A 121,896-nucleotide genomic window follows, 5' to 3' on the forward strand; every position below is an offset into this window, starting at 1 on the left:
TATTAGAGAGAAATACACCAATGTTTCTCTCATACTCAGACAAATAATTGTTCCTTTCATCATATTAAATCATTAAACACACACCCCAGCTCAAAACATCATTCTGAGAAACCTTCTTTTAGCCTGCTGAAGAATTTTTAAGAGCACAGAACCTACGCCAACCACAAGGAAGAAGATGCTGCAGAGCACATTCATGTTGATAACAACTGATGACACTTTGCATAGGATTTCACTGAAAAGCATCTGTTATATAATCAGCCCAGCAGGACAAACAGCACACCGCAGCAAAATGAGTTAAAGCCAAGTTACTCAAATAAATCTAAGCCGCAGTGGTGACGGAAGATCAAACCTCTGGATTCAGGAAGACAGACTTTTATTTGGGTTTCCATTATGGCGACCCTTAAAGGGAGCAGCCAAAAGACAACGGTGAAGATGAAAATGTATCAGAAAAACATGAGCTAATTAAGAAGGAGACTTTTATTGACATGTCTATTCCAAACTACAGATCCTGATTCATTGTGACTGCAGGAAAGACCTGGAAAAAATTTCAGGCGTTCGTCTTTAACAGTTTTTCTAATATTTGTGTTGAAACAATACAAAAATGCCTGGATGTCTGCCAGTACATCATTTTAAAAATATAGTCAGTATCTTGACTATCTCATAGTGGTAACCAGGCTGTATTTTTATGTCTGTGCTCTGTACTTATCTTGATTTCCTTGTGTCTTCAGTTTTCTTGCCACTTCACTGCTTAACTCACTCCTACTGCATCCAATAACATTTGACTGAAGCTTCAGATTTGAGTTTCCTTAGATGAATACAGGGGCAACAAACACCAAGCACAAACAGACATCCCAGTTTGGCATAAAAACACGTTCTCATATTTTCATGGGAAAACGAGTGTACCAGTATCACATATCAGTCTATGCTAACCTAGCTTTGTCTCTGGAGTGTGTGAATAACTCTGACAGTACAGAAGGAGATCATGGAAACAGAAATGATGAAGCTGAAGATTATGGTCCTAATCTCAGATATCTGGATATTGGTCTGGTTAAGTGAAATGTACTGAAGAGTACTAAAATCCAACACAATCTCCTGAGTTCATTAAATTTCTTGATTCTGTGTCTGAGTGCAGAGAATATGTGAGATCCTTGGGGTCAGGGATAGCTTTGTGAAAGTCAAATTCGTCTTGAGGACCCAAATGCCGGAATCATAGACAGATGTAAATGAAAAGGGAGCTTTTAATGCTGTTTAGTCTTAAGGACACACATTCTAGGGAAAAAAAGAAAACCAGGAAATCCACAAAGCCAAAACTTACTTGGAAAATAAAGCACAGGGTATCCAAGATTAGAATACAGGAAGGAAGGATACAACACATAGACAATGTTTACACAAGTAGTGACGAGAGGAAATGAAAGAGGTGGGAAATAAAATACAGCTGGGGATACTCAGGGAATAAACAAGGGCAGAGACAGGAAGTAAAACTACACGACATGGAGGAAAAACAGAGGCTGCTTTCCAAAACTCCCTCCTACCTCCCTTTCCTAAACTCTTTCCTTTCCTTTCCTTAACCTTGATGATGTTTTCATTGAGGTCAAGGAAAGATGGGTATGAGAATTGATCAGGGCTTTGGACAAGAGAAGAGTGATGTGCTGAGAATTTGCCTTTTATGGTGAGAATATTTAAATAAGACAAAAATGTAAATAAGAAAGATTATGGCACAGTTTCCCTTCTCTTGGTCCACAACCCCACCCAACTAAGCCATTATAAAGATAAACTGAGGGTTTCCTATTAATTTTTTCTTTTGCCCATCATCTACCAGAAAGGAAACTGATTAACTGAAAATAAATAGTACACACTTCAATTATTCTTAATTCAATTACAGTAAATTTAATAAATTCCGAAATTTTGAGTGCTCTGCAGTAACTAATAATGCAATGTGCAACGGAATCAGTTTAATAAAGTAAAATATTAAAGAAACTATTAAACTTAAGGGAAAAATATATGAGGTTTTCATGCTTTCATCATTAAAACATTCGTGACTTTGCTGACAAGCCTGGAAACACATTTTTTTCAGTCATAAATCCGAAGAAGCAGATTCCAAAATGACTCAAAGGAAGGAAGGTATGTAACTATGGCCCCGTTTTATTGACAATGACAGATGCCCAGACAATGGTTGGCGATCTTATGCAGGTCACACATATATTTACACACGCTAGTCACCAGCTAAGTCAATTAATTTAATTAATTTTATATTTCTGTGATATGCATCAGTGACAGAAACATTCAGTCTTGTACTGAAAACTGTTTATTTGTTTCTCTATTAGAAAGCACAGTCCATCTTGAGGATTTTAAAATTAACTAAGCTACTGAAGGGCTTTCACGGTCTGTTGAAGTCCACCTTCTTTTGGTTGGCTGCTCTTCACAAGCCAGCATTTGAACAGCACCTGATTGGGGCAGCCAGAGCTGTGTGCTTGACATGATTGTATCAAGTTATCCACTCTCACTGACATTACATTATGCACAACCAAGAGTAGGAAAAACTTCTAGAATTAAGAGCAGTCTGAACTTCCAGTTTTTATGTAACACTCCCATGTATAATAATGGGTTTCCTATAAATAAATACCACAAAGCACATAGCATCAGAGTTAAAACCACCGAAATACCTTCTCTTAGCCATGGGATATGTCCCATCTGGAAAATACTCAAAGAGAACTAAAACCTCATTACTTAAAGCTGAATCAGACTGGCAGCACTTCTATTAAGTAAACATCTGGATTATCTGGATATGAGAAACACTGTTACATACAGAAAGTAAGTGAAGCATATTACGTTCAGAATAGATAGACACTTGTATTTTATAGAATAGAATAGAATAGAATAGAATAGAATAGCCTTTTGTTGTGATTGTACATGTCCAACAACATTGTGGGTGCTTCACACCAACTGTGCTGGGATAAACTAGAACTAGCACACACATACACTTACACTGATAAGCATTCACACATCCCCCCTCCCCTTCCAATGCCTTCGATGCTTGTTGCCTCCTGGGAACACGAGGCGGGTCTGGGCCCGTGCTGGAGAGTTGGCGCAGTGGCAGGATGGCTGCTGTGTTGCCTGGGATTACTCCTTATCCTCTACCCAACCCGGTTGCTGGTCATGTGCTCTATAATGTTGTACTGTGGACGTTTATGTGCTTTTCTGTGCAGAGGAGTTTTTTGTTTCCTGTTCTCATGCTGTCCTCCTGTAGCCCAGCATGAGTAGAGGTCTCTTTTTTCCCTCTTGTACTTTTCCCATTGTAGTGTACATTTCAGTGTTTTTTCTGTAATGCAACCGTTCTCTGACTTGTATCCCCATGTGATGTCTGTGTTGTGTGTGTAAGGTCGGGGGGCGGGTTCATTCCACTGCAGGGCAACCTGCATGTGGCGAATAAACTTTGAACTTGAACTTGAACTTGAGATAGCAAAAAGGAGAAATTTATACAGTCAAGAAGGATATATAAAAAACAAGAGAAAGGTACACAACAGAGTACAAAAGAGATGCAAAGTGCTCAGACGTGGTGCAAAGAAAAGACTTGGTCTGAAGAGTTTGTGTGTGAGTGACCTGAGTGATCAGGGTTAGTCATACCATGGTTTAGTGTGGGGTGTGGGAGGATAGTGTTTACTGACAGTCCGAATGGCCCGGGTGAAGAAGCTGTTTGTGATTATGGTGGTGTGGGACCAGATTGACCTGAGGCACCGACCAGAGGGCAGCATGTAAAACAGGAGGTGAGCAACGTGGAAGGGGTCACCTGTATGGCAATGTTTTTCTTGAGACAGGAGGATCTGGCAGTGGCCTTAAGGGGTAGCAGGGGGCAGCTAATTATTTTTTGGGCAGCGTTAATTACCCTCTGTGCAGCGTTCCTGTTCTCAGTCGTGGCTCCTGTGTACCAAACACCCAGGCAGTAGGAGAGCATGCTCTCCGCTGAGAAGCGGAAGAAGGCCAGCAGCAGCTTCCACTCCAGGTTATTCTTCTTTAGGACATAAAGGAAGTGCAGCCACTGCTGGGCCTTCCACTGGACATTGGTGTTGTGAGTCCAGGTGAGGTCGGTGGAGATGTGGGTGCCCAGAAACCTGAAGATTCCACCCATTCTCCATTTACAATCAGAGGGAAGTGCATCTGTCCGTGCCTCCCGAAATCCATTATGAGTTCTTTTGTTTTATGGACGTTCAGCCTCCGCTTATTTTCTGAACACCAGCGGGGTAACTTCTCTACCTCTCCCCTATACGGTGCATCTCATCCATCCATGAGCCCAACCACCGTGGTTTCATCGGCATACTTGGCAATGATGTTGGTTGGGTGGGTTGGTGTGCAGTCATAGGTGTAAAAGGGGTAAAGTAGTGGGCTGGGTGTTCATTTGTGTCAGCTGTTTCCCCATGTGTTTCCACTTCCTCTGATCACCTCCTATTTAATCTGTGTGTGTTTCATTCGGTGGTTGTCATTTCAGCTCAGGTCTTGCTCATGCACCATGTTCGTGTTGCTTTCTCATAGTTCTTGCATGCACCTGCTCTGAATCATGTTCATGTCTTATGTCACAGTCATCATAGTTTAGTTTCTGCTAGTTTAGGTGCTGGTTTAGTTTTTGCCCCTCTCGCTTTTGCTCTGTTTGTGTACTCTTGTTATCAGCTATAATAAATGGCTCGCTTTGAGTTCAAGTCACATTTCACACTCCATTTTTGGGTCTGCATTTGGGTCGAGTATTCACTCTCCACACAGTTGGCTCCCACTGCCTGTTACACCCTGTGGGCAACCAGTGCTGAGTGACAGTGGGGGGAAGAGGTGGGGGCTGAGTTGGACTGATTAAGGCTGGTTGGTGAGGAGCTTAATAGTTACTCTTTTCGGATTAGCCATTAAAAATTATGTAAAATTATCAAAGCACACATCACAGCTGAAAACATCACAGTTCTACAGATCAGATTGAGGAAATGTTAGATTCCAGGGCCAAGCCTGGAATCTGTCTGTGCGAGGCTGAATGCTTTTACTGTTGGATTGGATCTCTGTTTAAAGAATTCCTTTGCTCTTTTCTTGAAACCTTTCCCAAAGATAATGAAGAGATCTGGCTTAAGGACAAGGACACTGTTGAAGAAGGCTAAATATAGAGAAATGTGTTGGTAGATGACCAGTATGAGATGATGCCTTAGAAAGTCAACTATTTCGAGCACACTTAGTAACTCACTTAAACGGAATATTATCCAGCAGATCAGCAATGCCAGGAGAACTGCCAGGAAGAGAGTGGTGGCCTTCTCCTTTGGTCTGTCCTTAACATACCGTAATTAAGGTATGTTTCCAAAGATGAAAGACTGATCTGGTCATATTTACCATGAGGTAAAAAGGTTCTGGGACGTATGGCTATTGACGGTGGCTTACCACTACTAGCAAGCCATAAAAGACCTTCAAGTTTGTCAGCTGTCCATCTAGTGTCTTCCACTTATCCTTAACAGGGTCGTGGGGCCTGGAGTCTGCCCTAGCTACCATAGGACGATAGGTTCATTTAAATTGGTTTGTGGAGTAGGCTACTTGGGTTCAGTTGTGGCCCTGCTGCAGTGTAGCCTCCACAATTCTAAACAGGAGCACAACTAGTCATGTTATAGTTATGCAACTGTGAATTTTGGATTTCTTAATGAATCTTTGAAAAATATAGCCTGGTAATCTGCTAATATTATTTTAAGCATCAACAAAACTATAAAAAAGGTAATTTATGTTCATAAAGATAAAGCAGTAATTCAGACAACTTGCATAATGGATTGCTTTGCCTGGGAGCATACTGGACTTCTGAACTTCAGCGTTGTTGAACTTAAAGGTCTTTTATGGTTTGCTAGTAGTGGTAAGCCACCGTCAACAGCCATACGTCCCAGTGTTTTGCACAGGACAGTGTTTGTGTAAAATTTGGCATTCTTGTCAGATCATCATCACTATTTCTGGGAAATAACAGTGTTTGAGTGTGAACTGATAAAGAGTGTCATACAGAGTACTGCCTGCATGGTAAAGTAGTGTTGAGAGTCCCAGTTTTGTTATTGACTTTTACTGTATAAATCTGGCTTTCCTTTGAGTTGATGGATGCGTGTCTAGCTTATCTTTTCCTAATTGATTGTATTCTGGCCATTCATTAAAAAGACAAAAGTATTTCTCATCCAATTACTTGATTAATCGATGAAATAATCAATATATTACTCCATCCATCCATCTTCATCCGCTTTGTCCGGGGCCGGGTCGCGGGGGCAGCAGCCTAAGCAATATATTACTCAATTACTAAAATAATCAATAGTTGTTTTATAAAATATCTGACACTGATGTGATCAAGAAATACACCTAACTGAAATGCATGGTTTTTCTCAGGATTCAGATAATATTAAAAGCCTTTATTGCTCATGTTGTGTCAAAATTCAACACAACTGAGCTTTAAGTCTCCTAATTCCCTGTCTGAGTACAACGTTTGCCTCCAAGTCCATTGGGCCCTCCTTACCATCACTCCTGCCTGCACATCAGCCTTCATATAACACTATTAGTAAACTCTTCAGTTTTTTGTGTATATGTCCTATTAGGCTTGAACACCTATTTTTCTTTTCTTTTTTGAATTGGCACCATTTTTCTTACACAACACAGCAACAATGCAACTATGTTGTGATTTGTTACAGTTTTGGAAATAAAAAACACCTGGAATTATAGAAAGCAAAAATCTCAAACTTGTTAAAAACAACGTCACTAATTTATCTAATAAGTAGTAGAAAGAGAATAAATTAACAGAAAATAAATAGTATACACTTCATGTATTCTTAATTCAATTATTCTGGAGATAATTGCTGCAAGACAAATGAGTTATACTTGACACAATTAGTACAATTAGTAAAAGAATGAAGACAAAATGTTGATTCTTCAGCAACAACTAATGATACAAGCAGCAGAATCACCACAAACCTGTTGCATTTAGTAGTTTAATGAAGTAGGAATCACATGCATCATTAAGTGACTATACTCTATGGCAAAAGATGTATATAGTTTTATCATTTTTTATCATAATAAATAAATAAATATCAAGACTTTTGATAAGACCTGTGACACATCTCATAAGAGTAACAATCAGAAAAAGCAGATTCCCAAAGTACTGGAAAAACGAAGCAGTTCCACCAGTTTTAAAAGCAGGAGAGCATGTTTTGGTATGTATCCTTGGCTCTAAAGACATTTCCCTTCTCTGCTAAACAATAGAGTGAGTGTTCTCCAAAGACAAAACCTTAGCCTGCTGTTTTCTTCTTGTTTTCCTTCTTTTTCCTGTAGTTGTAGTAAAAACGTAGCAGTGCTCAGTTTGAATTTACTGTTCTTACTGTATTTATTAGAAAAACTTATTGCTGTTTGTTTTTCTCTAGAGCTCTACGAGCTTTCCATTCTCTATTACTTAGGCTGACAAATATAAAAAAGGGACAAAGGGATGGCAACTTTTTTGTGTGTTACTTGTTACTGTTTAGCATTTAAATATATTAAATTACTGATATTTACAACACAGATTTGCTGCTGCTTAAGAGAATTTAAATTAAATGCTTAAAGATCTCTTTATCATATGTGTATGCCTGTTAGTGTAAAGGTTCTTTTTGTATTTGGATGTAGCGTGTCAAAAACACCAAACATGTTGAGACAAATCCAGATAACAGTCTTCAGCCTGGATGGTGACAGATTACATTGGGCGTAATCTGTGATCGTCTCAACTGTTCTTGGATTTGTCAAAATCGTCTCTGCTGGTAAGTTAACTGAAGACGTTTTGCTTTTCAGAATGTTTCTACAATTTATCATTTAATACTATGATGTAGAAAACGCTGTCAATGAAGAACAATGATTTACACTTTTTACATTTTTAATCAACCTATCAACTATTTTGACTACTGAGAACAGAGGTAAAAACACAATAAAGTACAAAGTAAGACAAATTAAGCATATGACCTGTAACGTTGTCTGTCTCTGTCTTTGGCTTTCTTAACTTAAAGGAGAAAGTAATCTGATATTAAAGTGATGCCAGACAAGGAATATGTTAGCTGAATCTCTCTATCAGCACCTCCTTCACTCTTCAGTGAGCCCCTGCTCTATTTTTTCCTCATGTGCGTCTCTTCGCTATATTTATTTCTCGAGGTATTTTCCCATGCTCACTTTATAAATATACTTCACCCACTTGGAGATCTAAATAAAGTTTTCTCTCACTGACCTAACACAGGTGGGTTTTTTTATAAGAAGCTGTCAGACTCTAACACATGATCAAAAGGAGCTATAACTTTCTTTTTGTAGCTGCTTGTAGCGAGACCCCAGAAGCAGCTACAAAAAGAAAGTTATAGCTTGCCTTCAAGACTTTGAAAAGGACTAAATCATATCACCGCCTTTATCCAGGGGATGCCATACCCTGCATTTACGGACTTCCTAAAATCCACAAGGAAGCTGTCCCACTCAGACCCATAGTCAGTAGCATAAACTCCACTTACAACATTGCAAAACACCTTGCTACCATCCTTGCTCCTCTCGTGGGGAACACCCCACACCACATCAAGAACTGCACCGACTTCACCGACAAGGTCCAGAAACTTACCCTGGATCCAGATGAAACCATGGTGTCCTTTGATGTAGTCTCTCTCTTCACTTGCATACCCACCACAGAGGCAGTGGAGACTGTCAGAAAACGACTACAAGACGACAGCTCCTTGGAAGACAGGACCAACTTCACACCCGATCAGATCTGCACACTGTTAGACCTCTGCCTCACCACAACATATTTCAAATACAACGAAGGCTTCTACAGACAAAAACATGGCTGTGCTATGGGCTCCCCTGTGTCACCTATTGTAGCCAACCTTTACATGGAGGAAGTGGAAAGGAAGGCTCTTGGCTCTTTCAAAGGAAGAGTACCCAGCCACTGGTACAGATATGTAGACGACACCTGGGTCAAAATCAAGACACAAGAAGTGGAATCCTTCACTGCGCACATTAACGCTGTGGATAAAAACATCAAGTTCACCAGGGAAGACACAAAGGACAACTGTTTGCCTTTCCTGGACTGCACTGTGCACATTGAAGAGAATGGCAACCTCAACATCGAAGTTTACCGGAAGCCCACACACACGGACCAGTACCTCCTCTTTGACTCCCATCACCCTTTGGAACACAAACTTGGAGTAATTAGGACCCTACACCACCGGGCAGAACATGTTCCCTCTAAGCCTGAAGGAAAAAAGAAGGAACACACACATGTAAAGGAAGCACTCAAAACATGCGGCTATCCTAATTGGGCGTTTATAAAGTCAGCAAAGAGGCACAGAAAAGAAGATCAGACACCAGCGAGGGAAGATAAGAAGGACAGACGCAACAACATTGTCATCCCCTATGTAGCCGGTGTATCAGAGAAACTCAGGAGAGTTTTCTCCAAGCATGACATCCCGGTGCATGTCAGACCCAGCAACACGCTCAGACAAAAACTGGTTCACCCGAAAGACAAAACTCCAAAACACAGTCTTATCAATGTGGTGTATGCTGTACAGTGTGTCGAGGAATGCCCAGACCTCTACATTGGAGAGACCAAACAGCCACTTCACAAGCGCATGGCACAACATAGAAGATCCACCTCCACAGGACAAGACTCAGCAGTCCATCTGCATCTTAAGGATAAAGGACACTCTTTCGAGGATGCCAATGTTCACATTTTGGACAGAGAGGACAGATGGTTTGAAAGAGGAGTGAAAGAAGCCATCTATGTCCACTGTGAGCGACCATCTTTGAATAGAGGTGGTGGTTTACGACACCAACTGTCTGCCATCTATAATCCAGCTTTGAGTTCCCTTCCCAGACGCCTTAACGCCCACTCACATCCTGGGCCATCTGACCTCAGGAAATCGCATGATAAGGTGGGGTCAGGTTTCACAATGAGCTCACCCGAAACCCTGGCTGATTGGGACCCACACCCATGTTCACACCTTGGCTCATGTGATTAGAGGATCATCAGGGGGTCCTTTTGTCCCTCTGTGGGGGAAAACTCCCACTGGGTTTAAATCTGGGACTCCCCACCATTTGACCTTAGAACTGAAGAAGCTTCTCGGATGAGAGGTGAAACGTCTTCAAGTAACTTAAAGAAGTCCAGACGCTTTTCTTTGCAAGCTCCTTTGACTACGATGACCTGGATGACTGAGAACCTTCACGGACACTCTAACACATGGTTTGGACACATGTTTAAAAAGAAATACAGGCCTGGTTACACAGCTTGTCACATATAGGAAGCACAAATGACTTAAAAAAGTACTGGTTACACCAGTTTTGTAACAGAGCAGTTACTACCACCATATTAACAAACAATGGGTGATTGTTAGTTTGACTCATTTATTCAAAGGAAAGAGCCATTTGTCAATTAAAAAATAATAAAAATAATCACCTGCAGAAAAATAAATTGAGGATTAACCCTTTCAAGCTCACCATAGAACCAAGTCTGCCAGAACTTATCTTTACATTTTTACATGCTGTAGTGTACATTTTTTGAGCATTTCAAATTGCTATACATCAATACAACCACTATACCCTAAATTTTAAGTCCATAGTAACTACATAATGTCACGGTGGGGTGCACCAGTGTGTTTGTTAGAGCGGACCCGAAAGCAGACACTGAAGGAAGGAGCTGGTTGCAAACAGAAGGCGAGCCTTTATTTCGGCTGAAAACATGAAACTATGAAACACCAAGAAAAACGATGAAAAACTATGACTGACTATGATAACAAAAGACTATGACTATGACTCAGACTGTGACTGGAACTGTGACTAGATGACATGAAGGAAATTGTGTGAATGTGTGTGTGAATGGGTGGATGACTGGATATGTAAAGCGCTTTGGGGTCCTTAGGGACTAGTAAAGCGCTTTACAAATACAGGCCATTTACCATTTGGCAGATGTCCTGACAATGAACAGTAAGAGACAAATGACTTAAATACACACATGAGGTGATCAGGGGAAGTGAGATAAAGAGCTGACCAGGATGAACATAATGATGCACAGGAAATGTAAACTAAAACACAAACACATAGAAACTGGACTTTCAAAATAAACAGGAAAACATGACAAGACACAGCCATGACAGCATTAACCAGGCAGACCACAAACATGACAGATAAGACACAGTAATCAACAAGGGGAACTTTAACACATGGGAAGATGACCCAAAGGAGACCTACTTAACAATGAACAATAACTACAACTAAGGAACCTAGGATCTAATGGCAAAAGGACTAACTATAAACAATGAATATCAAAATACAAGAAAACACAAAGCGCTGGGTCATATGGGGACAGTCAGATGCACGGACTGTTTTAGTCACTCTTAAAAGAACAGCTGAGTCTTGAAGATATAAAAAAAAAAATAAAACCCCAAAAGTTTAAAACATTGCTATGGCTGTTTGTGATCTGCAAAAGGATGACAGTGCATGAGCATATAAAAATGGAGACCTGAAATATAAATGTTCATCTCTGTGTCAGCTTGTGTTGTTTAAGTGTGCTATGTAGCTAAAATGGGCAGCCTGTCATGATGACTACGGCTCCTATGTCCAGATTCTGAATACTGTGCCTGCCTCTTCCCACCTGTGAGCAATTGAAGACGCAATCACTGGATTTGCATTTAAGACCAGCCAGTATTTTCAGCATATATCGTGTTACTCCTTGTATTAGCTTTGCAGCTCCAGTTTTCCTTTGCTCAGGACCAGCATACTTGTCGCTCTTCTGGTTTGACTAAATGTGGTCTACTTCGCCATCGCATAACTGCTGCAAACTCACCGCTCTGCTTTTTCAGCTTGGTGATTCCTTTTATTGCTCTGGAAATAACTAAAGCTCGGACATCTTGCCTGCCTCCCCTCCTGGATCACTGGCCACGAGTGAAAAGGTCAAACATCTTGTTTCACTCATCTCACACCCCACCAAGGCACTTGCTAGGTTGCTTCCCCCAGAGGTCTTTGTTTTCCTGCTTTTCAAGTAAGCATTGTGTCAAGATTAAATTACTGCTGGTATTACAGAAATAACCCTCCTCTCCCTTTGATTACAGTGACTCCACTCCTGAGACGCTTGCTCCTACCATGCTTTCATGGTTAAGACTCTTGAGTTAAATAAACCTTTTGGGTCCACTCCATATATTTATGTAGTTAATCAGTCTGCTGAAGTAACTATGATGAACAATAATACTTGACCTAATGCAGCATCAGACATGACTGAGACATTATTTACACACCTGCACTGCATAAAACGATTTTCAAGGAAGTAAAAAAAAAAAACCTTGTTTATGCATATTTTTTCTTATTTTTCTGTCTAAGAAAAAATATTCTTAACAAGCAAGTTTTGCACATTTTAGGAAAATATGTCTGACTTTTTCTTAATAAGATATTTCAGCTCATCTTGAGCTTTATTAACCGGTTACAGGGTATGGCAATGGTTTGTTTGAAATTCCACAATAAGAATAACATCATTTTTCTTATTTCAAGCGTAAGGCCACATAAACAACTTTTCAGTTTGAGAAAAGAGCCCTGTGCAGCATGTCTTCCCCTCTCTCCCTCAGCTTTCCTGTCAATTCTTCACTGTCACAATCAATAAAGGCCTAAAATATAGGGGAAAAAAATGAATGACACTAAAGTTTGTCCTATAGAAAGCTTTTGTTTTGTTTGTGTGAAAATCTCAGGCATACAGCAGTTAGATTCATTTGCTAGTTTTTCGGATTCCCAACGACCCTGAAAAGAATAAGCAGAAGAGACTGGGAGGATGGATGGATGGATGGAGTAGAGCTGTTTTTGTAGTGTATATGAGCTATGTAGTTGTTCTTTGCCTCTCAGGAAGGGCTTTGCGTTCTTTCATATCCCTATGTAAGTTGATGGTGTTGCCACAGAGGAAAATTTCCTTCCAACATGCATCACTGTTTGCAGTTTTCCCATATACAAAAAAGGCTATGAAGTACCTCTACACCATACTTTCTCACGCACTGCAGCCTGCATGTTGCTGCTCAGTGCCACTGGGTCAGGTGATCACTAGACGAGTTAAAATGACAAATATACAGTATATTGAGTCTGCTCTTTAGATCCTGCAAAAATCCAACTGTGAGAGATCGTCCTGAGTCTTTGACTTTGTGACTTTTGTATCTTTGTTTCACTTTTAGTCTTTTGTTCTGATTACTTTTATACTATAGGTTCCATTTACATTTTGAGTATTTGTTTTTACTTCCTTGTGCCTTTCATTTTAATCCTCCTCCCCTAGTGTTTCATTGTATATTAAGTCTCCTTAACCTGTGTAGTTGCTTCCTGTTTTACTTTGATGGTCATGTGTCTCTGGTGCTTTGTATAAAATTTTACCTCCCAAATCACTTTCAGCTGTGTTCCCCATACACTACCCCTCCCCTCATTATCTTGTGTATATTTTGTCTGAGTCTCCTCTTTGTTCTTTGTTGCATCACTCGCAGTCCTCTTTCCTTGCTTGGTGTACTGAGAGATCTGGAATTTAGTTTTACTGGCTTTGTTCTGTAAACTGTAGTGGACTTTTTTATTTCACTGAATTCTTTAGTATTAAATGCTGATTTGAGTTTAGTTCCTGTTTGATTCTCGCATTTTGCTCCTCAAAACGTTAATGCTCGTGACCATTTCTAAACTTTAGATTAAACTTAAATCCTTTCTTTTCATAAAGCTTAGAGTTGGGCCTAAATCATGTGAACCTTAACCATCCCTTATTTATGCTGCTCTAGGCTTATACAGTTAAGGGCGTTGCTACAGTTCACTGCGCATTTCTTCACCTATATCTTTTTATTCATCATGGGTTTTAATGCTAATACCACAGAAAAAAGATAACAGTTGTCATGGTTCCAGTAACACAGTGCTTTGAGTTTGTTGGTTCATGATTTGTTTGGGGGTTATGTTCTAGTTTTGTATATTATATTAATATTATTTCCCATTACTTCAGAATTTTTGTTATAGTTCTTTCTAGCTTTGTTCCTTGATTTATGTTCCCCTTTGGGATCATTGTGTCCCCCACGCCTTCTGATTTTTCTGTGTTCCAACTCTGTGGCTGTCAGCCCCATGTCACTTTCCCATCTTCGAATAGCCTTCCGTCTGTTTGCTATATCAACTTCCAAAGATCTCAGCGTTCAGTTTATCAATATAGTACACCCCCTTTGGGACACTTACAGAGAATTTGTCTGTTTTAAACATCAAGGCAAAATGTCAGAATCTCATGATAATTCACAGAAATATCGCTTAGTGTATTTACAAGCATCCTGTGGGATCTGGAATGTGGTTTTATTTTGTCATAGTCTTGGGTTTTGGACCACTGGGCCCTATTTCAGGAAGCCGGTTTAGAAAACTCAGAGTGAAAAACGATACTCAGGGTTGAGTAACCCCGAACTGTCCAACTCGGAATATTTGGTTTCAGAAAGGCTGATAACAAGTAGTTCAGTCAACGCGGAGTTGCTTTAACCCCAAGTTAAGCGCGCGCACGAGGATACATAAAGCCCTGATTAGTGGAGCACAGATTAAGCGAGTCACCATGGAGACGGAGGGAAAGAAGGCGCGGTCAATGTATTTTACAGCGCTTGAGGCCGAAATTCTTATGGCAGCATATGCCGATAACATGCAAATTCCGCGGAAAAAAAGTAACACAGCCTCAGCTGCGAAAGAAAGGGAGCATGCATGGCAAAACAAAGCCGACAGAGTCAATGCGTGAGTGTTAATTTAAACATTGATCTAGGGATTTCCACCCATTTAACACGTTATTTTATTATATTTTATTTTATTTTTTATTTTATACATTTGATTTTGTGATGTGATTTGAGCGCAGGTGCAACCCAACAGGCCCCAAACGTTCCTGGCAGCAAGTAAAAATGAAATATAAAAATATAGTCCAAACAGGTAAGGTGTAATTGTATTATGAGCCATAGTGCTTGGTCTGTTTGTCCGATGTAAATCAATTGCAGTTAGAGGCTACATTAATTTCCCCTCTGTAAGCACTTATTGAAATTATCTGAGCACATTACAAGTACATATTTGCTTACTCTGTATGCTCAAATGTGACCCGTTATAGCCAACAGAAAAAAAAGCGGAGGCCCGAAAAACAGGTGGGGGTCCTCCACCACCACCACCACTCACAGAGGCTGAGCAGTTGGCTTCCACATTTGTGATAATGTTGGCAGCATCACATATGATCTTCACAGTGCAGAAAACACAAATTAGCATCCATTACTATAATGAAATAATTTGTTAGTTTGAAATGCTACAGGGAACTATGTACCTGTACATTAATGCTGTGGAAAGACTTCCTGTTCACATAGTCTCCTTCATTTACTGAAGGAGCAATGATTGGAATGTGAGTGCCATCTATACAGCCAATCACGCCTGGGAACCGTGAGAATAAATGTAAAATTTAAGTAGTAGTTCAAATATCACCACATCATGAATTAAGTTTCGTTCATCCTGATACCTGCAATTTTGTGGAATCCCTCTTTGATAAATCTTGTGGGTCTATGACCGGGGAACACCACAAACGAGTACACGAGACGTTTCAGTGCAACTGTAACATTCCTGACTGCCCGACAGACGGTAGCCTTGGAAACGTGCTCAGCGTCACCAATATTATACAGAAAGCTCCCGTTTGCAAAAAACCGAAGTGCAATACAAATAATAAGTACAGAACTGAGAGGATGTCCGCGATGTGTCACATGAGCAATATTAGGCCTGAGGATGTTATTCAAATAAATTATAGATTGTGCTGAAAAACGGTAACGTTCACACAGGAAATCATCAGGAAATGATAAAATGTCCGAACGCGCTCTAATCACTCTCTCCCGGCGGAGAGCTCTGCGGAGAATTTGGGCTTCAACATCTACTGGCTCTTCAAGGAAGGAGCACGCCATGTCAGACACTTCCTACAGTCAGGTTTCCGACAAAGAGGCGGAGAACGTCAGGGTTAGTTGAAGTAAACCTGCTAGGGGGCAGGTTAGCTTCACGGAGTGTGTCGTTATAGTAACTCACTCAGAATTAATCTAAACTTGCTTTGTGAAACCGAAAACCCAGAGTTTTCGTTAACTCAGGGTATACTTACTCAGAGTTTGCACTAAACCGGCTTCCTGAAATAGGGCCCTGGTCTTATCTTTTTATTGTATAAATCTGGTTTCATGCTTATTCATTTATTCTGTTCCTCATATGGTCTGGTATGGTTCCTGTATGGTTCCTGTATGGTTTCTGTATGGTATTCTCTGTTAGTAGTCTGTGTTTATTTCTTCCCTTAGTGTTCCACTTGTGTGGTTATAACTTATTGTTTCCTGATTTATTTTGGTAGCTATTTGTCTTTTGTGTTTTGCTCTTAGTTTTCTCAGTTTACTTGAACTCAAATGAACCCAAATGGGTTCATATCCTCTCTCATCGATTCTGTTTTTATTGATTCAGATATTATTTTACAGTGTGTGTGACACTGAGGTGGTCTAGAAATAAACATAACTGAGTTGACTGATGTAAACAAAACAGAAAATATTTGATGTAAATATTTATATATATTATCTCTTTGTCCTTTCCTTCATATGATGGCACCATTTATCTCACACAAAGTGATTGTTATTTATAAAAGTTTAATAAATAAAAAAAGTCCTGAAATTAATCCTTCAATCTTTAATATAAACATATTTAATGTGGCAGTAAATGAGCCATTACTTAAAAGTCCTCACTTGACCCAGCTGTCTATATCTCAAATTCTTGAAAGAGTAGCTATAAAGCAACTAAGTCATCATCTGCAGGGGAAGTGTTTATTTATAAAGTTTCAGACCTTAGTGATGATTATATGGATTGTTACTCTGTGTCATACCCATACCTATCATGAAAAATCATTCACTTATAACATGAAACATTTAAGTCTAAATAAGAGATTGGAAATAAGATTAACAATAACATGAATGATTATTAAATTAACAACTGTTATTAGAAGAACAACAGAGTAGTAGGCAAATTGTTTTGTGGATGCATATGAGATGCTCAATATTAGCATGAGACCACTAATGATACTGAAGAAGCCTCTGAGATGAGGTAAAACATCTCCACAAAATATAAAGTCCACTCAGTGATAACTTTCACAGCAAAAGCACATGCGAACACTCAGAGATATAGCATATATTGATATAACAAGATGGTAGGGGATAGAGTTTGAACTGAGGGTTTAAATTGTTCATTACAAGCCCTCAGTTTTATTAATTTTATTCATTTAACCACAGCCTTTAATATGGGATTTTTTTTGGCATATGTTGTTATCTGTAAAGCACTTTGACTGCAAAATTTTTCAACTGTGTAATATAAATAAAGGTTGTTTGAATGATTGATATTCTGTCAATAATAATCAGTTTTGTAGCACTGTTATTGTTTGATCAAATCTAAAACCATTTGTTAGAAATCAATTATCAGTCAATATGAGTCATAGATTCCTTCTACATGAGGTTCTCTAGAAACTTACAGTAGTAGAGTGCCCAGCGCAGTAAAAGGGAACAATTATGGTGTCTTTCCAACTACATATTTGTATTCTTGCTATTGAAATCTCAAGACCTAAAACCTTTTGCAGCTTCCCTACACCAGCATACATAATATCCTTGAGAATTCACTCTTTTTCAGTCTTTTCACTCGCCATGGGTTTTAATGCCAAACTGTATGTCATTAACTTTTGCCTACTTTTCCCCATAAGTCTGTTTTGTCCTCGTGTCTCTATGGGCTCCTTTTTTGCTCACTGCCCAACTGCTTGTGCTGGGTATACTCTACCCATATACTATATATCATATTACATTGTTCAAGAATGTAATACTGTAATGCGTTACACTATGAAATTCAGTAATTACATTCCTGTTATAATTATGCCTTTACTCATGTTATAGAGGTTCTTCAGTTATCTGCGTGCCAAACATGATTTTTTTTTTCTGCCTGCGCACTTGTGCTACAGATGATTTCAGTTTGTGTGTGTGAAGAGGAAAATGGTGGATTCAGTTTGAGGAGTGGAGATACGTGCATCAGTTTTATTTTTATTGCACAAAAGCACAAGAACTCGACGGTAAAGTAGACGCTGCACCGAGACAGAAACAGTCGCATTGTTGTGGAAACCTGTGGAAAACTGTTACCCCGGTTTCAATCATCCATTAAGGTTGTGTCGGAGAGGTGGATGTTGTACAAGATAAGGACAATAGCGACAATACCTCCCACCCACTCAATGACCTGCTGGCCTGTCACAGGAGCACGTACACTGAGAGATTGAGATTACCCAAATGCATCACTGAACAACACAGGAAATCACTCCTGCCTGTACAACTCATCCATCTAATGCACAGTACACAATGCAATAGTTACACCCTTTGTGATGGCTGCATGCAACCACACAATTGAGATACTTAGGTAATATTCATTTGGTCTTTTGTCTTATGTTTACGTTATGCTCTAAAGCTTCTGTGATCATAAGTTAACTAATCTGATATTTTGAGTTTACCTGTAATGCATGACAGCACTAAGCTATAGCCCAAATGGTGGCATAGACTTTGCTTTGCATTGTTTGTTATTTTATATAGGTATATGTTATATTGATTATATTTCTGCTCTTTCTGAGTTACCTGACCTCTGCTCCAGTCCTTCCTGGTTTGGCTGAAAGAGGAGGCTGAGGGTGGAGCTGGTTTAAATGCAGAAGCCAATAAAGTGGACTGGACCATCTATTGTGATCATGCAGGGGGGATGGGGTTCTTCATGAATGATGGTTAGCTGTTATCTCTTTAGTTTTCACCTTTGGTGTATATAATGGTTTATTCATTTGCTATATAACTGGAGCTGTTTCTCATTTGGGCAGGTCAGTTTGTTGGGTTATGTTTTTGTTAAGTGACTTTTGAGTAGTGTTCTGTTAAGGTAACCTCTTTTATGGGCCCACTTGGTTCTTAAAAACTTTGTTTGTTATTTTGAATTTTTGTAATCATCTTGTCCTTTTTGGGGGTATAATAAAACCCATTTTTTTGAAGATTACATTTGTCCCTGTGTGTTCCTGGCTGCTTGGGTCATGACACCCTTTTTCACATCCTACAGTGAAAATAACAAAGTTTGGAGTAAAATGTCAGTCATATATATTTCATCTCTGTCATATTTTTTATATTTATGATTGAGCTCTTTGTATATATTAGAGCTAATTCATATATTTTGTAAACTTTGTAATATATTGCATTATTTAATCTAGTTTAGTCTGTTACTGTTCTTATTGTCTATTGTCTCACTGTAAACACATAATTTCCTTAGTGAAGTATTCTGATTCTGATTACACAGCTGACAGAACTTTAAGCATCTGCAGAGACAGCATGCACCCAGAGGGGTTTTATAGCTGAATGTATGCAGACGCAATCCCAGCAGGCAAAGCCTGATCTTCATCAGGCAACAAAAGCAGTTTTTAGTGGTCAGATTTGAAGACTCCATTTCTACTTCTGCATGTTTCTAAAATAGAATCACCGTGGCGATTGCTTTAGTCTCTTCGGGTTGGTTTTCATCTTTGCCTTGTGTTGTCAACTCAAAAAACAAAGAGACTGTATTTGTGTTCTTATTAGGATAGTAATTTGTTTTGGTGCATATAGGTTTATATTGTTATTTAGTAATTTTGTGAAAATGTTTATCAAATGAAGGTTTTTCTTGAGTATTACATTCACCAAAAAAGTCTCTTGAGTCACTGATGTTCACAGCACAAACACTGCATATCATCATTTTCACAGCTCCTTGTATTCTAATGCAACTTTTTTGAATTTTGTTTTAATTATATGTGTTTGCTTTAGCATACATTTTCTAAAACAGTTTATCAAAACATAAATAGTTTAATTAATAATCTCCAGTTTAGATGCTGGTTTCCAAAACTTGTAAAGCTGGCAGGTTAACTGAAGAATTTTCCCTTTATGTTTTTAGAATTATTCAGCAATTCAGTCACAAATAATGTGGAAAAACAGAAACAAAAGGAGCAGAACAAAGTTAAAGTACAGAAAAGTAAAAAGAAAGAAAACCAAGCCAAATTAAACATGTGCATACTTTGCTGGCAAAAGATTCTGTCTCTAGAAAAAGACAACATAAAACCATCAGGTACACTTTTCTAGTACCTCTTACTAATGTCTTTGTTTGCTTAACTTAAAAGAAAAAACTGATATCAAAATAATTTTAGACAAAATATGCATCCTCTCTGCGTCATCGCTTCCTCTGTGTAGTTAATTCCTCTATTTTTCTAAAGAAATGTCTTCAGAAATATGTAAATATTTGTCATTCCCTTGTGGGCTCTTCCAAAGAAAACTGTCTGTCATCAAACCAAAATGTTGGATTCTTGCTTAATGTATTTACAAGCAACCTCAGCACATAGGATGTTGTTGTTACTTTTTGGACGTAGGACCGACAACAGCTGAACCCGAGTATCACGATCCTGTTAATCATGTTTAAATTCTGAACTCAAACTCGTGCAGTCCCAGCTATCAGACTCAGTGTATCCACATGGACCTGAGCAGCCATCTGTCAAGATACTGTCTCTGGCCACCTGTCCAGCCCCCAGAGAGATCCTGCAACCTTTGTTACCAGCTCACTCCTCAATCACCTGAAAGGTGCCAATCCAGATGTGGATGTTCTGCCCTGCCTTGTTATCACCAGCCACTCGAGAGGCCAGAACCTGTCTCCAAAAATGTTTTTATTTGGATCTGTATCCTTCTACTATATATAGGACTGACAGCTGTTGTCAGTCCTACGTTCCAAAAACTAAAACAACATCCTATTTGCCAAGGATGCTTGTAAACACATTAAGCAAGAATCCAACATTTTGGCAAGTTTTTCTTTGGAAGAGACCACAAGGGCGTGAGAGAGAGAGAGAGAGAGAGAGAGAGAGGGGGGGGGGGGGGGGGGGGAGAGAGAGAGAGAGAGAGAGAGGCAATATAATTTAGCTGATTTATGATAAAGAATGAAAAAATAATGTGGTAAGTGTTTATATTTTCTGTAATGCTTACATCATCTTCCTTTGCCTTATTTGATGAAAAACAATAGGAAATGTGAGATGTGTCATACTTGAGGGGATTTGCTGTATGAGTGCATTTAATTTAGATCCCTCCGGGGTCAAGAATTGTGAATGATGAAGAAAAATAGATACATTGATAAAATGATAAATAGTAACTACAATACTACTACAAACCGGATTCCAAAAAAGTTGGGACACTAAACAAATTGTGAATAAAAACTGAATGCAACAATGTGGAGATGGCAAATGTCAATATTTTATTCAGAATAGAACATAAATCATGGAACAAAAGTTGAAACTGAGAAAATTTATAATTTTAAGGGAAAAATATGGTGATTCAAAATGTCATGGTGTCAACAAATCCCAGAAAAGTTGGGACAAGGCCATTTTCACCACTGTGTGGCATCTCCCCTTCTTCTTACAACACTCAACAGACATCTGGGGACAGAGGAGACCTCAAGTTTAGAAATAGGAATGCTCTCCCATTCTTGTCTAATACAGGCCTTTAACTGTTCAATCGTCTTGGGCCTTCTTTGTCGCACCTTCCTCTTTATGATGCACCAAATGTTCTCTATAGGTGAAAGATCTGGACTGCAGACTGGCCATTTCAGTACCCAGATCCTTCTCCTACGCAGCCATGATGTTGTGATTGATGCAGAATGTGGTCTGGCATTATCTTGTTGAAAAATGCAGGGTCTTCCCTGAAAGAGATGACGTCTGGATTTGAGCATATGTTGTTCTAGAACCTGAATATATTTTTCTGCATTGATGGTGCCTTTCCAGACATGCAAGCTGCCCATGCCACACGCACTCATGCAACCCCATACCATCAGAGATGCAGGCTTCTGAACTGAGCGTTGATAACAACTTGGGTTGTTCTTGTCCTCTTTGGTCCGGATGACATGGCGTCCCACATTTCCAAAAAGAACTTTGAATCGTGACTCGTCTGACCACAGAACAGTCTTCCATTTTGCCACACTCCATTTTAAATGATCCCTGGCCCAGTGAAAACGCCTGATCTTGTGGATCTTGCTTAGAAATGGCTTCTTCTTTGTAGAGTTTCAGCTGGCAACGGCGGATGGCACGGTGGATTGTGTTCACTGACAATGGTTTCTGGAAGTATTCCTGAGCCCATTCTGTGATTTCCTTTACAGTAGCATTCCTGTTTGTGGTGCAGTGTCATTTAAGGGCCCGGAGATCATGGGCATCCAGTATGGGTTTACGCCCTTGAGCCTTACGCACAGAGATTGTTCCAGATTCTCTGAATCTTCGGATGATGTTATGCACAGTTGATGATGATAACTGCAAAGTCTGTGCAATCTTTCGCTGGGTAACACCTTTATTGCTCCACTATCTTTCTGCGCAACATTGTGGGAATTGGTGATCCTCTACCCATCTTGGCTTCTGAGAGACACTGCCACTCTGAGAAGCTCTTTTTATACCCAATCATGTTGCCAATTAACCTAATTAGTGTTAATTGTTCTTCCAGCTCTTCGTTATGCTCAAATGTACTTTTCCCAGCCTCTTATTGCTACTTGTCCCAACTTTTTTGGGATTTGTTGACACCGTGTAATTTTGAATCAACATATTTTTCCTTTGAAATGATCTCAGATTAAACTTTTGATCTGTCATCTACGTTCTATTCTGAATAAAATATTGACATTTGCCATCTCCACATCATTGCATTCAGTTTTTATTCACAATTTGTTTAGTATCCCAACTTTTTTGGAATCCGGTTTGTATTTTTATTAGTACAACTAACTACTGTTGATAACAATAATAATAATACTGTCACGGCTAACCAGGGTGAGTCGTGTGGGGGAATAAATGAGGACACAAGAGCAGGCACTCGCTGAGACGCGAAAGAGATTTATTGCAAAAGGAAACACAAGGTGAAAATGGTGAAACGGAACTAAAGATAATCTATAATGGGGAAAACTAAACAGCAAACCTGAACATGAAAGAAGGACAGCAGGGAGAACACACGGTTTATACACAGGCCGACCAGTGAGTACATGAGTTGACACAACTTAAATACACACTGAAGAAAACAGGGAGATTACATACAGGTGGGGAACACAGCTGGACCTGATGAGCCTGACGAGACGGGAGGAAGCACTGAATACAATGAAATAAGACATGGACCTTCAAAGTAAAACAGGAAACAAGAAACAATTCACAAAGACACAGACTTGACACTGAACTAAACTTCCACTAAACATGAGGGCACAAGACACAAAACCTAAGAACAAAACTCTAAACCAGAATAAACTGAAACATAGAATTATAATAATAATCAACAAAGCATAACAAGAGAATCAGAATACAAACCATAATACAGAAAAATATTCGAAACTGAAAATGCTGGGTCAAAATGACCCTGAACCGTGACAAATAAACATCCATCCATTCTCTTCCTCTTACCCTTTTCAGGGTCGCAGGGGCTGGAGCCTATCCCAGTTGTCTTAAGGCGAGAAGCAGGGTACACCCTGGACAGGTCGCCAGTCTGTCGCAGGGCTAACACATAGAGACAGACAACCATTCGCACTCAAATTCAAGCCCACCAACAGCATGTCTCTGGACTGTTAGTGGGCTTATATATATATATAGAGAGAGAGAGATACACCAGGTCATTCACCTTGTACAGCAGCAGTACTCCGAACTGAATATTTGGAGGATGTCAATGAATAGCTTTAACATAATAATCCTGAACTGAAATTTGAAAAAATGGATAAACATAAGAAAAGACTTGCATATATTCTGACTTCAAGATATGAATCATGTTTAATGTAAACTATGTAATCTGTGATAACTGATAACATTAAGTTTAACATGAGCATCCACCACTGTAAGAATATAAATACATGACAGAAAATAAGAAAAACACATAATGTGGTACCTGCAAGAAAAACTGCATTAACATGTGTAACTTTTGCCCTATTCAAAACCAGTTCACTACCATCTCTCTGCTCTTATACTTGGCCTTGTTCAAGTCCTTCATATGATTTTGTGTTGTTATATTATATTTTTGTTCTTATTTAATATGAGCATCCGCCAGTGTAAAAGTTATTCATATTGTATTGGAACAAAAATCACTATAAAACAGAAATATATATCACATTTAAGTAACAAATATGTTATGCCTGTATATCACTTTTTGAAGAAGCAATGTTTCATAGACAATTAAACCCCATATATTCACATTACATAAATGCTAAAAAAAAGAGAAAAAAGAAAAAAAGTTCTTATGCCTGGATAAATAATTGTCATTGTATAAAATCACCAATCACAGCAGCATACCTCAAAACTCAAAAGGTCACAATCCTGCTTATCTTAAGCCATTGTCAGATTTAACACTTGTGGGTGTGCTCATGAGGAGCGTGTGCTTGATCTTCTTGTTTTCTTATATTTCTGCGGCATTAAGAATTCCTTTGCTCTTTTCTGGAAGTTTCTCCCAATGGCAACATAGAGAATGGGGTTAAGGACACTGTTGAAAAAAGCTAAGTACACAGTAATTTGTTTGTAGATGTCAAGTATGGTGTGACACCTCACAATACCAACACGTTCAAGCACATCTAGTATCCTGCTCAACTGGAATGGACCCCAACAAATTTGGAATGCCAGAAGAACTACCAGGATGAGAGTGGTGGCTTTCTGCTCCTTCCCATGCCCCTTTGGCCTGTTTCTCAGTGCTTGAATAATCTTGATAGCGCAGAGGGAAATAATGGAAACAGGGATTACGAAGCTGAAGGTTATGGTTATTGTCTCATATACTAGATGTTGGTCTTCAGTGAAGAGAATGCCACATGCAGTAATATTTGATGTACTGGGGATTAACTTCCTGTAGATTAATACGGGGAGTGCAAAGATAACGCCAAGAATCCACACAACTACACATGCCAGCTTGGCATAAAATGTCCTACACATGCTGTGATGGGACAGCGGGTGCACCAGCCCCACATAGCGATCTATGCTAACCAGAACAAGGAAGTAAATGCTGCAGAGTGCATTCATTTTTATTATGGCAGGTATCACTTTGCACAGGCTCTCACTGAAAGCCCAATTAAAGCCCTTTCCTACATAGTCAGCCCAGAAGGGCAAACAGCACACCAGAACAAAGTCAGCTCCAGCCAAGTTGCTCAAGTAGATCTCAGCTACTGTGCAGGCTTTCTTGTGGAAGCAGAAAACCATCAGCACAAACGCATTAAAGATGATTCCAAGCACACTGATGGCCAGGATGTAGTATGAACCCAGAGTGAAGATCAAACTATTTGGCTCAAGATTAGTACAATTTGTATTGTTTTGGTTTCCAGACATCGTTACAGGGATGAAGTTGACAGGGATACTGCAGAAAAATAGAGAACAGAGTACAGATAAAACATTATTGTAGGCTAACTTTCACAATTATTTTTCTTTTCCTTTTTTCTTTCAAAAGAGGAAAAAAAATATCCACACTTAAAGTATTCCATGCATGGAAGTTAATAAAGACAAAGTGAGTGGTCAAAGCTGTCATCGTTATATTTAGGGGTAGATTTAATCTACACCGGTATAAAACCGTCTTTTGGCATTAAAAGCTACTGTGGGGGTTTACTAAAAAAGGAACAGTGTCGACTTTAAGACTAAAATCCGCAGGGGCAAGTGACATGATGATGGTACAGTTGCAAAAATGTACCCATGTGAGTGAAAGGTTGTTGGGGTGATCTCCCATAACAGTGCCTTAATTTATATACAAAGATGTTGTCAGTTAATTTCAGTAATTACCTACCAAGAGCAGAGACTCAAAAACGAGCACGCCCGATGAGTTAAAGTAGAGGTGTCAATGAAGTCCTGAAAGAAATATTACAGTGTAAGTGCAGGTTTTAAACCGGTTTCTCTATGAAAACAGTCTAGCAGTTAAGGTAAATGAGAGCAAGAAGAAGAAATATGGTTTTGTCTAAGGATGAACTCTTCTTAGAAACTTGTGAGACAGTGTGAGATTCTGAGGACTGAGACTCAGGTGCAGCACAGATTTATCCAGCGGTGAGTTTATTCCAAACTACTCCATCATCTGAACATGAGCATATTATTGTAGTGTATTGTAGTCCATATTATTCCACTGCTTATTCTACGAGCTGTGAGGTTGCAGAAACCTATTATAGCCTAAATTACCCATATTATTCAGACAGTAACCCGACGCGCTAACATAATGACATCACAGCTACAGTTATAAATATGATATGCTTGTCTCTCATAGCCAGAAAAAAACAAACAAAAAACAACAACATAAAAATCCCTGTGTGGTGCTGAGAAAAAAACGCAGAGCCGGTTTTTAATGAAATTCTAGTATTACTACTTAAGAGCAGGAAGTACCCACCTCTAAAAACGCAAGGTTGGGATTCCGTGGAGACTTACAGAACAGAGCAAAAGTTTTGTCCCCGCGCTCACAGCTTAGAGGGATCCATCCGTCACAGTTACGGACGCTGATAATATTTCCTCATCTTATTCCAAATAAATGAACACTTCAGCTCCATAATCAACAGTAAGAGGTGTTTTTTTCCCCCAAAGTTACATTTAGTGTCCAGGAAATCTAGCAAATCAGGTTTGCATGCTTCTTTTAAATATTCTCCTCCGAAAGTTTTTTTTTTTTTAACCCGTAAAGAAAACACTCCTACAAATACTTCACCAATAAGGTAAGCCACCAAAATACCTGCTGTGCCCACACCTTCCATCGTAAAACTGGCACTGCACCTCATTACATCCCGACCGCAGCGCTTCGGCTTTAAAAGAGTTTCTCGTCTTTCCTCAGACCGGTCCGAACACCGAAATGTCTTAGTGTCTTATTTAATGCCAGATTCTGATTCAATATGTAATACTGGCTTCAATAGATACCAAGCATTTAAAAACAAACCTCAGATGAGTGCGTTTATGCACATTATTGTCACGGTCTGGGGTTGTGAGAGAAAGGAGGACCCAGGGGCGGAGTTCTGTGTGTACAGTGCGTTTATTTACAGTGTGGTAAATACTGTTGCCAAACTAATCCCCGCGCTCCCCAAGACTCCCGTGTGTCTTCCAGTGGCGTCCGTGTTCGTGCTCCCCGCTGTCGTGACTCTGCACACCCTGTGCATGCTGTGCATGTCCTTCCTCTCCACGCTCCTCCTGCAGGGAAAACAATGGAAGCAGCCGTTAGACACTGACTCCTGCGGGCAAACACGATCTGTACTTCCTGGACTAACATATCCTGCGCCGGAGAAAGCTCCATCGCTCTGTTAAGTAGCTCCCCCGACGAGCTTGATCAGAAGCAGGTGTGTGAGAACCTAGGCGTGACCAGCAGCTGGCAGGGCCACACCCATAAGTTAATTGAAGGGTGTTTTTAAAGTTTTGTGCGTTGTATCATTAACAAGTAATGGCAAAAAGCTGAAAACCCTGTTAGTGTTGACTTGTTAATCCCCTTTGCAAATATTACTATAGAGCAGAAAGGCAGAAACATGAAGGATTAAAAAACAACCAAAATTAAGTTTGGCTTGCAGGCAAAAGAATCTGTTCTCCAGGTGGAAAAAAAGGCCAAACGAATTCCTCCTAAATAGCTGTCTCTGTTTTTCTTACTTAAAAGAGAAAGTAAACTGAATTTAAACTAATATATAATGACTCACTCTTTAGCCAGCTCTTCTGCTTTTCAGTCAATGCAGTCTTTGTTTTTTCCACTTCAAGTAGCACTTTGTCTCTTTGCATGGTTCATTTTTATGGTGTTGGTTCAGGTATTGTTTTATGGACCTTTATAGACTCGGGCCTTCTGTGAACATAACATCTGAAAAGGCGTTTGAACTGCTTGATTAAGCTCAGAATGCAAATACTATTGTTATCAGTTGGTGGAATAATTGAGAGAATCTCTCACTAAACATTGGGTTGGCATTATTTTCCATTTCAATTATTGCATAATTTTGTGTTTTCGGGTGAGCTATAGGCCACACCTATGTGGGAGTGGAGATTCCCCTCTAGTCAAGCAGTCAGCTATTTGGAGATTACTGCACGGAGTGGTTGATTGGTGATGATTTGAGCCCATCTATATAAAGGGGGAGAGAAAACGGGAATGAATGGGTTTTTGTAGGACACAGTTGCAGCAGGGGAAGCTGGCTGGAAAGGGAGACTCCAATGACAGAAGGAAAATAGTATTAGATTAATAGAGATTAATAGATTAATAGAGTATTAGAGCTCAACCCGAAATCACTTCCTTTATTCTGTATCATAGCGATATGAAGACATTTACACTAAACAAACAGAAAATACTCCACTTTGACACATGCAATTTTCTCTCAAATGAAACCATTATTTTATGTTCATGTTTAATCCCCAAAAAAGTAACATTTACATGGACAGAACTTTTAAGAAAATTAATATTTATATCATGTTATTTCAATAGTCCCCGTGTGGTTCAGTGTATTCTGTTAAGTTTACTGGGATGTGCCAATATGTCCATGAGATAAATCCGATACTGACAGAGATCTGCCTGCTGTTTACATTGTAACAGCTGCCTGTTGACAGTTCAAAGCCTGCCACTGAGTGGACAGGTACGCCTGGAGTTTGTTAATCCTTTGTAGTTTAATCAATCACAGCTTACCAAATAAAGGCTTATCAGAGGTGCTGAGAACCATAGCCATCCATCTATTCTTTTAACCATTCATCTAGTTCTGGGACATATGAGGACTGGAGTCTATCCCAGCTGTCATACAGGGAATCCACACTGGACTGGGCCAACACAGATTTACATTAAGACCCACATTCCCCACAACTGCCAAGCTGAAATCACCAACTAATCCAAAGTATAAAATATCTAATAACTCACATAGTGTAACTTAAAAGGGGATGTGCGTTTAATTTAAAACATTATTTTTGATTTAGAACTTAAAGTTCCCTGGTGTGTAGACATTTATTTACCACAGCGGACTACAGAAGATGCCAGTAAATGAGGATTATTGAGTTTTTGTATTTACACTGATCTAGCAAGGTGATATATCGCAAGTTCACTGTATAAATGTTTCACAATACATACACAGAAGCTGCCACTAAAAGCGAAGTTTGAGTACGAGGCATACAATTCGCTGTTTTTCATATACTGTTACATACATGCAAAGATTAATACAGTGTGCAGGTAGTTCTTCAGTATTGGTAGGTTAAATGTCTTTTTGGAGTCACAGGAGTAGGAAAGGAACTCTTCACAATGTAATACACAACAGTAAGTAATACTGCGCAGCACAGCAGGTTTGGTGGTTTACAGTTCATCACTAAAGTATTCCAATCGGTAGCAGTAAAACCGCATAATGTTGCAGCACAGAGACATATGAATACACAACCACTCACATGTACAGTGTGGAACATCTAACCATTAAAATCTTGTGTTAATGCTTTTAACGCTGTTAACCTTCTTTCATCTCCTTTGTATAGTCGTTCCATTATATTAGCTTGTGTCCATTACTTATGTAATAGAGAATAAATGTGGTAATGCTATTCAATTATGTAGCAGTGTTATTATTGCATTAGATCTGAAAGCATATCTAATAAAATATAACTGAATAAAAAAAATAAAGCAGTAGAATGGCAGATTCAGATTCGCGTCTCAGATCCTGTTATACCGAAGTTATACCGGATCCTTGGCTTTGAAAGCAACCCCACCCTTGTTGCTTGAACTTTTGATGTAAAACAAGAGATGTGGATTATATTTGTGTGCGTGTGTGTGTGCGTCTGTGTGTGTGCGTCTTCTAACTTTGCCTGATTAACAGTCCTAGTTAATCCTTATTTATCTTGGCTTTTAGTGAAGCCTCTTAGTTCATTCTTGCTGTTGCAGCTTCTTCTCTCTAAGCCAACTTTATTCTGAGCATGACTTAAATAGTAGGTGGTTGGGACTGCTGTGCTCACAGCCAGAGCTGTATACCTGAGATGATAATATCAAGGATATCACTCTCACTGACATTATGCAGAACCAAGACTCTAAATGCTCAAGAGACTGTGCGTTACTTTCAAATATGCTTCTTTAATATGGATATCCACCAAATTCCTGGTATTGTATGTGCATAGAATTAGGGAAAAAAATAGCAGCACCCCTCAAGGCACTCAAACCTTACTACTACTTTCTGGAGATACAGTGTAATAAACAATGTTAAATAAACCCTATATATTCAGATTCCCTAAAAAAATTTTTTTCTCATGCTTGGGTGAATAATCACCCAGTTAATTTAAAATAACCAAAGCACACATCAAAACTCAAAAGATCAGAGAGCAGCTTGAGACTTTGTCAGCCTCAGAGTCGTTATGCGAGTTGACATGAGGCTGAATGTTTCTGTAGTCTTATTGTTCCACTGCTTGGAGAGTTCCTTAGCTCTTCTTCTGAAGTTATTTCCAGCAATGACGTAGAGAATGGGGTTAAGGACACTGTTGAAGAAGGCAATGTACGTAGAGATCTGTTGGACGATGGTCAGTGTGATGTGGCATTTCAGAATGCCAGTGTCTTGGAGCACATCTAGTATCTTGGTCACGTGGAATGGCACCCAGCATATCAGGAATGCCAGGAGAACTGCCAGGATGAGAGTGGTAGCCTTCTGCTCCATTTTCTTAGAGTTTAAACCCTCCATTAGCCTGTTATTCAGTGACTGAAAAATTCTGACAGTGCAGAACAAAATAATGATAATAGGGATGATGAAGCTGAAAATTATGGTTATCACCTCAGATGCCAGATATTGATTTTGTGGTAAGTCAAGTGAACAGTGAGTAAGATTTAACTGAGAGTTGAATTCTAACTTCCTGTAGATGAACACGGGGAGAGCAAAGACCAAGCCAAGACCCCACACAAACAGACATCCCAGTTTGGCGTAAAACGGTCGGCGTATCCTCTCATGGGAAAGCGGGTGCACCAGTGCCACATAACGATCTATGCTAACCAGAACAAGGAAGTAAATACTGCAGAACGCATTCATGTAGATAACAGCTGATGTCACTTTGCACAGGCTTTCACTGAAAGGCCAGTCAAATCCCTTTCTTGTATATTCAGCCCAGAAGGGCAACCAGCACACCAGAGCAAGGTCAGCTCCAGCCAGGTTGCTCAGGTAGATCTCAGCCACAGTGCAGGCCTTCTTGTGGAGGCAGAAAACCATCAGCACATACATATTAAAGATGATTCCAAGCACACTGATGACCAGGATGTAGGGTGGAACCAGAGTGAAAATCAAGCTGTTTTTGTCAACAAAACAATGGTTTTCACTTGTGTTGCTTTGGTTTCCAGACATCTTGACAGAGTAAGAGTTGGAATGGATGCTGCAGAAAAACAGAGGACAGCAAATAAAATATAAAATATTATTCTAAAAACAGTTTGATGTGAGAACATTATGTTATTTTGATGGCACACAGTACAGAGATACACATAATTATGAGTAACACTGATGGATAATGCAAAATACTGCTGCTACATTTTCATTTATTTTGCAAAGAATTTGACTCAAAAACACAAAAACTGTGGCTGAGAGAGACCATTAATTCACACTTACAGTCACATTTAAAATCACAGCCTATTTAAAGTCACCAATTAACCAAAAGTGTATCTGCAAAATTAAGAGATTAATAATTGTTTTGAATAACAAGCGTTCTTGTGTGTTAGTTGAATTTTGATGAGGCGCTTTTGCTTAATCTATCATCAAACCATGGGTGCCACAACCATTGCAACAAGATATTTTTGAATTTTTCCTTCTTCCCAGAGAAACATCTGTAATAATGTTTTTCTATTAAGAAAAATAACCAGCTATTATATTATGTTATTATAGCTATTATAGCTATAATTTTGGCTATTATTCGAACTGATAATACCAGTCTACCTCTATTAAGTACTTATTTGTGTCTTTTTCTTTGCTTATAAACATGTAATGACAAAAAAGAGAATACCTTTCTATTTTACATGCAGAGCCCTTTCCATTATCAGTCATTTAAAGTTCCAACAGTACAATACAAGCGCATCTACGTTTCTAATAACTGATTACTGTTTATCAGGACTGACCTGAGTCACTGATATTTATAGCAACCTCATTTTCTGCATATCCTCGCCATCAGTTGCAGCCACATTCTTCCTAAATTAATTCTAAATGCATAAAGATTAAAACAAAAACATGACAAAATACAAACCCTCCTTTTTACATGTGTTTGGAGTTTGTTTCAGCGTAAATCTTCTTAGTGCATTTGGCTTAAGATAATGACTATAACACTAAACATGCAGAGACAATTCCAGTTAATGATCTCCAGTCTATATCGTGACATGTTTACACTGTCAGACATCATGTTTCTAAATCTGTGCTGTTGATAAATATTTTAACCACAGAGAAAAACACAGACAAGTATAAGTCAAGCCAAATAAGGGTCATGCATACCTTTTAGGGAAAAGAGTCTGTTCTCTAGATGGAAAAAAGAACACATCAATCTAGCCAGCTACACCCTCCCAGTAACTCCAGTTGCAGTTGTTTTCTGACTCTGCCCCACTTGCTCACTTGAAGGAGAAAATAAACTGACATTAAAGTGATGTCAGATGTCTTTGATGATATGAGATGACTCGATGTTTTGCCACCCCCTCCTCCATTCATTCAGCCAATCATCTACTTTTCCTCGTTCAGTAGCATTATGTGTATCATTGCACTAAATTTACTTAACTGTGTGTGTGTGTGTGTGTGTGTGTGTGTGTGTGTGTGTGTGGGTATTTTTTAAATTCAGTTTGTAAGTCTGTAGAGATCATAGCATTAGGTCAGGTGCTCCTGACAACTTACTAAATGTTGTCTCGTGCATTTACAAGCATCATGTGGGACCAGAATAATGGTAATGTTTGTTAACTCTCTCTCTCTGTGTCTGTCTCTCTCAAATGCATGCTCTCTCTCTCTCTCTTTCTATAAGTGGAGGAGTTTAATAAGAGCGCGGAGACTCAGAACAGGTCCTGACAACGACCAGAATAACATAGCTCGATAGATACGATAGTCACTGCTGACAGTAACAGAAGACGAAGGAGCACATGCTGAGTGAGAAGCACCAGGTATTGTTTTTGTTTTTTTTCTATTTTTTTAAAGGATGGATCTTAAGGATCTTTTAATTGTATTTCACAGTTGTTTTAAGGCTGTTTCACAGCGGCTTCTCGCAAAGCAACATTTTCTTAGCACTATAGACTCAGTGCATGCTGCACAAGCCCAAAACCAAACAGCAGAAAAGTGGAGATAGAGTCAATATTTGAGTATTTAGCAGCCAAACTTCTAACTTCTAAAATATCCTAAAACTCAATTACAGGATACCCTAGCATAATTTGGATTGTGAATTTACCAGCATAGGCTTTGCCAAATTAATTCTGACTAATATAAAATGTGAAGATCTGACAAATGTCCCAAAAATTTGTGACAGTTTGCATTGCAGCTCAACTGTTTCTATGACCATATGCTTAAAGAATGCTTTAGCCAGACAACCAGGAAAACTAGGATTTATTCACAGATGTCACATTGACATCACAAGAGAAAAACACACAAGTACAGAGACAAAACAAAAAACTGACTGAAGTCCATTTAGATGCTTCTGGGTTCTGGTTTTGTGCATGCTGATTAACTAACATGTTTTTCACAGTAAGGTTGGAGTCAGGAGGAGGCCGTTATGTTGTCCGCTGGAACACGTGGCCCTTGTGGTAGTAGGTAAAAAAAATGAGCACACGTCTTCTGTTTTTCCACAGACTGAAATACCTGAGATGAACAATGTTCTGCTTTGCCAGATCTTTTCCTGCTCTGACATGTCTACATGCCTACTGAATGGCTGAAAACTTGCAATGCTAAATAACTGTCACTGCATTGTGCAACTGTCTTCAAAGCAGAGAGACTAAACCAAATCAAAACAGAAATAGCTAAGAAAAAGTAGTGTACTGGTTTTTGGTGACTTATAGTTCTATTATATTTATTTTCAGTCATATACAGAATGTAAAAAGCAACAAAAATAGGAACAGGTATGTACATATTCTGATAATTATTGTGATAACCTGATAGGCATTACATAATGAGACAAACCATTATATCTAAATGAATACAGTTGCCTAAATAACCAAATAACACCAATAAATAGTTTGACTGAGTAAACATAATTAACTGATTTTAAATACTTATGTCTGCCCCAGGGCAGCTGTGCCTACAACTGTAGCTTGCCTCCACCAGTGTGTGAATGGGTGGATGACTGGGTTAACATCAGAAGCAAGTAGCATCATGTACCGGTGAAATGAAAATTGTGAGGTAGGCTGTTTGGGAGTCTGCTAAAGTCGGTTACTTATAATGTGTTGACAACATATGGAAACACATAAACTATGTGAGCATTGTCCACAGTTTCTTTAACAACATGAGTGAGGAAAAAAAGGTTTCCTCCTAACAGTAAACTTCAGTTTTTTCCAAGAATCTTCCAGGAAGGCGTAGCAGGCAAAGGAAATGGCATGAATAAAGCAGTACAGGGAGTGCAGAATTATTAGGCAAGTTGTATTTTTGAGGAATAATTTTATTATTGAACAACAACCATGTTCTCAATGAACCCAAAAAAATCATTAATATCAAAGCTGAATGTTTTTGGAAGTACTTGTTAGTTTGTTTTTAGTTTTAGCTATTTTAGGGGGATATCTGTGTGTGCAGGTGACTATTACTGTGCATAATTATTAGGCAACTTAACAAAAAACAAATATATACCCATTTCAATTATTTCTTTTTACCAGTGAAACCAATATAACATCTCCACATTCACAAATATACATTTCTGACATTCAAAAACAAAACAAAAACAAATCAGCGACCAATATAGCCACCTTTCTTTGCAAGGACACTCAAAAGCCTGCCATCCATGGATTCTGTCAGTGTTTTGATCTGTTCACCATCAACATTGCGTGCAGCAGCAACCACAGCCTCCCAGACACTGTTCAGAGAGGTGTACTGTTTTCCCTCCTTGTAAATCTCACATTTGATGATGGACCACAGGTTCTCAATGGGGTTCAGATCAGGTGAACAAGGAGGCCATGTCATTAGTTTTTCTTCTTTTATACCCTTTCTTGCCAGCCACGCTGTGGAGTACTTGGACGCGTGTGATGGAGCATTGTCCTGCATGAAAATCATGTTTTTCTTGAAGGATGCAGACTTCTTCCTGTACCACTGCTTGAAGAAGGTGTCTTCCAGAAACTGGCAGTAGGACTGGGAGTTGAGTTTGACTCAATCCTCAACCCGAAAAGGCCCCACAAGCTCATCTTTGATGATACCAGCCCAAACCAGTACTCCACCTCCACCTTGCTGGCGTCTGAGTCGGACTGGAGCTCTCTGCCCTTTACCAATCCAGCCACGGGCCCATCCATCTGGCCCATCAAGACTCACTCTCATTTCATCAGTCCATAAAACCTTAGAAAAACCAGTCTTGAGATATTTCTTGGCCCAGTCTTGACGTTTCAGCTTGTGTGTCTTGTTCAGTGGTGGTCGTCTTTCAGCCTTTCTTACCTTGGCCATGTCTCTGAGTATTGCACACCTTGTGCTTTTGGGCACTCCAGTGATGTTGCAGCTCTGAAATATGGCCAAACTGGTGGCAAGTGGCATCTTGGCAGCTGCACACTTGACTTTTCTCAGTTCATGGGCAGTTATTTTGCGCCTTGGTTTTTCCACACGCTTCTTGCGACCCTGTTGACTATTTTGAATGAAACGCTTGATTGTTCGATGATCACGCTTCAGAAGCTTTGCAATTTTGAGACTGCTGCATCCCTCTGCAAGATATCTCACTGTTTTTGAGTTTTCTGAGCCTGTCAAGTCCTTCTTTTGACCCATTTTGCCAAAGGAAAGGACGTTGCCTAATAATTATGCACACCTGATATAGGGTGTTGATGTCATTAGACCACACCCCTTCTCATTACAGAGATGCACATCACCTAATATGCTTAATTGGTAGTAGGCTTTCGAGCCTATACAGCTTGGAGTAAGACAACATGCATGAAGAGGATGATGTGGACAAAATACTCATTTGCCTAATAATTCTGCACTCCCTGTACATTGGTCTAAATAAAAAGGGTCTGACATTGCTTGGATTGTTATTTGATTTAAATAAAATGGACATGACCATATGTTGATAACCCAAAAGACAAAAGCCATAAGATATAAATATTTGGTTTACAATGAATAAATAAATACTGACTAATATGTCAAAAATATTTAAATTTAAAGATGTAAAAGACAAACAAAGTTAAACTGAGAAGTCTGTTGCTATAAATCCATATAACATGTCAAAGAAACAGATGCTGTTTGTCCACAATGCAAGACAAAAATGTCATTATGCAGACTGTAAATGCATTTCAGTCTATTTCTCCTGCAGTGTCTGTCCATTACTTATATTATTTCCTCAAGCACAGCAATAAACATCATCTGATAGTGCCGATTAGCCATATAACACCATTATTATTGTGTTAAGTCTAATGACATAATAGTTTTAGAAACATATCCTTTTTTTTGGTCATTTTATACATAAGCAGCAAAAGAAAAGTAGATGCCATCAGTATGAGACACATTTTATTCTTTGGCATTAACAATGACCACAGGTTTAATTTGCTCTGTTCTGTTGATGTAAGTGGACACAGCAGAGCGTTGATATGTGGTCATGTCTGATCCTCTGCGTTGATATCTAGTCTTTCTGTAGATGGCGCTAACCTTCTTTCTAAAGTACTGCCCTGAGAAGACATACAACAAAGGGTTTAAGACACTGTTGAGAAAGGCTAGATATGCTGAGAGCTGCCTTCCTATGTCCAGAGAGTCAGACCACAGCTTCTCATCCAGCACATTGACATCACAGAGAATGTCAAGAAAGGTAATTACCTGGAAGGGACCCCAGCATAGTAAAAATACCAGTGTAACAGCATACACTAGCACAGTGGCCTTTTTATCACTGGTGTGATGAAAACCAACACTTTCCCTCCTCTCAGATAAAACCTTGATTATATTTCCACTGCTGAAAACAATGACCAAAACAGGAAGAACAAAGCCCACCACATTTATCACAATCTGATGGGCCAGCTTCCAATAGCTGTCATGGGTGTAATCCAGAACGCAGGATGTGGTCTCATAGTCCTCAAAGAACTTCACCTTTCTGTGAGCTATTGTCGGTGTGCTCAGTAAGACCCCTAATATCCACAGGATGAAGCAGATCACCTTGGCGTAGAGCGTCCGTCTCAGCCAGCTGGCCTTCATGGGCTTCACAAATGCTATATAGCGATCGATGCTAATCATGACCAGAGTGAAGATGCTGGTGTAGAAATTGATGATGATTAGGGCGTTGACGATTTTGCACAAGGCCTCTCCATATGGCCAGTTGAACTCATTGAGGATATTCATTGCCCAGAAAGGAAGGCTACACAGTAGAATAAAGTCAGCCAGTGCCATGTTGCTCAGATAGATCTCTGCTACAGTCAGTCGATCTTTGTGGGCAAAAAACACCACCAGCACAAAGCTGTTAAAGAGTAGACCTGCCAGGGATATGATGAAGATGTACGGGGGGACGATGGTGTGGATAAGCTCCCATTCTGCAGTGACTGGAGACAAGCTGCTATTTTCAGCCAACACTGTCGGCACAGTTGTGAGTTCCATTGGCTCCACTGAGTAGGAAAAAATAAATATTCATAAACCTTCAGTACAATGTTATCATTATAGATTAAAGCTAACCATTTAAAATCCATCATTAAAGAAATGTGCTATGTAGGAATTCAAATTTGAAGCTAAACAAGGAACTGAACATAAAACAGCTTATATAAACAATCAATGGGTGGCTAATTTTATGACTTTCTTTTATCCAGTTAAGAAAGTTCAGCTCTGGGGAGGAAGCAAACAGCCCCAGAAAAGCAAGATGATTATTTTTCTGTGTTAAAAAAACACTCAAGAGCCTGGAAAAAAATCACAGGTAGATCTTCTGTGTTGTGTATTGCATCTTTTCTTCTAATTTAATCAGTGGATGACTACTTTGAAAAGACTGATTGCCACATTTTATTTTGTTTTTCTTTTAAGCATCAAATACTGAAAAGGAATAAAAAAAGTTCTTACCGTATGTTTCACCAAAATGTTACTCCGATGGTCAAAGTTGTAATAACAGATAACACGTCTGAGACAGGGCTTAACTGTGCTCACGGGCTCCTGATAAAGTACACAACGAGGCTGCTATGGGCGTTTTGTATATAGTTGCATTCTTCCACACCACTAGTTGAATATATCAAGTTGTTTATCAAAGAGTCAAAATTTGGACGGTGCTCATTTATGAGCAGCAGCTGAAACTGCAGTGGAGTACGGTGGCGTAATGGAGCATGTCTTGGAGAGAAAATGCAGACTTTGGACATTCCAGTTCATAGTGTGTGAAAATACTACTATTATTATCACAGATAGTTAGAAACTAATGACATATACCAAAGAAAGCATGATTTTATTTAAACTTTAACAATTATTTATGTCATGATACTGTTGGATTTGGACCAAAATGCTGAACACAAAAGACAGGAATAAATAAGAAAAAACTGCTTTAATCCTGCACTCACACTATAATACAAAACAAAGGAGGCCCACACCTAGAGAAACAGTGCAGGACCAGTCTTCATGTTATTTATCAATAATTTTCATCACAGTTTTTACCAAAGAACTTTTTTCTTCTGATGAAAACAAGACAATAACTAAATAAAAATAATGCCGAACCAACTTTAGTTATGCTATAAACAGGAAACAGGAATGCAGATTTGACACAGAGAACACAGGAGGGCAGCAAAAACAAACTCAGGGAATTAGCTTTGGTTGTAAATGACAAAAAGGAGACGGACTGAGAATAAAATCATGAAGAGAAATAAGCTAGCATATAAAGCTCAAAATGGCCAGAATTAAGAACAAACTAAGCAGAAAGATACAAATGTGAAAATCTAAACTATAACTAAAAAAACAAAAAACAAAAACAGGCTGAAGGTAATAAACACTAACAGACTAACCCAAAAAAGCACAAAAAACTCAGTAGATACACAACGTTTACCTAACATCTTTCGTCATGGTCTATGGAAAAATGTACTTGTGGAAAAGGGTCGAGCCACTCCTTGTAATTTTCCATCTTCTAGGAAAATTGGAAGTGCACTGATTCACTGTGCAAGCATTAATCAAATAACAGTATTTAAATAAAAAGCTTTGTTGTACAATTGTAATGAACTTGAATGTCTTTTATTTGGTATGACCACTTATAATCTTTAACATAGCCTGAAATCTTTCAGACAAGCTTACTTGTAATTTCTTTAACTAGTCTGCAGGAATAGTTCTCTAGTCTTGTTGAAAGACACTCAACGCTCTTCTTGGGATGTTAATTTTTCTGTTGTTTGTCAGCATGATCCCACACTGCTTCAGTTCAGTTATTGTGCAATCAGCTGTACCTCACTGGGTACCCTAGTCTACTCTATTCCCTGCACTATGTGGTTCCTGTCATATTTCAAAGCAAAATGACCAGGTGTACATCAGAAGTTAGTGAGGGTTATCTGTCTATATGGCTTCCCAAGGCTGCTATTGGATAAAGAAAACTATTCAACAAGAAATAGGAGAGACAGGAAAGAGAGGGGGCAAGACATGCAGCCAAGGGCCGGCCATACGGCATATGGTCGTCTGCTCACCCACTAAGCTAAACAGGTGCCAATCCACATATTTATTGATAAATATTGAGGTGTCATATCTCTTCATAAATGATACAGGGGAGGTCAGAGATTTTTTTTTTTTTAATTCCAAGAAAGTCTTGCTCCTTGGAAGCAAAATATAAAGAAATGACGGAGTAGCTCAAAGCTTACGAACAGTCCTGTAAAGATATGACTGATTCAGGAAATTACAGCATTACTCCCTGTTTATACTGTCTGGACTTCTCTGTTTGCTATGATGTTGAGATATCATTAATAAAACCTTTAGTTTTTTTCATCTTTTTTCATTTGTGATTGCATTAACTGTGTAAACAGTGAAATCTTTAGACCGGTAATGATTTCCAAATGCTATAAAAACAGATTTATCAGTTTTATCCTCAGCTTGTACATCATCCAGTTCTGATATGTTCTAAATTTAAAGTTATGGTAATGACAACAATAACAAATATTAAACCAACTTCAAATCACACTGGAGTTAATGTAAACTATAATCAGTTTTTTTCTTTTGTAACTTGGAAGACTTAGATGAAGGGTTATCTAATAATCAGTATGTCTGAGATTGTGTAATCCCTTTTATGGTAAAAATGACAGCAGCATACCAAAATGAAGAGGAAGATCAGCTCTTTGCCAAACATTCCTTGCTTAGTCAGTTTTATATATCTGTCCTACATTTGTGACTTTGATTACTTGTAAATTCCAAATTTAACACATGGGACCGTTCAAAAAAGCAAAGCCCAGTGTTTTTATAGACAAAATGGATAAACACCAGTTTGCTTCCAGAATTAGGCTTTTTTTTTTTTTTTTTTTTTTTTTAAATCTAGCCACCCTGCCTCTCTTTAAACAATACAGAATTATGGCAAACATTAGTCAACTGTTTCCCTCAGTTTCAACATTTTAGAAATTAGTGATATTTGGTTTCCCACTATTTAGAAATAGTGGGAAAGATTTCGTCTGTCTCTGCACAACAATTATTAAACTTCTCATCATCTCTAACATCCTCTGTTAAAGTTGTTTTTACTTGTTTGTTCAGTTTAGAATGTTAAAACATATATAAAATATTGTAGTTTGGAGTTGTCACAGGGAGGGTGTATACTTTGGAAATAATATAGATGCAACCATTACCATGTCACAGCCTTTCCTGTAATTCATGCTTCTCACTGGGGTAACTTTTGGTTTGTTTAGTTCCTGAGAGAAAAAGTTCAGCCAGTTGCCCCCATATCACATTCTCTTACAAGGTGTCAGCACTCTTTATAACCTCAAAAGTTATCTTCTGCTTTAATCAAGGGTTTGACCAATAAAAACGTAAAGATGACTGATTCAGTGCAGTTCAAGAACAACTTTATTAAAGTTTTACTAAGCTGGTTACAGTTCAAAAAAGGTTCCTAAATTACAGGTTGCACATCGGTCCTCCCAAGAATAAGAACCAAACTAAGCTTGTAGTAAGGGTACATGCCAGAAGGACTTGTTTTAGCTTGCTGCTAAGAGAAATTCATACTGTCTAGAAACAAGTGGTTGTGGACAAACATGCCAAGAATGTGAAAAGATCCGTTTTCGACATGCTTGAATTTGTTTTACAGATGTTGTCATAGAGATTTATTTTTTGCTTTTAGCATGCAAAGGATTACCGTAACACAAGTAACTTGTAACCTTTTGAGTTTACTGTCATTTGTGTGGGTGTAAGACACACAAGAGAAGCTTTAATTGATTGGAAAATGAAACACTAATTTAAAAACAAAAATTAAAAAGTAAAGCTAAGCTTCAAAGGCCAGGGCAGGCCCTCTTATTAGACCCTAATCCAACAACATAAAATATATTAATACATGAAATTCAATTCAGACACAAATATTTTTAAAAAGAGTTTACTCTTTATATGTAAATTCATTTAGATTTTTGTGCTCTCTGTTTGTTTACTTGAGATGAGATTGGCATTACCATGACCAGATGCCTCACACTGGTCTTTCCTCCTGCATTGAAGGGGTTTAAACACTTCCCTTGCCCGCTCCCTAAAGTTCTTCCCAACAATCACATACAAGAAAGGATTCAATGCACTGTTGCTGTAGCCAAGGTACGTAGCTAGCTGGTTGCCAATGTCCAGCACGTATGCCCACGTGCATCCAGAGATGACCTCATAGTGATCCAAGGTGTCAAAGAAGATCAGAATCTGGTAAGGCAGCCAGCAGAGAATGAACACAGCCAAAACAATAAGCACAAGGTACGCTGCCTTCCTCTCCGCACTCCCGCTGTTGCTTCTTCTCATCTTCTGTCTCTTTAGAATGACTTTAATAATGTGGTAACTACAGAACAATGCAATTGGGACAGGAATGAGAAAGCAGACTATGTTCACAGTTATGTTGTACCGCAATCGCCACCCTTCATGGGGGTAGTCTAGGTAGCATGCATCAATGCCCAGATGGGGGAAGAACTGCACAGAGCGGAAAAGAACAGCAGGAAAACTGAGGAAGATACCAACAATCCAAATGGTTACACAAATTCCATGTGCCCAGAAAGCCTGCCTCTGCCTTCCTTGGGACAATGGTTTAGTGAGAGCCATATATCTGTCCATACTCACAACAGTAAGGAACAACACACTACAATAATAATTCATCCCAATGACAATATTGACAAGCTGGCACATGAACTCCCCAAATCTCCAGTGGAACTTGTTGATTATAGTTGATACCCAGAACGGCAGACAGGAAACCATGAGGAGATCAGCTGCTGCCAGATTGCTCAGGTAAATGTCAGCAACAGAACTTCTCCGCTTCTGAAGACAGAGGACGCAAAGCACGAAGGAGTTGCCGATTACTCCCAGAAGACAGATGATCGACATATAGGCAGGCTGCATGGTGTAAACCCACTCCCATGCATCCGTGTGGTTGCAGACAAACTCAGCTGTTGTGTTGTTCTCCATAAGTAACTCAGCTGGAGGGTCTGAGCCAACTGGTAAAGCTGTTGGATGGTGACAGTGATTCAAAAAGTAGAAAAGAAAAAAAAAAAAGCATGTTCACAACAAATATATACTCTAGTCTAACCTTTTAGTGTATCAGCGGCGGTTTGATGCATGTGTCATTACCTTTGTCCCATGATTTCAGTTCTTAGGGAGAGGGGATAATTGATTTAATGGAGTGTGGCTAATGGATGCTTTATCAGCCAAAACGCACACTACACACATGCCATCTTTAAAGTAGACCGTCTTAGCAACCAATTCAGTAATGAGCATTTCTAGTGTTGCAAAAGAAAGGCCACAAAAATATGTTGCATGTTAAAAGTACAGTCAGTCATTTTTGTGGGATTATTTAGTAAAATAAAAAGAATATTGTATAAATATACAATGATTAGTGTGTAATTACATCTACCGCCAAACTGAAACATTCTCTTGTACTAAGTATTCATCAATTAAGAATAAAAGCCAAAGCCACTTGCATCTTAATGAAATGTCATCCACTTCACCTTGAGCCTTATCTCCTGAACTGAAGTTAGAGCTACAACACTTAAAAAACACACATAGTAATACTTATTTATTCCCAATATTTTCACAGTTAATTATTGTCAGCAGATTAGATGTCTCCATATAGGTGACAACGTGCTGACCAGCGCAGTCACTGGTTATAAGCTAACATTACGCCAGTTAATGTTAGGCTTGAGCGTCCTAAAAATCATACTTTACTTCTGCTAAATAGCTTGACTATATTTTACATCATATGAGAGTTTATTAACTAAGTATCAAAGTCCAACAATGTTATATCCAGTTTAATGAAAGTTTCACTTATGCCATCTAAAAGCAGTTAGCCATGGCTAACAGAGGCTAACAGCAGCCAACAGTAATGTCCTAAACAACCCACCTCAATATTCGCTCATCAGAGAGAGAGGTTAATTTCTCTGAGTCAGTGACTCATATCAGTCTCAAAGTTTTACATTTCTTGAAGCTACATATTGATAGCTAAGTTAAGAGTAGACTGACAGCCTAACAAAACAGCGAAAGACTGGGGCAGAAGCGGGAGTCATGTTGCTATCTTACTACACTTACCACAAATGAACAGCAGCTAGTCTCTGTGATCACTCTGTGGTAAAAATGCAAAATACCACAAAATATTTAATTGAGTCATGCAGTATTATTCCTGATTCATTGCTACGTGCTGATATTATTCAAATATGGTAAAATATAGTGGGTACAACAATGCTTTTTACATAAACAGTGTTAGAAACACTTCAAGCAGCCATGGTTGCTCAGGTGCACAGTCTAAATTTAATGTTTCTCTTGCCTGACTAAAACATGTTTGTCCTACAATGACCACCACTTCTAGGATTATGTATGTTACTTCGAAGGGTTAAGGAAATTGAATTCATTTGACTACAATCTGCAATCTACTGGCATCTACTGATGAGATTTTACACACTGTCACTTAAAAGCCAAAATGAGCTTTGTGATTTGAAAGTTGAGCCAAATATGATTGCATTCTTTTTATCGGAAAGCAGGGGGCAACACCCTTTGCTGCATTGTAATTCCAGTTAGTACCATTGCTGTGTGACCTCAAATGTTTTCCCCTCAGTTTTCTGTCAAAGTGAATTAAAAAAAAGGGAATCCTTAGTAGAGTCAGCAGAGTTGCTCACTGATACTGTCACGGCTGCCGAGGCGAGCCGTGTGGCGTTGAAGGAAAAAGGACCCAAAATGCAGGCAGTGACCGATGATACGAGTGACGTTTATTTACAAGTGGCGGAGTGGCAAAACAGGCAATGAGGGATGACAAATAACTGAAGAAACCTAAACTGGGAAAACTAAATAGCAAACCTGAGATCATACGAAACGGGGTGAGGGGCAGAGAGCTGCAGACTAAGGAACAGAACACCATGGAACGCAGACGAACCAACAACGAGCACAGACCGACACCCACTATATATACACACACAAGGTAATCAGGTAATCACACACAGGAGGGAAGAACAGCTGATCCTAATACACAAAGACGACTGGAGGATAAAAGCTGAACACAATGACAACACACACAGACCTTCAAAATAAAACAGGAAATCCAGAACACGAACAGGGCACAAGGGGAGGACACAAAATACCAAAATCAGAATAACTAGAACATAGAAAAATAATCATAAAATACAAAATGCTGGGTCAACGACCTAGCACCATGACAGACACAAGTCTTTAACCAGTGTTTATGACGCATGGTTTCAAATCACCAAGAAAACGGTGTCGAAAGTGTTCACTTTCAGGTGTCATAACAGAACTTCACTAACAGGGTGAAGTCATACTGACTGTGTCCATGTTTATTAAACAGTCTGTGAACTCTTATGGAAACATGAATGAGGCATCTGCACTAAAACCTCTTCAGTGACTGTCATCCCCCACTGTGGTGTTTACAGAATAGTCAAAATTTTAATTAATATTCCCATTTAGTAGCACAACATAAACCAGAATAACATGAACTTTGAACATGAATGTGGGAGTGACATACATTCCAGATTTGAAGGACAAGACTAAAAATCACAAAATTAAAACCATTTTAAAAAGCAGACAAAAACACATAAAACGAGGTTGAACTGTGTGTTTTCTGGCAGACATTCTACAATTTGCGGTAACTTTTTCTGCATGCCTTTTGTTCCACAACAATTTTCAGCACTAGCAATTGTGGTGAAGCCTGATATCCTGCTTGGCAAGATTTGCCTTCATTTTGGGGACACCTATGGGTGTACCCTTGCCCACAACCCATTTTGAGTAAACACTTGGCAATTAAAAGGTGGTTTGGGGGACAGATATACAATAAAAAAAAAGAAAAAGTTATGTCTATACAGCCAACAAAAAGAAGCATGTTTGTGCGTCACAACTGGAAACTTGTTGAAAGAGTCACATGTTTAAGTCTGGAAACTCTGAGTCAGAAACACCAGAAATACTTAGCAAGACGCTGTTTCAATATGAACCTTTGGATGTTCAACTTAACATTCAAATGCATCATAAAGATTCATAAAGCGAAAGACCGCATGTTGATTTTATTCATCATTATGCTCTGAGTGAAACAAATAGTGGCATCATTTGCATCTTCAGCAATAAACTATATAACAAAAAAGTTGTATTTACATAAATTATTTTACAGTACACATATTTACATCGCAGAACCAGTACAGCCAAGATACTGATGACTACTACAGTTTGTAATATATGAATCCAACAATATCACATACTGGTGAGTTGTTGCAATATATAAAATATGTCTTCATTTTTTTCCAGTTCAAGCTAAACAACAGTGTTTTGCATTTGGTAGTAATCTGTAATACAACCACCTTTTCTAAACGTAACAGTGAGACGTTGTGCATCAGCTAACATACTAAAGAAAGAGTTCGTTAAAAGGTTTCTTAACAATGTATGATTAAGTCTGATTATTACAAAGCTACATCCACTGCGATTTCACGAACTTCATTTGATTTTAGATTTCATTTGAACCATTTAGTTTAAGCCAATATCATTAAATGACTGCCCACTATCCTTCTGTGCTTTTGTGTGCAAAAAGCAATTTTCATACAGCATTTTATACAGAAGTTTTCAATGTGGAGGACAGGTTTGAACGTGTGGAGTCAGATAAGGTTTTCCTCTGGTGGCCCCACTGCTGGAAGAGTTCTCTGACTTTTTTCCGGAAGTTCTTTCCTACAATAACATATAGGATCGGGTTAAGAATGCTGTTCAAGAAGGCTAAGTAGGTGAAGATCTGGATGCTGATGTCCACAGCATTTTCAAAGTGACAGCCTTCCAGTATCCCACCTCGTAAAAGCACATCTACTATGGTGATTACATGGAATGGCACCCAGCAAATTAGGAAGGCTACAAGGACTGCCAGGACCAAAATGGTGGCCTTTCGTTCTGTGTTTTCAGCATTGAACCTCTCAATTGCTTGCAATTTCAAAGCCTGAATAATATTAAAAGTGCAAAAGGAGATAATTGAAATGGGAATAACAAAGCTAAAAATGATCAATATCCCATCACAGATAACTTGTACGTTGTGGTTTGGATAGTTTAGATAGCACACAGTACCATATTCAGGGAAATATCTCACTTCCCTGAAGATGAACACGGGTATACTCAGAAGCAAGCCAAAACCCCATGTCAGCAGACACCCTAGTTTAGCATATTTTGGACTACGCATTCTTCCATGTGACATCGCATGTACCAGCGCCACATAGCGATCGATGCTAACCAGAACAAGAAAGTATATGCTGCAGTAGGCATTCATCTTAATTCCCACATTGATAACTTTGCACATGAAATGACCAAAAGGCCATTTAAAATCATTGAGCATGTTAACGGCCCAGAAGGGCAAACAGGACACCAGGACTAGGTCAGCAGCAGCCAGGTTGCTCAAATAGATTTCAGCTATGGTGCACGCCTTCTTGTGGAAGCAGAAGACAGTCAGAACGAACATGTTAAGCAGAATTCCCAGCACGGTGATGAGCAGAATATACACTGGTTGGTGTGCAGTGAGCCACTCCCATAGTTCGTGATCTGGACAATGAGTCTCATTGGTGTTGTTATTGTTTCCATATGATATAGTGGTGCTGTAGTCTGGGAAGCTGTAAAGACAAAATCAGACATGAAGTAAATAGGCAGTTAAACATCAACAGTACATTAGGTTCTTACCTTACATGTTTATGTAAAATACCAATGCGATAAATATGGAGCTTTAGCCAGCACTTAGCTGGCTATCGTCTCTGCAAACCCAACAGTTGCCCTGCTACATACAATATTTACCATACAGATATGAAACCGATGTCATTCTTCTTATCTTATTCTAAGAAAAGAAGTAAATAAGCATATTAATGAACAGATGTCCTAACTGTACATCCATTGTGTGCTGTTTGTCATTCTTTCTCTGTCGACCAGGTTCAGTTTTCCAACTAGTTGATTGCTGAAGAAATCTCCACCCACTGACTTAGCCTCTTGTTTCAACAAGAACAGAGCTGAACATGAAAACCTGTAATAAACGTGATGAATACATTTCTGGTTGTGGAGCAAGCTACTTTGCAGCTATGACCTTTGTATTGAACCAAAGGATAAGCTTAAAACATAAAGACATTGTTGAACAATAAGGGTGTTTGCACATCTGCAGCACTCAAAAATTATATAAGCTTGTCTGAGACTGAACCACCTTGTTCCACTAATGAGCATCAGGCATAGCATAATGTTGTTTATGCTTCTGCTTAATTCCCCTATCATGTTACCTAATTGGCAATCTGTTCTTTCAAATCATACTGTATGTACCCTATGCTTACATCCACGTGTGTGAATGTTTAAGAGCAATTAAGATCACTGAAAGTTGCTCCAAAGTTTGTTTCTGTTGGCGTAAGGAGCACTTGGCAGCAATGTGGCAGACGGCACAATGGAGGGCAGAAGCTTCTGTTGGTTAAAATAACCAAATGTTTGACATGGATTAAACTCGTCTTTAGAAGAACATGCTTAGGCAAAACCTGAGCTCTCATATCATGTAGTACAACTGATGTTTTAATGTACAACAAAAAAGAATAAATGAATAACAAAATAAAGAGAAAAAGATGCTTCTTCTGGTCATCGTCGATATGTAACTCTATACTTCTATACTCTACATTACACCCAAAAAGACATGTTTTTTTTTTTTTAAATCTCACTAGCTGTAACAACAAAGGCAAGAAGTTCATTTTAACAGCAGCTGTCAGCTATCAGTAGTTGTATTACCTGCTTTACACACATCAGAGTATATTTAACCTGCTTGAGCACATGGTTACTGACAAAATGATTCTAAAAAATAAAACAATTGGAAAATTATTCTCCATTCTTAGGGGATTTTTTTTGGTTATATCTCACATGAAAGATTTAAAAATATATAGAGTATATTTGATTCATACATACCTTGTAGGTCTAAGAGTCATTTTCCTATGTTCAGATGTCCTGCTGCACTGTTAACAGTTAACTCCCCCACTCTAGTCTGCCTGTCTGTGCCTCACGCTCCTAAAGGAAACTGTAATTAAAGTGATGTCACCAAAAAAAAAAAGAAGGCATGGCAAAAAACCTCACTTCTCTCATTTCACATTCAGTCTGAATGCTCCCTGTCTGTCGGTCTGGGTTGCACCTTATTCAAAGATGCACTAGTAACATGCAACAAGCCATACTAATATCCAAAGTAGACTCTAGACTCTAGGCTCATCTTGTTAATCATGTTTCTTTTGTTTATTACATTATTCACATTATTGTCAGAGTGGGTATTATACCAGAGCGGACACAGGGTTGAAGGCCTGTTTTTGGTGAAAAACAGGAGAAGGTGGTGGAGAAACAGAAAAAGAAAAGGGACCGAAAGAAAGAGAGAAAAAAGGGGCTGCAGGGGACAAACAAAAAGGGCGCAAAAGGCTTTAAATATGTTATCTCCTCATGCTGGTACTGCAGCTTCTGCATGTACTGTAACTTCTGCATGTGTTTCCATTTCACGCTTTCGAGAGGCAAACCGTGAAATGGACATGGCAGACGGGTGTGTCTGTTACGCAGTTTTCCGTGATATGGATTTGAATAAAACCAGGCACTTTTTGTCCCATGTACGCCTCTTAGTAAGTTCTTACAAAACTAAACAGTTGTGGCTTGACATAGTTCATGTTTACATGTTAAATATTTTCTGACCTGATGTATATACTCACTAGATAGCTAATTCTGGTTCTTAACGCAGCCAGTGACATCTCGGCAATTTAATGGTCAAGTCAATCTGCTGAAGTTCAAAGTAAGCATCAGAATGAGGAAAAAGGGGTCTTTCAAGTAACTTTAAATGTGGCATGGTTGTTGGTGCCAGATGCGCTGTTCTGATATATTTCAGAAACTGCTGATCTGCTGGGATTTTCCCACACAACCATGTCTAGGGTTTACAGAGAATGCTCTGAAAAAGAAAAAACATATCCAGTGAACTGCAGTTTTCCAGGCAAAAATGCTTTTTTGATGCCAGATGTGAAAGGATAAGAACATATTGACTGCTTTGAGCTGTTAGAAAAGCAAAGTTAACTCAAGTCAACACTTCTTATACAAAATAGTGTATGCAGAAGAGCATCTCTGAAGGCACAATGCATCAAAACTTGAAGCAGATGGGCTAGACCACACCGACTGAGACTTCTCCGAACAGGCAAACTAAAGTTACATTTTGTAAACTATACCACGGAAGACTGGAAAAAAGTTACACGGTTCAACTCAATTCAATTCAATTTTATTTATATAGCTCCAAATCACAACAACAGTCGCCTCAAGGCGCTTTATATTGTAAGGTAGACCCTACAATAATACATACAGAGAAAAACCCAACAATCAAATGACCCCCTATGAGCAAACACTTTGGCGACAATAGGAAGGCAAAACTCCCTTTTAACAGGAAGAAAGCTCCGGCAGAACCAGGCTCAGGGAGGGGCGGCCATCTGCTGCGATCCATCACAGCCTACCGAAATTTCATTGTTGACCATGTCCACACCTTTATGACTGCAATTTTCCCAGCTTAAGATTGTTGCTTCCAGTACGATAACTTGTCATGTCATAAAATTAAAATCATCTCAAATTAGTTTCTTGAACATGAAAATGAGTTCAGTGTGCTCAAATGAGCTCTATGGTCACCAGATGTCAATCCAACAGAGCAGGAGTGTCCAACTCCAGTCCTCGAGAGCTACTGTCCTGCAGCTTTTAGATGCGTCCTTGTTCCGACACACCTAAATCAAATGAATGGCTTGTTACCAGCCCTTTGCCAAACTTCATGGCATGCTGAAGAGGTAATTCAACCATTTGATTCAGCTGCGTTGGAGTATGGATGCATCTAAAAGCTGCAGGGCAGTAGCTCTCGATGACTGGAGTTGGACACCCCTGCAATAAAGCATCTTTGTGATGTGGTGGAACAGGGGATTTGCATCATAGATGCACTACAGCCAACAAATCTGCAACAACTGTGTGATGCTATCATGTCAATATGGAGCAATATCTCTGAGGAATATAATATGGAAACACGTCCCATTAGTATTGTTGGGAAGAGAGTTCCTTACACCACTGAAGTGCAGAGACAAAAGAATCCATTTACGGCACTTTGTAATATTTCCCGTAAGATAATTATTGCAGTGAATAAAGCTGCCAATTTCTTTAGAAGTGCATTTTCACTGGGCATTATGGCAATATATCATTAGGGTAATCAACATCGCCTGAACAGATGGTTATCTTTGCGTAGTAGGTTTCCATTTGATGGATAAAAGCAATTTTACACAAAGATGTCAGATTAAATGTTATGTTACTTAATAGTCAGGTAAAACAGGTAAAATCCAACAAGTCAGAGAGTATTGTAAAATGCAGATTTGTTCTATCCCAACTCACGGTATTTTGGTACGAAATAAGCCTTAAATCTCTGTTGATGTTCTGCAGCACCATATACACATTGTCACTATAACAGAGAAAAATACTTAAAATGTACAAATATACATGCCAGTGTTAAAAAATAATATGTAACAAATAGTGTTATGTATATTCAATTGGGTTAGTGCACATAGAATTTGGTATTGCACAGTGGTGGTTCATAGAGGAAATGGGGGGAAAATGGGGGGTAGGGGGTTACCGGTGCATGTGTGAGTTCAGGGTGGTTATATTCTTTGGGAAGAAACTGTTTTTGAGTCTGTGGGTTTTTCTGCTGTAGCGCTTCCCTGAGGGAAGCAGGCTGAACATGTTGAAACCAGGGTGGGAACTGTCCTTGATGATGTTTGCTGCTCTGCTGAAACAGCGGGAGAAATAAATATCCATCAGGGAGGGGAGAGGGCGGCCGATGATCTTTTGTGCTGTCTTGACTACACTCTGAAGCCTCGCTCTATCCGCCTTAATGCAGCTGCCGTACCATACCATGATGCAGTAAGTTAGCAGGCTCTCAATGGATGAGTGGTAGAAGATCAGCAGCAGGTTGGAGTTCAGCTTGTACTTCCTGAGGACCCTCAGGAAGTGCAGCCGCTGTTGGGCCTTAAGCATTGTTTGCATAAAATGCATGCTCAAAAAAAAGTTTTGTCTCACTCCGATTCCTTCTTTTTGCATGTTGAAGCTCTACTTGGAACCTTGTTAAGATCCAATCATGCAAAATATGACTTTTTGCCATTTTTCAAGTTGTCTTAAACTTCTGATCGGGACTGTATATTCAGTTCTGTCCTACCTACTGAAGAGCCTTCTGCATGTTAAATGTCCACTGTTTCGGCATATTCCTAAAATTTGCAGACACAAAACCACTAGACTGGTCTCTTTATCAACCGAAAAGCACTATGCAGGGTTCTTTGATTTTCTCTTTGTTGTGTTTTAAACAAATGGCAGTAAAGCCCTAAATTGTTGTACAATCCAAATAAACAAATTAAACAACGCGGTCATCGTGATGTGTTACCACCAGATACCAGATGCTTTTCCTCAGGGTGATGTCCATACTAATCGTCTAATCTCTAAACAGTCTCTCTTATCTTTCACACTAATAAGATTTTCTGTAAACGAAAAAGGCTCGTGTCTATGTGACATATTACTAAAAAGCACCAAAATGGAATAAACAGCTCTCCCATTAAGCAAGCACTTATCTGTGGACTGAGATTTTCATATGACCTGCAGATAACATATGGGTGCACATCATGGTAATTAGAGATATGTAATAAGATTTTAGCTAAACACAGAATACTAGACCGAAGGCCATCTTCAAGTTATCACTGATTCGAAGAGACAAAGGGCTTAAAAGCTGTGTGGAAACAAAGCTCGTGTGTCTTGGTCATGCTGTTAATGTGCAACGGATGCATGATCACAAGGAAGTTAGTGAATAGACTGGTATTCTATAATCACACGTTTCACTTCCCCACATCATGTCAGTCATAGGGCTGATACAGGCAAACTGTTGGACTATTCTGTTTTGTTTTGAGAGAACTGTTATTGTTATATAAGTATGTAATTAGATTGGTGAAGAGTGACCTCAGTTTGATCCCTGGCAGGTGGGATCCCTGCAGGCAGAGTAACACAGTTAACATTCATTTGTAGGCAGATTCCCAGCTGCTGTCTTTGGTTTTCCTCCAAGATGTGTCAGTGTTGCAGTAAATAGGTTGCTTCCTTCTTTCCTCAATCACCATTTCCTCATTTCTAAAAATATTAAATTTCAGATATCTTATTTGATGCCTTTTTATGCACTTGCATGATACATTTCTGTGTCTACTAAAGAGGGTATAGGCTCCACTGACACAAAAGAACAAAAGGGCTTAGTTCACACATTTGTTGCAAATAATGCATACCCCAATTAGCCGAATTTGGGTTGTAATATTTACTTAAGAATAGAATCTGGGCCCTTATGAACAGAGTTTCCATGTTTGAATAAAAGTGGGGGTTTTTTTTAAGTCTTAAACTCACAGCCCTGCAATGTAAATAGCATTTGATGTAAATCTAAATTCTGCTCTGTTGCCTCTAAAGTATGGGCTTAATATAAAAGGAGCAGTTAAAAAAAAAAAAAAAGCAAGTGAGGTTTCCTGCTGTAGAGAGAGGGAAATTTAGTGATGGAAATATTGCCACAACTTTGTTTGTGAGATTTAAAGTTACAGAGACTTCCCATTATTGTTAGTGGAGGTGAAAGTAATTGCACACATTGCAAAGTTGTGTCTTGCTTCCTGAAAAATCTCCAAAACAGACTTTGTTTATAGAGTTGTATTTTAGAAGATGAATTGCACCGCTTTTATTTTCATCTAGAAATAGCTCATGCCATGCTTTCGATGGTTATCTCAATGACTCTGTAACAATAGTAAAGCGCTGCCAATGAAAACACTGATGTAACTGTGACTGTTGATGCTCGAAACATGAAGTAGAGAATGTTGTTGTGGTTTCTTTCCACAGTATATTATGGGATGGTGGAAGGATAAACTTAAAGGAACACTGTGAAGTTTGGCTCTGATATCTCTAAGATTCTTGAGATTCTAAGCCATTTCTCTACCACTAGTTAAAAAAGGGGTTACTATATTGTGAAATAAATAAGCACTGCAGTCAAACACATCCTGTACAAGTGTTGTTACAAGCAATTTTAATAATTATATAAATATGAGGGCAATGCAAATCAGTTAATAAAAATAAAAACATCCACTTGTCCAGCTCTCTACAAATACACAAAATTCTATTACATAGAAAGGTGCCACCATATACTATACTCCCAAGTGGGCACACTGGCTGCCACCAGGAAGCCATATAATTAAGTACAAAAGAGGTAAAACACTAGTGGATAATGATCAGTGCTTGAATGTAATTAGAAAAATAAAATAAAAATAATTACAGTCGCACATAGTATAAATATAACAAGTATTAAAAAGGAGCTTCGTCTTATACACATGCATATGATATGTGCTTATTAAGTTCAGATATTCTAGTCAACACTGATCAGGCAGCTACAGGTTTATGATTCCTGAAAAAGTTTTCCCTGTACAAGAAAAATTAAACAATAAATCAGCCGGCTAAATTTCGCCGTGCACTTCTGTGGAAACATCCAGCCCCAAGTTATCAGCTAATCAACAATGGTAACTCATCGAGCCTGGAAGAGACACTTCTGTTTAGCTTTGCTACAACACACCTGCGCCGACTACAGCAAGTGTAAAAGCACTCAGGAAGTGCCAAAACCTCGAAATATAGCTCATAAATGGTACATTTACTGCACATATAGACCTTGGAGTGCTGTGGTGAATCAGCTTTCTCTACTGAGCAAGACAGCGGGGGCCTTGTACCTCATGCAAAGCGTCTTCCACTAACGCACCCACTATTCCCAGTAACGTGAAATCTCCTAAGGACCTAAGAAATCCCATGCTTTTAAATAGCACAACATAAAATAAAGTCTATTAACTTTAACAGCCTTTAAGAAAAAAAAACCTGTATAGAAATAAACCCAATGAATTGTCTCCCCCAGTTTATTAACTGAAGTTTTATAGACTTGCAAACTTAAAGGTCCTTGAGTAACAGGCTACATATCTGTCTGCTGTTGTTAGTTATGTCTCAGTGTGTGCAGTGAAGTACATAACGAATGTCTGGACGAGGGGGCGGCGACGCTCACGCTACTCCTCGAAAATACTCAGCTCATTTCCTGTCTCCTTCTGCCTGTCTCAAAAGATTTTTTTCCAGGCCGTGAGCTCCATTACTCAGTGTCCCACCCCCATCTCCTCTTCCATAACTCCACACAGATTTGAGACAACAGGGAGCAGCTCCGGGTATTTATCGTTTTCACAGCTGCCTCGTACACTCTGGGCTTTTGCAAGGAGAGTGAGTAAGCGCTTACAAAAAGTGGAAGGAGTGGCCACAGGCCTGTCTGAAACCACTAATGCAACTTTGATGAGCACTAAACCTTGGAACACAAACCCATTTCTTCAAACATCAAAAATTCAACCAGTGTTGCTCAAATGTTCCTGGCAGATAATATACAAACCACAGAACAATGCTGTTTATACTGCTGGAAATCCACAACTTGTGAAATAGGTTGGTCACAGATGCCCCTGTTACATTTAATATTTTGATTTAATAAAGGCATTGCAAAATGTTGAAATCAATAAAAAAAAGACAATCACAAACCAACCATCACAATTATTTTGCAAGACCTTGAGTCAGCAGTAAGTGGGCAGCCACAGTCTGAATGTCTGCCGTCTGAAATTTACTTCTGTTTTCAGCTCATGGTTTGATTGTTTGAAAAAAAAAAAAACATTTTAAGAAGATTTAAAAATTTAAGATCCAGGAAATCTACCATTTATGGTACTTCAAACGTGTTTGCGTCAACTGACATCGGCGAAAGTTGTGTATGTTCATAGTTTACAGAAAAAGAGAATGAGAAGTAAACTGTGGTAGAAGATCACTTTATTAGGGAAAAATATTTAATCTTCCAGTGACTTGCAAAGTACGTAATCGTAGCTATAACTCATGGTTACGATTTACTTGACATAAATAATTTCAAAAGGGCAGTCTTTTATCAACAGAGACTCTGAGCTAACAGACTTTTGAAGTTCCCGTCTGTGCTATTCTCGACACTAGCTATGTTGCTGCCAGACCACCTTAGCCAGTTATTTAGATTTACGTTTGAGTTTTGAACAGTTATTTTTAACAGCTTTCTTTGAACAGACCACAGTGTAAATTATGAGAAAAAGCTAGTTTTCTATTCTGACACTCAGGCTTCTGCAGCATACAAACACACTGTTTCATTTTTTTTTTTCATGTTTTTCAATTTCCTTTAAAAGAATGTCTGAAGACTAAAATGCAATAACTCAAACATGTTCGTCTTATTTTGATAGTTCAAGCCTCAAAACAGACATGCCTATCATCTGGCCTTGTTTTGAAATAAAAACAAACAAACACTGGTGTCACTTTTTAGAATTCTGCTCCTTACAGGCTCTCCACACTTACTTGCTTTGTGGCTCTTGAATGTCACCTGGCGTTCTCCTTTGCACATCTGCAAGAGGACTCTGTCACTTAAACATAAACATGTTTTTTTTGGCGCATCGGGTGCAACATGAGTCATCATAAGGTGCTCATAACACAGGATATGGGAGTGTTCCTTATTTGCTGACAGTCTGAAAGACTTAAAGGTCAATATTAGCTTTAGAAAAACTAAATAGTGGTGATACTTAGAAAATAAATCACAACTAGGTATTGCTATTGTGTGTTCTTACTAGTCAAAATGTTCCTCCATTTAAAAAAAAAAAAAAAGCTTTCAGAGAGCATTTATAAAATGCGAAAAGCACCTTTTGTTTGTGTTTACTTTGTTTGTCAAGAGTTTAGTACTGGAAAGCAAGTTCTGTGATAAAACTAGGAAAGCTACATTGTTTTGAGAAAAAGGCAGTCTGTTTGTGATTATAATTCCAAAGGATAAGATTCTTCAAGTATCAGAAGACTTTGTGACATGATCCTTCCTTGGCTGCTCCCCAAGCTGCTTCAATTTGAAGGGTGTGGCCCTGGCTTCTGCAGGGGTGGGCCTCACAACATAAAGTACACACTGCACTTTGAGGAGAAGCCTGGATCTTGAGAAATGAAGAGGGGGAATCTCACTTTAGGCAACAGGGATGAAAATAAGATATACTTTATATAGCTATGCTGTACTTACACAGTAATCTTAATGTATAATTAATCTAAAGAAAGATTTTAGAATCACAAACATTAACTGCAGACTGCACTTTGAGGAGAAGCCTGGATCTTTTCATGTAAAAATGTTTAATTTAGTGTCAAACTTAAGTCTCAGTATATGGGTATACTACTACTACTACTACTAATAATAATAATAATAATATAATTATAATAATATTCTACTTACCTCTTTGAAAGTTTAAACATCATTCTTGTGTTTGTTACACTTTGTCATATTCATATTTGAACTGCAGAAAACCAAAGGGAATTTATTGGAAACACTTGTTACTCTGACTCTTTTGTATACAGGATGTAATGTGTCTACTTCAAATCTTCATTTTCCTGGATACCAGCGTTTGAAAAAAATAAATAGGGAGCCATCTACTGGGCAAAGTATGTAGTGTTCAGTGCCTCGACAAAATGAACAAATGAATTCCTAAAACTAAACAAATTTGGTGCACATGCATGAAAATGATTCACGTGATATCGGCGTGCTTGTTGTCAGATGTGACATTAACTCTTCCTTGACCCGTTACAGAAAGAAGAGGTGCTTTTTAAAAATATAATTATGTAAAAGAAAAAAGTAACAAAATAAAAGTACTGTGTAAGTAAAGGCTGTGCATGAAACATTTTACACAAAAAAAGACTAGATTTTTTTTTTTTTTTTACACTTAGTGTTGAAGATAAAAGTGGTCACTATGATATCTAAGCTATTTCATAATACTGTATATTAGATAACAATTATAAATAATTAATGATTGCATTACTGAGTATTTGTTGCAAATACACAAGCTTTATTTGTAATGGCACTTTCCACTGATTGGAAGTTTACTCTAAGAAAACTTGTCATTAAACCACTGTCACTGAAACGACCTTACATGTGTCATGAATCATAACTGTGATGACACATGTAGGAATTGCTACACAGAGAAAACAGTGTCCCGGGGTCACTTGTCAGTTTCAGCGTGAGCTTGAGATGACAGATATCAGCATCGATCAATTTCCAAACACACGTCAGAAATTCATCACAACTCAGAGAAATGGACAACCAGTGTTAATCCTTTTCCTTCCTTTACTTTGGCCCTTTTTTTTCTCATCTCAGTCATCTTGTCATTTTCGGTCAGCCTGCCCATCTGTCTCTCTATGTGTCTCACTCTCCTTTTAATGGATCGTGCATTAGCCCCTGGAGTGGTTTCCACTTTTATTTTGGCCAGCAACCATGTCAGTGAGACTCAACTGTGTCTGCCAATGGATGCATCAGGCGACGGGAGTAAAACATGTCAGTCTCCATGGTGACAGGCCTTATGGTCTGCATGCTGATATCTGCTCACGTTTGGTGTAGTGACAGAGCACAGAAATCTGACACTTACATTTAATCTCAATTAAGTTATATTCTGTATTTTGTTGGTTTTATTGTGTCACTTTGCTTCCAGTTTATCCATTTGCTTTCTGCTTCCACTTGGGCTTGTTTTGTTTGCTGTTAGTTTTCAGGATTCATGTCTGTGTCTCTTTCCTTCCATTAATTTAGGTATATCATAAATCTCACCTATGTTTGACTGTCTCCACCACCACCTGTGTCTTGTTTTGCAATCTCTCTCTCTCTCTCTCTCTCTCTCACACACACACACACACACACACACACCGCAGTGATTTTGTTATATGTATACCTGTTCAAATGCCTGTTATGCCAAATATCTAATGCATTTAGACATGTAGATTTGGACAAAAACTGCTGAAGTTCAAACTGAGAAAGGTGATCTAAATAAATGGTAAATGGCCTGTATTTATAGCGCTTTTCTAGTCCCTAAGGACCCCAAAGCGCTTTACACATCCAGTCATCCACCCATTCACACACGCATTCACACACTGGTGATGGCAAGCTACATTGTAGCCACAGCCACCCTGGGTCGCACTGACAGAGGCGAGGCTGCCGGACACTGGCGCCACCGGGCCCTCTGACCACCACCAGTAGGCAACGTGTGAAGTGTCTTGCCCAAGGACACAACGACCGAGACTGTCCAAGCCGGGGCTCGAACCGGCAACCTTCCGATTACTCGTGAGCCACGATCTAAGTAACTTTGAATGTGGCGTTTTGATGCCAGACAGACTGGTCTGAGTATTTCAGAAACTGCTGATATACTGGGATTTTCATGCACAGTCATCTCCGGGGTTTACAAACGAAAAAATATCGAGCAAGCGGCAGCTCTCTGGGTGAAAATGGTTTGTTGTTGAGGTCAGAGGTCAGAAGGAATGGACATATTGCTTTGAGCTGAAAGGAAAGCAACAGTTTCTTGAGTAACCACTTCTTGCAACCAAGGTATGCAGAAGAGTATCTCTAAACACATCAAACCTTGAAGCAACAGCTGGCGACTACACCAATGATACAGTTAAAGTTAGGATACAGTTTGCACCTCTGACAATAGAAAATTGCAAAAAACATTGCCTGGTCCCATGAGTCTCAGTTTCTGCTACAACATTTAGATGGTAGAGTCATAATTTAGGTAGAGCAACACGAACGCATCATCGATCCTGCCTTGTATCAACAGTAAAGGCTGGTAGAGGTGATGTTGTGATGGTGTGGGGGATATTTTCTTGGCAGACTTTGAATCTCTTATCAACTGAGCAAACCATTCTGACCAGCTTGGAAAGAAAGTTGGACTTTGAGTTTTATGAAGTTTTTCGTGAAACTCAAAGAAATCCAGTTGCTTTCGATTCCAAGCTCCTCGGAGTACCATGACCTGAATGACTGAGAACCTACACAGACATATCTACTTGAGTAATGTTGCTGACCCTGTCCGTCTCTTTACGACCCCAGTGCACCCATTTTATGATGGCTGCTTCCAGCACAATGATGATTTGTGTCAAAAATATTTCTCATACATATCAGTGATTTCCATCCATCCATCCATCCATTCGCTTCCGCTTATCCTTTTTCAGGGTCGCGGGGGCGCTGGAGCCTATCCCAGCTGTCATAGGGCGAGAGGCGGGGTACACCCTGGACAGGTCGCCAGTCTGTCGCAGGGCCAACACACAGGGACAGACAACCATTCGCACTAACATTCATTCGCACATTCACACCTAGTGACAATTTGGATTATCCGATTAACCTATCCCCACAAGCTGCATGTCTTTGGACAGTGGGAGGAAGCCGGAGTACCCGGAGGGAACCCACGCAAACACGGGGAGAACATGCAAACTCCTCAGTGATTTCACTGTACTTAAATGGCGTACACAGTCACAAGATCCCAGTCCAATAGAGGACCTTTGGGAAATGGTGTAATGGGACAACACATTTGCTGCAACTTTGTGATGCTATAATGGCAATATGGACCAACAAAGCAAAAAGGGCGTCCAACCCCCCTTTCTATAAACATGACTATGTGTAAAAGATGTGAGTGAATGCAAATCTCATTGCATATACTACTGTGGTTGACACATGAAGCCTGAATTCATACATTCATACACTAAGGGGATCCAGTTTTTTGGTTTCACTGGCATGCATTGGGTCTATTTTTATGTACCTTGGACGTTTTACTCACCTAGAATGATTTAAAATGTATTGAAAAGTGAGACAATCAGTTGCAATGTACTAAGGTAATTCTGATACACAGAAAACAGACTTACAAATGTGCTAATCTATAATGTGTAAAAAGCTTGCCTTGAAATGCATGCCGATCATCACTTTAAGACATGAAAGGTCAGCTGGTTTTGAAAATGTCAATAAATTCAAAGCGTCTTCAAGTGCACCTGCTAAAACTATCAAAAACTGTGATTAAACTGGCCCTCATGGGGAGGAGAAAAGACCAAGGATTAGCTCTGCTGTAGAGGATAGTTTCATTAGAGTTATGGATAAGTTCATTAGAGTTCCTGGCCTCAGACATTGGCAATCGATTGTACCTCAGATTAGAGCTCGAAGCATTTAAGTGGCAGACATCTTGAGTTTTTGTGAGACACAAAAGGAAATATTCTGCATCTGTGTTTCCATTATTTACCACAGTTGGGAAGGTATAATGAAGTGGGAGCTTTCGCACCTTTCTGCTACACGTAAATGCAAAATATGAACTTGGGACCGGTGTGGTTAAACAATGAACCAACAATGAACCAAATACATCACACACACACACACACACACACACACACACACACACACACACACACACACACACACACACACACATTTAATATAGACACTATGATAGTTCCAGATATGTCTGGTAGGAGGTTTACTGTAAGCAAGCAACTTTATTTTATAACACTAGCCAACACACTGTGTTTTAGTACAGCCTCACTACATTTTCTACCACCAAGAACTACTAGGGGTATTGTAGGCTGTGTTAATACTGCATGTGTCTGTTCTCTGTCAACTTTCCTCATAAAAATGAAAGTGGTGCTAAAACATAATAACAGTAATAAGCTTAATATGTCAAAGAGATTTGACTCAGGGCACAGGTGGGCAGGCCCGCATTAATCTTGTTCAAAGGGCAACTCCCTCATAAATCCTCGTCTCTTTCGAATGATGTTTTCTGTGAGACCAATGGCAGGCAGAGACGGATATTTCTTTTTCTATCTGTCCTCCTGTGTCATAGAACAGTGGGTGAGAGAGGCAGAGACCCAGCTATCCACTCAATAGCAATGTTAAATCAAAAGAAAAGGGCTTCTGCCTTTTGGGTGACTGGTGATGCCGAGCTCCCATCATGGAGTAGCAGTAATGAAGCATTTTCACTGAGGCTGTGGCAGCGTCAGGGGGTGGTGGAGCCCCCAGGATTGCATTAAGACTCTCTGTTCCCTGTCACACTTGGAACACTATTTACCATCCCAAGTGACTGGAGGTGGAAAAGGAAAGCTTAATGCAGAAGTGGATTATTATTTTTTTCTACTTCTGTGTCTTAACAAACAGCAGGAACACTAAATGACTCAGTGAGAGAGCTTTCAATTATGACTATGACTTGATGTTAAATTACCAAAAGGAATTTTATTGACGGTGCACATCATCAGTTATCTACAATGTGTCAATTTTTGCAGGGTTGTTAACACTATTCCATTAAGAGCGATTCTGCTTACAGGGCTTATCATCTTGTTTAATCAAGCTGCACTGTGCGCTCCTCATCAGAGGATATTAGCTGGATTGATAACCATCTGTAATGAACAGCATCATTAGAGTGCATGTTTGTGGGGGTGTTTGTGTGTGAGAAACAAGTGGCAACCTTCAGAACTGAAAAAATGAAGCCAAGTACTAAAAACTGCAGTTCCTCAAAAAGCCACTTAACGATGGGTCCAAAGGCAAATCCCACAGTTTCCATGTTTAAGACCAAATTTTACAACAGAAATAGTTTAAAACTTGGCGATTTGTTGATTGGTTGTTTTTTATTTTTGGTTCTCAATTTTGATTTTAATATTTTTGTTGTCCCAGTTTTTTCTTTTGTTTCATTTGTATTATTTGTTATCTAAATGTTTTTGCTTTCATCTCCCTGCTTTATCTTGGTAAATACCTATCTTAATGTGCCTCTTGTGCTTTTACTTTATTTTCCTCTGATTGTTTTCACTTGCTCTTAATTGTTTCCTGCTGTGTTCTGCCCTCATCTGTGTCCTGTTCTGTAATTAGTGTTTCCATAGTTGTCATGTGGCTGTGTGAGGCAGACAGGTTTAGGGCCCAAAATGCACGACTCTCAAGTAGGACTAAACCCAAAGACAGCTTTATTGCAGAATTTAAAGATTTACATAACTAAGCTAGTAAGGCACTAGGAATCTAAACTGGGGAAATACGACACAGGCACACAAGGGATGGGGGAGATCACTACTGTCCTCTACTGCCAGAAAGAGGCTCAGACAATATACACAAGAGGGAATCAGGGCAGAGAGGAAACACCTTGGGAACACAGCTGGACATAATCTAACTGACGAGACAAGGGAACCAAAACTGAACATGATGCACACAGAACAAGTGACTATCAGATTAAAACAGAAAGTACATGAAACACACTGTAACACTGACTAAACACAGAGAGAGAGGGAGAGACCAGGTAGACACACAAAGACATGGGGGAAAATAAACATGGAGACATGACTGACTTCACAGGGGGACACATATAACTAACACAGGAAACTAGACACAAGAGGATGGGGAACACAGACAAGGAATGGTAACAGAAACCTGAAGGCTAGATATCAAACTAAGACCTGGGGATACAAACAGCAGAGTGAATACAAAAAACTGGAACATAATAACTTCATAAACCCAAAGTCAGTCATTAGTCCTACTCAAAACATTTACCTTATTCTGTCAATGTGTTACTACTCTGGGCTTTTTTGTTGCTATGCCTTACACTTGACTTTTCTGTCTGAAACTTGACAAGGACCAATAAGGAAGTATCTGTCTGCACAAGCCCATAGCCCATTCAGTCTGTGTGTTACCAATCAAATTTGAAATGATATTTTACTTTGGGCAATATTTACATTTTCTTTCTCAAAATAACAAAAAAGAAGTTAAATAAATAAATGTTGACAATAAAGAATTAAATTCAATGGGAAGAACGTAAATTATTGACTGAAAAACTGTAGGCTGAACCTTAAGACACTGCATATTTTAAATAGCAAAGATTTTTCTGACTAGATGTCATCAAAACAAACATGCTCAACTAAATTGTAACATTTTAAGATGTGTAGTTTATTGAATATTCACTTTGTTGGTTTATAATAATCCATTCCATTTATAATTCTTAGAGCTTTCGTGTGTAGCATATACAGTGGAGTAGTGTTGGTGTTGCATAAGTTGAACCATACTTCCACAGAGTAGATCACATATGGAACAGAGCTTGCTATTTGGAAGCTATGAAATATATGAAACATGAAATCACACAAGGCCAGTACATTAGATCTCTGTAATATCTCAAAATGATGACGGCTGTCATTCATTTACTTGCATAGTCATTGGATAGGCCATAAAATATTATCCTAAATATCCTATTCAAGACGTAAATCATTCTCATGCTAGAGTCAATTACAGATGATGCAAAAACAGCATAACTCATGTCATGCTCTGATACTTGCACCATATTAGTGTCTCTTTTCATCAGAGCTAAACAAATACAGTGTGATATGGAGCGAAAGTAGGCTGGTGATCTGATAGAAAGAGGCACTTTTTTTTCCTGTTTTGAAAGTGACTGCAAGTTGAAACGTGTGAGCAAAATCCCAGTATCGATTCCAGTAACAACCTAATCTCAAGTCAGAAAACCCATTAACATGAACCTCCGGCAAACCAATGCATCTCCATTAGGCTCCTTCTATTGTGGTGTGCCGCAACAAATTCATTCATTTGAACTCCCTACTGCACAGCCAAGCTCATGACTCAAGACATGGTGCTGACAATATCACTGTAACCAACACACACTTTTTTTTTCAACTTGGGGAGTAAAACATCATTATGTTTCCAAATGATTAAGCCTGTGGACAGGTGATGGAGTGGAACAGAAATACTATTGTATGCTATATCATAAAATAATACCCTGAAAATAAATCAAATCTAATCAAAACAAAATACGTAATGCACAAACAGTTTTCTTGCCAAACATGAGCAACAGTGGAAAGTATTAGGACACATGATGCTAACCAACTAACAAGCACGGTCTACTTACTATTTGAGAATGTAAATGAATGAATGTTTCGGGGCTTGGGGCTCCCGTGTTTTTCAGGATTCTTCGGTGTATGAGCTACAGTTATGCATGTATGAGAACACTGGGGGCAGTGAGCGGAGTATTCAGGTTTGTAGTGCTAAATGTTGCTCGCAGGACTACATAAGCCCTGAAGGAAAAACAAGATTCAGTCAGTCAGTGGCACTGGCAACTTTTTTACAATGAAGTAAAGCGAGTGGCAGCATATACCAGTGCAAATGGCCTGTATTTGTATAGCACTTTTCTAGTCCCTAAGGACCCCAAGGCGCTTTAAATATCCAGTCATCCACCCATTCACACACACTGGTTATGGCAAGCTACATTGTAGCCACAGCAACCCTGGGGCACACTGACAGAGGCGAGGCTGCCGGCTGGCGCCACCAGGGCCCTCTGACCACCACCAGTAGGCAACGGGTGAAGTGTCTTGCCCAAGGACACAATGACCGAGACTGTCCAAGCCGGGGCTCGAACCGGAAACCTTCCGATTACAAGGCGAACTCCCAACTCTTGAGCTACGATCGCCCAAGTGCAGACCTGGAATAAATCAAAACAGTGGATCAATAAAATAATTAAAGCGTTTTGGGGTTTTTTTGTTGTTTTTTTACACAGTATATAAATACAGGGTGGGCCGTTTATATGGATACACCGTAATAACATGGGAATGGTTGGTGATATTAAAGTCCTGTTTGTGGCACATTAGTATATGTGAGGGGGCAAACTCCTCAAGATGGGTGGTGACCATGGTGGCCATTTAGAAGTCGGCCATCTTGGATACAACTTTTGTTTTTTCAATAGGAAGAGGGCCATGTGACACATCAAACTTATTGGAAATGTCACAAGAAAAACAATGGTGTGCTCGGTTTCAACGTAACTTTCCCATGTTATTACGGTGTATCCATATAAATGGCCCACCCTGTAGACTATAAATATTTAGTTGTTCTGGCACAATCTCACCTAGATGAATATGAATATGGTCAGACCTTAATCTGGTTACATAGGATCCTTATAACTGTCATGCAATTGTGCATCTTCTTAAAACACAGACGTATTTGATTGCCTGTAACAAACCTGATCTCCTTCAAACGCCCACATACATACTAACACTAGCAAGCTCTGCCAGGTATCTTGCCTTGCCTCTGCTCTTGGAGTTGCAATGCTTTCTCACACATAACAATTTGCTGTTATGAGGTTTTTATAAGACCACAGATGATAACGTTTCCTCTTTGTTGAGACTGGTAAAATGTTCTGATACAATGTATCATTTTAAAATGAAGGAAAATTTCCAAATTTGCAGATGTTTTTACATTTCTCTAACTATGCATTAAATGTGATTTATGGAAATGCCCAGTAACTTTTGTTTAAGAAGAAAAAAAGTACTATAGTGGCAGAAAGCTGCAGACATTGTCTTTGTTTATATTTGGTATTTAATTACTATTACAGTGTACTGTGTGTCCCCATGTGTCTCTAAAGTGACAGTTTGATAAGATGTGTCTAAGCAGCTTGGCATACATTAGCATATCCAGCAACTCGTCACCAACCTTTCACTCTCAACTGGATGCGATTCAAGCTGAAGCGTTACATCCTGTGAGACTCTGGGCCAACAGTGGAGGAGTGAGACAGCCTCTCCCCACATACTACTTCACAACATTTTTTTTTCCAGCTAGGTTGAAATAAACATTTATTATTCACAGGCAAAGTCAGTGTCATTTCACTTTCTCCGTATGAGAGCTGAAGTCTCAACTAATGTGCATTTCACAAAGCCATCACCTAAAAGTGTAATGATTACCCCACATTAGCATAAATTATCCCAGGCAAGGTCAATAGTTATTTATTTTCTTTGATGGAGTTAAGAATAGAGGACGCCGGCTGCTGTGAAAAGCCTTCTGAGGCATGTTTGTGATTTGTGATTTGGGGCTTTATAAATAAAACTGGCCTTACTTCCCTCTAGGAGTCAGCGGCTGTTGTGAGACCCTAGGGATTTATTTCCCCCAACTGAGTCGTTTGATCGGATTTGGAGGATAGAAGGCGCAACGCTGCGGAAGCAATGTGAAGGTTGTTCGAAGATCATGTGCATTCAGTTTTGCTTCCATCTGTATCTCATCTGCTGGTGGGGGATCAGAAATGCTCAAGGCAAATCTGAAAGGAGCTGATCCACATATTACCAAGTCTGGCTGGCATTTCAACTGGGAAAGGACTTACTCAGTTCTTAGGATGAGGTAAAGATCACTGCATTTACATGAAATTAGGAATGTGATCCCTCAGTGCTTTTGACATCAGGATGGCTGTTTGTTTGTTTAATCTCAAACCTCTGCAAATAAATTATTCTAGGATTAAAAAATGTTCTAAAAAAACACCTTTCAGTTATAAAGTTTCATATCAAACATAATTGTAGAAGTTCTTACTTCTACTTTAAAATAAGGAAAATACAACCTCAGATAAACAACTTATTACAAAATGTTATTAAGTATTTAACAAAAACTGAACCAACGTGCAGAAAAAAAGTACAACCTTACTGCTTCCTTATGAGACGAGGATACGTATCAGCTAAATCCATCAGCCATCATGCTACAGGACTTTGGTAAAAAGCAAAGGAGCAGATCTACAACAGAATGGCTGAGAAAGAAAAGAATCAAAGCGCTGGAATGGCCCAGTCAACAACCAGCCGTTAACCTGACTGAAGTGAAGCAACGTTACAAAGAAGAGTGGGCCACAATTCCTCCATATCAAATAGAGACACTGATAAAATCAGAAAACAATTACTTCAAGTTATTGCTGCTAAAGGTGATTCTACAAGCTGGGTCATGGGATGTGCTTACTTTTCCCCTCACGCTGCTGCTGCGTTTAGGCTTAGTTTGTTAATGTTTCACTCATCTGAGGTTGAATTTTACTAATTTCAGAAGGGTGAGATGACCAGATGTTTTTATTTTTTATCTTCTTATTCCTGATACATAAAACCTTTAAACTAAAAAGGAACTTTTTCCACATGACTGTACATTAGTTAAGTCACTTAACTATTAATCGAGCTAAAGTGACTCTTCTCTATAAAAAACAAAAAAACAAAAAATCACATTGTTTTAGTTTTGTCTATTTGTTTGATGACTATTCATGATAGCAACCATGTCTGTACATCTCAAAATACATCTAGGTCAAATGTTTCTCATCTATCTGTTGTTGCATTGATTTGCTGAAAATACACTGATATCTCTGTTACTTATTTAGCAGGATACAGATGCACTTTCTACACCCATTCAAGTTTTTTAAAGTGCTTGCTTTTTGCAGCCTTCCTGTTTGTTCAGCAAAACAAGTATGAGTTTAGAGAGTCAGAGTAGCTAAGTGCTGCAGAGAACAAAATCCAGGTAATTTTTAAACAAGTGGTGCTTGTGTCAAAATGACAGATGGCGTGATTTGAGCTTAGAATCAATCTCACCTGATGGCTAAGCAGCAAACAGCACTGATGTCTGCCAGAGAACTGGCTTCACTGAGAACAAAACCAGGTGATTCAGCTGAAGATGAAACTGAAACAAATTCTTGTTTCTGCAATCGGCGTACAAAGCCACATATTTTGCATTTTAATCCATCTTTGTGACATTTCAGTAAATATAAGTGTGTGCTTCTTAAGTCAATACAGAAAGCCAATTTTGCATTAGTACATAAATTTTAATAGTAGCATATGTCTTTACAAAAGGAGCATTGTGTATGTGGTTTACAACATTTCTAAATATTTCTACATCAACACTTTATTAAAAATAACAGGCTTGAAAAGTCCTCTTATAGTAATTGAGTGTCTAAATTTTACTTTACATAGTACAATACATACAGTAAGCCAGTTTTTTCTTTCTAGTGTATGAACATTTGAACAGTTATGGTGTTTACAAGACTGGATTATATACTGGTAATGTCTAAATCCCAGGAAAACATGACTTACTTGTCTGAGCAAAGAGCTATCAACCCTCTAAGGCCTTGATTATACTTTCAACGTGGGTCCACTTGGGTCCAAATGATGTCAAATTTTTCAGCAGACAGTGAGGTTGAGGATTCATGTGGCTATCCACATGCCTGCCATGTTTTGTGACCCACACAGACTAATTTGGAGACTTTACATTACAATACACCAACTACGCACGCGCCCCAGGCGGCAAACTTCAGATAAGTATAACAAGAATGACTATTCGGCTGTACTGTCTCCAGCTGTCTGTGTTCATATCCACAAAGGAGTATAATCAAGGCTTATGGAAAACAGTCAGTTTATCATACTAAAAAAATAGAACAGTTGACAGATAAAACAACTTGCCGACTTTAGTAGGCCCATATTTGTATAATTTTCCATTGCAGCTTGTAAGGGACATTTAACCAAAGCACAAACATCAATTAGCAGATCAAAGCCTACTAGCTACATTTTCAGTGTAAGTGCAGTGCATCGTATGGTATGTTTCATGTGAAAACCAATTTGTATCTTTGGGTCTTAAGGTAAAGTTACTGTAACCCCTTTAGGACAAGAACTACTTGCCACTGAAAAGCTGGCACTACCATCCACACTAACACAGAACAAATGACCTCCAGTGGTGAAAATTTTAAAGGACAACTATATATGAGATTTCATACATAGCTGAACATATTTATAACAAGGTTTACCACAGTTCTGCTTAGTGTTACATCATTTCGGGATACATACATTTACTGTTTTTACAGTACAACTGTAATATCAGAAACTTCCACCTTCTGCTGCTGGGTGATGAAATACATCGCTTATAGGTGAAAAAGCAACTATGGAAAAGGTTGAGCAGGGGAAAAAAGCTGTGTGTGTTTAATTTGATTTGTGCTTCTAATTACATTTTGTTCACATCTATCTAGTCCTATCTAAGCAGACTATGACAATATGATTAGATTTTGTAATAGCCACTTTTACTGAAGGAATTTGACATTAAGGGCATGACGACAACAAGTCATTACTCCTAACTCACTATTATGAGAATCTGGTCAGCGCACTAACCAGATGCCTTTCTCACACATAAAGGATAATATGAGATGGTCAAGTTCAGATGCATTCTCACAAATGGAAATACCCAGTTTATTTTGGGTAAGGAGAGTTCTCAGGATAGAGCATGCAAAAAGCAGACAAATCATGCCCACTCACTCGCTGTGAATTCACAGGTCAGTTAGCTCCTCTATTCTCAGAGGTGCTATACATCAAGCTCTTGTGAGAGTGTACTGGGGAACTGGCTGGTTTTGATCTGACTCTGCTGGACATCTGCACATGCACTTCCATGGGGTGATGTCTAGAAAAATTACTTTTGTGTAATTGACATGCCACTGCTGTAACAGTCAATTTAAGTGTCTTTAATGAATGCAGTTTCCTGTTCTTTCACCTTAGAAAGACACCAAATACACTAATGATCATTATAACCATATGTTCCGTTTCATCAGCATATAGGAGAATCTCAGTGCTGCTTATCTTGCAGATATTTTAACACTTTCTAAATATTTTAACAAGCACCATCTCTGTTCAGTGGCATAATTAAGCTGCTTTGTCCTAAATTGCTTAGCAACTATCTGGTGGTTGTTTCAGATGGCCCAGTTCAACCTGAATCTTAAGCCCCATTTAATCTCCATCCTCCCTCCTACATAATAAGTGAGTGTCGTATGAGCAGAAACACGAAAACAAACTTAAGCTAAAAAAAAATCCTTTTGATTAATGGTTGAGAGCAAAGATTTCTTTCTGTTTTTAACTAAAGAGTTGCTGTGCACATAACCTTATTCTCAAGTTCTCAAGCTGTAGCATTCAAAAGTGCTTGTTGCTGATAAATGCTGCCAAATTTCAGTCTTTCCCCTCAACGAAGAAGTATAGCAGTGTATATGTCACTGTCAAGTATCGCTACTTTTACACCCTCAGGTCCGTCCCTCCCCTTCCCTGCCAAAAAGTGTGAGGGATAAAAAGAAAGACAGCGAGAGACACAGAGAGCGAGAGATTGTCTACAAAGCCTCCTTCGGGGGTCCGGAGACTGAGAAAAAGCAGGATGTGTGAGTGTGCGGGTTGTCTTTGTCAGCATGTGTTCATCAGAAAGTGCAGGCATAGACAACGCCCACCACCACAATGTTTCCAATAGTGGCGATGATGGCAATCCAGAGCCAGATGGCATCAGCTGGACATGGACTGCGGCTCATCCTGCTGGCCTTGTACCGAAGCGGCTGAGGCAGCGGCATGGACGCTGGCCGAGGAGTTAAAGAGCGAGTGCTCGCCGCTGTAGTCATCATTGGGCGAGGAGTCCATGAAGGCTCCTGTCATTACAGGGATCTAGGAAGGGAGAAGGGAAAGTGAGGAGAGAGTACAAAATAAGTTTTGCACTCAAGGAAGATGCAGAGAAAATTATTTTCACATTACAAGATTGTAGGTATATTCTTACATTTCATGCAGAAAAGAAGTCTGAAATTAAATCTAAACTCCCAAATAAAAACTGAATAAAAAAGGTCACAAATTCATAAACCATTTAAAAATAAGTTTTTCAGACGGATTTTGGTTGTTCATTTGACAACATAAACAATCATCTTTTTTGCTTTTAGGAATAAACTGTTGCTTTTAGTATATCAAGGTATGGACGAAACCTTTTGTGAAAATGTAAATATAAAATGGAATAAAACTAAAAATGTTGATGTAAAGGTGCAATTACTGGCTTTGAATAATAAAGTTATTTTAAGTGGTCTGTACTGTTATATTTTGCCTGTGTTTCTACTGTAAAACACAATATTTTGGTATAAATTCACCAATAGGAATCAGTGTGAAAATTACTTGATTTCATAACAATCATTATTATTTTTATTGTTAACGTTCCTGAAAATCTGTCATTAAAAATTCACCAACACACTAACCTCACAACTTTCGACATGTCTTAGAAGGTCAAGAAAATTAGCCAATCAGAATTGACCATGAATTATCCCTGTCTCCCTTTAGCAGTTGCACAAAATCTGTCTGAAAAATGATGGTAGACAAATGTCCCGTTAGGGCCTCCTCTTCCAAAGAGTTCGTATTAACTGCACTGACATTATCGCTTCAGACCTTTTTCAGAAAGTTAAAAATTTATTTAATTTATTACCGAGTTCCCAGCATTGCCTGTAGTCTCTCATCTAATTCAACTGAATATTAATGTTTTTAAGTGACTTTGTCTTTGATGAAAGAATATAATGTGACATAGACAAAACACAAATCCCCACACACATGATGCAGCACATCAAACCTCCAAGACAAATATGCCCTTTCCCTCCAAACCCAGCATGCCAGATTGTAAGGTAATTGGTTAAGTTTCCTAAACAGGCATGGAGTGTCCTTTTAGTTTCAGATACTGCTGGATAAGTTTTTAAAAACACAGCATGTGTGTATGCTTGATAAATATGAAAATTAGATTTCAAACATGACAACTGAAAATGACTCATTGCTTAGGAGTCCGAGTCCTATAAATGTTGACGCTCTGGCTATAGCAACGTGCATGATTGAGAAATGCATGACAGACCATTATATTGTCTGACTGGAGAACTAACTCTGCAGAGGATGGTGGGGGGGGGGGGGGGAAGCAGCAAAAAAACAAAACAAAAAAACATTCTAAAAATACCTCGGAGGCATGTTGAGTGCTCGCTTACACAGACGTTATCTCTTGCTCATTTGCTTACCTTCACTCTCTCTCTCCCGAACACGGGGTAATGCACAAAGACGTTAACACACACACACACACACACTTTCCCTCGCACAAGGGAAAAACACTGTTTAGAAAGCATTCTGCCGCTCTCCATTCATTGGCCCCTGGTGGTGAATAATGACATGACACATCCTGTAAAGCGCCTGCTGTTCACATGAGCATGATGGGGATAGACAGGCATGCATGAGGTCCAGCAACCTGTGTTTTCTGCCCTCCATTCTGTCACTGTAAGTGCTGACTCATCCCACTGTGGCATCTCAAATCAACCTTATCCATTTTAACGTTTCTTTTTATATTAAAAGTTCGCACGAACAACATGTAATGCAAATCAGAATCAGTGGGAGCCTGTGAAGTAGGAACGTCAGGCACGAACGTCAAGGAAGGTGGTAGAGAAGCAGACTATGCAGACATTTCAGGTTTCCAGAGGTGAGCAATTTATTTGCAGTGAACTTAATTTAATGTATAACTTAACAAAACTTCCCCCAAATCAATTCAATTAACAAAACATAACATGGATCTGGTGACACAGCTCTCTCTCCTGCATCTGGTAGAGACTGGCTTTAAATAGGGCCATCAATTTCCCTCCAATTGCCCAGCCAGTACCACTCACTCAACTGAGGGATCTAAAACTCTACCCAGATTATCTAAAAAACACAAAACCTCTACACACTTCTAACATGCACATTTACACAACTAAATGGCAGTATTAACGAAAGGAAAAACATTCAACAAATCACTTTAAACCTTAACACAAACAAAAGGAAGCATCTCTATGGAAAAAGAAACCCCTTATGACTGAAAAGACAAACAAAGTAAGTATGAACAAATGACTTAATTTGTAACATAAAATATAAAAAAAACATGTAACTGAGTATTTAGCTTAATTTGCAGAATGTTTGATTTGCCGGCAACAAAACGCTTACACAAACAAACCCGGGATAGTGAGTGAAGCAATGTTACTTAACAAATAGCAAATACATAGAAACAGAATAATGTGTACAATGTGCCCACACGCCCACACACAGAGCATTGCAACTGCTCCTCCACTTTGTCACACTCCCCCCCCCCTTAAGGCACTCACTCCTCCATGGAACGGGACAGAAAATCAGCCACCACATTCCTGTGCCCTGGTCTATACTGGATCCTGAAGCGAAATGGCTGTAGGGACAGATACCATCTAGTGATTCTGGCATTAGAGTCTTTCATTCTGTTCATCCATTGTAATGCACGATGGTCAGTTTCCAAAACAAACTCATCACCCATTAGATAGTACTTTAATGTATCCAGAGCCCATTTTATTGCCAGTGCCTCTTTCTCAATATTGGAATATTTCCCTAGGAAAGAGCTTATGGTTTATATGCACCACTGGTCGTTTATCCTCACCCTGCAGCAACACTGCTCCAAGTCCTTCTCCGGAAGAGTCCATCTCTTTAGCAGCGGCCATCTCTTTAGCAGCGGCCATCTCTTTAGCAGGCATCTAGCTCGTGCCTTACTAGTGAGAAGTGGAGCAAGATGTAATGCCCAATCCTCGTGTGGCCACTGGTACCCGCTTGCAATCCTCTCAAAAGTTGTTAGGTAATGCTCAATGTCTTCGTCCTCGTGATAAGGCTGCATTTTAGGCCCTTTCCAAGCTGGTGGTCTTGTTAAGGAGGCAGACTGAGTTGCTGTTGCGGCCTCCATGACGTTAGATTGTAGCTGAGGCATTGCTGGATGCTCCGCAGTAGGCCTCAAACGCGTCTCTGTATCTGCTGTTGCACCTTCTAATAACAGCTGGTGCTCTCGACGTTCTGATTGCACTTCCTGCTGGAGCTGAGTGAACTGGTGCTGAATTTTCCGCCAGCGATCTTCCTGCTGCTGCTTCTCCAGTTCCCATTGGGCCTCTCTGTCACTTTGTTGCCTCATAAAACCACGCAGGAGGTTTGAAAGTTCAGCAAGGTTATGCAGTTCAGTACCTTGCTCTTGCTCTGCTTCCTCTAGCTGATTGAACACTGGAGGCTCCTCACTTGCAGAGTCCATTGGCACTTGGTGCTTTTTTGGTCTGGCCCCTTTCTGCATTGCTGCTACCTACTGGCCTGGAGCCACTGCTGCCACCATTTGTGAAGTAGTCAGGCACAAACATCAAGGAAGGTGGTAGAGAAGCAGACTATGCAGACATTTCAGGTTTCCAGAGGTGAGCAATTTATTTACAGTGAACTTAATTTAATGTATAACTTAACAAACCTGCCCACAATTCAATTAACATAACATAGATCTGGTGACACAGCTCTCCTCTCTCCTGCATCTGGTAGAGACTGGCTTTAAATAGGGCCATCAATTTCCCTCCAATTGCCCAGCCAGTACCACTCACTCAACTGAGGGATCTAAAACTCTACACTACGCCACACTACACAAGGCCGCACCTAAAAATGTCATACTATATATCTAACCATGTCTCTAAAACAAACCTACAATTGCAACACAACTGACAGTAATGACATTTGCATGCACAGTGATCTGTGTGAATTGTCTTTCAAATACTGTCCCACAGGTTTATTTGTTTACCTTATACCTTTACAAGCCAACTCCAACCTTTCTCCTCAAAAAGTGACTGATTTGATTATTTCACTCTAATCTCTAGACACTACCTTAATTGTAACCTTATCCTGCATTCAGAGCTCCATCTCCATCTTGCCTAATTTAACGTTCAATCAGACAATAACTGATGCGTGCCACGCTGTCTGCATTCTTTACCTTTATGTTTTATTTATTGGTGACTCATTAGCAAGCTGTCTGGATCAGTGGGTATTCATACTAATAAAGTGAAGTGGATAATGGAAGCGTGTGAAATACTAGTTCAGTAATACGTCTTAATATAAATATTTGATCCCCTAGGTTTGGCCCTCTTGTTCAGATGATAAGTGGGACTGCTTCTATAACTACTTCAAGTCCACAATTACTCTGTGGCTCATTCATATGAGAGTAGAGCATCAAGCAGTTAAAAACTAATGGATCACTGGAAATTAGAACCTTCAACGTCACATGCATCCCATAGCGTTTGAACATTTAGGCAGGAAATGGAGGCCGTCCCCTAAGAATTACTGCTAGGATAAAGCTCTAGTACTGACTAAAGTTTCCTGATATTTGGAAACATTCATCTCCTCAACATAACAGTGAACAAGTGGCTAAATGGCTTCAATAACCACATTCAGCCACTTTCAGACCAGCTTGGTACCAAATTGAAACCTTACAAATGACCTCAGCACTCAAGAGTATCCCACTGGGAAAGGTGAAAAGAGTCTAATTTCTCTGGTTGTTTTGTAACTTGTGGATATTTGTGTTTCAACCACAAAGTAAACAGAGTAAAAAAAAAAAAAAGGATGATTTTCAAAAAAAGCTATTACTTGTGTAATTACTGTAATATTTTCTCTATACTCTTGAAGGCCTTGTGGTATAAGACGTTGTCTTGATACAATTATGACTGTATAAAATCAGCCACCGGATGGGTATGTTCATAGCATTGTGGTTGATATATCCCATCGTAAATGGTCACGTGTTTAATAAATCAATTGTTTTATGCACAGTACTTTTTTGTAGCTGACAAAAGCAGTGGACTAGGAAAGCTAACTTCTTCCACTAAAGGCCTTACTCAGCATTGTTGGAGTAAAATGCAGTCATTAGGAGAGATTGTCTGTTTGTTATTTGCAAGTAATCAGATTTGTCTGTTAAGATTTTCCAACCTACTTGTTATGGTTGCTTTAAAAAAAAAAAAAAGACCTCCTTGTCCTCCTAGTCTAAGAAATGAAGTTGATTTGGAAATGCCTTAAACTTGGAATTTGTAATATTACTTTCTACCACAGCTGATATCACATTTCATTTTTTTGTAATGCAATGCTATAAAACATTACTAAATTCAATAATCACTTTACAGATAGTGTGTTTTTTGTAATCTATCATTACTTGTATTTCAAAAGTTTGGCAGTTATCTGCATGATGGTTGGATACATGAAAAAAAAATCTAACTTGTATTTTTTTTACCATGCACACTTATGAATATCATTTTCATTTTCATTCTACCTTAAAGTCTAATCAATGAAGCACTCTTTGCCCTGGTTTCCAACTATGGAACAGTAAAATAAAGATACTGTGTGTCCTCATTTGGATAGAGATTTATGTTGGTGTGCAAGACTACAGCCTAAGGTTTAGGTTTTAATTGGTAGTTATGTGACATTGCACCCCAGGCCAATGTTGTAGAGTAATGCAAAAGTAATATAACAAGTAGTGTAACAAATTACTTTCTCCTGGGAATAAACAAGTAACATAATGCGTTACTTTTTGCAAAATTGATGCAAAAAAAAAAGCCTGATTTTACAGAAGTCTATTAGAAATTGACTTCTCACTTGATTTATGACCTCAGTAAACAGATTCCTGTTAAGGTTATGGCTTATGGCATACTTTATGGCTATCCTACCAGAATCATACTCTGTTTCCCCCTCTGTGATAATGTCTGTTTTCAAAAATTTCAAATACGAGGTCTGAAAATGAGAGACCACAAAATATAATTTCATATGGCTACATTTTCAGACATGCATGTATCAAATTCATGGAGTAGGGAACTTGACTTTCCGATGATTCACTTCCTTGAGTCAGCTAAACAAATACATTTGCCTGACATCTGTGCCTCCTGGATACATTTACACGCTTTCCCAATTTCCAGTAGCTATCGAAAAGTGCAAATAGCTTCTTTCCTTCAATTCAAAGGACCAGCTGTGCAGATAATACATATGATAGTGTAGTATTTTGTGTAATGTTGTGCAGATGTTTATCCTTTATTTGAACACGAAGGGCTAGGATTCAGAAGCTATGGAATAGAAGAAGAGAGAAAATGAAGTGGTTAAAATTAAAGCTATTGAGAGTGGGGTCTGGATTATTCAAAGCCAACACGCCCTTGTTTTGGAAAAGACATGCAGTCACTAAATTTTTCAAGTGTAACTTTCCATCCTTGGAGTGGCATGGAATTAGTTTACGCCACTCAAATGGGTTTGTTGCAGGCACCTCAGGAAAAAAATACTCACACATTTGCACATATATACATATATCAGTACAGGAGTGTGGATAACAAACCAAAAACTATGAACAAGCATATATAAAAAATAAATTTGAGAAAAAAAAAACTGTAAAAATGCAACTTACTGTTCATCTTTAACCAATTGAATCTGTGTTTTTTTTTTGTTTTTTTATTATATTAAATGAAATCAACACACACACACAAACTACAACAGTAAAAAGTTGGGACACAACTTCACTCCAATAACAGCGGAGAAATTGCCTAACTTGCATATTTCACACCTTCTTGGCTTTGAGTGATGGCTACACCTGTGCAACACACCATGCAGCAAAACTACAATCTACAGCAGATGATACAGTGAAAATGTACAATTCCACCTGCTCAGCTCTCACAGCTTTGATTTATTCGTCCCAGCTGTTCCTAGAGCTGTGTCCTCCTACATGGATGATCACAGTAATTGTGAAATAGAATGGACTGTAATTGCCTCCTGGGGGATAAACCACCAGTAAGTGTTGAACTGAAATGGTTTTTATTCCAGATAAGAAAAGCCCAAACAAATGTCTCTGAAGAGTGGAGAAACCAACACATATACCTAACCACAAAAGCACTCACGCATGACCATTAAAACAAAATCAGATAGAACTAGGTGGTTCTCAGCATTAATCCACTGGTGAAGTGGAAATAAATGTAGTCAAACTTTTCCTTTCATCCAACCATTTACTTCCACTTATCCAATACAGGAATACGGGGGGCTGAAGCCTTTCCCAGTTGTCACAAAGCAGGGGGCAGTATATACCCTGGACAGCTTGTCAATCTAATATTAGTGCAAACAATTCAGAAGCACTAATTAAAAAACATGTCTATGAACTGTGGGGGAGGCTGGGGTACCCAGGACCTTCTTGCAATGAAGCAACAGTGCCCCTCCTGTACTGATGTTTATTTATCCCAAATTTTGAGTCACTTGAATTGAACACGATGCTTTACATTGCAGTAAAAATGACTAAAACATTATTTAATACCTGAATTTTAGCCAAAATAGCTGAAATGTTGGTAAAAGGTTTTTTTTTAAATTAACATAATTTTGTTGAAATTGAAATTGAAATTTTGTTGAAATTGGGCTCTTACAATTTGGAATTGCATCAACTATGAAATCCAAATACACCTTTTTTTTCCTATTTGACCTTTTGACCTCTCCTGTGACCTTAAATTTGACCTTACAATTTGCAGCAAATCTATGGCTACATCCACACGTACATGGGTATTTTTGTAAACAGAGATTTTCCATTTCTGTTTTGAAAGAAAAAAAAAAAATCCCATCCACACGTGCAGTTTTTCGTCCACATGTAAACGCAACAAACAAAGTCAAATGCTGTTAAGAGAATGCCAAAGCAACAGGTGGCAATATGATCCTAACCGTTTAGAAATGTTGGCCAATCAGAAGTCTAGAAGCCTGGGAGGAAAAGCATAAACAAATTCATCTCACGTAAACAATAACGTGGCGCACAGCGTGACGTCAAAAAAGGCGCACACCTTTGACGTTGTGTGACTGAATCTCTATTTTCCTCGTCCACATGTAAACGCATGTGCAAAGTAAAGGTAGACTGAAATATCCCACAAATAATATATTTGTTTATTTTCTTCACAATGTGATGCTGAAAAGGCATATAGAACTTGCACAGGTGAAATATAATCCTTATATTTCTTGCAGTGGTGTCCTACATTGTTAGATAATAAAAAAGTTTGGTTCTGGAGACATCCAAAAAGATGTAATAATACTGTGAGTAAATGATGAAGTCACACCTAGACAGAACATTTTGACCTGGCCCACCAGGCTGGGGCTCTAAATAAATTCAGTACAGGGCTGTGAACAGAGTCATGCCACACTTAATAATAATAGTAGTAATATGTTTTACATTCAGTACTTCTTTATCATTTTTATTTGTTTTATTATATTTTTATTCTTATTTAATGAAACAAGATGAAAAATTACTATATATATGGACAGACAGTTTATGATGAATAAAATGCATCTAAAAAAAGTGGACATGGGTCCATAAAGTAAATACATTTAAAAATAAATAAATAAAAAATAAAAGATAAAGATAGCCAGTTCTTTTTCATCACATGAAAGTCAATAAGAAGCAGCACATTTTATCTCAGAAGCAGAAATTTTTCTGAAAAACTGTTGACCGGTGTAGTGACGCTAGACTGAAATCACACTCAATACTTGCACTCTTGAAGAAAAAAAACACACAAAAAAACAAGGAGTACTTTAGAGAACAAACAGGCACAGAAGTGGAGCCCTGCTGCGTTCAGAATTGACTTTGTGCTTGCAAAGTCAAGCACAATCAATGAAAACACAAAGTTGTTGATTTTCTCAGTCGTCACAGCCATCTTGGCTTTGGTTTCAACATTTTCACAATTAAGTTATTTTGTTGCTTGAAGACAAACACTCTTCTGCTTTGAAATCATGATTTAGTTAAACATGTCCACGGAGAATATCACACACCATCGAAAGGCAGAAAGATCTTTTTTTTTTCTACTGAAGGGTGTTCTTATTTATTTATTTATTTTTACAATGTCCAAAATTGATGTCCAAAACCCAAACCTCCTATAATACATTTTTAATAAACTGTTTATTTGAAGGAGTATAACTAAATATTTATCAGAATGTCAGCATGATTTCAAACAGTTATTTTAGTTACTAAAATATGATTTTTATTGAAAGTGACATTTATTTCTTCAGAATTATTTATTGCTGGTTCACCCATGTGCAAAGACATTAGGATGTCAATCAACCACACCCCAAAATAGTTGCTGAACGCATGTCTAATCATTAAGTTACAGTGAAACCACCTTTGTGGTGAGATGACCTAAAACTGTACATAAGCATAAGACATGTATTACTACACTTAAATCTAATCCTGTCTAATCAGTGCTCTTCTCAGAGAAGTGAAACAGGTGGAACAGTGAGATCATCCAGCAACAGATACTAAATGTAACTGCTCACAGATGTGACTTGCTCTAAAAGGCTGGCGGGTTTCTCACATCGCCACCCTGCTGCTTTCATTAGCAATGAATATGGGCAGCAGTAAAGAGTCTACTGAGAGAACGAATTTTACACTCAGAATCCCACAGTACCAGTGATGATGACAGGCTACAATATCTGCACAACATCAAAATGTATATATAGGTACATCATTTGTTGGATAGACACAGCAGACTGAGTGATTCTGGACACAGCCCTACTAAAAATCAGCTTGTTAGCAATGTAATTGTTAGCATATTGGCATGCTGATGTTAGCGTTTATCTGAAACACTGCTGTGCCTAAATACTCTCTCTCAGAGCTCATAACACAGCTGTGGACTGTCATTCTTGTTGATGTATTTCAGATTTATAGCTTAAATCTACTGAACCCCTAAAAATGAAGAAGTTCTTTTTATGTAGGTCCAAACTTTGTTGGAAACAGACCAAATTTTTTGTCATTTTCTCTCTGTACACCACCTCTGTGGATTTGAAATCAAATAATAAATGTTAACTCTAGTAATTAAAGTTATTTTATGCATATTACCCCATTTTCAGAGGCCTAATGACTAATGGGTAATTTCATGGCCAGTTGAAGCATTTTTCCATGTTGTTTCACGACAAATGAAGCAGATATAACATCTGAAGAAAACCGTAGAAGTTACCAAATGAACAATCTTTTACTTTCTTTAGCAGAAGGAAAGCACTGATAGCTCAGCCACTTCCAAATCCCCGAAAGACCACAGTAGACATATAGAGGGTGGGATGACAGAATTATTTCTATGGTAAAAACAGCTTTGCAACGTCTACACTGACCTGGTTACAACACTCTCAAGCAGGCAGATGTATTATTGTTAAAGTCAACAATGACGAGATTCGTGAGTTCGTGAAAGCACCAGATTGCAGACAAATAGCCTGCAAAGAGCCAGCACAGATCTCATAGAAAGAAACCTTTGGGCAATATTAAAATGTATTACATTGAATACATTGAGTATTACATTACATTTCAATTTCAGCATATTTTTTTGTTTCCTTATGTGACAACAAAAAGTTGCAGATTCTGGAGGCGTGCTTTGCAGAACTATATTGACTTTGGGCTTTGGTAACATTAGCTCTCTACAGATGAAACTGAATTACAGTACTAATCAGGGAAGTAAATAAATATACCACTCTGACCACTCTTCTCTATAGGGCTGTAGGCACCAAGAAAAAACTTTGAATTTAGCATATTCCTTAGTAAACTGTAGCAGATTGAGGTAGTCATACCATAAATCTTAAGGGTTTTTAAAAGGTTTCTTCACCAGCACGGTAGTGTTAAACCCCTTTGGTTCCTACTGGTCAGATTTACACCTCTGCTTTCATTGATTTTCCCTGTCTCAGCAGCCCAGCAGCATTTTTTAATAAATCTTATAACTCAATAGAACAAGTGTAGCCCAAGTGATCCTCACTTGACGCCTCGATCAATCTGTCAGGTCAGTGGAAATTCAGCAGGACTGAAGAAAGTTTAATATACTTCTTAGATATTATAAATGATCAGCGTTCCTGGTTTTGTGTCTGACCTCGACTTTATACCTTTCTTTTCCCCCATTATTGCTACTCACAATGCATTAAAAGTAGGACGGCTAAAGAAAAAGGCCACATTTATTTGAAACACAATATCTGTAATAATGCATGTTCACATCTGGGGGTAATTACTCAGTGTCTGCTACTCGCACATTTGTAATTAGCAGTAGTGTGAAAACTTATAATGTGAGATTAAACTAAATCCATCAGCTTACAAAACATTAAATTGCACCAAAACAAAGACTGATTTCTTATTCCAACTAGATCACACCAAGGAGCAGACAGATAAGGATTTATAGCAACAAGAAAGAGTGAAAGACAGACAATTATTCAGAGACGCTGAGATGAATTGGCTGATTATACATCAAATATCAAGGGGAGTCTTAAAGTCGAGGTATGTTTAGTGCCTATCTAGGTCTGTTATACCTTCATCCATTACTCACAAGGTTCACACAGGTACAAAACAAGGAGAAATCCTAAAGCTAAAAATGGCATCAGTCAGCAGCACCTTAAAAACACCAGAAATAAGGGAAAATGGAGCTGAAAAGTTAAAAGATGACTCAGGATTTCACTTCTATATCCTCCAAAGCAAGTCTTAACGAACTGAAGAGATCAAATCAGAGGCTGGCAGTCTAGAAAATCTATTTTTTTCTGCTCTATTATTTAGATGATTAATGTGCTGACTACCTCTTTAGGCTCTATTCGTGATACACATAATTGTTATTGATGCAAGCATTCAGACTTTTCAAATCATCACATTATTCCTCAAAGTCTAAAACTGCCTGAGATGCTGAGTTCCTGCCTTTACACAAAGAATTGTGAGCTGGATCATTAACTTCATTTTACAAACAAAGCGGGCAAGTCTTTCAAAAGTGTTTTGCTTTTTAGATTTATTTTCTTAAATAAATTAATCAATATCCATGTATCTGTGTAAAAAATTTAGCCACTGCTACCTTTGTTTTTGGAGGTACAAGTAAGCCAATTCTGCAGATGTGGTATACTAATTACTGACACACCCACTATGAATGCGGGCAGATACTTGCTAATTAGTAACATACAAATAAAATACTCACTCATTAAAATTTGTTAGCTTTGTTATGTTTGTATGAGCTGTGTAAGCTGAAAAATATCTGGAACATTATTATATTTCTTTGTATAATTCAGATGATGAATCATGTGGAGCTGTTGCATCTGCATTTGGCAGGCACTTGTCTTTGTTCCACCTCAAGCAAGGTTGTCACAATATATGGACACAATAAATGCTGATTAACTTGCTACCCTTTTCTACAAAACCATATGAGGCAAATGAAGGCAGTAAGATCATAAAAGTGAACTGATAACTCAAATCTCAAAGCAAATCTACTTTCATGACTTTTTACAGGGTTTTTATTTGTGCCTTAACTCATTTCAGTCATATTTTCAGTCTCCTAAAAAAAAAAAAGATGCAAACCATAAGCCCATCTCAGAGACACTCTTTAGCAAATAACGAGTAGAGACCTGTACCCTCAAAAACAAACAAACATCTGGGCTCATTTACAGGATTAAATAATCTTTATCATGGTCAAATCTAGAAATATGCTACTAGAAGAGTTAAACTGAATTTGCATTTGAGATTTTAAGGACAGAGTTTATTCTATTTCCCAATCTCAGTAAAATCTATAAAGTTCAGTACATAGAGTGATCTGGTTTTCATTCTCAAACTTTACTGGTAAGTATCAGGGCAAACAGGTTGAATGTGTATATAAGGAACACTTGTGAGAGATTAGAAAAGACCATGCACTTGCTGTATATGTTGCTGCTGTCAGCCACAGCTACATCTCCATCCATGTCTGCTCATTCACTACAGAGAAACCAAGCGCAGAGACGAAAGTGCTGAATTGAGTGTCCGCTCATGTAAGACTAAGGCTTAAGGTGATGTGCTGCAGGGCAGGCTCTTCTTTGCTCTTACTCTTAATATACAGGCCAAGCAGAAAGACCCACATCTACTTCATTATCTGAAGTACAAAGCAGTTGGCAATAAGATGAAGAATCATCTTTTCAGCTATTGAAATGACGAGTAGCTCTCCATGTGGATTGCACAACACTGGACATTATATTCTTCATTTCCAGTTAATACTTGTACAGCTGCTGTTATTGTGTATATATTTATTTATATTTCTTCATACATTCTTATATAGTTCTATATTGTGTATTTTGTTGTACAGTTATTTTATTTTCAACTTTAATTTATATATTTTATCTTATTCTTTCCCAGTTAAATTTACCCTTCATTCTAATTTGTGTTGTACAGTTATTTCATTTTTAACCTTAATTTATATTTTATTCCTTCCTAGTTAAATTTACCCTTTTTAATTTTTCATATTTATTTCCTATCTTATTCATAGCCTTTTCCTTTTTTGTTTTCTTTAGGTCACGAGCAGTTGTCCAAGCATTTCACTACATATCGTACTGTGTATGACTGTGTACGTGACAAATAAAATTTGAATTTGAATTTGAATTTGAATTTTAAGCAATCTCAGGGTCAGTGATTCAAGGAACCACATTCTCCTCCACATGCCTACGTACCTTAAGACTACTGCATTTGTAAATTATATCAAGGTAGATGTCATTGTAATTATCAATAATGATGTGCAAATTGCAGTATTCAAATAAAAATCTCGCATTTCATTTTTTTTTTTTTTTACTGGGGGATAGGACAGGGAGAAAGAATGAAAGAAAAAGAGGGAGAGAGAGAAAACCAAAGGGGAGAAGAGACGGTGAGAAGGGGGGGGGAAGAAAAAAAAAAAACACAAACAAACAAAACACCTGGGTCACCTGTATGGAGAAAAAAAACAGAAGAGAAAGCAAACAACAAAGAGCAACATAATAAAAAAAACAGCACCATCACAATAAACTAGCTAGCAGTAGATATCAGTAGATACTAAATAATAAACGATATTGTGCAGCACGCAAGATAGACAGCGCACAATGTGCTTTGAGGCAGCAGCCAAGAAAGCTGTAGTCCGTGTCTGTGAATACCCGTGTGTACACCTGTGTGCATACCTGTGTGGATCAGCATGCTTGCATTCCAAAGGTTTCTCCATGTAACGATCTGCTAGGGAGTGTGGGGAGCCACAGCCCCGTCCTCCAGGGTATGAAGCAGGTATGGAGGAGATCAAAACTCCAGACATCCAGAGGCCCCCAGAACACAAGAGACCAAGGAAGACCAACAGAGGGGCAGCCGCGCCACTGTCCCAGTAAGAGCTGAGGAGAGTCCCAGATGAGGGCTCACTCAGCAGCCGCGGAGCAGAAGCCAGGGGGGGTTGCAGTGACGTGCCCGTGAGCTCCGCCGGCAGCCAGCTGTGCCTGAGTGACCGAGCCCCAGGCCGAGAGGCCGGGGGCACCCCACCTCCGAAGTGGCCCCAGCGAGCCCCAGGCTCCAGGCCCCGATAAGCGGCCGCCAAGGAGTGAGCCGGTGTGTCCCCGGACGCCCACCCCCAGACACAAAGAACCACCAACTCACCGATACCTGAGGGAGTCCGCCACTGGCAGGGGAAGTGGTGGTGGGTGGAGATAGGCCTCCAAACCTTGGAGGGCCTGAGATGTCCCCAGAGAGGTGGCGTCTGATACCCAACCTGACATATAGACACAGACATACAGGCACACACAGACACAAACATCCATTCCCACCCTCATGCTCTCATATGCACTTACTCCACACTCAACCAACGTGGAGACAGACATAAAGAGACGCTGTACACACGATCACACTCCCCAAGCGTACTCTACGAACCGGGTCTAGGTACCCTTGCCCTTGGAGGGGGGAACTGCACCCAGACCCAGGTGATGTTACCCTTTTCCCTGCGGTGGGGAGAGGCAGACCGCCCCGACTCCGCAGCAGCAGGGAGGCCCCACACCCCAGACCGCAGTCGGACGGCCAACTCCTCCTAGCCCCCCCGCTCCAGCAGGTCGCAGAGAATGGGGGTGAGAGAAGACTCCAAACCTCCCTCCACCCGCTCATTGTAGTGTTGATGCATGTGTGTTCTAAGGCGCAATTAAAACCCAGGAGGGCATGGAGCTACCTGCCAGAGAGCAGCAGGTAAGCGCATAGTCCCTCCTGCTAGCCCTCAATGTCTACGTGTATTTAAAATTGAGAGGTGGGCAACGACGCATTTCATATCATGCACACTTCTGTCTCCCGTCTGTGTTACATACACACACATGCATTGTACTGCAAAGGCAAGTCTTCCCAAAGAGAGGTTTGCTGTTTAAGGAGACTAATCTAATGTCTAATATTACACAAACAATGAGGTGAACTTATCCAACAGTGGTTACAATGACAATATTGTCATCTGCTCTGTAGGCTAATTTGAGAATCTCACTTCCTCTGCTTGAGCTTGTAAAAGACTCTCATTATGACTAAATTTCATTTGCAACAGTAATAACGGTAATATTGTTGCGGCAACAATATTAACAGAATTACAGCAAGCGTTTGTGAGGATTCATGAATAATTCATCTTCAATTTCACCTCATGTCACTTTTCTCACTTTAAAATCCTAAAAAGCTGAGAATCTGTGCACACCTGCACACTCAACGCCTCCAGGTCATGGTTCAATGAGGTCTGGATGCCAGAGCTCTTCCTGACATCTTTTCCCCCCTCAGTCACTGACTGCTCTGACCTTGTCATTGCTGGTCTCATATCTTCTTCCTCCTGAATCCCAGAGGCTTCAGTGACATGGGAATGGGAGTCACTCATCTTATATAGGCGGAAAAGTTATCTCCTCAAGGATTCTACTGACTCACACTCTACACTATCATCTCACTGTATTTACAAATCTTTATGTACATATACAGTGATTAATTTATTAGATCACCACCCAATGAAAGATTTGAGCCACAGCTGCACTAAATTAGCAGTGCTGCTAATTACCAAAATCATTTTTTTAAATGTTTCTGTTGAGGCTAATCCACCAGTGTATGCAAGCTCCTCCATAATCATTGACTTTACTGCTTTTTTGTAAATCGGTAAACCTCATTATTATTTTCGATTAAGCTGGCAAATTACAGATATTAGAAAAAAATGTTTTGGTGGTTAAATATTATGCCAGCCTCAACTTGTGGTCTATTTTTTTAAGAGATTTCTTAAATATATTTGTGTTTAGTTCTATAGCACATTTAAAACAACACTATATTGAACATAAGAGTAACTAAATATACAACACATTTACACAAAAAAAATCATAAAATTAAACAAAGTAAATAAGATTGTGCATAATAAAAGCCAGGGTACCCTGCTCAGCTAAAATTGAAAGCAAGTGAGAATAAGTAGGTTTTTAATAGTGCTTTACAATGGATGAAAGACTGGGTATTGCTCCAGAGGAGCTGCTACTGAAAAGGCTTTCTCTTCATTGCTTTTGAGCCTAGCAATGTACAAAAGCAGTTGGCTTGCAGACCTCAGTGCTCCGTAAGAGTGTAAGGTTGCTAACGTTCAATTAAATAAGGTTGGGCCAAAACCACTGAGACTCTTAAAAACAAGTAGTAAAATTTTAAACTGGACCCTGAAATGAGCTGGAATGTGGGTGTAATGTGATCACGCAGTTCCTTTCCTGTCAAAAGGTGAGCTGCTGCATTTTCTACAGCCTGCAGGTGACAAAGTAACGACTGATCAGAGGCAACATATGAAGAATTACTATAGTCTAAGGAAGAGGTAATAAAAGTGTGACTTACTCTCTGGAAGTCATGTGGCGGGAGGTACTCCTTCACCTTACTGAGGATACTTTGTTGAAATAAGCTTGTCTTCTTTCATAATCTGCTTTTCACATTTTAATGCACAGTCAGAAATCACACGGGGTGACGGTAAGAAGCTAAAAGACAAATGGCACTGTTGTACACATTTGGCTTCCCCAAACAAAATTATTTCTGTTTTGGTGAGTTCATCTCTAACCATGTTTGTACCTCTCTAGGACCGATCACCAGTGCCTGAATAGAAGCATGGCTATTGGTTTGTATGTTTGTCTATACTTTATTCGTCAGTAGTCACATTTGAATTCTGCAGCCTCATATGCTATTCGTGCAATTTGTGCGTTATGTGTATCACTGTATATCCCTGAAGAGAAATGGATGCATTTTGAAACATCTCTGGATAATTTGTATGCACTGTGCATCTCTCTACTTAATGACCTGTCTTATTAATTTCTGTAATTCACAGCTAAGATGATCTATTTTCATTCCACACCATGATATATTTATTTAAAAATTTTAAATTATAAATATTTATAACAACAGCAACTTGATTTGTTTATTCTTACTGTAAGGTAAAGCTACTGGGATATGTGACTGAAAGGCAGTAGGATTTTTTTTTTAAGGCAGATTAAGAGAATTTCTCTCTTTGTTTGTGAATATGCAGTATTAATATAAATCAACATCCGCATGGCTGCTGGTATAAATACTGCTTGTGTATGTGTATGACATAATAATGTGATTTAAACGTGGGTTATCAGAGCAAACATCCCCTACCTACAGTAATCCACTTATGTGCACACGTGTTGCGTCAGAGCAGCCCTCAGATCTGCAGAGCATTAAGAACCAACACTTCCTCTCAAATGTAAACTGCAAATGTAAAGTCATCTCTGTGCTATGTGTTTTTCACATTTTTTCATATATTCTTTTCATATATGTATGAATTTAAGATAAAATGACAAAACCGATGAGGTGGATAATGTAAGAGGTACGAATGGTTGTCAAAAAGCACTAGAAAAGTGATCCATCTGTTAGACAATAAATAGTACTTTGATTAATAAACATTTGTTTTTTGATCAAATTGATTTGACTTTTGTTAGCACTGCTGCCACACAGGAAGCAGATCGTAGGTTCAAAGCCAGGCTAGAGCCTTCCTATGTAGAGTTTGTGTGTTTTTCTTCTGCCTGTAAGAGTTCTCTCCGGGTACTCCAGCTTCTCTGCCTTTTGCCCTGTTACAGCTGGGATAGACTACAGCCTCCCTCATTGACCCTGTAGCGGGTGGAGGGAAATGATGCTGTAAAAGAAGAAGATGGATGGATGGTTTAGTTTCCTTTTTCCTGCTGGGAAGGCATTTTTGTATTGTATTGCTAGCATAATGGATGCTTTCCAGCAAAATATCCCTAACCTCTGAATCAGGGTTGGCAGCAGACCATGAAGTGGACGGGGAACCAACTTTAACAGGGGCCACTTGCCTCAAGTCACTTTGCTATTTTACAATTATTCATTTACTTGTCAATTCTTTTCCAGTAATTACAACCATACACATATTGCACACTGATAGAAAATTGTAGTTACAAAACTCCAAAAATACCTGTCTTCAAGGCAAGGCAGGAAAGAAGCACACTAGGATAGCTGACTGTGAGCGCTCAACACATTTCCATTTGTTTTGCAATTTTCAACAAGGGTCGTGCTTTAAAACTAGTGACATGGGTGTTTACGTTTTTCATTACCAATATTGTATGAATTAGTGTAACTTATAGTCAAAGTGTATCCATAGAATTCAGCCTCGGGGGATGCAATTACAGGATGCAGAGGCCCATCCATAATGCAAGCGCTGCTCTGAACACAACTAAACTGGTTATGCTGCTCGTATTAACAGGGATGTGCTTTTGTGTTGTTATTATAAATGCTGTTTGCTTTGGTGATCAGGGGCTCTTTGGTGAGGTTAAGGCCTCAATGCTTCTTTAGGTGTAAAAAGGATTTAAACATGCCTCTTTTTAACATTAACCCTAAAGAAAAAAGCAAAGCATCTTAATAATATCCAGTCCATTTAAATGTATCCATGGGTGGCTACTAAAGCCAAAATACATTTTATGCTTTTCTCTGCAATGACAGTCTCAGTATTATGCTTTTTTTTTTAAAAAAAAAACAAAAAAACAAAACATAAACCTGCCAGCTGATATTGATATTTTTATATATTTAATCAAAATAGATTATGTGGGTGTAAAAAGAGTGGCCACAGGGGTTCTGTGAACAAACACAAGAATAAACACAGAAGGCTCCACAAAGTGCTGCAGGACTTGCTGTAAAGTCTCCAAAATTAGATTTCCCTGTTTATGTGAGTGTGGCCTCATGGCGCATAATGATCTGCAAAGTGAATGAGTTTTGGTTGACCTTTACTTAAGTGGATCTGAAGTACAAAGTGAAAATGTATTTTTTATTATCATTATTTTGTCCTTGGGGCTTGGTGTTGGTAGAGCAAAAAGTGGTCAGTCATATTTATTTGACGCTTGAGCCTTTTTAGTTTGCTGTATGTTGTAGTAAACAACAAAAAGCAAGCATTATTTCATTATCCATGCAAAATTGAAAAAACACAAAGCCTGTTTTAAGCTACGAGGACGATGTTTCTTCAGTGTGTATGTTGTCGGCAGTGAGAATACTTATGCCTACACTAGTATAGTACAGTGTATAACCTATAGACTGTTGTAGGTTGGCATCAGCATTTATGAATGGTTATCTTCCCTGTGGGTGGATATCATACATTTGTCATGTGTGTGCCATGTTGGCCTAGTTACATTACAGTGGTGCCTCTGTTTGTTCTTATTAAAATTCTCGCAGTATGAGTTTATTTAAATGTTTGCATGTACAATGCATCATGAAAACACATTCGTTTCTGAATAATTTGACAGAACAAATCTGGACAAGCCTACATTAATTATTGCACGGCAAAAGAAGGAAAAAAATGAGCATGAAAGATATACACGAAAGCCCACGTATGCACGCGAAAGCCTTGCATTTATGTCTCTGGACCCTCTATCCATCAGTCATCATTATAAATAAATAATTTCTGACTTTCGCACTCTGAGATGTATACAAATGACAGGGAGCAATAGTGAGTGGGTGGTGAGACACAGAATGTGTACAGGCTGCAAGTGAGCGGGACCCAGGTGTGAAATCAGTAACTGCAGCAACAAACAATATCATCGCTTCTTAATGACAAGTATGAGCGACAGTAAAGTATAAGACTGCACAGCTTTGACCCTTCAGGGCCTATGCTATGCTTAAAGCATAGCCATAAGCCTAACCTGATATGGCGTATGCACTACATGTTCCAGTATGAATATCCTCACTAGCCATTTACTTATTTTGGCTAGAGTAAAACACCCCGGGTAAAATATTGTGATACTTCTTAGTTTGGTGTAAGCTTAGGTCTGAAACTGTTGATTCCAACACAGAGTTATGAAGTTCAAATGCATCAAAACACCTGCTAAGAGAAGGTTCAAGCACTTGCCAACAACTGATTCACAACTCCTTGAAGGCGTCATAAAAAATTCAATGTTAAAAGGGGGAAAAAAAATGCAAACTTAGTGTACTTCTCCACAAATCAAGCATACCAGCAGAGATGCCAAATGACTTCCATATGTAATACAGCTTACATACTGTAAGTGCCTGATTCATTACCTGGGCATTAAAGTTGCATGTGCCCAGAAAGGGAAGGTCGCAGCCAGATTTACTTTATATAAAACATCACAAGGACAGTGGAGGCCCTGCTAGTACTAAAATACAACCAGGGTTGTAATGGGAGAGGTATCATATGTTTTCATATGAAATACAGTCAGCAGCCTGTTCTTGAGCTACAACAGAGACTGTCAGCTGTTGCCTTAGAAGCCAATCTAAAGGAAGACTTTTCTCCTAAGGCAGCAGTATTCGTGAGCAGTGAAGTAATATTGTGTGCTATACAACCTAAACTCCTTTGCAGATTGAAGAGGAGTTGAATGAGAGGGAAATGGAGGGAGGGGAAGGCCTCTTTGTACACTTTGTCACTCGCCTTAGGGCTGCTTTCTTTGAACAAACCCAAGGTCACACTCAAAGAGTAAGGCCCAGTGAAAGAGATCAAATCAAGAAGCAGGATTTTGTTGTTGGTATTATTATGGAGGCATTGTTTGAAGCCAGTAAGGTTTTAAAGTTTGGAAAGAGTAACAGCTGACATAAGTTGTGGAAAAGCTGCGAGCGGGTAATTAACTTAAACTGTGGAGATGTAAACAATTTAACTGGCTTCTCCTGGAAAACTACAGACGCCATGTTGGAGACTCACGACCCACTTATACTGCCTTTAGCATACTAATGATTCCAAAAATGCATAATGATACCGATATATTACAGCAGCTATGGCGATGTTTAACTACAATCATAATTCATCACTGCTTCCTCACTAATAGTGTGTAATCAGCTTCTGCCATTCACCATTCACCAAAGCAGAACAACCACTCACTGTTTAACTCTCCACAATTTCCAATCGTGTTTCCTTTTCATAAAAAAAAAAAACTGCTCATGAGCTGAATGCAGATGTGCATTTTATGTTCGTTTTAACGTCTGGAGCATCAGCTTGAAGCTCATTTTCAAACAGCAGGCCGAGGCACTACTCTTCAAAGTTTTACCCTAAATTGTAGCTTAATTTTATTTAAAACACATCAATACAGGCTGATGAAGCTACTTTGCAATTATCTAGGGGGAATAGATTATTCATGCCAAAATGTATAATTGATGCTTGCAGAATATCAAAAGCAACACACTATAAGAAACATTTGGCATAGGTCTATCAGGGAAAGATGTTATTACTTCATACTTGGCTGTCACAGTCCATCAAGTCTCTCTTTCATTCACCCCAGGACTTCTTTCAATATGCAGCCACTCATTTTAGGTACGAAACAGCTGGGAGACATTTGCTATTACAGTGCAAACATGTTGTAAAATAAGATGGCACGGTGAAATTGAGAAATTATGTGTTGTAATATGACAGTTATTGACAGTTCATTTAGCCCCGGCTCCCTTGGTTACTGTTGCTACATCCATCAATTATCTGGTCTCACTTGGCTAAATTTTGTTTGATAACATTGATAGACTTATAAATCAAAATCTGAGGAATTTTCAAGATAGTAAGCCTTCCATAAGCTGTAGCCAAATACATGTTTGTCCCTCTGGTGACAAGAATTTGGAAGATCCCATTAAAAATCTCTAGTTTGACTTTGCATGAAATCGAATAGAATGACGCTCCTGCAGTAACACACGTTCCAGCCGTGTATTCCAGCCCAAACCCTAACGTTAACCACCACCTTAATTGCGTTAGATGGTGTTTTCCAAAGCGATTTAAATAAAATAAATGTACAGGTGTAGATTCATTCCAAACGGTTCTCGTGTTTCCTAATTTTTCCGAACTCGTAATATAGGGACGTGTTGGGTGGCCAAAGGCGTAACATACCTATGATTTGTCACCTAGTGTAAAATGTTACGCTTTGGGAGTGAGAACGTGTTGCCTCTTAATGTATTACAATATTAAATCCACTAGCTAAATAATTTTTGATCCCACCTGTGACACCAAAACAAAACTTGTATGTCAGATTATTATTATCATTTGAGTGTCACACAATAAAAAAAAGCTTTGAGCATATGGACTAACAGCAATGTGCTGGCAGGTATTGCTATTCCATCTCCATCTCTTCCCAACTTTTGCTCGGTGGTCAATAAATCACACCTGCTCCAGTGAAGATTGAGCACACAAAAGGGGATGAGGAACCATTGCTCTTTCTCCTGACCATATTTTACCTTAAGGCTTCTTTCCTAAAAGGGCAGAGATTCATGATCAGGGAAAAACAAGGGGAACTGGACTCCAGTATGCAGTAAAAATGCTGGTTTGTTTTGAAATGTTGCTGTTCTGAAATGATTGAAATGTTAGTTACTGCATCTGCAGTAGATGGGCTGTGTTCTAGCATCCTTTCTCGTTAAATTTAGAGCTCAGCAGAATTTAAGGCACTATTCATCCATCCATTTTCATCCACTCCTTCCAATTTAGGCTCACAGGGGGATTGGAGCTAGCATCCTCTAATTAACCATGTGTAGCCACAGAGATTTCTGCAGGCACTGCTTGCTTAACAAATACTACATACTCCTGGTTTAGATTCCCAAAGGCTAAAGTCACTAATAAAAATCTATAGTTTCATAACATTCATAGCTTTCATCCAAGAGAGAAATACTACACCTGTGGATAACTTCACTGCAGTGAGCTCTTACTAATCAAGACAGACTTAGTGAATAGATATTTTTATTTTTATTTTTTTTATCGCACAAATACATGATTACAGATGTACTGGTCGTACCACTGGGTGGAGGTGCTTTACTGTTGCCTAGTTTAAAGAATTCTACAAGAAGGCAGTTTCATGCTTCATTCCAAGAATAATGAGAGCCAAAAACAGAGATTTGCAATTTCCTGTTAGTCAGGAACTTGATGGTCCCATTTGCATGCTTTCTTTTAATATCATTTTGGCACTTTTATGGCTTTATTTGATATTTGATAAAGACGGTGGAGATAAAGAGAGAGAGCGAGCGAGCAGGGGAATGAACATACAACAAAGTGCCAGCCTGGTGGGAACTGAATTGGAAACTCGTGGCATTTTTGCTAGTGTGGTTTATGCCCAAATCAGAGAAAGAGAAAGGGTGGGAACCTGGAGCTGGCCATTTAACCACCTGCTGCAGCATTACTGACTTTTCAGCATTTTCTGTCTTCGATATGAGATAATTAATGTATCTATCTGATTCTAGGAAAGACTGCATAAAAAGCAGTTGACAAAACCAACCCACAGTACTACTGTATGCTCGTCTCCCCCCGCTATTCTGTATTACATGCATCCATCAAGTGGGAGTAAACTACGAAGTGGCCCTGCATTGAAGAGCACGACCTCTCCTTCAACCCATCTGTTAATGGAGACGTGTCAAGCAGGGCAACATCTCTTAAGGGTTTGTATAAGAGTTTGTCATTAGCAACTTTTTAATGTTGTTTACTGCCTTTTCACTCTCTCTGTGTCCTTGAATTTATCAAATTTTTATACCCAGAGACATGAGAAATGACTGCATGTACAGACAATAAAGGAAAATAAATCAGTGACCTGCCTTCAAATTGCATTTCTTGATAAGCTACCAGAATAGAAAACAGACCTATCAAAGCACGATTACCTGCTTTTCATCTATTTAAAGCACTGATTGTTTTTCCCCCCCCATGCAAACAGCTCCGTGTAATTTGTTTAAGCTGACTGTTTGCATTCAACCTGTGTGCCTCTAAATATGAAGACACATGAAAATCTGGGTCTGTTGCAAGTTTTCACTATCTCAGGACTACAGCTTTCATGTAAAAGCAATTGCTGAAAAAGCAGACAAAAGAAGACCAGAGGGGAAATAAATTCTTCAAGATGAAAAGGCTGCCGTGACATTATTACACTCTTCAAATTAGCCACGACTATAGAAAGCAGGAGATTTTTAATAGGGGCAGTCAGTTCGTGGAGAATTCACAGTGAGATAATATCATTATGTAACTCGACTTTTTTATGAAGTTGGGTTTAAAAAAAAGGAAAAGAGAAAAAATGGCCTAGATTTACACTTTGTGTCTATTTCCAAAATTGTGTTTAGTGAAAAATAATCTAGTTTGCGAATAAGTCAACTTGAATTTCTATATCTGACTCAATATCCAGGGGTGGTGGTGCGCAAACATATCTTGCTATATCTCCAGCATGTCTTTCTAATTCTAAATTATCAGCTTGTGCTCATTTTTAAACACTTGCTTTTTATGTCATCTGGCAAATAAACTAAAGTGGTTTTGTGTCTATATACATAGATCTGCTTGTTGCTGCTGTCAACAACGCTTCACTTCATCATCCTGTCACTCTCATCTGTACTCTTTAACACAAGAAGAGATGTACAAAGCCTGTCAGGTAGAATGACTTGGGGCTATAATTTCACGAGAAATCATGATGGCTTGCCATGAAGAGACAAATCAGCCCAAGAGAGAATGTGGAAACAAACCAGTACTCATCCTTAGCTATGAATTTGGCCAGGTAATGAAAATATTTTAAAGCGAAAGAAATAGACATGACAGGGGATTAAATATAACCCTATATGTCAGAGGTGGTTATAGTGCATGTATGAAGAGCTAAAAAATGAGTAAAAGGCAAAGGCCACTGGGACACCCTCCAATGGATAGGCAGACCCTTAAGGGTTTTGCTGCCCTGTGTGGCAGATCTGTCAGCTGAAGCACGTTTGAGACTGGCAGAATGCCCAGGATGTTTGCAAAGCTTGTCTTGGGCTGACCTCAACATCAGTTACTAACACAATGATTCATTTTCTTATGCCTTAACATCTGCCAGTTAAATAACCTAACAGTGACAGCCTCAACAAGATGCTAAGATATACACAATATAATTAACATCAAAGTAGCAGGATTGGGGGGAAAAAAGAAATTCATAAGTATGTGGATGTCAAAAATTAATCTTGATATCCACAGGGATCTAAGGGAAGCTGTGTGAAACATTTCTCAGTTCAGTCTAATTGAATAGATAAAACGCAAACTGCCGAATCGCACTCAGCTTAGCATTCAAAAGCTTTGCTGTGATTGTCGCCTATTAATCCATGTTTCACAATGCTCGAGGATGCCACCACTTTAAAGCTAATGCTGTATACCCTTTTTCCATTTCAAACCAGCGAAGCATTGCTGCCAAATGCAAATCATTCACCAAACGCAAGAGTGCACACATTGTTCTGTCAAGAGCTATTTAGAAATGTTTCTCGGATAACATACAAAACCATTTTAACAAAAACAGGAGTGAGAAATGCTGAAAAACAATAGCCAGTAATGCTACCAGTTTCTGTGTAATGGTACACACCGTGCATGTTATTGGTTCTTCTGAATGACAAGCAAGCTACTCAGTTTCTATGGTCAATTTCCTCTTTTCAAATACTACAACAATAATGACCAGTGCATCTTCAAACCCACCAATTTTCTACATAGAGAAAATCAGAAACCTGCTCATCTGAGTTAAAGTTCTTTAAAAAAATTTCCAATCTTTAGGCCAGAACAGCTTTAGCAGCATCCGTCATCTTTTAGAGACAAAGTGGTGGTGAAGGTCCAGTGATTTGCAGGCAGCAGAGCTACGCTGAGATGGATGGGCAAAAAATCATCCATTGTGAAGTCAGTCTTCAAAACTCCAGGGACATTTGCCTGACTTCATTCACAGTCACCATTACAGAGTGACTCAGGGCACAGGAGTGAATTTCACTACAGTTAAATTAGCCATTACCGATCTGAGAGAGCTGCATTCTTTGGGGGGAAGGTACGTGAATGTTGAAAAAGGTGAACTTCAAAAATGGCAAGTGTGAGGTAAAGAGTCAAGAGGGAGTGGTAAGCCACCTTTCTAGTACCAAATACAAAATTCCCTTTAAAGCATTTGTTTACTGTTGTTTTAGGACTGAAATTAGTTAAAAGGGGAATCGTCTGGTGTGGGGCTAGTAATACACAGCTGTCTTAACTACCAAGATTTTTCACCATTTCATTTCATTCAATTCATTCATTCAAAATGAAATAAACACACAAGTGCCGAAAACTGCATTTCCTTTATCGGCCATTTGAAGCTGGTGCTCACATGTTAATTGAACTGAAGGTGTTACAGACACATATGGCAGACGTGCGATCAAGCAAATGTTGAAAAACAAGTTTTATCTACGTACCAAACATCCTTGGCGCATTATCTACTGGTGCGCTGTAAAAGCTATTTTGCTAACTGAGTTTAGGTCGCTATAAATACATATAATAAAACATATTAACATTCTGTTAGTCTTTTGTTGGATTCATTGCTTTGCCTACAGTGTAAGTATTTCACACTTTTGTCCTTTACTCTTTAAAAACATGTTTCCTTTGTCCATAATATATTACTAACAGACAATAGGACAAAGGACAATATACACTCACTTCCCACTTACTTAGATAAACCCGTTCAACTGCTCATTAAAGCAAGTATCTAATCAGCGAATCATATGGCAGCAGCTCAGTGTATGTAGCCATGGTTAAATGACGTGTGGAAGTTCAAACCAAGAACAGGATGGGGAAGGAGGGTGATTTAACTTGGTGTGGTTGTTGGTGCCAGACATCGGTAGTATGAGTATTTCACAAATGCTGATCTACTGGGAACTTCACACTCAGTCATCTCTAGGAGTTACAGAAAATGGTCTGAAAAAGAGAAAATATCCTGTGAGCAGCAGTTCTCTGTGCTTTGTTGATTCCAAAGGACAGAGGAGAATGGCCAGACTGCTTCAAGCTGATAGGAAGGCAACAATAACTCAAATAACCACCCATTACAGCCAAAGTATAGAAAGAGCATCTCTGAATGCATAAAATACTGAATCTTAAAGAAGATGGAACAGCAGCAGAGTCTGTAGTTTACGTGGGATCATCAAAATTAAACAACAGAAGATTCATGTTGTCGTCTCAGAATTTGGCTTAAACAACATGAATCCTGCTTTGTATGCAGAGTTCAGCCTGGTGGTGGTGCTGTGATGGCGTGGGGGATCTTTTCCTGGTTAATTTTGGCTCCTTCTTTCCAACAAAACATTTTTTAATGCCACAGCCTAGCTGAGTATTTTTGCTGACCGTGTCCATCCATTTATAACTACGGTGTGCCCATCCTCTCGTGGCTGTTTCCAGAAGGATAAACACAAAGCTCAGATCATCTCGAACTGGTTTCTTGCACATGACATGGAGATTACTTTTCTCAAATGGCTTCCACAGTGATCAGGTCTCAATCCAATAAAGCACCTGTGGGATGGGGTAGAACGGCAGATCCACATTATGGGTGTTCAGCCAGCAAATCTGCAGCAACTGTGTGATGCCATCATGTCAATATTGACGAAAATCTCTCAGGAATGTTTCAAGCACCTTGTTGAATCTATACCAAGAAGGATTGAAGCAATTCTGAAAACAACCGAAAGTCCAACCAGGTACTAGTAATTTGTAATTAAGTGTCCTGTGATTGCATATTTCTCAAATATTTACATTTTTTCACTCTTTTTCCCCCTATGTACTGAAAAGGTTGCTGTCTAGTTGTCTGGTATTCATCTCATAAATTAATCAGTTGATCCATCTCTAAACATTACTTGTATCTATTACCCATTTTGGGGACCTTTGCCAAGAATTTCATTTGTGACACACTGTTTTTCTTCCTTGCATGAAGAAGAAAAAATACAAAACTAATTCCAGCATCTTCACTTTTGACTTGTGAGGTTTCCATGCTCTCCATAATGTATTACTTTGCTTCTCTTTAAATCAGGTAATAGTGAACAACAACGTATTCTCAGATGGGTCCATGCTCCAATGCATTTCCATTTAGAGGTCCTTGATTTAAAAAGATTTGGGAGCATTTGGCTTCATCTTGCCTCAAAGAACAGCCCTTGGCAGAAAAAAAATAATGCAATGAACCCTTTAATAGTAGTTGTGCGACGAATGGCAAAGTAGATGGCACCAGATAAACCACAAGCTGCCAGACACTGAGAGAAAGAGACGAGAAGGAGGAGGAGGGCAGGGAGAATATCAAAACAAACCCCATGTTCTAAACAGATGCACAATAGCACATGTCCTCCATGGAGCCAAAATCACTTCAGCACGTATTATGCAAAGCAGTGCAATACCATATTTGCATGAATTACAAAAATGATTTGGGCCAGTGAAGCTGGTGCAATTCAAATGCCAAAAATAAAAAGAAATGAAGAAGAGTATCACATCCACGATGTGGTTAAAGCTTAAAATATACATTTGGAGCTCTCATTATTTTGAATTCTCTGACACAAAAGCATACAGAAGTGCAGCAACTCAACGCCTAATGGTGACACATGAAGCAAAGAAAACCTGCGAGCTATAAACTTTGAAAGGATAAGGAAGGAAACTAAAGTATTTACTTGAAGACTGTTAGAGTGATGCTGAAGTGCAACAACGTCCCACTGGCCCTCACACAATGATATGCGCGCATAAAGACGCGATGGTATCCATACTGAACCATGTTTAAACACTGCAATTATTGGAAAGTGTCAAAGCGTGATATGAACTTAATCCTCGGCCACGCCCTTGAAATCCACGGGCAAAATACATTCATAATAATTTTTTAAAAGTTTAGACAAGCTAAATATATTTGAGCAGTTTGGAGGCAAAGCGTCTCACCTGTGCAGCCATGAATGAGAGATCCATACTGTTGCTCCGTTCAAGCCAAGGCACTCAACGAAAGATGCGAACGTGCGTGTTTTCTTTTCTTTAATTCCCCGTCAGAGCATTTGCCTGCTTTTGTTTACTCGACATCCACCGACTCCGCAAGTTGGTAGGTGGACTTCACGTGAAGCGCATGTCGAATATGAAGAGTGGAAAAGAATATGAGGAGGAGAAATGAAGGGGGATAACGAGGAAGGAGGAAAAGGGGAGGGGGCGAAGCAGACGGGGTAATGAAGAGATGTGGCTGCGAGAGAGACAGCGCGAGTGAGAGGGAGAGCGTGGAGGAGGCAGGGGAGCCGGACTGCCACATAAAACGGAGGAGGTGCAAGTCCTCCCTCTCTATCCTCAGTCTCTGTCGCTCTCTCATTCTCCCTTCGTGTGTGTGTGTCATGCTTCTTTCTCTTTGTGCCTCCCTGCTGTTTCTTTGTCTCTTCAAGCTGCGTTGTACGTCATTTTCTCATATTTTACCTTTTAATCGTTTTTTTTACTCATTTTCTTCTGTTTTATTTCATAAATCAAAAATGAATGAAAGCGGGGAAAGTATTTTAATCTTTTCCCACAATGAGACTGCATTTCCTAACAAAGACAGCATTCAGTGCTATCATTTTTCATGGAGATTGTTCCAGTCTTTCATTGTGGAGAACAATTGAAAATGTTTTTTTTGCTTTTTCAATCATTGAATCTAAAACTAGGAACTATAGCTATTTATTCTTTTGGTTTATATGCACTGTTTTTTATAAGAACTGAAGAGTTCTTTAATGATGCAATGCATGTATAAAATATATTCACTCTTCAATTCAGAGAAATCTGGATTTCAACATAACAATAGCACCTTTCCCAGAGCTGGGTCTTTTAATACCCCTTTACCATCTCTGTGTTTGGGAACAAAATCTAGAGCAGGGATGTGAAACTCTTTCTAAATTGGGCCAAACCGGTGAAACTGCCTTTTCTATATTTGACTGAAAAGTCTTAATATGAGGAAAACAAGTGCAACTTCTACAGTAGATCTCGGTTTTTCTACATGATAACTGTGTAAAATTACAGACAAGATATTTCTTGAGTAGATTAAAAACATGAACTTTTGCTTCATTTAATTGTTTATCTATTGCTTTACTCTGGTGTAGTATAAATTGCAAAATACTCTTAGAAGTTAAAAATCTATGCAGTCCTTCACAATTTCCAGATTGTGGGCCAGACTGGAGTCTTTGCTGGGCCGATTCTGGACCCCCAGCCTTATGTTTGACACTTCGATCTAGAGTCTGTTCTGAGAATTTCCACCAACGAAGACTGGTGCCACTGACAAACCGCTGATACTGGCACATCACCACAAAATTTCTGGGGCCAGAGTGATATCAGTGGCTTCAGGAGCAGCTCTGAGAAATTCAGATGCAGCTCACGGATTTCGCCCATCATAATTTCCTTCCTGCCTTCTGCTAATAACACTGCATAACACTCGGAGTTCGTCTAAATGTGGGCAAGTTTTTATAAGATTCAACCGGCTGTTTGTCCAATTTTGTTTGTGACCTTATGGGGAGAAAAATACAGTTCTTGAACAACAGCAACAAAAGTAACATAACTAAACTAACAGAAAGCCTTTCTGATAAGAGCCTGAACCTTTGTAGCAGAAAGTTTTAACTCCATTATTTTAAATTAGATGCAACATGCATGTGATGATTGCAAAGTGCATTACACACTTAAGCTATGTGGTATAAATGTTGCAGCCCTGGTCAGTCAGAAGCAACAACAGGTGTGTAGCTGTGGTGCTGAATCTGTAGACTGACAGGTAGAGATGCTGCAAATATGTGCGACTGTGTCACCTTTCCCCAGAGCTCCCCTGCAAGGCTCTGGTGAAAAATTCCAACCTAAAAACTAATGACATGCTGGTGAATTAACTAGGCCTGCAGAATAAAGGATGCTGCTATTATTCATTGGAGAGGCTCGTCAAAGATCCAATTAGCACGCTCTACTTTGGGTATTGGGACTGATTAATTTAATGGTGACCCCGCTCTTCAGTGTGCATACTAAAACTCTTTCTGTGTTTGAGTAACACTAAAGTGCAAGTGCATCTAACAGTATTTTGACAACCCAGACTTTATCTGTTGTTTTTCTGAAGTTGATAATTAATCATCCAAGGACAGTGACGTGCCCTTTCTAAGAGAAATACAGCAATGTACACGAATGGACTGATGATAGTCTTTTAGGTTAGTGGAAAATATTGATGGCACTTGGCTTGGGCTAGCACGATTACAGTAGCTTGATCCCATGTTGTGATTTTTATAGTTTACCATAACCTCTGCCATGGAGGGGATGAAGCAGATCTCCTAGATCAGCAGTTCACTCTCCTTCCTCCTGTTTGTTTTTGCTGAGCACGCATACAGAACATCCAAATCCTCCAGTGTAGAAGATTTGACTCCCCCACTTTCAGTTTCCAGCTTCAGTTATACTTTTCAGACTAATCCAGGCCTTATTTTGTAATGTCTGTTGCCTCACTGGGAAAATAAAGAACTACTAAAACCAGCAGTCATAACAATACATTAGTTAAAATACTGTTTCCCACTCATGTTAAATAATTTCACAGGGAAATCACTGAAGATCTGTAATAATTCTGCTTTAAATGTTTTTTCCAGTGACATCAAAGTTGCCCTGTTTTCTATCTGATTCAAAGAAGCTTCAGTGGAGTGAATTTCTCAAAATAAACTTATGGCTGTACCATGCGCATTCAAAAAAATGGAAATGAATATTTTAATAAACCGATGATGAAAAGAAACTGTGAATTTATGCTTTGATGTGAAATCAAGGTTTCCACCAACAAATGTTGAATTCTTTAGTAGGATTGTGGCTTTGAAGACTGCAATATTTCCTAAAACCAGACAGTGGAACACTCTGCCTCAAGTGGCTCACTGATCCGGTTAGAAAAGCAGCGCATATCCATTTCCATACTGATGTTGTGTTTTATTCCTAAAGACACAAGCGTACTGACAGATCTAGCTGCTGAAGACTGGTTAATGATGCCATGCTGCTGTAATGAATTACTGTTTTATGGCAATGTATGAAGCCATTACCTGAACACAATTTTTTTTGAAAGAATCTTGGTCTTTTCCATGAACACTTTAAACTTTTTCCATCCCCATTTTTGATATATACACTTAATATTCCTTTTGTAATAATAACAATCAAAGCATCAAAAGAAGCATCTTTGTCTCAGTACTTACATGAAAATACATAGATTGTTTTTAACAGCCTTAAAAATGATCACATTGTAAGGTTCGATGATATCCGTTGACTTTGATGTGTGCTTCTATGTCCTATGCTGTTCTCTTTCATGTTAATGTGGACATGCTACTGGGCATCACTGGCCTTGATTCACAACTTGGTAAAAATAGATTATTAATGAGCATCAGTTTGGGTCTTGTCATGTAACAATAGTCCTGGTTGATAGTTATAGGTTGGAATAATGTCATGCCACCTACAGCACTTGGCTGGCCTGCTCAACATTTATTAAAGCCTGTGATGTGACTGATGTGGTCTGTCGGCCAGGCCTTCATTTCTCGCAGAGCACATGTTTGCACTAGTGTGGCTTCATGTATTTATGTACACAGCGTGTGCGTGCATGGGTGGACACTTGGATGATCAGTCACCCTTAATCTTGGGGAGAGAGCTTGTTGCTGTTATAATTTGGGTTTTGACAGCTGTGTGTCAGAACCTATGAATATCATTACTCCCACTGAAAATCTATGCATAATCAACCAAAAAAGAGCAAGGCATCAAAAGTCAAACATGGGAATATCTGAGCCAGAACCACCAGAGAAACGATATGTAATGAGAACCATCCACACAGTCCTCCCACACATGCTGGTTTATTATTTATCAAAGGAGTAAATTTATGCTCCTCCTCCCACACTTGTGTGCACAAACACATTATGCATGCAACATGCAGGCGCACACATTTTTCATGTGCTGGATAAGGTTTTTTCTCACCTTCGAGCAGTACGGTACATCTTGGTTTGCCTCTTCACAACTGATGCAGAGCCAACGACGCAGCTGATTCACTATTAATACTCAGCTGTATATACTGGAGTTCTTCATGTGTGTTTGACCATGGGAAATCCACAGGGATGTAGTCTTGACTTTGCTTTACAAACAGCACCTGCTTCTCACAGTTCTCATGTGAGCCACATGAAAGTTCATTTCTGAGATATTCAGTCGCGTTTCGGGCAGCCTTTTGAAACCGAGAGCTTCTAAGTTGGTTACTTTCCTTGCTGTACCACTAGAGTGCTTTTTTTTTTTTTTTTTTTGGTTTTTATCAACCAACACTACAGAGAGAAGCTTCTGTTATAGGCCAGGGTGCATCTGCACACAACATCTGTCCTGGCTAAATTAATGCATTTCAACTCTATCACAGTCCAAAACTGCAATAACCTCTCTGGCTTTGCTTCTCTGACAGTGGGTGTTATTGTCCAGCCAGATTTGATAAAGCACATTGGCATCAGACTCACAGCAGGAGGTATTGTTCTGAATAGAAATGCACAGTCCACGGCCACACCTTTCACTGCTCACTGTGTATTTTCTTCTATTAGTATGTCTGTGAAGGCTCTCAGTCATCCAGGTCATCGTAGTCAAAGGAGCTTGCAAAGAAAAGCGTCTGGACTTCTTTAAGTTACTTGAAGACTATTAGTATGAATTCTTTTGCATGAACAAGCTGCTTTTTGATTTGTTGCTTTGGAGCTTTTTCCTCAGTTTACCCCCATTTATTTTTAAATAGCCAATGTACTTTTTTCCAAACAAGCAGACAAACAGCTCGGATGCTACAGCGTTTGACTTAGTCCGGCCAAATGTACATGCAAGCACCGTCAGATTGTATGTAGAATCCTAATAATGCAGGAACAATTTGTGACATTTTCAAATGCCTTCCTGTCAAAAGGGCACAAAGAAAATAAATCTCCGTAACACAATGAGCTAAGTGCCTTGTGTGCCCCAGCTGCTTTGTTGTACTTTAATGCCACGAGGCAACTTGTCAAGCACTGGGAAGATTACCAGTCACATCAAAAGCCCCAGCTGCCAATCTCAATATAATGAAAACTGATGAGTTTCTCCTTTAGTTTTCCTCTCCTTTTCACAAGGCACTGGAAAACCTTTAGCTTGTCATCAGAGTGACCCATGTCTGATCAAAATGTCAGCAAATTTCTTTCTAAAATGACAATTTTATTCTCATTTTTCAATAAATTATAAATTACTACCCCCTCTTAAGCTCTTAATCTTAAGTCAGTATATACACAATGACCACTTCATTAGGTACTAAGTTGCAGCTACTTAGGCTATATCCTTTTTGCCTGCAGAATTTCCTTCTTCATTCTTCATGGCACAGATTCAATGAGGTGATGAAACATTCCTCAGAGATTTGGCTCCATACTGATAAAGCATCACACAGTTACTGTAGATTTGTCAGCTGCACATCCCTGATGTTAACCTCCCATTCAACCATATCCCGAGGGTTCTCAATTGGATTCAGACCTGATGCCAAGAAAATATCCCCCACACCATTACACCAGCAGCAGCTTGAACCGTTGCTACAAAGCAAGATGAATCTATGTCTCTGCATTGTTCACACCAAATTCAGACCCTGGGATCTGAATGTCGTAGCAGAGATTGGGGCTCATCAGACCAGGCAGCATTTTTACAGTCTTTCATTGTTCAGTTTTAGTGAAACTTTGAACTGTATCCAGTTTCCTGTTCTTCGCTGACAGGAGTGGTGCCCACTGTGCTCCTGAAAGCCTTGAGTTGCTGACTTGTGATTGCCTAATTACATTTTTGCATTTTAACTTAATAAAGTGGCTAGTAAGTTCATATCTTCAGTCACACAAATACCCAATAAAAATACCAAACTCTTATTTTTGTAGCCATTTTTCAGTTTAATCTACAGGAAAATTTGTTTATAATATCACATTTTTAAAAAAGTGTTATTTTTTCCTATTAGATCTGTCAGTTTAAAGCACACAGCTAAGAGAACGATACAGCCAACATCTTCATGCGACATTATATTACTGAAGTAGGTATTTGATATGAAAGGGTTTGGGCAAGTAAGGACATAAGAACAAAGAAAAAAATTCCATAAAAGAACATTGTCAAGTACATGCGTCTGGAAGTCTACGAGTAAAAGCTTTTCATTTTATTTATTTATTTCCCAACCGCTCTAAAATCAGCCCATTTTGTTTCCCGTTTCTTTTCTCCATTCTTTTTTCCTGTTGTCATATTTATGAACAGTGTAACTAATATTTGTTTCAGTAGTATATATTCTTTGTCATCACTTGGCAAATTAATCTTCAGGGAGATATGACAGACAGCAACCTGCTGTATTTGAGGAACATTTGAGCCTGATTTTCCATCATTTTAACATTATTAGACCTGTTAATTTACACTGTGTTTTTATCATTTTAGTTCTGTTTTGTGTATTTAAAATAACAGTCAGATTTTGTAAAATTTACCAAGATAAACTTACAGGAAAAAACTCTTTGCTTATTGCAAACATTTCATGCTTTACAGTCATGTGGTACTATTTGATAAAGTGCTTATGTGTAACTGGTTTTTGGATCGAGAGTTTAATGATTTTTTTTTGTAATTTAAAAAGTCCAGATCTAACTGTAATCTAAAGCCCACATATAAAACCTTGTCGTTACAAACTCCCTTTTCTGCTTCCTGTCTCTCACTACATTAACCACAAGTGAAGATGAGAAATGTATTCCCTCCCTGGGTTAATCACTATTAAACTTCCACAGTAGAAATGCCATTGTTCCCCCACTGAACACTCAACTGTGTTTCACCCCATCCTTGAGCTTCATTCATCCACCTTTCAACCTCTCATTCAAATTGTATATTTTTTATTTGTTTATATTTGTTTTTAAAGAGTGAAACATTTATCAAATCACAGATCTACAGATTTAACATTGGGTTTGTTTCCCAACATGTCATACTGAAGAAATCTGCTCCTCATGATTTCTTAATAAAAACCTCCAGGGGATCAATAAAGTGTAATTTACCATGAATATTTGGGTTATGTTCATTATTTATTATCAAGGGCATATCACACAAAAGGCACTACACAAACTGTCACACCCAGCCATCATGTTTTCTCTTCATACATAATTTGTGTTAGTACAATTTTAGAAATGGGTGCCCTTTTTCCCCTGAAGTAATATTTAATACAGTCTCAAATATATCTCCTTTCATTTAATGTGCGCTCTATGACATCTTCACCCTGAGGTAACCATGTGACACAGCAAAACTCATTTATTTGATTTTTTTGGCCACCCTCTCTTCCCACATCTACCATGTGCTCTCACCCATCCTAAATTAATGGAAATGAGCTGATACTCTAAAATCTACTTCTATGATCACCTGATTAATTTTGTGGATGCCTGTCTGAAACATTCATCTTAGCCTGAGGCTGGACTCACCCGTTGTAAATAAAATTGACTTTCAAATGTCTTTTTGTGCACTTCCTGGCAGTGATTGTCTTGTCCTTTGTGGTGATACATTCAATTGGACCAAAATAAAAGGAAAGCTTAGAAAGCAGGGTTTTACAACAGGTTTGGTTCAATCCACAGGCACGCACATTGCTCAGTCTGTCTCTCATGGCAGTCTGCCATTGGGCCACTTGCCAATGGGTAGAAATATGCACATGATTGACTTTTAGCAGCAAATGTGTGGCAAATTGTAATGACCTTTGTGGTATTTTTGTCACTCCGCGGATCTAGTATGTCTGTGTGCGTGCTCAACATAAAAAGATGGAAACACCTTGGAGACTGAGCTGATTCAGTTGTATGTCTTTTTTTTTTGTTTTGTTTTTTTTCTTGCGCCTGTCCCGTTTGGCTCTTTTGCCATCAGAATTGTTGTCTAAAGGCAAAGAAAGATGCCCAACGGATTTACTTTACCAAATTGACCATCCCAGCCTTGCCGTAATGGTCCATTTGATTCACCTTTTTATTGTTTTATTTTATTTTCACTTACTGAATACGGGACAGACTTGACTGGGGGAAAGAAGGGGAGAAAGAAAGAGGGAAAGAGAAACAGCTGAGAAGAGGGACGGGGGAGAAGGGCAAACGACAAAAACCAACAGAATGAGCAGAAAAAAAAATGCATATATCAATCACCTGCTGAGAAAGAAAAAAGAAAACAAGCAGAAGAGAACAAGAGTAATAGAATAAACAGCATCACAATGATATATGGGAATATGACAGTAAATACTAAATATTAAACATTATTGTGCAGCACATAAGATCAACAGAACACAGTGTGCTTTGAGGTAGGAGCCAAAAAGGGTGTAGTTTGTGGGTGTGATCACCCGTGTGTACACCTGTGAGCATGGACGCGCTTGTTTTTTTTGTTTTTTTTAAAAGGTTCCTTCATGTAATGATCTGCTAGAGGGTGTAGGGGGGCCACAGCCCCGTCCTCCAGGGCATGAAGCAGCTATGGAGGAGATCAAAACTCCAGACATCCAGAGGCCCCCAGAACACAAGAGACCAAGGAAGACCAACAGAGGGGCAGCTGCGCCACTGTCCCAGAAAGAGCTGAGGAGAGTCCCAGATGAGGGCTCACTCAGCAGCCGCGGAGCAGAAGCCAGGGGGAGTTGCAGTGACGCGCCCGTGAGCTCCGCCGGCAGCCAGCTGTGCCTGAGTGACCGAGCCCCAGGCCGAGAGGCAGGGGGCACCCCACCTCCGAAGTGGCCCGAGCGAGCCCCAGGCTCCAGGCCCCAATAAGCGGCCGCCAAGGAGTGAGCCGGTGTGTACCTGGACGCCCATCCCCGGACACAAAGAACCACCAACGCACCGATGTCTGAGGGAGTCCGCCACTGGCAGGGGAAGTGGTGGTAGGGGGAGATAGGCCTCCAAACCTTGGAGGGCCTAAGACGTCCCCAGAGAGGTGGCGCCTGACACCCAACCTGACATATAGACACAGACATACAGGCACACACAGACACAAACATCCATTCCCACCCTCATGCTCTCATATGCACTTACTCCACACTCAACCAACGTGGAGACAGACATAAAGAGACGCTGTACACACGATCACACTCCCCAAGCATACTCTACAAACCGGGTCTAGGTACCCTTGCCCCTGGAGGGGGGAACTGCACCCAGACCCAGGTGGTGTTACCCTTTTCCCTGCGGTGGGGAGAGGCAGACCGCCCCGACTCCGCAGCAGCAGGGAGGCCCCACACTCCAGACCGCAGTCGGACGGCCAACTCCTCCTCCTAGCCCCCCCGCTCCAGCAGGTCGCAGAGAATGGGGGTGAGAGAAGACTCCAAACCTCCTTCCACCCGCTCATTGTAGTGTTGATGCATGTGTGTTCTAAGGTGCATTTAAAACCCAGGAGGGCATGGAGCTACCTGCCAGAGAGCAGGTCCCTCCTGCTAGCCCTCAATGTCTACGTGTATTTAACATTGAGAGGTGGGCAACGACGCCAGGGGTGAGGTGTACACCCTGATGGTACTTTGGATTCCGTGTATCGTGCCCACCCCCAAGATCCTATATGTATGTGTAATGAGAGTGTGAGTAATGTGAATGTCTAAGTTGTGGGATAAAATTGAGGCAGAGGCAGCCAGAAGGGGACAGGGGGGGACGGGGGGGACGGGGGGGGGGGGGGGGTAGCCTCCTCTGCACCCTGGTGACATACCCCTACTCCAAGGTCCTGCATGTGTGGTGGTTGTGTGGACGGGAAAGGGAGCAGCTGAGAGGGGAGGAAAACAAGTGACCCCTTGGACTCCCCCGTGACTGCCCCCATACTGATTTCAGCAGGCCTCCACCCACAGAGGGGGGTTGCACCCACCCCACCATCCATACTGTCAGTAAACCCCACTGGATTTCCTCCACCATAGCCTTGAATGTTGTGATCTGAAGACCAGTCGATGACCGCCGATTCAGTTGTATGTCAGTTACTGGAAAGCCTTGTTGTGAATCTGACCTCATGACTGCATATCATCATGGTCTCTCACAGCTTTACTCTGAAATGTCCAGATAAGATAGGTTTACCTTTACAATTGTAATAGTAATTGTGCTATTTATGCAAGTATCTTAAAAATGTATAACCCACAAGCATCATTTTCATTAGTAATTCAAAAAGCAGTTGGAAAACCCCACCACTGCTGTCCTGGTCCCAAGCTGTGGTTATGTTTATGAGTTTGGGATCCTCAATATATACAGTATATATTTGTTTATTCTTATAATAATAATAATAATGGATTGGATTTATATAGCGCTTTTCAAGGCACCCAAAGCGCTTTACAATGCCACTATTCATTCACTCTCACACACTGGTGGAGGCAAGCTACAGTTGTAGCCACAGCTGCCCTGGGGCAGACTGACAGAAGCGAGGCTGCCCTATCGTGCCATCGGCCCCTCTGGCCAACACCAGTAGGCAAGTAGGGTAAAGTGGCTTGCCCAAGGACACAACGACCAGGACAGAGAGCCCAGGGATCAAACCGGCGACCTTCCGGTTACAGATGCGATTCCCAACCCCTTGAGCCACGGTCGCCCCATCTTAGTTTGTTTTGTTTCTTGGTTCCTGATATAATCCTTTTTATTCAATTATATTTATTTTTGTGGCTTTACTGATTGTTTTCACCTCTTCTTAATTGTTTCCTCCTGTGTCCTGTTTTAGTGCTATCTGTATATAAAGTGCTCTGCTTCTTCTTGTGTTTGTACATTTGTTTCTCCTCCATGTTTCAGTGTGGACTTTGCTGTTCTTCTGTTGGATTTGCTTATTATTTGGACTGCATCAGTCCAATAAAGACTTGCCTTTTGTTTTCATGTCTGACTCCATCTGTACCTCGACAGCCGTTTTGTTGAGCAATATGGGGTGATGGTAAATTGCAGGTTGGCCTACTAAAAAAAAAAACCAAAAAAAAAACCCATCATCCCTGCAGCAATCTATAAAACTGCATGAAGCATTTTAAAAATATATTTTAGCATGAACAATATTTGAAGCAACATTTGATTTTTGCTCTGCTGCATCTCATTTGTCTAATTCCCATATGTTTGAATGGTGACCTATCTTCCAAAAGGTAAGTGTATATAACATTTGCCAGCCTGAAGGCAGGGGCCAGACAAATAAAAGCAAGAGAGATGGATAAGTAGTGTTCTGCAAATGAATGCCAAGAGCACAAAAGCATTTTATGACAAACCATCCAAATGTTGTCTGTTCATCTCTTTGTACCGCTATAATTCTTGTGCTATCTCTTATATACAGCTGTCGTAGTCAGTAGTTCTTTCAACATTGTTTTGTCACAGTTGTGTCAGGTTCTGTTTAAAGAAATAATACTAATCATAAAAAAACAACATTTCTTTTCCCGCATAGATAAAGAAAGCAGGGCTTGAGTGGCCTACACCTCGTGTGTGCGCATGATGATGTCTCACTAATAGATAAAATAAGCTCTGCTTTACAGGTGATGTCACACTTCATTTGTGGCCTCATAGACAATGTCACACTCTGTGAACTCATTATGTCACCAGTTCAGGCAACATAAATAAACCTATACTGTCTGTAGCATCTACTATCACTGATGCTAACATGTCTCTGACACTGCAGTTTAATCTGTCAGGGCTGCACATTTGTGTACTGCAAGATTTGTTTGACCTGTGCACAAAGAAAAAAAACTATATGTACAATACTAAACTTGCAAGGGTTAAATCAATAACACTCTGGCCCTAAGACAGTTCCCTACTTGCACCCAAACACACACAACATGCTGGTGGTCATCTAGTCCCCATATCTGGAAGATTAGATGACGTGTGACCATGCAATTTCCAAAAGATCCTGGACACCTGACCCTCCTTACCCAATCAGCAAGCTGATCGGGACAGTTAGGGAAATTCGGATTGAGTCTCTGACATCCGTGTAAACAAAAGGTGCCCCTAATATTCTTCAATACAGCAAAAGCTACACAGCATTACATCTACAGATCAGTTCCAGTCAACATTCATATTCAGTGAGTTAGTGTTGGTTTAAATGTTTACATTGATCCAGCTCTAGATCTGTCATATATTTTCAATGATTTTTCTTATAACCAAGCCGTTGGCACACATCAGTGTTGTGTTGAGTGTTGCTGACAGGCCACTAACCTGCTTTCAACTAGTACAGTGATCAAATTTTATATTATGAGTGTGTGTGTGTGTGTGTGTGAGAGAGAGAGAGAGAGAGAGAGAGAGAGAGAGAGAGAGAGAGAGAGAGAGAAATAATTGTGTCCCACTATCATTAACAGCATTATAGGTCACACTTGTGACCTGTAGAGACTTTTTTACTCATCACAGCCAAGTCAAAGGTCGTACTGATCTAGACCTACATTCAAGGACAATGTGTGGTTCAGCTCTCTGATTAAACCTGCCGCATTAAGCATCATCGGCTGTTTTCTGCTTAGAGTCCATTTAAGTATTAGTTTCTTTTATTACCCTGTGCACATTCAGGAATAAATCCAGTGTAACCTGTTCAAGGTTATTTTCTAAGAGGCAAGCTTTATTTAGAAGCTACAAATAAATGTCAAAACACAGAGTTTAGGATTTAACTATTTAGATTAATGTGAACTCTTATAGAGATTACACTGCAAATCAAAATGTTCTCAGTTATTTATTAAACATTTAGCTACAAAACATTTATTAAACGAATACCTTTGAGTCGTCCCTCAATGGAAAGAAATTATTTGTTCTGTTTGTGTCGTTTATCCCACATGGGTCAGTTTTCTTTTGTGATCTAATACCAAATGCAGCCCATCAACCCGTGAGGTCATCGGCACCACTGCCTTGTCCTTATTGCCAGCTGTAAACAATAAACAGCAGCAATTTCTCAGAGCTATAACATATACCTGCCAAAACGCGTCCACAATAACCTGCCCTGCAATGACTGCAGTCCTCGACTTCACCTTTCACTTCTCATTCTGCACAGCTGCTCCTCCTCTTCCTCCCAGCACCTCATAGCCAGATTGCTGCCTGAATATGTGATGGCGCACATGGAAGAAGGTTATGGCTTTGTGCTGTGTTATACATGGATAGTGCAGAGTGTCACAAGGCATCTGAAGGCAAGAAGTGACAGGTGCTGATGTGACCACTCTTTAGGCAATGTCCTTCAAATGGTATAGAAGCTGTAGCTCTTCTATTTTTTAATCAAGTCTAACGTACCAAGATTCAGTTTATAATAGTCATTAAAAAGCATTTAATAAACTGCACTTTACATCATGAAAGATGAAAAATAACAACTGAGTAAGTATACTTGCTTAGTGCTTCTTCGGGCATGCTTCAGAGGTCTGTGTGCATGCTCAGTGTGCGTGATTGTTTGAGCACTTAAGCCACCGATCATGGTGTCCTGTCTTCCTCCTCCCTTCAACAGATTTCCCTGTAGGAAAGCCTTTACCTTTCTACACATGGTGTTGTTTTCCCCTTCCATTTCTGTCCAGTCTTTTCACTTTAAGCTGCAGGCCATTTTAGCTCTGTCATTTTGATCCTGCGCACCAGCAAACTGGCTGTGTGTGTTTTGTTTTTCCTGTAGAACTGTGACAGTATAGGAAAATAAAACTAAATGAATTGAAAGTAGTAATTTAATTTGATCATTTTATTCTGCAAGCATGCCCTTTGAATTAACAGTCATTCTAAATAGTTGGAATATTAATTAATTCAGCACTTTGCTCATGAGGTGTAACACAAAACATTCACACATATAATTACACACTGATGAAGATACTCTGCTGGACTTTGTATACATGATGCTATATTCTTTTTGTTATTAATGTTGCTTTATAGAGGTATATTTAGTAGAGTTATTATATTGTAAACTGTTATATTTTTCATTTACATTTTTTTTCTGTAATACTGTGCCATTAAATTTAAGGATCACCAGCTTGGCTATGTGGTCATTAAAGGTAACCGACTTGCTTCAGCTGTTGTATTTGTGCACAAAATACCAACATGTTTTCACACTGCTGGTAACTTTTTTGCCAGTGAAAACCAGATGTAAGCATGGTAATAATGTGTTTTTTTTCTTCAATTTTATTTTTGCATTTAAATTAAACATAACATGCTTATACAAAATCAACCAAGAACAATTACTGTTTCTAACATTTGTGAACTTATAAGCATGAAAGGAAAAAAAAAAAAAAAAGAAAGGAAAAAAGAAGAAAAAGAAGAGGAAGAAAAAAAAATAAAAAAATAAAAACAAATAAAATAATTCACACGGAGTGTGAGGCATGAATTATGATCAGTTATTTTTTTAAGAATTCTAGAAATGGTTGCCAAATCATACAGAAACTCGCCAGTTTCCCCTCTCTATCAAATCTTATCTGCTCCACCCTGGCCACAGACACCATCTCATTAAGCCACCTGTTAAAACACGGGGCCGAAGAAGACCGCCACTGTAAAAGAATAAGTTTCTTTGCAGCCAGCATACCCATTGTAATTATCTGTTTTTGTGAAAAGGAAAAAGATTCGACTGATGCAAATGATCCAAGTATAGCCAATGTACCATCACGTGGTACTTTTTTCCTAAATTGGTTTGAAAACCACACAAAAATCCGGCTCCAAAAAGCATTCAAAACCGGGCAATGCCAAAATAAATGTGCAAGGGAACCTTCACCGACTTTACATCTGTCACATAAGGGGGATACAGAATTATAGATCCGGTTAAGTTTAAGTTTAGAAAAGTGTAGTCTATGAATGACTTTAAACTGGATTAGTTTATATCTGGCATTTATTGAGCCTTTCTGAATATTGGACAAACAATTTGACCATTGGTCTTCAGACAGAGGGACCCCGAGGTCTTCAGCCCATGTTTTCTTAATTCGGTCGGAATCAACTGGGATTGTAAAGTACTTAACAAACTGAGATATCAAATGTTTAAAATCTGCTTTCCGAATTATATCAAAGTAAGTATAACTTCGTGGCTTCAGTGGAAAGTCTGAAAAGTTTTGTTGAACAAAATTCCTTATTTGAAGATAATGAAAAAAATGTGATTGAGGTAATTGAAACTTTTCTTGAAGTTGAAGGAAGGACATAAATTTGTCATCTGTATATAAGTCCTCAATGTATTTCAATCCCTTTCCCCCCCATTCTAAAAACACCCTATCCATTTTACCTGGTTTAAACAAGTAGTTATGTATTATTGGCATTCCTACTGAAAAATCAGGTAGTTTGAGAGATTTCCTAATTTGACTTAATATCTTTAAGGAGTGTTTAACAACAAAATTACGACTGAGCGAATTGTTAAAAGAACCCGTGTTAGAAAACAATAAGACCGGTAATGAGGCTTCAGATACTGTTGCTGCCTCTACCTGGAGCCAGATCGGAAGCTTGTCATGACAATAATCAATAGGCGAACCCCACTGCCAGTGCAATAGAGCTCTTGAATTTGCTGCCCAATAATAATGTCTAAACACAGGGAGACCTAACCCCCTGCAGGAAGTGTTTTTTTGAAGATGAGCCATGGATATCCGAGGGGGTTTTCCTGCCCAAATGAATGAGTGAATCAATGAATCAAGCTGCTTAAAAAATTTAAGTGGCAAGTGAATAGGAAGGTTTTGAAAAAGATATATAAATCGTGGCAAAGACACCATTCTAACTGCATTTATTCGACCGATCAGAGACAGAGGAAGCAGTTTCCATTTTCTAATATCCTCTTTGAGCTTATCCAGCATTTCCAGGAAATTCAATTTATAAAGGAGTTTGGGATTTTTAGAGATCTTAAGACCAAGATAGGTAAAATACATAGTTACTAATTTGAATGGGAGTGAGCTGAGGAACTTTGGGCATAGATTATCTGTTATTGGCATAAATTCAGATTTATCCCAATTGATCATATATCCTGATAATTTCCCAAAGTGTTTAATACAATTTAAAAGATTAGGGAGTGAGATTTCTGGTTTGGAAAGGCAGATCAGTAAGTCATCTGCATACATGTTAACAAGACTTTCCACATTCCCAAATTTAACTCCCTGTATACCTGGGTGGTTTCTTATGTTAATGGCTAGGGGCTCCAGGGCTATATCAAAAAGAAGCGGTGAGAGGGGATCCCCCTGTCTCACCCCGCGTTGTAATTGAAAGGGAGAGGATTTATCTGCATTAGTAATAATGTGTTTTTAATTGTAAGTTATTGTATTGTATGACTGCGTTACTTGGCAGCATGATCGTGCCGCCTCACGGCAAGAAGTTTGTTGGTCTGAGTCCAGTGGCTGGCTGGGGACTTTCTATTTGGACTTTGCTTGTTCTCCCCCTGTGTGGGTGGGTTCTCTCACGGGCACTCCGACTTCCTCCCAAAGAAGGGAGGGGGGGGGGGTTAACTGGTAATTCTAAATTGGACCTAAGCGTGAATGGGTGTGAATGGTTTGACTGTCTCTGTGTTACCCATCTGATACACCAGTAGCCTATCCACAGTGTACTCCACCTTTTGCTCTAAGACAGCTGGAATAGTATAAGTGGAAGCTCCCCTGTGACCCTGAATTGGATAAGTGGAAGAAAATGGAGGATACTGGTTTAAGCAGTTAGTCGTGTTCTTGTTCATTTTATGACTATAACTCCAACAGTTTCTCTTCTCTTTGACTTGTATAAATACAACAATTTTCACCAGCTTTCTGTGTTCGCCTGCCTTTGCTGACGAGCAATTAGTGTACAGTGGATGTCAGAGCTTTTTTGTCAAGCACAGCTGCCTCCTGTGCTCTAAAACGACTCCATGTAAGACCAAGTAAGGTTTCTGTTCTCACAAATAATCAATAAAACAGGTGAAACACAAAAGCACATTTCTGCAGGTGCATTGCTATATATAACCCCTTTAGTAATGTCACATACATATTTTATACATTGTTATTTAAATCTATGTCAGAGAGTTGTAGCTCGCTGACATGATCTAATAACTTTATTAACATTAAACGCTGTTGGATATTTATTCTTACTTGCCATCTCATAGTTTCAATGTAGACTCTTAATCTTCAAAATAGATTTAATTGAAATAACATGAGTAAAAAATATATAAGTATATTGTATTGAATACACAACAAGTAGTGCATACATGTATCTATATGTTTAGATTATTCAGCCCTTTACTTACATAAAGAAACATAAATGAAAACCAGTTTCATATTTCTTTATAATTGGGTAAACATTTGGGGCTTTTTCTTTAACAAAGGGGGGTCACTGCAAACGGCAGAGGGATCACCATCAAAGATTGTTGACAGAAGCTGTGTTGTTTAGCCTTTAACTGAGAATGCTCTTAACCCCCAATTTTTAAAATATTTATTTTTACTGTACCTTGGAGTCTCTTTAGCTCTGTAAGTAAAATCTAGCTTTCATTATGCTTGGCTGGTAGCTTCTCTGTGTTCCCTGCCTGCAATTTATCACTTCAATCAGCCAGTTACTGTACATATTATTCCCACAGTCACAGCAATCCGACTGAATGAGGTGGGATGCAATTGGGTGATGACGTCTGGAGGAAGCTTTAGAGGCCAGTAATGAGCTGGCGTGTCAGGACTTTAATCTCATCTGGATGTAAATGTATTCTAGTACAAGTTGGCCAACTAATTTATTCATCCAAATGTAACTCCATCAATTTATTCCTCAGTGTACTATCAATGCACTGCACGAGTCTGCCTGGAGAGAAGTGTGGAGCGGGGATGCCTGATTTCTCCATGAGCTTTTGAAGTTTTTCACAGAACAGGGGAATTGGTCTTTTTTATTTAAAATGCAAGACTAAGAAGCAGCGTGGATGTGTAAATGCTTCATATTTAATATGAAAAACATGAAGGTGAGAGGCTGCCTCAGACAAAGAGAAAAGTAGTTGCGTGCCCCATGCTGGTGTTCTTGCTTTTATTCTCGTCGGCCTGTTTCCGGTATGCACTTCTCATGTTTGCAGCAGCGGTGCGTGAAACCAAGCACTCACAGTGAACCAGTCTTCAGGGTTGTGTGTGCAAGTGGTATGTGTGTGTTTACTCCTAGTGGGTTAGTTTTGTACACTGAACTTGACGGTTTTTGAAATATTAAACCTTGAAATACTTTTTTCTCAGTTCGTTGTCCTGAGGGCTGAGGCCTGAGGCCTGAGTGTCATTTTAGACTCATAATGTCCCTGGTTCAATCTTCCTCCTGTCAGTTGGAGTGTTTGTGTGAGGAGAGAAAGAGCAGATAGAAAAGAGTGTTCAAAGTTAAAGAGGAATAGACATATTGACTGTATAATCCAAGCACCCAGGACACTGTTTGCTTTGACACTGGCTTCACAAGTAGAAGAGGACCTGCTAAAAAACTTGGGTAATGTTCTTCAAAGTTGATGAATTTCCAGAAACATTACAGAAAATTGGGAATGTTCCTAAAACCTGTCTTTTGTTTTTGCAAATCCTCTCAAAATGACATCACCTTCTCCTATGGTTTCTGTTAGTCACAAGGATGCCTCATTCATTTGGGGCACAAAGAAAATCTTCTCATATTCTTTCCTGTAGGTCATACAAAATTGTTCCCCTCAGGGCTTTTAGGATACTGCGTTACAACATCCTGTACTGATGCTCCATTAAATGTTTCCAGAAAGTTCTGAATGTCTCCTGAATTGAATGATCCTGATTATCACTTATAGTACTTTGATAAAGTCTTAAACTACCCCTCATTTCTTTATGCTTTGCTTCCAATGACGTTCCCTGTAACTTTCTAAAGATCTTCTGGTCTTGAGCAGTAGTCCTGAGTCTTTCTGAAGGTCCTTAAAAGTTTTTTTCTTTGGTCATTGTCTGCGTTTTCCCTTATTTGCAGTCCAGTCCTTGTATGTGACTACTTTCAGAGGATTTTTGTTTGTTTGTTCCACTTAAGGAAGGAAAACTAGGAAACATGTCCCAGTTTTCCAGTAGTATTCAACCATAACAAAAAGTTGGTTGTGTGTGTTGTGGGCTGGTGACCTGCTTTATCTTCTGCCTCTCACAGCCCTTATAGTAATCAGGTGAAAAAGAAGAATGGTTGGAAGACTATTGCCTGTTGCTGTCTGAACCCCTAAAATATGAAGTGTCGCCACTAAAATATTGATTTTGTGTTTTCTTGCTGTCACTATGCTGTCTGGGGGCCATGATTCGATCACTATGTAGTTTCACTGGAGGGTCTAATCTTGTAGACCAGATGAATGGTAAGTGGTCTCTAAAAGGCTGTCAGGGTTGATTAAACGATAGCTCTTTGAAAAGGTCACCAACCCTGTCTGTTCACACGCATGCGCACACACAGACATAACCACAATTCCTTTCCTGTCATTCCCTCCAGTCGTGAAGATTTGCAGTGTTGACTACACCCAAGGATAAACAATGCCAACTAACTGAGCCCTGAAGTCATGGAAGTCATTCAGTAACAACAGGGCAGCTGTGGCTACAACTGTAGCTTGCCTCCACCAGTGTATGAATGTGAGAGTGAATGAATAGTGGTATTGTAAAGCGCTTTGGGTGCCTTGAAAAGCGCTATATAAATCCAATCCATTATTATTATTATTATAACAGTCTGCACAATTTTAGTGGCTTGGAAGTCGATATTTGGCATGAACTCTGCTATTCTTCAACACAGCCTGAACTTTCTTGGGTGTGCTCTTTTTCAATTTCTCTAAGCAGTTTTCAGGAATATTTCTCCAGGCTTCTTGAACAACATTTGAAGCTCTTCCTTGGATGTTGGCTTCCTTTTAATTCCTTCTCCATCAAGATGATCCCACACGCTTCAATAATGCTTGGGTCCAGATTCTGGGGAGGCCAATCCATGTCTGATCTTTACCCCATAGAACAATAAAGCTGCTGCCTATCAGATGTTTTCCAGATGTTGATGCATAGTGGATCAAAAGCTGTGTTCTGTAGTTCCATCAATTTTAAAAGATCTCCAGCACCACTCACTGAAATAAAGTGCTAACCATGAAAAAGCCTCCACTGTGTTTTAGAGATGGCTGTACAATACTTGTACAATACTCTCTCCTGATGTCATCTGAACATACTGATGGTGATTTAAACCAAAACATTTCACATTTGGATTTATAAGACCTTCACTCTATAAGCTCTATTGCTACTGATTTTCAGTCCAATTCTTGGGTAATTTGGCATCCCACAGCCTTTTTCCTTTCCTGAAGAATGGCTTCCATTCCACTGAAACCATTTCTGATGATGCTTTGGTAAAGAGTAAATGGATAAAGTGAAGGATCAGATGCATCTTTCAGATCCTGTATGAGGTCTTTGATGGATTTTTAATGATATGACAGATACTGTTCATATCCTGTAGATCATTTCTAAACCTGTCACTTCTTCTTCTGTCCTCCATTTGTCCAATTTTCTCAAATCTTTCAAGGACATACTGCGTATCATGGTGAGATATGCCAAGTTTTCAGCTAATAGCTTTTTGGGAATCACCTTGTTGGTGCCAAAGAAATATTTTATGCCTGTCAAGCTGTGTTATCTTTGGCATTTTTCATAGATTCAAAGAAAGAAATGGAAATAAATGTTGAGTTTTTGAAACGGGGTGTTAGTATTAAAGAGCTACAAGATACTATCTAAAATTGGTTCTTTGCATACAAACAACCAACCGACAGAAGAATGTGTTTTGAGCATCTTGGCGAGTATATTTTGTAGCTACCGGTCTTTTCCTACACACCGAGAAGACAAGGAGGTTTTCAGTCTCATCAGATAGATGCCACTAAATTGTACACACAGCACCATTAAAATGAAATGTGTCATGCCACAAAAACAGTTTGTTTACAATAAATAAAAAACCTGCATAGCTATTCTCAGAAGCAATCACCAGTATCACTGAACAGACACACCCACAGCACAGAAACCCAAATATGTCGCATAAAAATGTCACCCAAGTGGTTAACTGAGAAGTAGATCTTCAAGCGGGCAACAGAGGAGGGCTTAAGTCTCCAAAAACTGCTAACTCCTAACACGCTAAATGTTTTAAGCTTCAGACAACTCTTATGAAGGTAAAACATTTTCTGACCCTCTTAATGTTTCAAGTGTTTACATAATGTGGTTTCATTTATAAGGCGGGATGAAGCCACGCAATAGGTGCAATTAATGATTATTAATTATTGATGTATACATGAAGATGCTAGATGTTAGCAATTAATCCCCAGAAGGTGACACATCCTCGGCCCGAGCTAATGGAAAAATTGTCACCTCTAATTTTGTCAGGGAAGTGAAATGAACACGCGTTTGGAAATGACAAACTCCAGAGGTCCTACCTCGTGTAAGACTCGTATTTGACCAGACATTTAAAGAGGAAGTGGGATGATTGCAAGGTCATGCCCATTTGTAGCCTCATTAATAAATTGCTCAGCTGGTGTTGATGGCATATTTATTAGCTGCACTAATGTTTAAATCTTTATGATGCTGCTTCTCTTGAATGTTTGATGTCTTTATTTTCATTTGAACTTTGAGAAGCATGAAGTGGTGCAGTATTAACTCAAATTATTCCTTATTCTCATTCAGCTTCACGTAATCTTGCTTAAGAATGATGTCTGATTGTGCTTAAATTTACGCTTGCATGTAGATAAAAATCTGCTTTTTTACAATGTTAAAAAAAGCAGCCTACAAAGAAAGATGTAATTGATAGTATTCCTCTATAAGTCAAGCTTTTCAGTCCTGAGTTTAAGTCCTCTAAAGCTGGTTGCATTATGCTGGTTTGTAATTTTTTAAAGTGCCTGATTATCTACAGGATGTGCTTAAATGTGGGGTTTTTACATGATTGCCTGGAAAGACAATTTTTTTTTTTAAAGTGCCGTTAAGAGACCTAACCTCAGTTAAATCCTTTTCATGTTTCTTTCTCCAAGCATGGTCTGAGATGACAAACCCTCAGCTGTCATGGTAGATTTGTGTTGTGTCATTTCTAAAGTGCCTCCCTTAACTTTAATATTACAGGGAACACAGAATCATAAATGAGATTTGGTTCTGAGGAGAGCACCACCTTTTTAAATCAAACGCTCACCCTGGTGAATATCAATGGAGTCTGTCAACGTGCCACCAAGTGGAGTGGACACCATTACAAAGGCCTGAATACAGATCAGGCACAAAGTCAGACTTTTCTCTCTAATGATTTTTTCCCTTGTTTTTTTTCTCTTCCAAATGGGG

The 121,896-nt window shown here is 39.1% G+C and overlaps 6 protein-coding genes across 8 annotated transcripts; all 6 read right to left on the bottom strand.

The window, feature by feature from the left end:
- Positions 1-23,799: 23,799 nt before the first annotated feature.
- Positions 23,800-27,288, bottom strand: LOC120739981 (B2 bradykinin receptor-like). 3 transcript variants are annotated; one of them, XM_040042021.1, is made up of 3 exons: positions 26,922-27,288; positions 25,800-25,861; positions 23,800-25,379 (listed from the first exon to the last, which is right to left on the bottom strand). In XM_040042021.1, exon 3 carries the CDS (start codon positions 25,349-25,351, stop codon positions 24,404-24,406), a length of 948 nt encoding a protein of 315 aa, XP_039897955.1. In that variant the 5' UTR covers positions 25,352-25,379; positions 25,800-25,861; positions 26,922-27,288; the 3' UTR covers positions 23,800-24,403. The 3 variants fall into 3 exon arrangements, with proteins under 3 accessions (XP_039897955.1, XP_039897953.1, XP_039897952.1); XM_040042019.1 differs by lacking the exon at positions 26,922-27,288 and adding an exon at positions 26,721-26,915; XM_040042018.1 differs by lacking the exon at positions 26,922-27,288 and adding an exon at positions 26,388-26,915.
- A 940-nt stretch (positions 27,289-28,228) lies between these two features.
- On the bottom strand, positions 28,229-32,857 carry LOC120739980 (B2 bradykinin receptor-like). The gene is made up of 2 exons (XM_040042017.1): positions 32,416-32,857; positions 28,229-31,315 (listed from the first exon to the last, which is right to left on the bottom strand). Exon 2 carries the CDS (start codon positions 31,285-31,287, stop codon positions 30,277-30,279), a length of 1,011 nt encoding a protein of 336 aa, XP_039897951.1. The 5' UTR covers positions 31,288-31,315; positions 32,416-32,857; the 3' UTR covers positions 28,229-30,276.
- Positions 32,858-35,977: 3,120 nt separating this feature from the next.
- Positions 35,978-38,384, bottom strand: bdkrb1 (bradykinin receptor B1). The gene is made up of 2 exons (XM_040042015.1): positions 38,101-38,384; positions 35,978-37,658 (listed from the first exon to the last, which is right to left on the bottom strand). The coding sequence occupies exon 2, from the start codon at positions 37,648-37,650 to the stop codon at positions 36,580-36,582; it is 1,071 nt and encodes a 356-aa protein (XP_039897949.1). The 5' UTR covers positions 37,651-37,658; positions 38,101-38,384; the 3' UTR covers positions 35,978-36,579.
- Positions 38,385-41,586: 3,202 nt separating this feature from the next.
- Positions 41,587-42,887, bottom strand: LOC120739777 (B2 bradykinin receptor-like). The gene has a single exon (XM_040041665.1). The coding sequence runs from the start codon at positions 42,613-42,615 to the stop codon at positions 41,587-41,589; it is 1,029 nt and encodes a 342-aa protein (XP_039897599.1). The 5' UTR covers positions 42,616-42,887.
- Positions 42,888-44,383: 1,496 nt separating this feature from the next.
- Positions 44,384-56,196, bottom strand: LOC120739978 (B2 bradykinin receptor-like). Its single transcript, XM_040042016.1, has 3 exons — positions 56,101-56,196; positions 48,589-48,687; positions 44,384-47,276 (listed from the first exon to the last, which is right to left on the bottom strand). The coding sequence occupies exons 2-3, from the start codon at positions 48,606-48,608 to the stop codon at positions 46,241-46,243; spliced, it is 1,056 nt and encodes a 351-aa protein (XP_039897950.1). The 5' UTR covers positions 48,609-48,687; positions 56,101-56,196; the 3' UTR covers positions 44,384-46,240.
- Positions 56,197-68,097: 11,901 nt separating this feature from the next.
- Positions 68,098-100,241, bottom strand: LOC120739982 (uncharacterized protein C14orf132-like). Its single transcript, XM_040042022.1, is given in 3 exon segments — positions 68,098-70,622; positions 70,624-70,776; positions 99,768-100,241. Coding segments are annotated over 3 exon segments (264 nt in total). The 5' UTR covers positions 99,795-100,241; the 3' UTR covers positions 68,098-70,538.
- Positions 100,242-121,896: the final 21,655 nt, after the last annotated feature.

The sequence above is a fragment of the Simochromis diagramma genome, unplaced genomic scaffold (assembly GCF_900408965.1).
Source record: "Simochromis diagramma unplaced genomic scaffold, fSimDia1.1 OVJJ01000304.1, whole genome shotgun sequence".
In the NCBI taxonomy this organism is placed as follows: Eukaryota; Metazoa; Chordata; class Actinopteri; order Cichliformes; family Cichlidae; genus Simochromis; species Simochromis diagramma.

Coding starts and splice junctions, on each gene's coding strand:
- LOC120739981 (XM_040042021.1), bottom strand. CDS start 25,351: ATGTCTGGAAACCAAAACAATACAAATTGTACTAATCTTGAGCCAAAT.
- LOC120739980 (XM_040042017.1), bottom strand. CDS start 31,287: ATGTCTGGAAACCAAAGCAACACAAGTGAAAACCATTGTTTTGTTGAC.
- bdkrb1 (XM_040042015.1), bottom strand. CDS start 37,650: ATGGAACTCACAACTGTGCCGACAGTGTTGGCTGAAAATAGCAGCTTG.
- LOC120739777 (XM_040041665.1), bottom strand. CDS start 42,615: ATGGAGAACAACACAACAGCTGAGTTTGTCTGCAACCACACGGATGCA.
- LOC120739978 (XM_040042016.1), bottom strand. CDS start 48,608: ATGACTCTTAGACCTACAAG. Junction 47,277..48,588: donor ATGACTCTTAGACCTACAAG/GTATGTATGAAT, acceptor TTGTCTTTACAG/CTTCCCAGACTACAGCACCA.